This window comes from Photinus pyralis, unplaced genomic scaffold (genome assembly GCF_008802855.1).
Source record: "Photinus pyralis isolate 1611_PpyrPB1 unplaced genomic scaffold, Ppyr1.3 Ppyr1.4_LG6, whole genome shotgun sequence".
Lineage (NCBI taxonomy): Eukaryota > Metazoa > Arthropoda > Insecta > Coleoptera > Lampyridae > Photinus > Photinus pyralis.
The window spans coordinates 13098011-13214771 of NW_022170663.1; the positions used below are offsets into that span (position 1 = coordinate 13098011).

Consider the following 116761-nt stretch of genomic DNA (forward strand, 5'->3'; position numbering starts at 1 on the left):
GCACCACTGACTTCCGATTGATTTTTCTTCATTATATTACTGCTTACTTTTCTCTTGTAATACAAACAGAAGACTATGTACTTAATACAAAGTGCTAAATTTTTTAATACAAACTTACTTGGTCCATTAATAACATTCGAATTTTTTTTATTCCTCTCCAACCTACACTTCCACCAACAACGTAATAAAAAGAATTCCATATTAAAGCTATTAATTATACAACCTCATTAATCATCTAAGGTTAAATTAGGAATTTATTACATGCAAATTCTCCGATTGGCGACTTTGCGGGGGTAGATAGCAGCATACGAAATTTCGGAAACGATCGACGAAAACGGAAATGCCCAAAAAAACGCGAAGAGTTTCTGCAATTAAGTCCTCAATTTATATTATTCATCGAAGTACAGTAATTTCTATGTTATAAAGGATTTATAATGAGAAATGAGAACTTGGCGGGGAATGGCAGAGGGAAGGAGTTAGAAAATTAATGTTATGCAATTCTCGGAAGGTGGGAGAGAGTAAATGTAATTAATTATCTCTGTTCGTAATGACTCTGACTGATGAGGTGTTCGGGCTTTAGCTGGAGGGTACGGGTGGCTCGACGTAAAGGGCGGTAGGTGGCGATAATCGACCGCTTGTCTTTAGTTTTGAGCAGATAAAAATAATATTTATGCAGTTTTCCAACTTCTTCCGCCTTAAGGAGGTCAAATATTTCGTAATTCAGGCGATACATTTTGCTTGAGGGTGAAAGAAGCTTGAGATGTTTCATCTAAAGTAGGTGGTGCACGTTTCTCACGTAATTCTGTGAAATATATTTAGGTATTTAAATTTAAGTAGGTAAGTTTTTGTTACTGTTATCCAAAAAGGCGTTGTCACACGCAATGAGACCCATTTTTTTCAGTTCTCCTTTTTCTAAAGCAAAAGCGAGGCGCCATTTGGACCACTTTCCACGTAGATTAAAACAGTAGGCGGTGGAAGATGTTTGTTACTGATCTAGTCGGTGATCGCTGGATGTCCGAAATAAAAGTTCGCGCAAGTATATTAGTTGCAGGACTGTCTTCGCTATAATGTCACTTTAAAATCTTCCATTTTCTGTGTTTTAACAATTTTTAATTGGATCAAGTTTTTACCAATGCGCTCTGCGGTTCCAATCTACCACTTCACTGACCTGACCGACTCATATACCTACCCCTGACTACAGTACTTGGTTAAGGTAGCAGACTCGTCTGCCATTTTGGAGCCCACTGACAGTCCAAATCTGTCCACAGACAAACTGTCTAATCTGTAAAATCTGACCTTAAATACCTCTATGAATTAATAAACGTTTAAAAATTAATGCTTTTTCTTTAAATGATAAGACAATAGGTACATGCAACGCTTTGCAAACGTTAATTGTCAGTGGGCTCCAAAATGGCGGACGAGCTTATGGACTAAGCTTACGGACGAGTCAGCTGTGGTGTACTATATCATACACTTTATTTTTAGAATAATTGAATAATTTCTGTTGTATGCTTGGAAGTACTATTTTGGAGGTGCTGGTGCAGGGATATAACTGATTGACAGTGTGGGGTGAGATGGTTCTAGAGGGGTTAAAAGGTGGACACTGCTATCTAAGTTGGTGATAATTAAAATCAATATGGGAGAGTGTAGAGAAGAAAGTATCGCCAAAGTTGGTGTCTTAAGCGGATTGCGTGTGAATCTCGTGATAACCAAGAAAACAGTCCGTGTTACATAGACAACTTATGTACCGGGTGTTCTAATAAGAATGGCCGTCAGCCATATCTCAGAAACTAGTAGACATAATTAGCATTCGGGCAAAAAATTATGTAATAAAAGTAGCCAAGAGAAATTACTGGAAATTATTTTTTAGTGTGTAAAATGACCACTCCCCTAGTGGTTCTATTTCATAGTAGATGTATTTATTTGACTTTTACTTAACTCAGGGTATAAAACTTGGAATCAAAATTTAAGTAATAATTTTGACAATACATACTGACGCTTGCAAATGCTCAATTTTTCTTAAAAATCGAATTATGTTTAAAACTACTAGCTTTTCGGATATTAACCATGTAATAAAAAAGACGTACAATTACACGTAGAATTCAAAAATGCATTCAAATACAGGGGGTTCTATTTAAAAAAATGTACCATTTTGGCGCCCTACTTTGTGGGCGCACCCTGTATAATTCCAAATATTTTTAAAATGTGGAGAATATTCAACCATATCATAATACAAAAGCACTCTATCGAAAAATCTTTTCTTCAAGGCATTATGTTACTCCGCGCAATCGTTGACTCACCCTGTACAACCTGGGAAAACATGGAGGAAATAATTAGAACAGCTCTTCAAAATATTTCGAGGGACGAAATTGAAACTGCCGTTTTATCCACTGAGCAGAGACTTGCCAAGTGCATTGAAAATGATGGGCAGCATTTTGAACATTTAGATCGTCACTAATCTTTAATTCACAATTGTTTTCTTTTCCAAGGATCACTTGTTCTTTAAATTTCAATGCGTTTATTTCGGATTCAAATGTGTTAAAAACAGTTGTAATTTAAGAAGCATTAAAAAATCTTGTAGTAATTTAAATAAATAGTTTTATGTTCTTTTTAGAAATATTATAAATATTAAGCATTAAAATCGTCCAAATACATACATATTATTTAAAAAAACTGCCGGTATAGTCAAAGTCAAAGAATTCATATATCTTAATCTATTTGGGCCAATATCTCTAGTTCTAAAAAAGATACAGATCAGGGATTTTTACTGAAATATTCTTTATTTTCTCGTGTAACAAAAATAATCATCTTATTTAATTTTTCCAAGAAAAATCATAGTGTATAGGTAGTTACATTTCAAGAAACGCGCTCTAGTGACGTGACGACCGTAAAATTATCAGGTATAAAAGCAAGTTTTCTAAAATCGGTTAAGCCAAACTTGAGAAATCAATATTTATTTAAAAAAATATTTGATTACCCCCCACCGCTTTATTTCATAAGATAGGAAAAAAAGTAAAACAAAAAAGAATGGGGATTATATCGGAATTAGAACTCAGGTATCTTTGATACCACTTCATTAAATAAAATCCAGAGAAAATTAAAGTTTTATATTTGATCATGACTGGGCGCCCCCTAGAGGTCATTTTACACACTCAAAAATAATTACTAGCAATTTCTATTGGTCACTTTTATTACATAATGTTTTACCCGAAAGCTCTATATCTACCAGTTTTTGAGATATGGCCGACGGCCATTCTCATTTGGTCACCCGGTACATAAATAATATTACATCAGTTTCTTTCTGTAACAGTTTTTTTAAACGCGTTTTCTATTATGCTAGAATTCCGAAACATCACCATTCACCATAGCTAACCTCCTCGCATAGATTGTAATAAAAATCAGATGGGATGACATCGCTACAAGTCGGGCGAATCGGTTACTCGTACCTACCAGTATGGGGTTAGATAGAGATGTTTTTGAAATTACTATATTATGCTTGCGTGCGTTGTCGTTGTCACACTCCACTGCTGCAAATGCGGATACCTCGATAACGGCATGGTAGAAGAGCTGCTAACATTTGAAAAGAAATAAAGCCATCGCAGTAGTGGGCGTACTTTTCAGACCTACTCTACGGACAGATGGGTCTGCTCTATAATTTCCATTTGTTTTAACCAACATCGCGAAACGAAAAAGTATAGGGGCTGCTTTAAGCTTCCTTCATTGGAGAAAAAAAATAAAAAACTTTTTTCAGTACAGAGGGTGTTACGTAATATTTTTAAATTATTAATTAAAATAAAAAATAATTCTTCATTGCTTTCTCACCTCGTATCTTGAAAAGTAGTTGGTTTTCTATTTAGTTTTGTCTCAAAATTAGGGTCTCATTGTCTACCAATTTCGTAACACCCTGTAGAAGTTCCGGACTCTGAAGATGCGATTTTAAAACATTTTTGTACGTGCATGTGTGTAACGTTTTCTTGGAACCTCGATAGTCGATACCGATCCTAATCTTGATACTATCGAGTTGAAATTTGGTGGCGTAGACCTGAAACCCCATTGGTTTTGATAAATATCGAAAAACATGTTTGACCGAAAATTAAATTCAGCATACAAGGGGTTTCTTAAACATTTAATTTACTGCTTTGAAAAAAAAAGATGCCACCCTAACCATGTAAATGTCACGCACTTGTCGTTTGGAAACCTCACGACTCACTCTTTTCGTCTTGCTGGGTCCCTCGGAAATCGTCTCATTCAAAAGCCTTTCTTGGTTGAATTAATACAATCTACTGCAGCACAGCGAGGCATTTTAAACTTGCAACTGCAACTAATAAATAAATAAGTTTATTGGCCAACGAGAAAAGATAGTCGCTGCTGAAACTAATTAGCACCATTTTGAAGGTGTGGTTGAAAAATTGAGAAAGTAGAGATGAAGTACTATTTTTTGGTGACATTACGCGGGAAGCTGAGGGGCAGTAGTTCGCAAGAGATATTGCAAAATTATTATGCGGGAACCGTGAATCAGTACGGTTAAGTTTTTGTCTTTGGCATCGAAAGTGTTAGAATACGCGTTTCGAAATTAATTGAGCATTGGACGGCCGAGATTTAAAAGAAATCGTGGATATAATCAGGAAGAACAAAAATCGAGATCCGTGAAAAAAAACAAATTGCGCGGACCGCAAATAATTGTGGGGTGCATATTTCGAGTTAAATTAAGACAAGGGTGCGCGCGCGCCAATAAAGGTGTATACGCATGCAAACCAATTGATACACGTGACACACAAATTCAAAATTGCGAGTAAACACAGATTTGATATGTTTTTGAAAGACATTCACAATTCTCACTTGTCAGATATTGATCCCGCAGTCGAAAATAAACAGACACGCAGATTGCATTCATTAGTTTATTATGTAACTGAACGCTGACGTCACCCTTCATGATAGAAGCTTCACAAGCTTGCTGTATCAGATTTGTGTACAATGATAACTTTCATGACGTAGTTTTTGTGTAACAATTGCGAAGAAAAAAATAATTCAAAAAGGTGACAGAATTTTCCATTCAATTTTAAAATTTATCCTGTTGTCGAATCGACTACGCAGGAATTTGCGAAATAAGTATAATAACACCTAAGTAGAAGTGTGCGTAATTCTTTTTTATTTTGAATGATAATTTTCATTCATAAAAAACTTGTTTACCAGTTTTTGATTATAAATTTTCAATTTATACTTTAAATAAGAGTTAGAATTTGTACTTCAGGTCACAGAATGTGATGACTCAATTGTCATACCTGTAGCACAGTTTTAAAATCTGTGCCTGTAGGAAGGAATAACCAGGGACGGACCTAGACAAAAAAATTGGGGGGGCCGACATGACTTTTTGCCAACTCAACTGTAAAAATTTCCAACTCAAACGGGAAGTATCTATTAAGTATTAAGTGGTATTTTCAAGTTTAATAAATCATGTAGAAAATGTAGGATATCAGTATACGGTCTCTAATACTAATTAAAAGCATTACCAGAATACCAACCTTGTGTTAAAGAAGAAGGAAGTGACTTTCCTATTAAAGAGTCCTTTTTTTTATAGATTTTGCCACAATTTCTCATTCCTTCAATAGTCGATTTATTACATTTACGATTTACCTACTTTCGCGGCATTCACCAACTACTGGTAATGAAAATTACCAACTCTTGTCAAAATTGCCAACTAGTTAAGTATTGGAGGGGCAGCTTGCCCCCCCCCCCTTGCTCCCCCATAGGTCCGTCGCTGGGAACAACAAAGGGGCATGATTGTTGGTTATTACTTCCGTCTGTGTTTTGTAAAAAAGTGATATAAAATAGTACGAATTCCTGTAAATTAGTTTTAAAAGGTGCGACAGATGCACCACATTTCAGATTGTCGAAGTCAGAACTACGAAATATCGATGTCCAAACTAGTTCCCTTTTTTGCATAAGCTTGTCTCACTATTCTATATAATCTATTTAGACTATGTTAAAAATTACACCAACTACTATCGACGGTTATTCTTCGCTAAAGTTATAAATAGTGTAGTACGTATAGATATAAATAAACATTATTTATTGGCATGCTGTAGTAAAGTATCGTATATGCGTGTAGGTGAAACAGACATAAATAGGAGTAGTAAAACATCGATTGAGGAAATAAAACATCAGACAACGAAGGTAGGTGGATAGACAAATCTCGTAATATAACAAAACAGACCAAATTGACATTACTTGCGCAATCAAACTATTAAGTTGCTGAAAGGGGCAACGTTCTGCTCTTATTTGAAGGAGAAGAAAATGTTGGGTACTCTGATTTGGGACAACTGATTTGCCATTACATAATCAGTCCCTAGAGCAAACTATCCTCATGCCTACATTGCTATAATATGACGATATAGGTACTAAAGTTGTTTCATGGGATAGAGAGGACCAGAATTTTTTCGGCACAAACAAACACCACACAGTGCTAACCCAAGTGCATCAAGAAATCCATGTCGGTTGGGTTGCGTGGCTGTTTAGCCACAAACGGACACAAAGCGCACCACCATAAATGTGTTTTGAACGTTTGTTCCGTTTGCTTATTTCAGGAATTTAACGCAGAACTTGTTTTTTACGTAAATTTGTTGCAATAATATGTACTTTCGACAAAGCACTCATATGGGATTGTGTTATTTTGCCACATTTGACTACCTATACCACGCCAGAAATGAACGAATTTAATTTGCAGCATTAAATTCGATTTCCATAACAGCAAATTAAAATCGTGCATTTTGCGGCAGATATACCTACATATTGTCTTTTTGGCGAAAGAAATTTATTTTTCCGACTAAGCCCATAAATCGTAGACGCTAGCAGATGTTTGCACTAAGAAAGCGCATCGGTTTTGAGAATGCGATCACCTCTCGTTTCCCCCCGTTCGAAATAATGCCAAAACTGTCGAATCTAAGAAGATTCCAATTACAATGAAACGCAACCGATTTATAATGGATGAGTGTTGACGCACAAATCGCATATATTAGGCATAAGCTCATTAAACTACCTCTGAAACACGAACTTTCCACGTGTCTTGCTTTCGGTAAGGATGTAATCAAATGTTAATAATATCGAAATCGATAACGGCAAACGTCATAATGTAAACTCTCTCTCTAAATGTTCGTTGGAGTTGGCGGAAATTGGAAATAAATTGGCGAAAGAAACGGAATCCATTTTTGGTATTATTCCCAAATCTGGTACGTACTTATCACAATTTTTTCCAAGCGTCAATTTGGTTTATATTAAACGATGCCCACGGTGGATATTCATGGTTTGCCGGAAATTAAGAACAAACAAGCGGAACGACTTTAGAGAATTATTTTCACAGGTCGGCTTGTAGGAGGTTATTTCCGCCGTAATAAAAGAACATTAAATTAATTTCACTAGCCCACAGCTTAGTGGATCTTTATTAATTTCGAAAACTACCTACAAAGTTAAAATAAAAGCGAGTTGATGTAATTTAGGAGATCCATTTATTTTCTAAGCTAGACGTATATCATCAGTTCACGTCCAGTCGCCAAATAATTATGATAATTACAGCTTGAATTTCGCTTCCCCTAGCAGTTGCGCCGCTACTAATCAACGAGGTTGCAATTCCTGCACCGTGCCCGGCGCTTCCAAACAAACAAAAAACTTTTTCCCAACACAACGCGAGCTGGTGAATAAATGAAAACGAAGGACTACTGGTTTTTAGCTTTTGTCTGTTGTTCAAATGAGTGTGTGTTCGAAAATCAGTTTGGAGAACAAAACGATTCAACCCGCCAGCTTTAGCAACCCCTCTGACTGCTGCTGTTATAAACCCCCTACACCCACACCACACGTCTGTGTTTTTTATATTCTTTGTGATTAGTCCGCAGCATTTTACTCTTTTCGCGCATGACTTTTGTAACTGGACGCTTCAATCTGTAATTTTAAAACACGCAAATGTAAGTATTGATTTTTAATAAAATTCATTTTTTCGGTTAGCAACCCGTTCCACCAATCCCAATCAAATTCTCCTACAGGAAATTAATGAATATTAGGTAATTAGCAGAAAATGGCATTTGCCCCTGCAAAAGTCATCGTTTATTATTAAATCACTCAACCACCCCCCCCACTATGTCAAAAACTGGATATCTTATTGACACTTAAAACATCGATACTTAAGTCGAGTAGGTAATCACAATGAAATTATTTAAGACTAATTAGTGTCGGAACATAACAAACTTTCGAAGTATAACTTCTAAAGAAACGCGCACGGAAATCTCTACATAACACAGCAATTTGTCTCGGGGTCGAATACCTCCCATCATGTTACCACTTCGAGATGATCCAAGATCGCGTTACTAACAAAGAAAGTAAGCGACCTTTGTACCAGACCAAAATTTAAGCTAGTTGATCAAAGGAGAGTAGTTCTTAATGACCACAGTCAATTAACTCGAAATGTGCTCGCGATTCATTATCAACGATAATTCTTCTACGAGGACGAAAGAAGGTAACAAAATAATATTGTTTCTTATGAATTCCCGCTTAATCCCGAAAATTCCCACTCTTACATTACTTTCAGGATTACTTCCCAATTTCCGACGTTGACTAAATTTTACCGTTGTCTCGAAAATTCCGATTTTAAATCAGAATTTCTGACCTCTGACCTATATAGGCACGCTGGTAAAATAAAAGGTGTTCAAATTGTGGAGGTATGAAAGAACTTGCGTAAATGGAGTCTTCTGATGCTTTCTTACGGAAAACACGATCGCGTAAAACCGAAAGGAGAAAAGATAAATTGGACCAAATTTCCCAGACAAAAAACTTTGCAATAACTATTTTTAATTACACATAATGCTTTTTGAACTAGGCGTAAAGGAATATAATTTTGTAATTGGATGTATATAATGTATATTGAATTTTGTAGACGTATTATTTGTTGTACCTATGTTTAAATTTAGAATAGGGAGAATGAAGGATTAGAAATGCAGATGCCTAAGAAGTTTGATGTCAGCAGGGATGTCAGTTATAGAAGTGTGCACCATGTGAATTTTCTGAAATCACATGAAAGCACATTTGGGACCAAGAATAAATGAAGATCGCTTAATTGAATCATTAGTAGATCATTTCCCCGGAGACATCCAGATGGTACTATACGCAGCCCAAGCAAAAACCATAAAGGAGTTATTTGAAATTTTGGAAAAAATTCAAGAAAATAGTCGAGATTGGAGAAGAGATTCAAACAGGACAGTACCAAGAGATCAAGATCAACGTAATTATCAAAGTCGGAACCGAAAAAATCAAGAGAGAAGACAAAATAGACAACATTATGAAAAACGAGATTAAGATCAAAGAAATTATCAAAACCGAAACGATCATCAGCAAAATAACAGAAACCATGAAAACCAAGACAGAAGAAACCACAGACAAGTAAATGCTGTACAGTACAGGGGAGATCAAGAACAGAGTCCACTCAGGAGATGGAACCACAATGACAGAAATTATAAAGAAAGAGACAGATAAGAAGAAAGGGGTCCACATAGGCAAGATATGGAAAGAGAAGTTCGGGGAAACGAGTAGTAGCCGGATCAACAGGTCCACCACAGATTTCTTTACCTATATCTGTGATTCCGCTGATTCAGCAACAACGAAAGGAACAAAATAGTCATATAAATTTTGTAAAAAGCTTTATTCATTAACCAAATTCACTAATTCTAAGCAACCAAATACGTCAAATAACCAAAATGAAGAAATCTACATCGTAGCTGGATTGCTTGAGGGGGTCAAGCGAGTTTCTTTGGAGAATACCGGCAGTTAAATTAAGATAGTACTTGGAGGATCAGTTAGCTATAGACGACCAGGAATTGAAGAATCAGAAGTTGAAGGGACCACGGGAAATGCAGAAGAAGGAAATGTAACTTGACTAATTACCACCATGGATTCCCACCAAGATATTGACTAATTCAAGTCCTACAACAAGTAAAGAAAGAAATTAAAGAAAATGAAGAAGAGGCTATAGAAAGTCAACCGATCCCTAAAAGAAGTGTGGAGGGGGTGGAGAAGCAAAGTAAAGAACGCAAAATGTGACAATGAAGAGAGGAACAAGATAATGAAACGTAAATGTTGGATTCAAGAAATATGGAAACAAAGGCTAGAAGAAGGAGAGTACTATTTATTATCGGGAATACTTGTAGAAGATAAAGTAAAATCTACTCGAGTATGCTATAAACAGCGAGCGTCAATTGCATGCAGTGTAACGTGGGCGTGCCGGAATGTTAGTAATTTTTGAGCTGATTCTATAACCGGTCCGTGCTTAGTTTACTTATGCGCTACTCCAGCGATTATTTTTAACGATTATTAAAGATCGCTATTAAGAATTTATTTTTGTTGTTCGGTTGAGTAGCGTTCCCAATTTTTCATAGTGCATTAACCTTAGTTCCATTTAGCATACATATAGTAAGTTCAGCCGTTTCTTGTTTGATATAAGGGCTGTCTGTAGAAATGTGACCTAATAGAACGTTTCAGAGATTTGTTTTTTTTCGTTTCATAAAAAGTTGGGGAAGAAAAGAGTAAGACAAGTTGTGCAATTAAGTGTTTTATTGTACGTGGGGGGTAGATCGTGGGTTAATATTTCCGAGTCGTCTTTGCCTAAAGAGCTCACGAGCTGATCTCCTGGTCATCTTTGGCGAAGGATTTGAATCAACGTGGGATTTCCGAGATGACTTTGAATACAGGCGATTGCGAAAAATATATGGGGCGAGAAATCGTGAGAAAAAAAAAGTATTGGAATTAATGCAATTGCGCATATTGCAAATATTTTAATTTGATTCATGTCTTAACTATTGCTACTACGGCACAGGTGATTTTTCAATCACAATTAATTTTACCCACGACTAGCTCTATAATAAAATTGATATATGCTTTACCTTGCGGCCCTTTAAAATTTGAAAATCAAAAACTTAGGGCTCTGACTTGACTGCATACTAGACGAATAAATACGAATTCTAAAATAAACAGTTGAATATATTGACAAACTAAAGCCGATTCAATTCTACTTTCCTTTACCCCTTTCCTAATTTAAAATATTGTTTGTTTCCTATAAATACGGCAAATACAGCCCCTACCCTTGTGTCAGTTCTAATTTCCCTTATCGAAACGTTTTACGCAGAATACACCCCTGGCTATTTTTTACATAAAATATTTACACACCCTGACTATTCGCGTAATTTTATACATGAATTTAACTAAACCCTAGTACAACTCAGATCCATACAATGGTTCCGTGATTCACAAAAGTTGGTTCGACCGACTTTATAATCTCCAGTAGACGTTTATATCGCCCATCTCTCTTAAAATCGTGCGATATGAGCGATCGTAAAAATTGAACGGAGAACTCGTATGCTATTGCGATCGAAGCTAAACTGAAGATCTCTCTTTTCTCTTTCTAATTTTCTATATGTAGTCTCCCAAGTAAAAAACCGAAATGGAACCAAAGCAAATGTCCCGATCAGGCCCGTATTTCAATCCCGTACACCCGTCTCCGAAGGATTATACGCAACCTCGCGGTTCATATTATTGCTTGATTATCGCTATACTCGCTTTCACTTTTTGTATGAAGCGGTACATATTTACCTATACCTAAATGAAATATAAATTCAAAAAATTTAAAACTGCAAAGGGAGCTACCATTACATTTGACAAAGAAAATAGTATTTGATAGAGATACCATGATTAGTTTTAGAGGAAATGGAACTTTCTTTATAAGCTTTCAAGCAGTGTTGCCAGATTTCAATTATATCGCTTTATTTCATTCTTGTACTCGAAAAGTTCATTAAATAATTTAAAGAAAGCAATTTTCACTAAAAAAAAAATTTTTTTTTCATAGAGATTCATAGAGATCATAGACATGTATTGCGTTGTTTCTATTTTATAGCCAAATAGTTTGGGGGGATGACAACGGTTTATCATTTTGGACACCGAAATAATTAAAAAAAATTGATTTGGTCCCAAAAACAAGATACTTTCGATTGGTGAATCAAAGAATCTTCTGGAACTGCTTGAAATGGTTTAAAACTACAGAAACTGTGGAATCGTCAGGAATTGCTTGGATCTACCAACATGGCGTAAGATGCGGAAACCGCAGGAGATCTAAAAAGTAACGGAGACTATGGGAAGTACAGGAAGTATAGCTGTAGTGAATAATTGTTTACGTAATGTTTTCTGAGAATAGATGAAAGCTGATATGTCCTTTAATTACCGTTGTCACAAACACACATAAGTAACAAATAACATTTATTATAATTAAAGTACACACTTAAAACGTTGCTGAATTGTCGAAGCCAAGATGGTTGGTTCAGTCGGCTGTGTCTCCCGTACGTACATTCTCTTAATACACTACAATTCTTCCCTTCTTAGATTAATTGTTGTACAAGAAATGAACTACAATACACTTAAGTACATTCAAAATCTTTGAAAATTTCTGGTTTCTTAATTTTCCTACCTGACCTACTAACTATTGCTTCTGGTATAGTTCCAGAATTGTTTCTGCTATAATTACTACCTATAGTTTCTGGTAAATTACCCGAATTGTTTGTAATTACATTTTCAACATGTGCATTTACTAAAGGAGTTATATTAGAATCTGCAACTGTTTGTTCGTCCTGAACATCGTCAATAATTTCCGTTTGAGGAGTGGAGGTTGAACTCTTTTCTTCTAATCGTTGGCTTGGTACTTTAGTTGTATGGTTTTCCGAGGTCTTCTCGATGTCGTGGTTCAGCTCTAACCCGAATTTCCGAATCTGATCCAGATGTCTTCGCCACGTCTGACCGTTTAGTAACATGCAAAGGTAATTTTTCTTCCCTAGCACTTGAGAAATTTTTGCTTTGATCCAGATAGTATTGTTTTTATCTCTGTAATCCTTAACCATAACTGTCTCCCCCTCTTGAAAGGTTTCATGTCTACCCGTTCCATTATTTTCCTTATTCTCCCTCCTCGGTTGAAGTAAGTTGAATAAAGTTCTAACATTTCTGCCTATCATGAGTTTCGATGGTGTTTCATTTGTGGCGCAATGCACAGAGTTCCTGTAGTTAAGTAAATATCGACTAACTACTAAACTAGGAGTGATATTATGTTTGTGAGTTAACAGTGCTGCCTTTAATGATTTCTTGAACGTTCGGACTGCGTTTTCGGCTGCTCCATTTGTAGATGGGTGATACGGTGCTGATGTAATCTGCCTTATCCCATTTTTTATGAGGAAGTTTTTGAATTCCGTCGACACAAATTGTGGTCCGTTATCAGAGACTATTGTTTCCGGTATTCCCCAAGTACTGAAAATGTCCCTGAATTTTTCAATTGTCTCTTCCGATGTCGTTCTTTCCATCTTCTTGATCTCTGGGTATTTGCTAAATGCATCTAATACTATTAGGAAGGTGTTTCCTTTAATAGGACCCAAAAAGTCCACGTGAATACGTTGCCACGGTCTTGTTGGTTTGTTCCAACTCATGATCTCTGATTTTTGTGGATTGTTTGCGATTGTCTGGCAAGGTATGCATGCTCGACACGTTTCTTCAATATCCTTATCCAGATTTGGCCAATAGAAGTATGCTCGGGCAATGGATTTCATTTTGACTATCCCCAGATGACTACTATGTAATTCGTCCAGCAATTGTTGTCTAAATTTTGTAGGTATTATTATTCTGTATCCCCACATGACGCATCCCTGCTCCAGAGTTAATTCTAATCTTTTTCTAAAATATGGTGTTAATGTTTGCTCCTCCACCTTGCTTGGCCAACCTACCGATAGGTAATTATACACCTTAGAAAGTACCACATCTTTTCTAGTTTCCAATGCTACTTTCTTGTAGTCTACCGGTAAGTTTTCGGATATGATCATATTTAGATGAGATGATTTTACATCTTGACCTTTGGAAATATAACAAATATCAACAGGATGCCTACTGAGCATGTCTGCTACATTATTATTTTCGCCTTTAATATATTCCAGCTTATATGAAAATCCCGAAAGAAATGCTGACCAACGTTGAAGTCTTGAAGCTGCCATCTGTGGAATTCCCTTGGTTTCGCCTAGGATTGACACTAGCGGACGATGATCCGTTTGGATTGTAAACTGTTGTCCCATCAAATACTGATATAGTTTCTTGACTGACCAGTAAATTGCCAGAGACTCCTTATCTAAAACCGAATAATTTTTTTCTGCCGGCATCAACGATCTCGAAATGAACGCCACTGGCTTCAAAATTCCATTTTTATTTTTGTTAAATAATGCTCCTGCTATGCCGTCTTGACTCGCATCTGTTTGTACAACTATGGGTAAGTTAGGATCAAAGTGAGCTAATATTTGATCAGACGCAATAATACTTTTGATTTCTTTGAATGATTTTTCACAATTAGACGTCCATTTATATTTTTGATTTTGCTTCAATAGGTCATATATAGGTCGCATTAATATTGCTAATTTAGGTACAAATTTGCTATAATAGTTAACCATACCTGCAAAACTTTTTACTTGGGTAATCGTTGAAGGTCTGGGTGCTTCAATGATCGCTCGTTGTTTTTCCAGGTTTTTCTTTATACCATACTTTGAAATTGTGAAACCTAAATAGCTGACTTCTTCCTGAAAGAATGCACATTTAGTTTTGTTTAGCTTAAACCCTGCATCGTTCAGTTTTTTAAGAACTGCTTTTAGATTTTCTACGTGCTCTTTCCTAGTTGCTCCGGTTACAATGATATCGTCTAAGAAATTTGCCGTATTCTTAATGCCTTGCAGTAGTTGTTCTAGTACCTTTTGGAAAATTGAGCTGGCTGGCGTGATGCCGTAAGGTAACCTGTTCACCTTAAATAACCCCTTGTGTGTGGTCCAAGTTAAAATCATGGCTGATTCGTCATCTACGCTGATTTGGTTATACGCATAACTTAAATCTAACTTCGTAAACGATTCGCCCCCGCTTAATTCCATTAATATACTTTCTACGGAAGGTAATGGATATTGCACTTGTTTGAAATATCTATTAACGGTCAATCTGTAGTCTCCACAGAGCTTGAGTGAACCATCATTTTTGATTATCGGTACTAATGGAGTTCCCCACTCTGAAGTTTCTACTGGAGTGATAACTTGCTCCCTTTGAAGAGTATTTAGTTCATCCTCCACCCTCTTTTTAATTGCTAAAGGTAATTGTCTAGCTTTTAAAAAGACTGGTTGCATATTCTCTTTTAGTTGCAAGTGAACTTTTTTATAATTGTAACATCCTAACGAATTATTAAACACACGTTTAAATTCTGCACAAATATTTTCTGTCTCATTACTTATTGATAACACCTCAGCTGTTATTCTAAATTTAAATTTTTCCAAGAAATCTCTACCTAACAAGTTTTCTGAAGGCTGATTGCTTTTAATTATTTGAAAACTAAAATTTTTGCAAATAGTATTGTTATACTGCACATCACCTACTATATAACCTGCTGGTTTAATTTTACATCCTGAAAAACTTCTTAAAATGATGTTTGAATCATGCAAATCTAAATTTGATAGGTATTTTTTATACGTATCATAGTTTAAAACCGATACAGCTGCCCCTGAGTCCATTTGACATGATATTTTATGTTCATTAACAGAAATATGTATGTAAATTGGTTTGTCATTGTTAAAGTAAATATTATTTATTTCAACAGTCTCTGTATCAAAGTCCAACATGTTTTGTTTAATGTCTTTAAACTTACATACCTTTGATAAGTGTCCAATTTTATTACAGCTGTTGCACTTGTAGCTCGCATACCTGCATTGTTGCTGTCCGGTGTGAAGTCTTCCACAAGCTGTGCACTTCCATTTTCCCATTTTCTTCTCCACAGAGTTGCCTGATGGGGTCTGACGCTGCTGGAATACCTTCTGCCTCAGTTGAAACGGATTCGACTTCACTAAATTTACTGATTTATCTACTGCTAACAATGTTGCTTCTTTACTAAGGGCAATCTCCATTAGCTTCTCCAAAGTTACTTCGCCTGGCTTCTCCTCACACAACCTGTCCCTTATTTTCCCTTTTTGAAGACCGCAAACGAACTTATCCCGGAGGACTGATTTCAAATTGGTGCCAAATTCACAATTTGTTGCAAGATTATGAATCCTGGCGTACCATTTGTTCAGCGATTCGTTCGCCTCCTGCGCAGCAGCATAAAAATCGATGCGCTCCCTAAAGAGGCAAGTCGCCGGTGAAAAGTGAGCCTTTAATAGCTTACATAATTCTTCGTATGATTTCGACTTTGGTAAACTGGGGGTGCATAGATCCCTTAAGACTTTGTATGTATCTGAGCCAATTAGACTCAATAACGCCGCAACCTGTTTCTTGTCCGTCTGGGTGTCCCTTATGTTATTTACTTCAAAAAATTGCTCTAATTGTTCTTGATAAACAATCCACTCGTCTGACTTGACATCGAACTTATGCATGGACCCAATTAAAACCATTATTGTTGTCTTCTGATATAGCGATTCTCGTTACTTTTACAAACTGCCCTCGATGCGGTGCACGTGCAAGTTTCCAACCTCAAAAAATAGCACCCTTTTTTTTTCTCAATATGTATCCTCGTCGCCAATTGATATGTCCTTTAATTACCGTTGTCACAAACACACACAAGTAACAAATAATATTTATTATAATTAAAGTACACACTTAAAACGTTGCTGAATTGTCGAAGCCAAGATGGTTGGTTGAAATCGGCTGTGTCTCCCGTACGTACATTCTCTTAATACACTACAAAAGCTACAAAAAAACTACACCGGGATCTAGGACGAGATAGTCCTGCAATCGGAGATAAATTATTCATAGGCGAACAGTGCGTAAATTTTCACTCTGAACATGCAAATCTCCTATGTTTAATAGTTAAATATACAAGGCAAACACCCCTTATAATATGCAACCAATCTTACCTACTCTAATCTTTTTCAAATGTTTTTCCAGTAAACATCAATTTCTGAACTATTTATTAAATTAAGATTATTCATCGTATTCTTATCAAATGCGTACAAAAAAAATGGAAATGTTACAGATGTTTTAATAATCATAGGATTTATTTGCTGGTAAATATCACGTGACACAATTCACAATAGCATTTAAAAATCCCTTTCGGCTCTGCAGATCAGGTGTAGGTCTTTCCGCTATTTTGTTACAATATGTTCGTAATTTAGCTAGAAAATTTGAAATTTCACTCATGCCCGTATTGACTTCAACAATTCACAGCAATTGACTATGAAAACACCACATAACCAATTTGACAGTTAATAAATCGAATCTGCTAAACAAACGGCCGAATACGTATCTAAAATAACTATAAATTTCTTTTGTTTACACTGCTGCCAAATTTGTGTGTAAGGTAGGTTGCATAACCGTCAAGCATTTCAATGCATTGAGGAGATTTGTATATTCAGAGTTCACGCACTGTATAAAGTAATGGTAAACTCAAACAAATTCGTTTGAGGTTTGTTTTATATTAAAAATGAAGCTGGGATAATCTTGTAACAAATTCTTGAAAGGTAGTAGATTTTGTTCGCTAGGCCGTTTATCCTTCAGCTCCAAAAACTTTTAACACATTTTTTGTGACTAATTATTGTGAATATGCGTTTAATTAATTCCCGAAATGAATTTCTTGTGTCCATTTTAATAGCGAAATTCTTTTCGTGCGAGGAGCAATTAAGCGAGCAAATGGAATACTTGAAAATAAAGCGTTAATCTGACCCTTTGAGTACTTTGTAAAGTTAGCTACAATAACACAAGCAAGTACAGGGTTCGGGGTGCAAGACACCGTGAAATTACACTAGTGCGGGTTAGGGAATATCCCTCGGGCCGAACGGTCCAACATCCATCTCCCAGGTCACTAAAACGGACTAGCCGGACAGACCAAATAAACGTACAGCGGTACCAACATATCTTGTTTGACTGAACATTGTTGTTTAATGTTGGTTAGAATATCTATAATGAAATATTCAACCAGTAAATTGTGTAAATACCGAGAATTTAATCGCTATGTTAACTACAGTCATATCCTGCAACTTTAATACCTTTTGGGTTCAGAATGAAACTTTCTAGGTTAGATATTTCGTCCTGGATTTAGTAAGCGTGGGTCTTGTATGCGAAACTTTTTTTCGGAAATGGACCTACCACTCGGATGCCAATCCTTTTAATCTCGCTGTAAGCGACTGCTGAGTGCGATGAAAATGCAATTAAGAATCTTTAATTGATTTAGTTCGCGCCTAAGCTGCATATCAAAATTAATTCTGCCAGCCTTGGGTAACTGTCACGTAACGAATCTACAGCGCGTTCGCAATGACGACGCTCAATTATGGCCTCCAGAGATACGTCTCTGATATTTTTCTACAACTTTCACATTCACACCTAACAGCCAAGACAAGCGTCAGTGGCACGCGGTATGAAATCCTGGCAATAAATTGAAATTACGAATTCTCTCACAATAATTTCGTTAATCCATTTACTGAAAGTCTCACAAAAAAATTTGGGTGTATTTCCATTCCCCAAACATTCGCATTGAAATATTCTGCACTAGATAAAACAACTCTGTTTTATCAATCTCAATTCCCGAAAGCTCAAATTTGGATCTCTGTGTCGTTTTTCAAGATGTTCGTTCCCTTATCACATTGCTAGATGGAAGAGGTGAACTAATTCGAACGAGGGATAGGTATGTTAGAGGAACACGTTCGGGGAGACCAGCGACATGGGAAACTTACATGATCCATATAGAAAAATGGTGACACCTTCTAGAGTCGTAATTTAAATTAAATGATAAAATGAGTTGTAGACTTAAATTAAGCTCAGCAGTTTTGTCTACAACGGCAGCAGACGTGACTATTGTACGTTTGGCAATTTACAAAAAAGATTATTTGGAAGATTTTCATTTTCACCGATAAGGATAAGACACCATCTTTTGCTACCTTGCCCTTTCATCATAGAAAACTGGTGGAGTAGATCGATCAATTACATTTGGCTATTGAGAAGGTACATTAACTGCCCCGTCACAGGAGAAATCCTTCAGATATCTACTTACCTACCAGCGATTTATCTTTAATTAGTACAAGGATTATCGACTATACCGTGTCTAGAGCAAATTAGGCTCAGTTGTGTAACTTTGGAAGAACTGGCGGTATGAAAATATCCAAATCCAAATTTGATGCCCGCAATTGTATTTTCCTATTTCGAAATTTAACTATATATATATACCCTGTATACACCTAACCAATTTTTTTAAATAGGATCACAGTGGCTCACCCGGGTATTTTAAAGAGCCCGAAATATACCGGTCAAATCTACGGTCGAACGCAAGAGTTTTGTAAAACAAACAAATAAAGATGACTGTGTTTTAATGTCCTCACATATGTTAAGGAGAAGGAAAAGCGTCTAGCTTAGGCATTATTTGACACAAGAATCCACGAACTTTAATGGTTTTTCATTGACGAAGGTAACGTTACATCTATCGGTGGGGCACGAATAACCGATGTAACTGTCCGTTACATTGCAGCACTCTTCAAACGCTATTATTAATTTTCTCGCTTCTTCTTTCCAGTTTACCTTTCGTAGTGCTATTTTTCCCTCGTCTTAACTTTATTAAATTCAATATCTTATCTTCTTTTTTCTTCTACTTCTCTCATTTTTGTTTTGTTTCATGCGCTGGCATTTTTTTTTGCTATCTTTCCTTTTACTCTTGATTGAATTTGGGTTTGGAGCTTGGTGGTATTGATTAAAAAAAACCCGAAAAAGCATTGTCCACTGAACCTACGTGCAATTGATGCGATTATTCTGTATGGGGAAGCTATGTTAGTAGTGTAAAGGAAACTTGAAATAGTGACTGATCAACGATAATTCGTAGTTTATGCAGGACACACATCAAAATACATTATTCCAACCTCTGGTGTGCCACAAGGGTCAAACTTAGGTCCCTTTCTATTTTTGATATTTATCAACGATTTGCCAAAAATAATAAGTTCCAGAAAATTACTATTTGCTGATGATCTGAAAATTTTTGGAAAAATAACAAATGAATCTGATGGTGCTATACTTCAAAGTGACTTAGATAACATTCATGTTTGGTGTAGAGAAAATAAATTGCACTTGAACGTTTCTAAATGCAGGTATATTTTTTTTTCCCGAAAAGTAAAACCAATAAAGCATGAATACACTATTGGAGACACTGCACTAATTAGACACGTGTTGATAAAGCATTTAGGCATTTTATTTGATAGTATGTTAACTTTCACGCATCACATACATGATATATGGTGAAAAGATCCTTAAAAAGCTGGGATTCATTAGTAGATCTAATACGGATTTCATTAAATTGTCAACAATAAAGTCACTGTATACGTCCTTAGTGAGGTCTAAACTGGAATACGCGTCTGTAATATGGAATAGCGGCTATCAAAAATATATAGATGAAATTGAACAAGTACAAAGGCGTTTTGCAAAATATTTAATGTTTCAGTGTAATGGGCGTTAGCGTTACCCAGATCAAGGATACCCCCAAGAAATTATGTTACAAAGGTTCGACGTTATTACCACTTGCAATTCGGAGAAAGCGTATCACTTTTTTGTATAAGTTAATACAAAACGAAACGGACTGTGGTGAGCTGTTACAGTGTTTAAGTTTTTCCGTGCCTAGACTGTCGTCAAAGCATGTTTTTACATTTTACATACCGTTGGCGAAAACCAATATTGTAGAGAAAAATCTCCGATATACACCATGTGTAAAGACTATAATTTAATTTCGAATGCAAGCGATATTTTTTTAATGAAAGTTAAGTCTATTATTCAGTAAATTACAAATTAAAAGTCATATATTTTTTATATTGTAAATCACAGGTTATGATATCTTCTCTATATGTGTTCATTTTGATTTAAATTATTTAAGTATTTTTATTTTTATAAATTATGTGTTATTAAATTATCACTCTCTACTTGAATTTATTTAAATTAAATTTTGTCCTGTTATTTTTTTTAGTGCGAATGCGGGAAAATTCTTTCCCAAAGAGTTAGGTACAATATTTTTTGTAACGAATTGCGTACAAAAGGTCAAAATTAATTAAGTATTGTAAATTAGTTTTTTTAAAATCATGAGTTGGTAACACAATAATATGTTTGGTTGGTAACATAATTTTGTAACCACCCACTTATAATCGCACTGGTCACATTTAAAACTTGGCACATCTTGTGTTAATACATTTTTAGCGCATTTCCACAAAAATAAAAAAAAAATGCGCTATTGTGGCCACTTTGTCCGTCCGTCCGTCCGTCCGTCCGTCCGCTAACTTTGCGACGCTACTAGTTTTTTATCTTAAGAGCTATTGTTCTACTTTTTTCGCTATTTGGTTCGTTATGGTGTCGAGTCTTGTACCAAGGAAGGAATTTTTTCTGTGCCGCTTACAAAAAAAGTTATTGTAAAAAAAACAAAAAACCGTTTTTTTACATGTTCCATAATTTTACACTTTTGCCGTTTATTAACGATCCTAGAGATCGTTTATAATTTTGCATTGCTATCTCTCGCCTGCCGGTTGATCTCTCCGTCTGTTCCTTTGTCTGTCCATCTATCTGTCCGTGTGAACGATAACTTTGTTTAGAAATGTTCGATCGCTTTTACATCTCCGTTAGTTATGAACTGAATTGCATGAAATTCAATATGGGGATAGCTTTAGCCATATAATACGCAATGCCAAAAGTTGAATCGAATCGATTCAAAATTCACAGTGCCCTTTTCGCATCTCGACCATTTGTAAACCGAATTGCAAACTTTTTTACTTATAAAAGTATTTGAATGAAATTTGATACATAGGCACTTGGAATAAAGGAAAATCCAACGCCAATTTCAAAATTTGGTTTTGCGCATGCGCAGTGCCAACTTTTTTATTTATGGAAGAATTTAAACGAAATTTCATACATAAGCACTTCGAATAAAGGAAAATCAAACGCCAATTTCAAAATTTGGTTTTGCGCATGCGCAGTGCCAACTTTTTTATTTATGGAAGAATTTCAACGAAATTTGATACATAGGCACTTGGGATAAAGGAAAATCAAACGCCAATTTCAAAATTTGGTTTTGCGCATGCGCAGTGCCAACTTTTTTTATTTATGGAAGAATTTAAACGAAATTTGATACATAAGCACTTCGAATAAAGGAAAATCAAACGCCAATTTCAAAATTTGGTTTTGCGCATGCGCAGTGCAAACTTTTTTATTTATGGAAGAATTTAAACGAAATTTGATACATAGGCACTTGGGATAAAGGAAAATCAAACGCCAATTTTAAAATTTGGTTTTGCGCATGCGCAGTGCCAACTTTTTTATTTATGGAAGAATTTAAACGAAATTTGATACATAGGCACTTGGGGTAAAGGAAAATCAAACGCCAATTTCAAAATTTGGTTTTGCGCATGCGCAGTGCCAACTTTTTTATTTATGGAAGAATTTAAACGAAATTTGATACATAGGCATTTGGGATAAAGGAAAATCAAACGCCAATTTCAAAATTTGGTTTTGCGCATGCGCAGTGCCAACTTTTTTATTTATGGAAGAATTTAAACGAAATTTGATACATAGGCATTTGGGATAAAGGTAAATCAAACGCCAATTTCAAAATTTGCTTTTGCGCATGCGCAGTGCCAAGTTTTTTATTTATGGAAGAATTTAAACGAAATTTGATACATAGGCACTTGGGATAAAGGAAAATCAAAGGCCAATTTCAAAATTTGGTTTTGCGCATGCGCAGTGCCAAGTTTTTTTATTTATGGAAGAATTTAAACGAAATTTGATACATAGGCACTTGGGATAAAGGAAAATCAAACGCCAGTTTCAAAATTTTATTTTGCGCATGCGCAGTGCCAACTATTTTATCTATTGAACTATTTAAGTGAAATGTGATACTTAGGCGCTTGGAACAAAGGAAAATCTAACATTAGTTTTAAAATTTAGGTTTGCGCATGCGCAGTTCCAACTTTCTTATTTAGAAAAGCATTGAAATTAAATTCTTCTCATAAACTGAAATTGAAGTAGCACGTCAACAATGGATTGCCCATGTGCAACGCTATCTTTCATATTTGTGGCCGGATTTTTACGATTTTAACAGAAGTTGCTTCTTACAAATGGGAAATGAATGCAAGTGGAAATGCGCTTTATGTAAATCGTTTACGATTACTTTTTAACTTGTTTACTTTGCAATGAGTGCTACTACTGGCCAGGTAATTCCATCGTTCGCACTGAATATCCGTGGAAGTCTAGAGTGTTAACAAATATGCTTTGAAAAGAGCGCTTTTATTGGTCGCGTAAGTGTAGTGATCGTATTTAATATTCCCAGAAGACATGTGTGAACAAATGTGTTCTCAAATTTGATTTATCTTGAGTTGCGTAAATACACTCCGGGACATTTAAAATCCTTCGAAGCTTTGTGTGTGTTAATATGTTCTTTTTTAAACTGAATATGCGAATAGTTGCGGAATATCACTGGTCACATTTTAAGACGTTTTAACAATAAATTTTACTTTTTCTGGAGTTCTGAAAAATAATTTGATTACGTTATAAGTTCTTGTTTATATATTTCCTTAAAACTTAGGTACGTCTGTTTCCGATTAATCGCACTAAATACCCTCAACGGTTTAATTGATTTTACAGCAAATGACAGTTAACCATGACATGACGATCGTATTAAGTGCACTTTAATAAATATTACCAACTGAAGAACGCGCATAACCCCTTCTCTCCAGCGGAAACTAAAAAAACGATCGTTTTCCCGTGCATCGAGGATACTTGAAAACATTATCTTTCCATACAATGAGTACAAAAATAGTTATTTCACCAATAGTCGTAGGTGTACTAATTCTGGGCGGGTCTAAAAATGTCCGTACTCTAATTTTTCCTAGCCTTCTTTCTATTTTTACATTTCATTTTTCCTCTATTTGTGCCAGCCTTTTCTTTTCACATCCTCCGTCTTCCATTCTTCATCATCGCCATTTTGTGTTTTTCTCCTTTTCAAGCCTAAATTTTTTCAGTTTATATATCGTTTATAGAAATTCAGCTGAAGCCTATTTGAAAAAACTCGAGACAAATAATTCGTTGCACTATCTCTTCCTGTAATGCCTGTTGTTTTTCTACTTCTGCAGCAGCCCCTGTAATTGCGCTGGTAGCGGAAGAAAATATCGTCTTCAGGATAGCTACGGTTTTCAACAAACTTTCAAGGATCACATTAAGAACCTTGAACACGTTCTCGTATGATTTTAAATTTCACACGACCAGTACCGTTGGCGTATATAGAGACACAGTGCAAACAAGTACCGTTGGCATATATAGAGACACCGTTCGAAAGTAGGTATTTGCACCGTGAAACAATGGGGGTTACTGTTACAATACATTAAGTTTCGATGTCAACAATTTAAATTTTGTGTTAAATTAGCTTTAGCAAGATAGCTTTTTAGCGGTTCATGCAGGTTCATTTTGTGTTTGAGGTCACTTCGCTTTCTGCATGCATTGAGTTAAGTTGAATTTGGTCTAATTTGTGCCATTGCCCATTTTCAAAAAGGTAATGTACTTAGTTTTAATTGAAATTAGTTATATTGTAAATTATGTTGCCTTGCTGTTTGTAACTCAGTTTGTAAGTGATTCTTGAATTTGTATTTGCTGTAAATGTAATTGTTATTCCTATTTTGATTTGTTTGTAAATGGCCAGTTAAGTTTAATATGACGGCGTCAATTCTTTGGGTTCGAATCTGCCTTTTTGAGTGTAATTAATTTTTCGCCCTCGCAGAAGTAGGTGCTTAGCGGCATTCATCTCGAAATACAACTTTAGTCTAGGGTTACCGTATCCAGGACCTTAGATACCTTCTGGATTGGAGGAGGTCCGGCTAATTAACGATGCATTTTATGTACATTTTGCAAGATACTTCGGAATGTTGTTCTTCACAAATGGAAAGGGATTGGAGGTGCAGATTTTAAATCTACCTAAGCTGGCCTTTCTTTAGATGATCAAGTTTTATATTAAATTAATATCAGATTAAAATTTTTCTGTAACATGTGTTTACCATATTCCACAGTTACCTCTCATGCTGCAGATGTTCCCTCTATATTTTACCTCTATGAACAGTGATTCGGAATTTTCTTTAGCGCGGCTCTTTTATCCGATGAGTTCTAGGAGAACACGGCATTCTTTTGACAATAAATGTATTCTGTCTAAATTTGCAGGAACTCTTTCTGCTTTTTGATTCATTTTAAATTTTTGACCAATAATGAATAAACTTTCTTTTGCTCTTCAAATTTAATAAGTGTATTATTTGCATTCCACCTTTCCGATAGTAAGCTTGGATACGAGTGATGCAACCTGGTCTTTCACAACGCAGGGATCCGGCCATTGTTGAGTGCGAGGTTAGTATTACTACGCTGGTGCTCCGAGCTCGTGTTTTTCCCGCTTTTGTGAGCGCGGGAGCTGTCGACTACGCACAACGTATTTCAGAGACTCTGAGATACAGACCTAAAGCTGAGTTCCAAAAAGTGCAATTTCTTCCGACGTCTCGTACGATATTCTGGGACATTGTATTCAGTGAAGGAGTTTATGTTGACCCAGAAAAGACAGTAGCGATCCAAGATTGAGCTTCTCCTAGGGAATACAATCTCCCGGAAAAATTTCGATCCCGGTATTTGCGTATCTATCATTAGATGTTAATCCCGTGGAATCCCGCAAAATTATAAATATGTTGGGAATAATCAATTTTTTCTATTTCGGTGTCACAATGATGATTTTGTACAACTGTTTTCGGCCGAAAATAGTTGTACAAAGACAGTGATTATAGTCGTTTTTTTTTGGGAACTCATCTCTTAAGTTGGCAGTTACTAGTTAGTACAAGTAGGTACTTCGTTGGGTACTTCCATGTTTGAAGTTCAAAATGTCAGTCTTACTACGCTACCAACCTAAAACTTAACGGCATAAAAAGTGTTCCCAACATAAAACATGTTAGTTCTAATGTTCCCTATAGTTTTTGATAATGATTTTTTTAATTAAATTAAAGCACTGAAATAGAAAAAATAGTATGAAAAACGCGTGTTACAATACAATGCTTTATTGTAATACTTCTATCTTGCGGACACTCGTGGCTACGCTTCGCGTCGCCACTCGTGCCACAAGATAGTCGTATTACAATAGGTCGCATTGTAACACTTGTCTTTCAATATACTATTGTGCGGTTAACCGAATATTCCCGAATAAAATACATCGTATTTCACGAAAAGAATGCGTCACATCCGCCTTCGTTTCTTGTCGCTGTTGACTAATCGCTTATGGTACCTTCATGTCTATCTGGATTTCTAGAATATTCGGTACAATATTTTAACAACATAAAAGTGCAAAATAGTCAAATTCACAGGGCTGTGACTGTATGAAAAAGGGGAAAGTCAATGCCCTTACGATTTACTAACGACCTGTAATAATCTGTACTTTTCCGTTGCACGTTCTATCAATAAATTACACAGCGTTGTGTCCCTGGTAAGCTTGGTCCATAAATTTCGCAATCTCGCAAATTCCGCGGGATCCCGTTTCATTTATGTGCGGAATTAATTCCGCAAAAATGCTGCCTTACGTTACCTTAACATTCCACACTCCAAAATGGAACAAATCGTCAATAACGTTCAGTGCCTTCAGCAGGCGTGCTCGATTAATACTCTTCAGTGCAGCCTCCCCTTATAACATGTCAATTTATCACATACGAGACCAGACTTCTCTACTAATCACTTTGGCATCGATGTTGGAACTTTTTACAGCACTTTTCAATACGGAAAGTTTCTAAAAAATCTCGGAACCTTCCCAAAGGGTCTAGAAGGCGTATCAAATTCCTAGGAAAGAATGCGCCGCATCCGGTTTTATTACTTATCGCCGGTGATTAATCTTTCTTCAACTTGGTGCCGCCTGCTGGTGCCCCTATGTCTGGGATACTCGCTACTGTAATTTTGTGTGCGACTGAAAAGTTGTGTCACGACATTTTAGACAAAATCATGAACACAAAAAAACCAAACGAAATCCTTTTTTTTCTCTACTGAACGAAATGCTTCCTTATAATTAACAATAGTATTACAAAAAAACTTAAAACTAAATGTTAGTATTATGTACAAAAATAATTAAAATCAATGCAGTATATGAAAAAGAAATTATAGAAGCATTCGAGGTAAGTACGTAATGGATTTTCAAAAATTTGATGTGCATGGTAAAGTTCAACAGATAGCTGGACAACGCTTGTTTTGTGAAGGTAAGTATGATTGATAATGATTGGACGTATCTTTGACCTTTTGTCTTTACAGCTCCAACCTCTCAACATGTGAAATTCCTCTGGCTATAAAAGATGTACATCCGGATTGGAGGGATGCTAATAGGTGGCAACAATGTAGGCTCCTGACTGGGAGATGATAGTTCTGACTTCTGACCGTTACTTTCGATATTTTTTATATCGAAATAAGAAAATCGGGAAATAGCTAAAAGAGTACTTTCAATAAAAACTTATTGCTTACATTTCTTTTACTTACGGCTTATGTCCAGCCCTATTTCGTCTTGTGGAAAAATTTCCACTAGTGACAAAATTCAAATGATAAAAAACTGGTACGCTTCTGAAACGGATTACATTTAAATTACTTATTCCTTAGAATTAATTTACTTACGCTCAGAAGTCAGACTAATACTTAATTAAATTAAACAATTGATCCGTCAATTGACGACAAATAATTTAAATTATATCGCATACGCAATACAACTGCAATCGCTGAATAACGATAAAAATATGTTTTAAATTGTTGTAAATTTCCCAAATAAAATAATGTTTATAACAAATAACAAGAATAAACCTAGTAATGCCATCTATATTGGATGTGTCCATTTTTGTAAGGGAAAACTGTACAGTAATCCGTTACAGTTGGCAATAATGTTTCTTTGTCATTTTAATCAGCCTCTTTTCATGTACGAGTATATACTGAAATTACGTCAGTCACATCGTTTTTTTATCTTTACGAGTTGAAATTTCCACTACTGTACGTATTCAACGTAACAGTTTCTAAACTAATGCTTTAATTGACATTTAAAACCTTGTTCGTACTTAATTTCGCTACAATTTCTCGGCAAGTAATATTTGCAGGTGGTCGGCTTAACTTACACTGGCTTGACACGAATTCTTTACACACAATAAAATCTACCCTACGGTAAATTGCAGTTCATTCACGACTCCACGCGAGTTTTCTAACAAAAAAATTCAAATACACCCTGCGCTGCTTGACAAGTGCTTTACCCAACTTCGCTACCTGACGGTTATCGACGCGGAATCGGACACCATTGCGGTTAAACGCAAATTCTCTCGCGGCTTAATCTCAATTGCCGACGGCTCTCTCCGAACAACCAAATACCCACTACTTTTCCTTTTGGTTGACACCCATTGTGGGACGCACCATTTTTTTCCATCAATATAGACTAAGTTTTTCGTATTCCTTGACACCAATAACTCACCTCCAGATGGAGTGTTCCTGCTGAATCAGTAATTCCCACGCTACTTAACCAGCTTGGTAAAGACGGGTATGACCCTTGCAAAATCGACCCGTAATTCTAATCTCGTCATTTCCGAGACTTCTCGGCGCTTCGAGCCTTCACACGCATCTCAAAAGACAGGATCACATTCCATGATATCAGACACAGTTCAAATAGTTCCACCTCGATGCCCATCCAGGTGGCATTATCTTACCCATCAAAAAATCAGACGAGTTGTGTCATTAAATTTTCAATCGGGATTTTCTCAACATCAGTTCAAAATGACCATTTCTGGTGGAGCTCTATTTATAATGAAAGTTATAGTGGTAAGAGATTTCCGACATCCTAAAATACTGATACATTGTTAAGTAGTTTAGCTCATCCCACGAAATTAAAGCAATTAGTTTATCGAGCAGCGTTTAAATATACATAAATATGGAGTTAGTAAAGTTGTTTGGAAATACGCAAATTATTCCAAAGTAGCTCGTGTGTAATATTTAATTATGCTGGCCGGCGATACTAGTTTCGAAGTTGTTTTCTTATTGGTTTTGGTTTTCCGCCACCCATATCGATTATAAACTTGAAGCGATTCCAATTTAAAGTGACTTCATTCAATTTCTAATTTCATCATCCGTGGAAGTAATTCAATCGAATTTAATGAGTGCTGTTCTTCCTGCTTTTTCTGTTTAGGTGCATTATACGTCGCCATGCATTATGCAAATGCAAACCTACAGCATCTAATTATAATAACATTTACATGGATAAGATGTAATTTTTGTTTACGTTCATCGAGACGTATAAATTTGAATAATTCTTCTAATATATTGTCCTTTGCTAATTATATGGGCGGCGGCGGCGGTGCCGGTGACGAATAGATCATGGGTGGAACTGGGCTTGATGAAAAATCATTAGAGAATCTGCCGTGTGTGTAGACACTACACTCACTGAAGTGATAAGGATGCCCTATGGCTACTAACATAGCACTCGTTATTTTTTAATTTCACTTTAATGACCTATACGCTAAATGAATGAATAAGACACAAACACCATCTTTATTCCACGTATTTTCAGGTATCAGGTGTCTTTTGTACAAAGACTACGAGGGACTGCATAGAGTAACTGCGGTGATGTTGAAAATGCGTTTTTTAAGGTTATTTGTAGGTTAAATATTTTTTTATTTTTTTAAAATGCAAACTTCCATAAAAATGGAATATATGACAGGCACACCTTCCCGACAACTTGAAATGTGAACTCACGATATAATGTATCCCATAACGGACTGGTGGCAAGGATACCCGGCTCTCATCCAGGAGCCTCGGGTTCAATTCCCGGCGTGGGAAATAATTCTTTGCACAAATATACGTATACCCGAACCCATCATAGCTTGGACATTAGGTTATTCGTAAGTTTAAGATAGTCTTAAATTTTTTGAATTAAAAAAAAACGAGGGTACATATATGTGCATGACTAACGTCATCGCAGTTACTCTCTGTAGCCGCTCATCAAAGAGTAGCTACCAGAGTCAGATGAAATGGAGCTTCACCACTTGTTCCATCGCACAAAGTATATCGCTTTATAATTATTCTAATACAACATGGTCAAAACGCATATGATCAATAATAATTTACTTCTGGTATGTTTTCTCACCAAAATTGATAAATAAATAAAGATACCAGAGAAGTAATTACGGTACTGTAACGGGAGATCTTTATCGTATTTACTTAATTTACGTTTTTCTGAAATTTCTTCGATTATTTACGGACGAAAGTTCTTGAGCACAGCCCTGCTAAATATTTGCATATCATATCTTGAGGAATCATACAGTTGCGAGATAACATAAAATTATAACATTAGAGTGCAGCTGAATTACATCGTGTCATTAGTAAGAAAAACAGCCAACTTTCTAAATGTCTTTTGAACCTTACTAGAGATCACGTCAAAGTAATTAATTAAAATAAGAATTGGTCTTGAGCCGTCGTAAAGATCACGTCAAAAATAACAGTAATTGTTAGACTCGCGTTGGAGCTTCTGTGAGCTCAAGTTAAAGATCCGTAACTAGGGGACTTTCCTTGCGTAGTAATCAAGTTTAGAGTGGCAGGTACAATCATGACACAAATAGTTACATCTCGAAATTACTAGTTCCAGGACATAGATTACATATAGATCTCCCCGAGGTCTGTGCGTGTTCTAAAAACAACAACGAGCATTCCTTGAGATACTGAAAGCCGAATCTTTCGCAACGAACCCAGGGTTAACTTCAATAAACAAATTTCCATTTCCTCGAATCCTAATTTGAGGGCGATCCGGTTTTCCAAGGTTGTACGACTAGAGGGTAGTTTTTCGACATCTTATAAATAAAGTAATGTGTTGATAAAGTGGCAAAGAATCGTAGATGCGGAAGATTTTAACTCTTTTTTATTTGTGGGATCTGTCAGGATTTTAAAATATTCACAGGTCCAAGTGTCACGTTCCACTTGAAGAAAAAGACAGACTTTAATGCATTTTCTAAAAGTATTAACAACGCTATTACGGTCACTTTCTCACTTCAAGTATTCCTGTGAGTTCCCTTAGTCTTGTACCTCTCTCACTATCCTACTTGTGGTAAGCCTTACCGTGGCCTGTTCTTGTTTGTAACAAAAAAAATGTCTTGATGGGTCCCTTGACGAGAAGCGTGTGACTTCGTTCATTATCCTTTTTCTCCAATTAAATTAATACATACATATTGAAGCTGGCTGAATATGCTTTGCATCAAGCCATTAAAAAAAAACCAGTTTTTAATATTGTTGTGTAAACTACGCCAGATGAACGTTTTATTTGACATCGGCAGCAGTAATGATGGGTCACCCTGTATCTCTAAGTTCAACTTTTATTAATGTTCAATGTGGTCAAAAGTTAGGATTAAACGTAATTCCGATCATGTTATTTGATACCTTAGTCGATTTTGTTTTGTATCAGAATTATTAGTTCTTAATTTTGTTTAAATAATTGCCTTGTTTATTTGTAAAGAAATTGTGTGTTGTAGATTTAAAGATCTGGAAATTATTTGCGTAGTAATTGTGAGTTTATCTCATGTTTCTCTCCGGTCGTAGATAAGTTTTCTTATCGCTACGTACGTTAATTAAATTTCAAGGTAAGGAAGTGTTATCGCTTTGGAATCTTGAGTTAATTATGGCTACTTTTTTTCAAATTAATAAAATTTACGTTAATATCGAGATTTTCGTCGTGGCGGAGGCTGGATGTGCCTTAGAAAAATCATGATTTTTTCTTTTTTAGGTTTGTTAGTACGTAAGGTCTGGTAAGTGGATTGGATAGGTCTTGGTCATGGATGGCATAGTGGCCATTTGCATTTCACACAGCAATATCGTTAACGTTTTGTTACTTAATCTAACAAAATTCTAAGCAATGGTGCCTTTCACTTAAGCCTCCAATCCTTACCAAAGTATTTAGTTTCAAAGTTTAGGAGTTTATATGCCTTTAAAAGTATCTGGAAAGATACTGATTCAGAAAACCGTTAAGAGCATTCAAAATATTTAAGAATCTCTAATAGTCGACCTTGGCGAGCATTGGGAGTCTGTAAAAGGTTTCAAAAGTTTCCAAAAGGAATTTAAGTGTTATAATGATCTATACGGGTTGTGCTATAAAGTTATGTATTATATACGACGATAAAGGGAAACTAACCATCTTGTAAACGTTTAATCTACGAAACATCTTCCACTCGCCAGATGTGAAACACAAATTACGATTATTCACTCGGACCTTCTGAATAATAAGCGTCATAACATGCTCGTAATACGATCAAAGGAGATGTGCGAGCATTTTAGATTGGAATCAACAAAACAATTAAGCACGGTTAAGTAAGCACCGTATCGACGGTATCCGCGACTTTCCTTTAACGTACCGATCACTGCCGAGTAGGTACAGTATTAATAGTCGTCACATGATGTGACACTGTGGCCTTTTGGTCTTGAACGAAACTCGTAACGTTGTCGCCATATACGAAAACATTAACAATTCCAATGTTAACAACTATAGGCATTTAGTCTTTAAAACTCATTAAGAACATTAGCATGTTAGAGTGCCGAACCTTGAGCCCTTTAAGATCCTTAAGTGCTTTTAAAATTCTTTCAGAGTCGACTAGAATCGGAAGAATTTCCAAAAGACTTCAGTGCTTTAGGGTTTTTATTAGACTTTAAGAACTGAGCCTTTAATAATCGATAAGACCTTTAAGAAACTTTAAAAACCCATTGAGTTTTCAAGTGTCTCCAAGAGCTCGCATGAGTAATTAATAAACTTTAGTAGCCCTTAAGAGACTTCAACGGTCTTCAAGGGCCTTTCAAATCCTGTCTGAGACTTTACGGCTTTTAGGAGCTTTTAGACACTTTCAATCGACTCGTGTCTTTCGGTTTTTTATGGTCTTTGTTGAGGCCTACTATCCTTCAACAATTGTGGTTAGTTTTGTTGAAAAGGACGCAGTTAACCTTATCGATTTGGGGATATTTGAATTAAATCTTTCTTGTTAATTTTTGCTACGAATGTTTAATTTAGTTGTGTTTCGTTAAAATTTGTTTTTAAACATTACTCATAAGGTTTATTGTTTAAGCATTTAGAACCTACGATGCGATCTGTATGTGCATTCTCAATTTGCTTGTTGTGTGCTATGCAGAACTTCTACGGTAAGTAAATCTTGTACCTTGAATCTTGAATTTAATCTTGTATCACGTATTTTTCATACTGGATCTTGAACTTTAAACGCGCACACTAAGTTCTCAAATATTTCATTATCAATGATTGATCTTAAAATACAGAATCTTAAACCTTTAAGATTGAGTCTTTAAGGTTGACGCTTTAATCTTGATCTTGAATCTAACGTCTTTGAGCCTTAAATATTAAACCTTGAATTGTAAATCTTGAAACACGAATTTTGAATCTTCCAATTTAAACTAGGGATTCAATACCTTGATTAACGTTAAAAGCTGAATCCTGATGGGAGTATTGGATAACAAACCTTAGACGATCCCTCCTATATTTTATTTCCCATGAAAATAAAACTTTCGCATATAGATTTGGAGCATTGGCTCATCCATCCAGAACCTTGAATGTTATTGAATCTGGAACGTTGACTTTCGAACCTTCCATTGTAAATTTTGAATCGTCAATTACACTTTTAAACCTGAATTTTACATTGCAACCTGATACATTGAATTTCTCCCATCGCTAGTGCGATAAGATAAATGGAATCGTTTCTTATGAAAACTTCACTCTGCAGGAAAAATTATGGATATTGCGACTTAGAAAGCTAGGCAATCTTGTCACTCACTTAGACCAGAATAATAGGTACCGACACGATACGCCAACGCAAGCTATGTAATTAGAATCTTAAATAAAGTTATGATGTTATTCTAAAATTGGCATCAGTAATTGAAAATTAATCAGCTTTTCCATAGTTAATAGTGGCTGCCAATTACTAGAAATTTAACAGTATTAATGAACCGTACACGTATATACATATGCCAATAAACTCTCAATTTATATTACACATACAAGTCCGAATCAATTTAAACTTATTTAATTTAAAGCAAATAATTTCAAATTAAGGCACTTAGTAGGTACGTACCCGTTAATAGATATTTACATACAGGCTGATATTACCCAGTAGATTTGGGAAAGTTTTGTAGATTGCAACAATGTAAATTAGGTAGTCGGTGTTTATTCGTGTGGGGGTGATAAGCTGCTGGCCAGTCGAGGTCCTCTCTCTCTCTCTCTCTCCTCTTCCACTAAAATTTATAGCGAGGCAATGGTCGTAAAGCACATTTGATGCCCCCTGGCTCCAGACACACAAGAGTAGTTTAACTCATTTTGCCTACATCACTTGTGTGCGCCTTTAATGAGAAATGTTTACAATTTTCAGAAACCGAACCCTAAAGTTTGCAATATTCTTGTTACTGATGCGTCTTAATTTAAATATAATCTCTTACATGAAAATTTAATCCCATTGACGCATATTGAACTAATGGCTCTCGTGATGGTAATTAGGTTCCGTGCAAATATTGACTTTTATATATTCGGCTCATAGTATAAGATTAATAGCAATTAGAACAAAAATTAAAGCATAAATTCGACACTCCGTAAGCGAAACAACTGAGAACTAATTTGTAGGTACCTATCGGAAAAGGAGTCGTAAATTTCTCGCTTTTGAGCCTACCAGTTGTTTAAGGTACAATTCTGTTTTTAGCTTGCTAGCTGGAGTTAGGTGGATTGCGACCACCATCACTTTAAGTAACTTTTAAAGGATATCATTTTTTTCTCTCTCCATATTGGCAATTTCCCGAATTAACGGCTCGACGGATTTTGTTCAAATTTTGTATATGCGTTCTACTAAATATTCCAAAAATGCCGATAGACATCGAGGCGCCATGAAAAATTAGTCCTCGGCGATAAAGAACGAAGGCGGATGTGATGCAATCTTTCCGGGAAATATGACGTTTTGTGTTGTAGAACATTCGAGAACATTTCACAATACCCGAAGGCGTTCGGAAGCACTCGTGAACACTCGCACTTGCTATATAAGCAAATCGAATTGCGTTTTAGGATAGTAATATAAACAGTTTGCGTTGTTTTAAATTGTATTTATGTGAGTGATAACTAGTATTTTAACTGTTATAAGTCAATTCGTAGGCATACGGAAACGAAAAATATGGGCAGGAGTCTTGGAAAAAAAATTTGGGAGCGCCGCAACGCCACCAATCTTTTTTTTTCTAATAACAACGCAAAATTGTTATTATTATACGATAGGCTTTCTTTTCTGAACTGCGAACATTTTCCCGGTTTCGTATATAAAAAAATCCCATATAGATAGAGAGATCGCTAAAAGCTAGGCTAAAAGATTTCCAAAAAGCTTCAACTTTCTGAAAACGAGGTGACCCAAACAAGGCCGGGTATCCCAATAAGGGCCAGTTCAAGACAACATCGACGGTATTTAGACCACCGGGGGCGCTAGGTGAGGCACTGAGCGTATGTCCCATCTACGGAAACGGGATTTCCTAAATGCGGTACGAAGTTCGCCGAGTGCATTGTTTAGGGTGGGAAATAAACTGTATGTTGACGAATATTTCGAGATTGGAGTATCCAAAAAGAGTATTCACAACGGACAACTGGAGGCATTACCTCATTTAAAATTTTTAGACTTCAGTTTAGGATCTACTTTCCTACTGGCGGCGCAAGATGTGCATTTAGAATAGATTTACCGCCAAAATAACAGAAATATTAATATCAAAACGATCGAAGGACCACAAATGTAGCACTAGGGTTGTAGGGTCTAATGTACATCCAAGCAAAACGACACAAGGTAATATCACAGACCCGGTACGTTACCGCCGGTTGGAAGGCTGATAATACTATAAGCGCTTACATGCTTATATTACAGATATCTTCCCTAAACTACGTCAATTACGTTAGTATGCAGGAAATGCTGATGCGTCGACTCTGCCTAGCTTGTTTGATTGTCTTGCGTTTTGCTGCCTAGTAGTCTGCATATTTCCGTCGGGTCTTGATGTTTTGGCTTCAAGCTCGATTCCCGTTTCCTTTGGTGGTGGCTTGTTTGACCATTTTTTTCAGAAATCTCTGCGTAGCCCGGTCCTGTAGTTGCGAAAGGGTGTGTCATATTTACCCGTACTGATGGGAGATTTCCCATTAACGGTTTCGCCGTGCTCTGGTTGAGTCGCAAACAGCGTATATACAGTTTCTCACTTCCCGGCGGACCAGACTTTTTGCTAGCAGTATCCCGTATGAAGGGATCCCATGAAGGGATCTGGCATGTACATGCTTTACGATTAGTGCGGTCAAATACCTTCTTGGAGGAATTGTTAGGTGGTGTTTGCCGACATGAAGGTTGCATTCGTTAATCTGTCCCCCACTCTTAGTAGTTCCGTTGCATCCAGGAAGGGACTGAGTGTCCTGAGATTAAGGGTTTCTTTGGTTCCCGTTAACAGCTGATCCACAGAGTTCCAACCGTGTTCAACTTCATCTGGGCCACCTTAGATTTTGCCATTAACCTGGAGTTTTGTATCGGTCCATTTCCACACAAATCTTCTTGTATTTTTGGACCAGTTAGCATAGTAAAAATAAAAATATCGTTCTGGCTTTTTCCTGAACCGGAAGTGGCTGAGGCTTCAAACACTTCTGAACTGACGCGAATTAATTTGAAGTTGTTTGCATTTATATATCACTTTCACGAAACACTACTATATTGCTGTGTAAACAATGTCAGGTGGGACGTTGTATTTGGTTCTGAAAAATTTGGAATTAATTTACGTGCCTAATTGTTAATTAATGCCCCCAAATTTTTTTCCTAGTCAACGTTGTGGGTTTTAATTACGTTTTAACGCAAAACAATTTTGCGCATCGAGCGTGCAATCAGTTTCGGTATGATTTATTAAGCTTTTCGTTTATTTCAGTGAGATAAAGGTAATTGTTTGGAGATAACGTGGCTATTTTAATCTTTCAGAAAAATTGTATGTGTATAAGTAGAAATGTTGAAATACACAGAAAAATTCTAGTGCGGTAATTAGTGCGGACTTGCCGATTTGAGTTTCATTGTATTGGTTATCGTCGGTTCTACGCAGTTTTTATTGGTTAAAGAAGTTAATAATAAAAATAAAATAAAGGTAAAAAAAATAAAATATCGTTGTGGCTCTTTCCTGAACCGGAAGTGGCTGAGGCCTCAAACACCACTCGTAATGTTGTGGTAGAGCTTTCCTCTTTTAACAACGCATGGTGGGGAATGTGATATTTTGCAGGTATTTCCCCTGCATCTCTTTATACTCTCGCAGGAAAATCTTGTACCTGGATGCCATCTGTAGAAGGCGGGCGGCCAATTCCTCAACTTCTCCTCTCAGCGACAGACTTACAGTAGAAATGTAGTCTATATTCCGTGTGGATGTGTCTTGATACCTTTCTTCGTGTTGGTCATCTTTCTGCGACAGGGCCGCGTCTTGGGTTTGTACATCACTTCGAATGTACCACTTGACTGGGACCAGAACACTTGTAGTAGCGCAGTACCAATTCGTTGAAAGGCTCGAAGGACCAAATGTAGCGTCCGGCTCAAATCACTAAATGTAACATTAGGATTGTAAGGCCTAATGTACAGGGTGACCCAATAAGACTGTTCCTCGGCCATATCTCGGGAACCGTTTGTCGTATGACTTAGGGGTAAAAAAATTATTGGGTAAATCGCTGGATAATATTTTCAAGTTCTAAAAATGACCACCAGAGGGCGTAACTGCCATCTTAAATTTTAAAATTGCATTTTATTTAAATTTCTCATAATAAACTAAACATTCTTTTTTCACATTTTTAAAGAGAACCAGTTTGTCTATCATTTTCTTAAAAACATAAAAAGAGCATTCCTTGGGCAACAAGAATCAACCAAAATATAGTTAATTTAGTTAAATCCTCCTCCGCCAGGGGGATAGTTTTGACACTATGATCCAAAATCCTAAAAAAATCAAAAAAATCAAATTTGAATGATATGAATTTCTCTTTATGAAAAAGTAGCCAAATAACACCCAAAGAGGCCAGTTAAAACCGTTTTTCAAAATCTCATTCCTAAAATTGCTTAAATTGTATCTGATGGTTCGTTGTCGATTCAGATAACGCAAATAGAAGATGGGGGCAGCGATGGTCGCATTTTGAAAATACTCAAAATATATCGCCAGCATATTAAATGCTTCTTGGTTAGAAATCGGCATTTTAGAAAAAATTACAAATTCAAAAAACTGCACTTTCTGAATGTAAACACAGCAGAATAATTTACAAATTACGGCTGTTATTAGGCAATTTATAATGCATCGTGTTTCATTTGTTTAATTTTCCAAAGCCTACCTAAAAGTGTAGGGTGCTTTTCGTTCGCGCCATCCACAAATATCGGAAATACGTAAAAAGTAAATTTAAGATACAATGTAAGCATTTTCATTAATTAATTAATTAATCTCATTTTCCCAATATTTGAGGTTAGGAACCAGATTTTGAAAAACGGTTTTCACTGACCTCTTTGGATGTTATTTGGCTACTTTTTCATAAAGAAAAAGTTATATCATTCCATTTGATTTTTTTGATTTTTTTAGGATTTTGGGTCATAGTGTCAAAACTAGCCCCCTGGCGGAGAAGGATTCAACTAAATTAACTATATTTTGGTTTATTCTCATTGCTCTAAATCGGTCAAACAGTTAAGAAGTTAAAGCAGGTTATTGCAAAAACAATTGAACGCCTCAGACCATCTTTGTTTTTGAAATAATTGAGTTTTTGTTTTTACGAAAATGATAGATAAACTGGTTCTCTTTAAAAATGTGAAAAAATTTTTTTTGTTTATTATGCGAAATTTATAGAAAATGCAATTTTAAAATTTAAGATGGCAGTTACGCCCTCTGTTAGTCTTTTTAGAACTTGAAAATATTTTCCAGCGATTCTTCATGACCGATTTACCCAATAATTTTTTTTACCCCTAAGTCATATGACGAACGGTTCTCGAAATATGGCCGAGGAACAGTCTTATTAGGTCACCCGGTACCCCCAAGCAAAACTACTCAAGGTAATTTCTGTCGGAGATTATCGGATATTTCAAACCCGGTAGATTGTTAACTGATACTGTTTACATGCTATTTATATCACAGACATTACTTCCTTAACCTACGTCAACGATGTTAGATTGCAGGGTATGCCGATACGTTGACCTTTCCTAGCTTGTTTGATTGTATTATATATTTGCTTCCGAGTAGTCTACATGTTTCCGTTTTCATTTCCCTGTTATTCTTGAGAATAAGATTCACTTAATTTTGGTGGCCGCTTTAAATTTGTTCTAAATGAACACTTGGGCCGCCAGCAGGAAAGTGGGTGTGAGAGAGGAAAATTATGAAGAGTTCCTTCCAGTACCAACCTTGAATTGATAAAACTTGAGTCACTCTCACAACATTATCTTTATACGCGCTGGCATATTATCGATGATGCAAGTTAACAACAGGAAGTATTCCAGGTGGTAGAAAAAAAAAAAGATGTTATTACTTGTAAGACCGTCGACCAACCTCAGCGATCCTGGTGGAACACTTTCCCATCGTCTGCCGAAAGGGATTTGTGTAGTTTATTTGTTCGCAGTTGATTATTTCAATGTCTGAGTATACTTAAAGTGTGTTAGACCCATAAGTCCCATCAATGTGACTAAAATTCATTAGATATTCATTTAAGAGGAGATTGAGAGAAGCTTTTCCATGGGAACCTTCCTAATTTATATAAGCGGTAGTTTATTTATTAACATAACATTATTAGTAAGTATACAAAAACACAATTTTGGCCGTAGTAGTAACCTCTGGAAGACTTCACTATATGTATTGAATAAATGATATTTCTCTATTTAATCGAAGGAACAATAATTTTCTGTACGGCTTGGTTTTCATTTAGAATTTTTGCGCATAGTTTGTAGTTCACAATTGCACTCGCGCTGTTAATTAATGGCAATTGTTTATGAATGCACTTAATTCTTACATAAAATAGCTTAACGAAGCAATTACGACGTTCCCTTATAACCTACTTCTAATTATATCATTATTGTAAAAGTAGTCTACGAAGTAAGGTTAACCAATTTTTGAAATTATTGAATTAAGACTATAATTATCCAATAATGCGTATTTAAAAAAAATTGACCGAACTAAGTGTTTCGATGATTGAATAACATCCATGTTCCAAAAGCCGTCGGCGACGTTATACGTCGTATCGCATTTTATTAATTGCAATGGACAAATTAAATTCTTACCTCGGGTTTCATGTTAAGAGCCGGTGGCTGATGGGCTGGTGCGATCGCGGGACCCAACATATCGCCGCTTTCCTCTTCTGTTCCGCCTTCTGCCATGTCAGCCTCGCATCCTGACTCGTCTGAAAAAATTAATATTAAATAAATCACCTCGGGTATAACAATTACGAAATCTTAAACAAAAATAACTAGGCGATGCACGTTTAGCGTGGGTGTCGATCACTGGCAATTCACCAGGTGATACGTAGTTACAGCCAAATGATTATTTAAATTGATCCGTTTTTTTTAAGATGGAAACACATATTAGCAATGAAAACAATTGTCAAAATAGGTCTCATTAAAAATTACAAGCTTGAGTACGTTATGTTGGGGAAGCCACGAGAATACTTACGCACCGTCCTACGTGAGCGGTAGAAGCGAGCGATGCGAGCGACGGGAAAGACGAATAATTTGAATTAACGTGTCTGAACTGACGCGAATTCATTTGAAGTCGTTTGCATTTTTATATATCACTTCCAAGAAACACTACTATATTGCTGTGTAAACAATGTCAGGTGGGACGTTGTATTTGGTTCTGAAAAATTTTGAATGAATTTAGGTGCCTAATTGTTAATTAGTGCCATCAATGTTTTTTCCTAATCAACGTCGTGGGTCTAATTACGTTTTAACACAAAACTATTTTGCGTATCGAGCGTGCAGTCAGTTTCGGTATGATTTATTAAGCTTTTGGTTTATTTCAGTGAGATAAAGGTAATTGTTTGGCTATTTTAATCTTTCAGAAAAATTGTACGTGTATGTTGAAATACACAGAAAAATTCTAGTCCGGTAATTAGTGCGGACGTGCCGATTTGAGTTTCATTGTATTGGTTATCATCGTTTCTACGCAGTTTTTATTGGTTAAAAAAGTTTTACGAAATTTATGTGGGATTTCCGTTTAAATACGGGAGACGCAAATTAAAGATGGCTTTTCGTTCGAGCCCAGGGTGTTCGTTGAAAGAAGTATTTTTTGTTTCGCACCGAGGCCGAACTGCTGTCCGTCAGAAGCATATTTTCTTCGTATAAAAGTTTGAGTCCAAGTTGCAGCTCGTTTATAGAAGTTTTAAATCCAGTTTCAAGTGCCGTTATTTAGAAAAGGGAATCAAGTTGCTCAGTTCGTGGCCGACTACGTTTTAAGTTGTGAAGAAGTAAAAAAAACGTTATCGAAGTTGGATTATTTATCTGTGCTCGAGGAAGGCGTTCAAGCACGCGTTTGGAGTCAATGGCTTGGGAGCGCCAGACGGCAATTGGGTCCGCACGTCTAAAAGACCCCGGATGCTACTTGGCGAAGCGTTCACGGGTGTCGTTGGATTCGTCTCGTCAAGGACTATCGAATAGCACCGATACCACACGTCTATGAGACCTTGAAAATCCTAGACATGACTTATGATGCAGTGAACGCCTCTAAGAACGATCGTAATGAAACTTGATACCTACAATGGGAGCGTGTACATCCTATTTACGATATTATTGCATAAAAAGCTTGGGTTCCTCTGGGCCCGGCTCGTTCGCGTCTGATCGAGTGTATCCGCTCGCACAGATCGATAGCAAAGCAGTCAGTGGTAGGGAGAAACAACTTTGAATTCCCTGAATTAATTTGAATTTACGTGAATTAATTAGAATTAACGTGAATTAACTTGAATTAGCGTGAATTAATTTGAATTAACGTGAATTAATTAGAATGAACTAGAATTAGTTTGAATTAAAGTGAATTAATTTGAATTAGCGGGAACTAATCTGAATTAACGCGAATTAATTAGAATTATTTTGAATTAAAATTAATTTGAATTCCGAATCCACCGTTATTTTTTTCATTATTTGTTGGAGGTGATCCAGGACTCCAAGGTTGAACGACGCCAAAGGTAGCATTAGTATTGTATAAATAAGGTAAATTGTTTGATTCTATGGTAGTTAACATATCCCGATTCCTTTAACGATATTGAAGGTTCAGAATTTTTTCGTGTACATTAAGTAAAGAAAAACTATTAAAGGTAGGTACACTTTTAACCAGTTTTTTTATGTTTAACCCAGTTAGAAGGTAATAGAACTGTTTTCTCCATTTGAATCCAATATTAAGCACTGAAAATCTTCTAACTGAGTTGAAATTATGCTGGTTAAGATTGCGATGATTCAAGTTTAAAAGAAGTAGGTCCATTTGACTAACGAAATTGTGCAAGCGGGCAGAGCAGTCAGAAAAAATAAAATAATCAGAGTGTTTGAACCCTTGAAATGTAACCTCTGTTACAAGAGACACCCTTATGGTTAATCACAAATGATTCGAAGAACCGTTTCAGAGTCTCAGTGGTGTCTTCCAAGAGGTCATCTGAAGGAGGATACCCACTGGTGTTAACTGTTTAGAACGCTCTAAGTCTACCGGACTACTCTTCTTCATACCAACTGTCACAAATCATTTTGTGGCCAGTCTTTATAAAACTTTTTACTTGTTTATCTTGCTCTGGCGGAGATAAATAATTTCTGAACCGTTTTTAAACATATTCCCGAAATGTAGTTAATCTGATACCACTAAAAACATATTTTGAATATGTCAGCATATGGTTACGCAATTAGCAATTATGCATGTGGATTCCAAAAAAAAACGGTAAATTCCCGTATCTTTATATTTAAATTCCACATGGGATTTATTCAGTTTGCGAGAATACTAAAATATGGGGTTGTCCCAAGATAATTTAAATAAATAATAGGTTGTAAAGTTACTGCAAATATAGTTAGTACCATTTACATGTTTTATTATTATAGTGTATTCTTTTCCTTCCAACCTTGATCAAATTTCCTATGAATTTCAAGTAATGTGTTTTCTTGTGATCGTGCTCGTATCAGTCGCCATAATATGGTATAGTTTTGTACAGGATGAGTTAACGATTGCGCGGAGTAACTTAATTAATGTCTTAAAGATAACATTTTTCGATAGAGACGGCTTTTGTATTATGATATGGTTGATTACCTAATCTAAGTTATTCCCTAAGGTTTATTTTATTTTATTTTTCTTTGTCCTTGCTTAGGGATTAAAAATTGTACTTGTGTATTTGTATTTTTCGTAGAGGATCTGTACATTTTATTTGAGTTATTGGATTATTGTTTTTTATAATTTTAAAATGATTATTTTTGTTATAGTTTTTGGCATTTTGGGTTAATATATATATAAACTACCATTTATCAGCTCTACTTGTACCTAATCTTAATTTAATACTTAGTTTAAAATGCAGTTATTTTTATTTTTATTTTTTGTAGTACTTTGAAACTGTACACCGAAATATGTTTGTGCTTTTGGCAATTATTCTCCACATTTTTAAAATATTTGAAATTCTACAGGGTGCGCTTACAAAATAGGGCATCAAAATGGTATTGTTCAAATAGACATTTTTATTATATTATTTAACTTATTTAAGATTAGAATATAAAAACCTAGAAAACCAAGATATTTCGAAAACTATCAGAGATAGATATAGGACATTATTATCAAAATTTTTGGAGGAGCTAAAAGATGACAAAAAATATACAAAGACTCTAGACCCGAAAATTAAATTGTTTCGACCAGAATTTTGCGTGATAATATGATGGAGCGAGGGATGGATTGGGAACCATAAACCGGTCCGTGAAATATACCTACCTATCGGCCCACTTAGCGAGTGGGGGTCCCTCTCTTAATGCGCCCTAACTTTAAAACATTAATGCTTTTTCTAACACTGATTGTTGATAATTATTTCCCAACAACATAAATGGTTCTCAATTATTGTTATACACAATCTGTTCCTTAATCAATTTTTATACATTATAGGCATTAGCGAGTGCCGAATATTGGAACGTAAATTTAAGTACGTAATTTATTTATTCACAATTAATTATTTAATGAATTAATTAATTTGTAAGTCTTAAAATTGATTAATTTGTAACAGTAATTATAAGCGCGACCTATTCATTACTTCGGTGTTGAAATTGGAACTGACCGAAACGCAATTCGACTTGGTTATATAGCAAACGCCACTGTCTCGAAGGCTCTCGAGTATTCTAGAATGTTCTCGATCAAACACGTCGTATTTCAATTATCAAGTATCTTCCAATTTACTCATTTAAATATCCGTATTAGTTATTCCATTTTTAGCGCATCTTTGCAAATTTATGTGTCAAAGGTAGCTTTTAATCCACTTGAGCCGGCTGGCTAGCTGGCTGGCAGCAAATGCAGGTCTGTAGAAAAACGCTTGGAGGAAGACACAAATGTATCTACCGGCGTCGTGTAATTAACAACTTTAGGGAAGGGGCCACATGATGCGGTCGGCGACATCTGGGCGCCATCCCGAAGCGTGTTGTACTAACGTGGTGATTTTTTCGATTGTTTTGTAAAGCCCTCGCTTTCTCGTATTGCAAATAGAAGCTGGAGCTATGAGAAGTGCCCCTAAAATAGAGTACTATTTTGTGGAGGGTTTTTAGCAAAATCCACCAAAATACGAATTGTGGGCTCTATCTATGTTTTGTGTTTTCATTTGAGTGATGCTGTTAGCCACAAAGCGTTCATGGATCCTACGGGCCCACTGGGAAAGTTCCCGGTAACCCGCCGGCCCCATCCACCCCTGAATGGAGCATTCGCACCACATACGGCAATCATTCATTTATGTTGGGCCTGTGTCATCCGTAATAAAAAATTTTATAATGCTTCTGTGTTTTAGATCATCCACTTCTCAAAATTTAAAACGTTAGCAAAATGCAAAACTTCAAAAATCTTGCAATTTATACACCACCCGCTACCTACTTAGGAGGACACTTAGGTATATACTGAATATTATATGCTAAAGCTGTTTGACAGTTATTGCGTTTCGTAATCTTATCGCCTCGTAGGTTTCTTCCCCAGTTAGTGTAGTAGGAATGCTCTCCACCAACGCTCAGCGAATGGGGTGTCATGTCTTCCTCTAAACTAAACGGTTATTGTCAAAGATAATTATAGGCATGACTCAAATTGTACCATTATTTGGTTATTCTGTCGAACTTGCCACCTTGAGTGCTTTATTACTCCCACATGAACTTTAATTTAATATCTAAGCGCCTTATTATTTCAATAAAATATTATTATTGTCCTACGGACTGTTTAAATCATTTGAATGGCACAACTTTAATGTCCTTTTGACATTTCCGTAACCCGCACCTTTTGTCAAGGTTGAGGTTGAAAGTTGATCGGACTACTGCTACAAGGGAGGTGCAATACTCAAAATGCAGCCAGTAACCGCACTCCATTTTTGGTAACCGAATTGTTTTGGTATGAGCAAAAATCGACGTAATATCGCAAAATTAAAGAATATTCCCAACCGACGCTAATTCCTCTTACAAATTAAAAGAGGCACGTTAGAATTTTACTGCTTAACACTTTGTCTATAAATCACAAGGAACGTGTTTTATTAATATGCATCGGTGGGTGGGGTCATGCTAATGCAATTAAGAGTCAGGGCACTGACCGACATACATTGCCGGTCTTAAAAAACATTACGCTACTTAACATTTATATACCTTCAGTTCGGTTCGGAAATATACTTTTGTCAAATAAATATTACCAATGTAGCATACCTGATTGACAAGCCTCGTAACTCACACCCTGAATTAATTACTTGGGTGTAACTTAATTTACAATTGCGCTCATTATGTACTCACAATTATATCCTGCTGTAATAAATTGTGGCATACCATTACTATTAGCACAATTAGAGAGTTTCTTAGAACGTGCGCCATTAAAATAAACTGTTTAATGTCAGATTCAAAAGCGTTTTAATGCGGCCGTTTCAAAAAGTTATTAACTATGTGCAAGTTTCTTTCAAGAGAAATTGTATCACTCTGTATTAAAGGCGCGCACGTGAGTTCAATGCAACGCCCAACGTGACCTGTATCGACGAGTGATTCGCCTTATTTTGTATAGTCCCAATGACATCTGACCTCTTCATTGAATTAAAGATTTAGATTGAATCAGTGTTTAGTGAGGTGCTTGATGCATCCAGTGATATATCCTGCAAAATGGATTACGAATCCAATTTCAGCCGGACCAATCTTCTGCAAAAAGTCTCGCTGGAAGTTCAGACTCCAGTTCTATAAATGCCACATCTCCCTGACTTAACATTACAACTTTGTGGTTCAATTCTAGAGGAAAATCAGGGATATATATTCCATAACTGCATTTTTTTTACAATAAGATTCAATTAAATTCAATCAGTTCCTTCTCTATAGCCAAAGATTTAGTGTAGGTATCCGTTTTTTGGAAGGATGTCTTGCAGTAATCCAGTCAATGACCTTTTTGTCCCATACCAAACTAATTTTCATGAATTAAGGTCGTACTTACTCTCTTCTTCAAAATTCACTTTGTACCCTCACCAAAAAACCACGTTTTTCTACGACTATTAAATCATGCATATTTTCTCGGATTTCTTCAAAAAATTCAGTTAAAAATGAACATAAAAAAAAACAAAGTTGGCCTAGGAGCCAAATGCACCCTTGATTTTTCGAAACTAAAATTATGTCACAAGTTAGTTTCCAACCAAGCAGGGCTGATCTCCGGAAGCTCAAAGTTCAATTTGAGAATTTGTTATCTCTGTTACTACTGTTCCACTAATAGATAAAAGTTACCGGTATTTCATAATAAAATCTGCCATTATAAACTAAAACTAACATTTTTATAAAATGAGGAAATAAATATTGATACAAATTAATTTCAATTGGCATGTTGTGCTGTGTTTACTTCATTCCTAAAAAGAATGGCATAACAGTAGGTACTACAATAAGGATAAACGGGATGTTGTACGGAAATTAGTAACATAATAGTTCCTTTCGTGTCAAACAAATTGATTGATCGGTTGAATAAACAATAAAAAATAAGCGATAGATATAAGCTTTTAATTTGTAGGTATACAAAACGATTGAATAGTTTTATTTAAAGTTACCACAAACTGTCTCAGTCATTACGAAATATAATAAGTGTAATTGTAACAGACTTCGTTGGACATTTATCGAAAAGAAAAGAAATATGATTTGAATAGTAGAATAGTGTAAACATTTAAACAAGTCATGCGCGAAATCTTCGTATTAGCTCTTTGAATATAGTATACCTATGGTACGGGGAGGGTAAATTTATGTATAGTTTTTGTTTGAGATAATAATAATTATCATTATACAATATACAGTCAGTCGTCTCAATCCTTTGCACCACGACAGGTTGTTCGCTAATCTTACAATACAGTCACGGAAAAAAAATCAACCGGACAACGTTTAAAATATGACTATCGGAATGGCTATTCCCTTCAAAAACTAACTTCCCGCTTAAATTGCCAATTGCCAGCGGTGCAAAGAACGCATTTTTTGAAAATTGCGTTTTACCATTGAGTAATTATAATCCTTCACTCAACGGTTTTACCGTTTACATGCGCAGAAAACTTTACCTAACTATAAATGGCATAATTTCAATTTGATACTATAGTCCCTATTCAGATTGTATTATATCTAGAAAGAAAAAATCACACTCTATACAATAACCAATGGGAAATCCGGTGAATTGTTTCAATGTAATGAACATGACTTTACTTAATATGTTTACCTCGTCTTAAATGTATTCCATCACCCCGACCGCAGAGATCAAATTGCTGGGACGGCCAAAGCCGGGATTGCCCATCGCCGGGTTTAGATAGCCGGGATAACCGAAGCCGGGAAGTAAATGGTCGCCGGGAGGACCGGGGCCATGACTTTTGTCATTTTGATCAGTTGTTTTAATAGTCAATAATCTCGAATGAGCAATAGTGAAAATGTTGCGATGTGTAAAATATTGGTTGCATTAAGTGTTGATAGTGAATATAATAATGAAATGACAATTTGACAGTTTTTTCTCCAAGATTTTCTAATTTAACACTATATTCATGATTAAGGTAGTAAGAAAGAGACAAAATAACATGACCTAAATTGCTATTAAAAAAAATTCAAGATCACGGTTGCATTCAAAAATCCTTTAAAAAAAATTGTAACCTTAAAATATGTGAAATAATTTCAAATGCAATGTTCTAATTTCCGTGTCTATATCGAAAACGGTGTGAGAGCTTTGGTTCTACTTTTAATAACGATCCTGCAAACATTTAACTTGGGGTCAAGACCATGTAATAAAACAACGATAATTTGAGAAAACATTTACACCAAAAATGAAAACGATTTGAAACAAGAAAAGATAACGACAATTTTCATACACATGATTCCGCATTGTGGTTAAATCATGTCAAAAACAGACAGAAAATTATAAAAAATATAAAATGCTATACACTTTGTCCCATGAAACCATAGAAGATACGACGATGGTCAAAATGGAAAACCAATTAAACAGATATTATCATGCTTTAAAGAAAACCAAAAAAAATCTGATTACTTCCGAAGCTCTGTCTGAAAAACCGAAATTTGCCGATTTCGTTCTTACTTTTTCTGATACAGAAAAAAAACGGTTTCTCATTGCCACTTTTTGAGCTCTATATACTGGGAGATTTTCAACATAACGTTTCGTTTCGGGGCGCGGGGACATGAGAGCGCGAGGACATATGGGCGCGAGACAGAGTATTCTCTAAAAAATAGATTGTGGTTAGTTTGTGTTGATATTTTATATCACCAGTCATTACGCAAGCCGTTCTAGATATCAAAAACATATAATGCGCAATGCCAAATGTTGGGTCACACCTTTTATATCACTTCAACTTCTACAGTTCTACTTCTATGTTATAAGTGATGAGTTGTTTAAACGAAACAGTTATGCTTTCTTCCAATGGCTTGCTCGATTTTTTCAAATTTTTAGAATTGGCCATATCATAAAAAAATGAGTACTGCCCTTTTGACATTTCCGTTAATTATGCACCGAATTGCACGAATTTAAGCATAGCCGACACTTTACGATAGGCAATGCCAACATTTGGGTTTGATAGATTCAAAATTCACAATGCCTTTTTGACTTCTTGGCCATTTATGAAGATTTTAATGAAATTCCACCAGATCTATCCGGCAGTGGATAAAATTCCAAACGCAATTTGCGGGTGAACGGAGCGTCAGAACTGAATACCGACAAAGGAAAGTCTGTCCGGTGATGGGGCCAAAAGTTCCAAAGCGGAAGTGGGGGTACCGACAAAAGCCAACTGGATTTGCGGGTGAATAGATCCAAAATTCAAAGTACCCTTTGGGCATATCCGCCATTTATGAATCGAATTGCATGAAATTGAAATTGGGTATTTATACTGTCTCCAAGATAAGGATGTCCATCATTGGGATCTCCGAAACCATAGAAGGTACGACGATGACCAAATTATGGAAAAGTTGCGAAATTAAATAGTCGATTTTCCAACTTTTGTTTTTTTGTGTATGCCGTACATCGTTGTATGTGTAATAAAAACTGCTACTCAATACAGTGTGTACTTTTTTACGGGCCATATAAAAAATAAAGTTGATGATGATTTCTCCGAAACCAAACGTTGTATTCAAAATCATTCAACGCTGTCTTACATACCTCGAGAAGTGGCAATAGGACAGTGATTTTTTGTTGTTTTTTTCTATCGGTTCAAATATCATCAGAAAAAAATAAAAACGAAATCAACAAACTTCGGTTTTTGTCGCACATCTTCGGAAATAATCAAAATTTTCTGGTTTTCTTTAAACTATGATAATAACTCTCTTTTCTCTAATTTGACCATCGTCGTATCTTTTATGGTTTTGGAGACCCCATCATATACAACTCGGCCGATATGGCCAATTTTACTTTCGAAAACTGCATCTTAGGAAATAATTCATGGAGGCGCCCCCCTTATTTGATGGCCGTCTGGCACATCTTTAAGGTATAGGCTACCTACTGCAAAAAATTCGAAGATTCTAGTACCATTCCCCTAGAATTAGTTCAAAACGGCAGAAGTGGGTCCGGATGAACGAACGGCCGGACAGACAAAACGCAAACAATAGTAGGTACATTTTTTTTTAATTATTAAAAAAAACGCGCTAAAGAAACAAAAGTTGGGAACCGTTGTTTTCAACCAGGTGGTGCACCTGCGCACAACGCTCTATCGTGCGAGAATCCCTATCGGACAAATTTCCTAGAAAATAAAAAATTTATCCGATAGGTATTCTCGCACAATTAGGGCGTTGTGCGTGGGTGCACCAGCCTGTTGAAACTAACAGTTTACAATTTTTGCTTTTTTTGTGTACCTACCGACATCGTTATATTCGTAATAAAAAATAACACGTTTTGTCAAAGTCTCTCAACACTATATTGTAAAGCTGACTATGAAAAAGTGTTTTTTATTTTTTGTATCTATTCAAATAACATCAGAAAAAAATTAAAAACGTAATCGGCAAATTTCGGTTTTTCGGGTATATCTTGGAATGTAATCGGAAATTTCTGGTTTTGTTGAAAAACTCGTTAATTACGCACCTTTCCTTTAATTTGATGTTGTAGCGCGGTTGCCAGCTCTGAAAAAAGTTCGACAGAGTGTAGCAGCTAAGACCCCTCGGTCATAATTCCTTTACCATAAAAGATGCCGAAAAAAGTCCTGAGCAGAATTGTATACAAAGAAATGACATTCAAATGAACTTGTAGCTCTACATCGTGGATGGCTAATGTATTGAGTAGTAATTAACTCGAGAATATGCATGAAGGTAAAATGGAACGCGGTAAATAGTAAAGATAGAAATATTGCAGAAGGAATAGGCGGGGGGGGGGGGGGCGTACTCTTTGTGTCCCGCGCCCATTTGTTCCGCGCCCTTTTGTCCTCGCGCTCTTATGTCCACGCGCGCCTTGAGTCTCGCGCCCTAACGGTCGCGCCCTCTCGATCGCGTATGTAAAAGCTAGGCACGTTTTACTTTCGAAAACTGCATCTTAGGAAATAATTCATGGAGGCGCCCCCCTTACGACAGCGAAATTTGATGGCCGTCTGGCACATCTTTAAGGTATAGGCTACCTACTGCAAAAAATTCGAAGATTCTAGTACCATTCCCCTAGAATTAGTTCAAAACGGCAGAAGTGGGTCCGGATGAACGAACGGCCGGACAGACAAAACGCAAACAATAGTAGGTACATTTTTTTTTAATTATTAAAAAAAACGCGCTAAAGAAACAAAAGTTGGGAACCGTTGTTTTCAACCAGGTGGTGCACCTGCGCACAACGCTCTATCGTGCGAGAATCCCTATCGGACAAATTTCCTAGAAAATAAAAAATTTATCCGATAGGTATTCTCGCACAATTAGGGCGTTGTGCGTGGGTGCACCAGCCTGTTGAAACTAACAGTTTACAATTTTTGCTTTTTTTGTGTACCTACCGACATCGTTATATTCGTAATAAAAAATAACACGTTTTGTCAAAGTCTCTCAACACTATATTGTAAAGCTGACTATGAAAAAGTGTTTTTTATTTTTTGTATCTATTCAAATAACATCAGAAAAAAATTAAAAACGTAATCGGCAAATTTCGGTTTTTCGGGTATATCTTGGAATGTAATCGGAAATTTCTGGTTTTGTTGAAAAACTCGTTAATTACGCACCTTTCCTTTAATTTGATGTTGTAGCGCGGTTGCCAGCTCTGAAAAAAGTTCGACAGAGTGTAGCAGCTAAGACCCCTCGGTCATAATTCCTTTACCATAAAAGATGCCGAAAAAAGTCCTGAGCAGAATTGTATACAAAGAAATGACATTCAAATGAACTTGTAGCTCTACATCGTGGATGGCTAATGTATTGAGTAGTAATTAACTCGAGAATATGCATGAAGGTAAAATGGAACGCGGTAAATAGTAAAGATAGAAATATTGCAGAAGGAATAGGCGGGGGGGGGGGGGGCAAACTAGTACTCCAAAACAGGGATGGACTCTTATCAAACGAAATATAACAATTTTTGCAATTTTTGTACTAGGAGATACCTACTCCGATTTCGCTGCCAACACACTTCAGAAGAGATTTTGTTATATTATGTTTGATTATTTTTATTATTATCTTGGCTAATCTCCAAATTATTTATGCAATGCATTAGTTGTAACACCATAAATTCTAGCTTGGCCGAGAAGCGCACTTCAATTACTGCTTGCATTTTGAGCAATTGATGCCAGTACATTATTTAATATAATTTAAAAAAAAAATTTACTATTAAATATTTAGGTGGTAATGACTGATCTCTTTAGGAAAAATGTGAACGCACTTTGTGCGTTTTTACTTTTTAGTGACTTCTTATTTTATTTTATTTTATCCCTCTCTTGTTCTGGGCCCTCAAACAGGCTTTTGCCCATAGTCACCCGCATAATGCTTTTTAGAGGTGCCTCTGCAGAAGGTCTTAAGTTGTTCTATACTACTTCGGTATTTACCTTACGAATTATGAAAACTGCAGGATAACCTAATTAGGAGTAGGTAACCGGCAGAATGCTCGAAACTGGTCTAAGGTAATTCCCATATATATATATAGATGAAAAATTCACCTCAATCATTGTTTAAATACTTATTTAAACAATGCCTCAACCCGAGGTTCGAACACCCGACCTCCATATACCCAATGCTCCACTGAACCATAAAGCCTCTTGCATACCTTTAATAAGTGTCAAAATCATAAGATTTCGTTGGGAAAACTAGGAAACACGTTAAATCAATTTCCCAAAATACTATACATTTACTTGCAATTATCCAATTTAAAGTCGGAGTAATTGTTGTTCGTTTCCGATTTGTCAAAGTCAGTGTCAATACAAGGTCGATTTATATTAAATTTCTTCCTGTCAAAGTTAACTTCCCTCTAACAGAAACAATTTTAAGGTAACATCAAACAGTTCTTGGTAATATCCACGTGTACAGGATTATAATAATTATATCGGGAATTTTCTAACGACAACTAATAACCCCCTTGCACTAACAAGCGTTTTCAATAATAATTACGAAACTGCTTGCCTAAAGTACGTGCTTATAATTTATGATCGTTACAAAAAAAATTTCAATGGTAAATTAAGTATTTGAATTAATGCTATAACAACACGTGGCAGTTTGAGAAGAAGGGCCCATGCGTGACCCCAAACAATAGAAGCCAGATTTGCGAATAGGCTTTTAAAATGAGTAACCCTTGGGGTTCTTTTACGTCCCTTGTTCTCTCATAATTGATCTCAGTCAATGCCTGTATAATTAATCCAGCAGTGTCTTACAGCTGTTCAGTACCTATACGCATTACGTAAATCAAAAAATCCATAATGATGTGAGTTTCGATTGTTAGTCATGCTATTTTCCAAAGGAGTCATCGAGAGAATAAGAAGCGAGAATGTCTAATTAATTACTTCTGAGATTGTGCAGTTGTAACTTGTAAATGATTAAAATTCCGGAATTTCTGCGTCTTTTCGCAACCTTACTTTTAGCAATAATGCGCAATGCTTTCTCTTAATTATTATCAAATCACATTTAACGTTATTGCGGTTTTGTGTGCTGCGATTTCTATTCAACTTATTGAAATTCCTACCCACTGATTACTTTATGGTTTGCGCCAAAGACACAATTTTTTTTTCAATCTTTAGCTCGCATGAAACTGGAAGAGCGTTACTCATATGAAATAACTGGTGTGCAATAATTGTTCATTATCAGAAAATTGTACATGATGATTTGGGGAGATGGAGATGGATGGATTCTCAAGTTCCTCACACCAGAACAGAAACTTTTTAGACAAGAAATTTGCCAGACTAATTTGAATGCTTTAAAATACGATATTGATTGAAGTATTACTGGTCATAAAACCTGTATGTATCACTGGGATTTTCCCAAAAAACTAGACAAAACAAGCTGCCATTCGAAAGAAAAGACACATCAGAATTTTGCAGAAAAACTATATTAGTAGCGTTTAATCTCATTTTGATCGGATGGCTAGCTGGCAGGTTGGCTGACTGGTCCCCAAACAGTATACTATTTTGTGGCGGGTTTTTAGCGAAATCCACCAAAATACGATTTGCCGGTGAACGAGACGTCGGAAGTGGATACCGACAAAGGGAATGTGGCTGCCTTCGACAAGATCTTAATTGATAGGCCAGTAAATGAACGTAGAATACAGCGATACTGTGTAATTTTCCGCGTTCCCACCGAATCGCATGAAAATTTGAATTTAGGTTCTACTTACCCTCCACTTCAAAGTTGAACTTGAGCACAGGGTTGCTTTTTATTTTTTAGGGGAAAAAACTACCCGTGTTAGAAAAAATCGTATAATTTTAAATTAAAGCGGGTAATTGATTCAAATCATCTTTTAAAGGAGTGAATAGATATCAATTAACATTAAACAACATAACTTAAGATTTTATCACAGTTTAACCCCTAAATCTTACCTCTAAAATAATTATAATTAAATGTCATAGAATACTTTGACTCCACTGATTTGCATAGAAATTTGGATGTACGTTATTCTTACCCTCCACTTCAAAATTGGACTTGTTCCGTTGGTTGCTGGTTTTTTTAGGGGTGCAAACTACCCCTATTAATCATATAATTGTAAATTCAAGTAATTTGGGATTATTTAATTATACAGTAGCATTAAATTTAGTTTTCTTTGCTATTTTTATTTTTTACCACATAATTTCTATCCTTAAAAAACCAACCCTTGCGAAGAAATTCGAATAGTTGTAGTAATTTTTTTTCTTCATTGTTACTATATATACAGTAATTTTTTTAATTAAAATTTTACGAATTTATTTTATTTCAATTAAAAAAACAACCCTTATTGTTTGAAATATACGTACTAGAAGTGCGTTAAAAAAACATTTTGTAGGTTTTTTTAAAAGCTAGATTATTGAAATTAATTTTTGAAAGGGTTGTAGTTGAAAGGGATTGAATGAGTCACTAACTCGGTCACTAATGAGGAGTGTATGCAAACTTTGAACAGCCATATCTGAACCAATTTTTGTTTTACAGAAAAAAAAGCAAAATGTTCAGAAAAGCAAAAGCTAAATTTTTTTATTTTTCGTATCACTAATACTTTTGAAGTTATTTTGAAAAAAAGGCAATTTTTCAAAATTTGAAAAATTTTTTTTACTTCAAAACTACATTTTTCAAAAATAAGCACTTTGCACCGGTCAAACTTACAGATCATATAAACAATACATAAATAAAGTAAACTGTAAAGCGGTAACGCTTAATTACAATTGGGGTGCTAATTAGGGAATGATTTCCTACCAACTTTATTTTAAGCGTAACTCACTTAGTTTTGATGCTAGGAACTTTTCTTAAGAACAAAAAGAAAGCGTTTTCAAACACTTTAAAAAAGTATTCATAAGTTTTCCCGGAAAAGTGCTTCATTTTATGGTTATTTCACGTTGAAGTACTCGATTTGGAATTTGACGAATGAGGACCTACCTTTCATGAGCTACCACTTTGCTTCTACTGGGTCTACAGACTTCATATTAGACCATTTTGTTTGTTTTTTTTATAGCTATGGTTTTTTTCATACAATACTTACTTTTAGAGTTATTTGCGAAAAACCGTTTGAAAACGTGTTTTTTTTGTTGAAAAATGAACATTTTCACTCGCAAATCACTCGAATAGTATTGACTGAAAAAGCTCTTTAGAACTGCTTAGAATTACTCAATTTATCAATTCCGGATTATTTTGAACGTATCTTCCCCCCCCCCCCCCCCCCCTTGCGAAGGGGTGGCATTCACCCCTCAAGTAAAAGCAACTCAAGTTCACCTTTGAAGTAGAGGGTAAGAGGAACCTAAATCCAAATTTTCAAGCAAATCCGTCGAGGCCCGAAAAATTACACGCCAAAACGGTCATTTACTGGCCTATGATGGTGGACTCAAAACTTGCTAATAGAATACTGACCTGCCACGCTAAAATTCCTTCGATCACATACGAGGATTTTGATAATTTTTTTTTATTTCTAGAAAATGAAACCACGTATTAATATAGGTTTTGTTTCTTCTAAATACAACACGCGCTTTATTTCCGACATTCATACAGGGTGTTACCATTGTTTAAAATAAAGTATTTAAACAATGGTGGTACATATAAGTATGTAAAAAAAATGGGTCGGTAGAGGGGATAAAATTAAGTACTTTTTTCAAACAATAATTTTTTTCTCAGCAACCATAAGAGACTGGTGTCACGTCTTTGGATAGGTTTTGGGATATGCCCTTTTAGATTTTGCAATTTTTTTTTCAATTCTCTTACCACGAAACGGGAGAGATGGGGGTGCGAAAAAATTCTGGTTTCGACGAAATTTGGTATCTGGGCTGCAGTGCAGTGTAATTTTTTTTTCGAATTGTCAAAAACTAATTTGAAATTCGTAATTTTCATGTTCAAAAACCGCTAGATACAAGATGTCAAAATCAGAATTCTTTTTCGCACCTCCATTTAGGAGTGCGCCTTTTCGTGGTAAGAATTTTGAAAAAAAATTTGCAAAGTCGGAAAGGGCATTCCCTAAAACCCATCCAAAGAAATGCAAATTTCAGCACTTTTATGAGGGTGGCACATTGAACTTTCGGGTTATTTAGTGTTTTGATCCCCTCTGCCACCCATTTTTTTGACATACTTATATGTAACACCCTGTATAGGCAATAAATTACATAGCAAATTAGAAACCTTAATAAAAGTGTTAATCTAAAAGCTTAGTTAGAGTAAGTTAACCATCTCTGTCGATCACAGCGACTGAAGGCCCCGGTATTAATTAATATTTCGACTACGATTCGTAAAGGGATATTTGGTTAGTATACATATACAGGGTTTTCCTGAAAGGCATGCTAATATTTAAGGGGGCGATTCTTGGACGCATTTTAAGAAAAAAAACTTCCTATGAACGTATGTCCTAAATGTTTTAATTTTTGAGATGGGGTGGTAAACTTTAAAAACAAGTTTGTTGTTTTATTGTCTCTACCAGTGGCGTCTGTACGACTTTTTCCTTGAATATTTTTGGAGAAAAAATACTACGCCACTTCTTTCTCTTAAAATAAAAATTATTTTTTAAATCTTCAATCATTTTTGAGCAAATTTGATCTGATTTATCATTGTCCGACGCATGATTTTTCCTTAAAAAAAAATAACAATCGTTTTACTTCAGGATCAATTTCCTAAAAATATTCTTAAAAATTTTTCAGAAAATTTCAGAATTTCAAAAGTATCTGTAAAGAATCTCTGCAGAATTTTTAAGGGATCTATGAGCCACTGTCGTGGAATCTATGAAAAATATCGGGTCTGGCCGAGAGTTTGTATGTCACAGGGGTCCGCTTTGTAGTCAGTCAAGCATGCTTTTTGTGTCCTCTGGAAACCAGTTCAAGATAATCACGCTATATTGCTCCGTGCTTATTTAATTTTTCGCCTGAGCCAGTCAAAACTTAAGGCCGACCAAGAAAAAAACAAGTGCATGTAATAGCTATTAAGATAACTAGGTGTTTTATAGCAGTACTTTATAAGGACGATGCTCATTTAAATCCGAGCGATCGAAGGGAGCGAGGTTTTAACGGGCAGAGTCCTTTAAACTATGAAACACCGTGTTATTTTCAAGATTTTATATAACGCTAAAGCATATTTTATCCGAATTCGTCTTTTATTAATTATTATCACGACGGAAAAATGTTTCTCAAGGCTGGCGTAGGTAGTAACAGAATTTCAAAAGTGTAAAGAATCTCTGCAGAATTTTTAAGATCTATGAGCCACTGTCGTGGAATCTATGAAAAATATCGGGTCTGGCCGAGAGTTTGTATGTCACAGGGGTCCGCTTTGTAGTTAGTCAAGCAGTTATGTAAGCGGATAATTCAATCAAAACTTAAGGCCGACCAAGAAAAAAACAAGTGCATGTAATAGCTATTAAGATAACTAGGTGTTTTATAGGTACTTTAAAGGACGATGCTCATTTAAATCCGAGCGATCGAAGGGAGCGAGGTTTTAACGGGCAGAGTCCTTTAAACTATGAAACACCGTGTTATTTTCAAGATTTTATATAACGCTAAAGCATATTTTATCCGAATTCGTCTTTTATTAATTATTATCACGACGGAAAAATGTTTCTCAAGGCTGGCGTAGGTAGTAACCATGGTAATAGAATTAACATTAGATAAAATTAAGCTGCGTACTTTAAATAATGTATAAAGAACCTTGCCATTGACGACGCACTTTATAAGAAACAATGATTTTATAGACAACTTAACGAACGAATTGAATATAGCTCTTCGCTTCAAAAATAGTAGACGCGCGAAAACTACAAACGCGTACAGCAAAGAAGTGAACCAGTGCAGTGTAGATTAAATCCAGTGGTAGCTAATTTTGGGAAAAATTAGGGGTTCATTTTTTAGATTATTGTAATTTTTTACCACTTGCGTTTACGAGCACAGTAAATTTTGAGTTTCATGTTAGTTTGAGCAAGCGGTAGTTTATAAAATAGCAGTGATCGTTAAAATAAAGCAAGTAAATTTCGTGTTACAGTCTAGTTGCCTTGGCCTTTTGGTTTTGAGTGACGAATAACGGGGGGACATTTGTGTGACTCGTATTTGAACATGGCATCTCTGGTCTAGTATCTTTCTCACTCGACTAAGTTCGCAGCAGACCAAGTTGCACTCCTCTAGAATATCTCTGTGTAAAGGTGGACATCTATTCTAAAAAGGTGCGTAACGAGTAAGATTGAGGAAACACCGAGTATACGCGTCAGCTTGGAATGCTTTACGAAAAATTTAACAACGAGCATAAAATTTGCATTATCGGCAAAAATAGCACTAAAGCAGCACACAATTACTGTACACACGATATTTCGATATCAATGTACTCCAATTTGAGAAAATTATGTTTTTAAGCTTCACACTACAATATTACCTATACATTACTAGAAAATAAAAGCTTTCACCATTACGGCAAAATGAATTCCAACTTTCCTAAATACCACGTGATCCCAAATTGATCTCCCCCCAGTTCCAAATTGTGTTTATTGTAACTAACCGGTCACCTTCATTGAACCGTCATTAAATGCTATACTCGTACATCGACAATTGAAATTTTTATTATTTATATTTATTATAGAAAACTGATCAGGTACCTATCAGTCCTTAATTAGCAGTTCTTGTATTTGTATCCGTTGGCGGTAATAAATACATTGCATAATAGTTTACGTTAATTAAACGTACGTACCCTACCTTAACAAATGCTTAATCTAAATGATCGCTTTAGAATAAAACAGCTCGTTATAAAAATTATAAATTAACACATACAATTCTTAAATGCTAATAAAGATAGCATGGAGACACTTAGACCAACATACAAATTGTGTACTTAAATCGCAAATTAAGATATATGTGGGTCACGTAAGATTCTTACCTCTTAACACACCCATTTACCACCCCCACCCAACCTTTTAATTATTAAATGACAAAAGTAGAAAGTATAATATGATGAACACTTATAACACGCCCAGAAGCAATTCCATTATTAATTGATACGCCTGTCATTATTCCGTAATTACATTTGTGAGAAATTTACAATAAATTACAGATGCGTCTTTCTACACGTGAAAGAAATCGTCTACACGAGTGGCCTCATTAAGCTCTCATTTTTTTGTAATCGAATTAGAAACAAGTTTCCGAAGGGTAGGTAGATGCAATTTGATAGTTTCGGTTATTATGTGTAAGTTTTGGTAATTGAACCTATAAATCCGAACTTCTTAATGTATTATTACAACGCAAATTTTCCTATATAGGTACCAAACTTCCATCGAAAGTGATTATCAAACTACCCTCCAATTTTTAGACCGCACTATAGCTTGAGCAATCCAATTTGATAGGTGAGCTTTTTCCGCCTCGGTTTGCTAAAAATAAGTTATATAATTCCGGAGCAATTGATCTCGTTAATCTTAAGATAAGCATAATAGACAGTTACAAAAACACACGTCCCGAAATAGTTACTTGTATAAAATCAAATTTGTTTGTTCTATTTCTAATCTGCTAATTCTTGTTCTTTTTTATTGGAATGCTCTCATTCTGTGTATCTGATCAGCTCATAGTCATAAGAATAGTCGATTGAGTGGACTTTCAAATCAGGTTTATGGCGTGAACTATGGTTCAAGGTATATGCTGAGAGACATAAAACTGCGTGAATATACGAGTATGTTATAATAAATTTTGTTTCTATCCATTGTACTTTTCCATTTGAAACCCTCAAATAGTACAAAAGAAGGTCGAGGTAATGACAAAAGTAAAATATTTTGACGTGATCTAATGATCTAAATTATGCAAATATTTAATTTTTCCAAAATATAAAACATGAAATTCGAATTAATCTTAAAATTGGTTCCGATTGAATTCGTTAATTCACAAAAAAATTAATTAAACTGGCGTCAGTGCATCTCTATTATTGCCATCTTTTTCTGCCATCATACTTATTCCTGTCATAATCGTTCAAAGAATCTTCAGACATTCCGTGGGATCTCCGAGGATTTCAATGATCTCGAGAGATTTTAAAATATCCTCCAGGATTAGATTTATTATAAAAACTGATCAATGGCTAGTCACAATGTATATTGAGCATATTTTTGAAACAACCTGATAGTAGTGTAACGATTGGTCGCTTTAAAATTTAAAAAAGGATTTTTGCGAATTTGTATTTTTTCAGTACCTGTAGAATACAAATGTACCGCTTCACAGCGAACGTGAGCGAAAGTATGTCTAGCGATAACCAGCGATATCAAGAAACGAATTGCGGAAAAGCTAACCTAAAAATTTAGTTCCGTTCTGTGAAAATCCAAACACGTGAAGGAAACTCATTCGGTTTCATAATAGGTCTCGATGTAGATATTGTAACGGGCGACATTTAAATAGGGACAGCGGTAATTCTAAGTTGGGTTTCGCGAGCGATCAGTGCGTGAATTTTTCTATCGTTGAAAATTCATTCTATGTTGGTTTTCACGAATCTCCTCGTGCCATTTTAAGCGCGCTGAAATTAAATTTTGAGCGAAGTTCTAAAATAGGCGCGTATCCTTTTGTGTACGAGAAATTTTTAATTTGATTTCGCTTATGTGTGAAGGTTTGCGATCGAAATTCTAGAACCAAAACGTGCAATTATCCGACTAGTACTAGAAGTACTAGAAGAATAAGCTTCGGGGAAAATATATTAAGTAGCGAGAAGTTCTAAATTTTGAGTAACTCGTGAAGAAACGTTTAGCTAGACGTTTAGTTAAAGTCGAGTTCCTTGAAATTTTAATTGTGCGTTAAAACGGGAGGTTAGCCGAGTTCGTAGTAAGGCCGTTTATTTTGCAGTAATAAAAATCCTACGGGAATAAATCAATCGGTTCCGACACCAAGGAACGATATTTCACTTGACATAAACTACAACGGCATTTGGCAGGAAATTTAAAGACAATTAATTGGTGCATTTACTCACAATCAAACCTAGTTAATAAATCGGGCAAAATTCATCAACACAGTGCAATTCTGTGCATAAGTAATCACGATCTCAATGAAGCCAGTGTGCTCGGATTCGTAATACGTATGGATATTCTCGTTATGCATTCCTCACGGATTCAGCTGTACTATACAGAAGTGATCCATATCTTTAAAGAGAACGGCATTTTCTAAGGAGAGATAACATCATTTGTTGAATAGCATCCACGTCAATAACTGTAACTTATTTAAATTTGTGGTTTGTATGTAGTACTGGTCGATTATTTTTAGGCATATTAATTTTGGTTTGAGGTAATTTTGATATTCCTAAAGGAGTCGACCAATGGGAATTATTTGCACGAACAGATTTGTACTATGTTTATAAATAAGAATCGAATCCAAACAAAGGATTTTAATGTAAGTGATACCATCCCTTTGGTTGGACCAAATTTCTGCAAGGTAAGGGGTATAATCAAAATTATTACCACTGCTGGTACCGTGGTTAAATTAAAAGATTAGTTGTCACATTGAAATTTTTGGCAGTGCCGTAGAAGTATTTGTAAACCCGTTACAGTGGGTACTCCATTACGACACTGAAGTTGGTTCTTTCAATTTAAATGAAGGCGATCGCGATCGCTTCTGTTGAAAGAAGCAATGAGATGCGTAACCGTAAGATAGCTTGCCCTCTTAGTTTTCCCTTCTCTCTCAATAATGTCAGGTAGCAAAGAGTATTATGGTTACTCTTTGCAGGTAGTTAGTTTCTTTTGTGATCATGAAATCTCACGAGTTTTACGTGAAATTTGAGTTACCTATCTTTAAGTTAGCGTTTTGCTTTTTAGCGTAACGCAACGAAGTTGAGGTAGCGCGTATGTGCTCTATTTTCGGTCGTCCGTCTGTCTGTCTGTTTGTTTCATCGAGATCTCGGCCCCAGGGCCACCTAGAGACTTCGGGTTTTTGCTAATTGATGGCTGCTATGGTCTATCCCCGTTACTTGTCATTTACAGTATGTTTTCTCCGAAACTACTGATCGGAATTGAAAAATAAAAACAGTGCTGAAACAAGCGTATTGAACCATCTAACGTTTACCACCCCCTCCCCTTTAAAGTTTCTTGGGTGAAATTTACCACCTTCTCAGGGCCGAAGTCGTGTAAATAGTATTATTTAATTTAGATGCCCCCCTCAAAACTAAAATTGAAGTGGGCGAGCGTTTCTGGCAAAACTGTCGTCAATCGGTCAAAAATTGCATTGACTGTTTTCGGCCCACCCTGTATGTTTATGTAGACGCAAAAAATTAGTATAGGAGACAAGTGTGTAACATATTATAAAAGCGTTTATTGTTAATTCTTAAAAAATGTGCTATTGTTTGCGTTTTGTCCGTCCGTCCGTCTGTCCGTCCGGACCCACTTCTGCCGTTTCGAACTACTTCTAGGAGAATGGTCCAAGACTCCTGGAATTTTTTGCAGTAGAGGTAGCCTATACCTTGAAGGTGTGCCACACGGCGATCAAATTTCGCTGTCTTGCTGTCTTTGAAAGTAAAACGTGCATAACTTTTACATACGACAACCAATTTGATTCAGATTTTGCATACGCATGCCATTAGTGGTGCCAAGTTAAACTTAAAATGGGGGAGGTAAACACATGTTCTACCCTTCATGGTATTCTAATGCAAGGTCAAAGGAACCGTTACCGCCCTTCTTTCTGTCCTCTTATCAAAGTACGGAGTGGAGGGCAGGGGGGAGGGAGTGGAACTAGTGTTATCCTTCATCGCTTCATCTGCGCACTAGAGTTATGCACAATTTATACTTGTTTATTATGCCTGCAATATAATTTAAAATTAAGAGAAGTAAGATGAAGTGATATTGACGTTATACTGGAATATATTTATAATTAAGTCGGCTGATTATCCGTAATTTCATGATTGCCTTGGAAATGCCACTTGAGGTTCGCTTATAAAAATCATAGTCTTTAGAAATAAAATGACTTCGGTTGAAAAAGATAATACACCGTCCATTCAGTGGCTTGTTGCAGAAGCGGAAGAAAATCTGGTACCTGTAAAATCCAAATGCAAAAGCCTATTATAAAGAATATGAAAAGTTGTTGACGTGGATTAATCTTAGATCATACAGTATATGGACTGCTATTTGCTCTATGCTTTCAATACAAAATGTGTGGTCATCACTGAACTATACTTATACTGGAACGCGCACTGGCGGTCTCTGCCATAGAAACGTAGCCCGCGGAGAGAGATAGTGCAAGGGGTATTTCTGTCACTGTCACTCATTGGGAAACTGCATTCAGTAATATTAATTCAAAACATATCAAATAGGTTGCTCTATGCTTGCGCGAGAATGGGACAGTGGCCCTCTCTCTCGAATCGCGTTGACCGACGGAACGCGCGTTCCAGTATAATTATAGTTCAGTGGTGGTCACGTATAGGGGGCACTGTAGTCGTGAGTATGTGAATCTCAGGGTAAACTAAAGTTGTTTAAACACGATCGGGTAAAGAGCAGCTTCAATAACAACCGAGTAGTACGGGAAGCTTTAACTGCTTCAAGATGGCGTTTACAAAAAGTACAAAAGTGACCTTGCGATTTCCTCAATAGTTTTGTTTTGAAATAAAAAAAATCAACTTCTGTCAACGAGCGATTGTTGCTAAAGGTATAAGCTTGTTAATGAAGTTAAATTTTATAACAAATTATCCGAAATTATCATTGAAAAATGAAAAAATGAAAGATATCTATTTGATAAGATAGATATTTGGATGAATGTTATTACAACCAACAATTTTGAACCAAAAGGCAGTTATTGTGGAAACAAATTTCCAATTTTTCAATATAAACGCCACCTTAAATACTCCTAATTATCCTCTATACATCCACAAATAGGTTTGCTTTTTTGACATTTCTAGGCGATGAATTAATTGACGTTTGTTAATTTAAGGGTTGACAGTCTCAAATCGTGTCTCATCGGGCAACTTCGAACAGACTCGTTTACCCTAAAATTCACATACCCAGGCGATGTCCTTGTTCATATTTTGGTTGCAATTAGTAGTCTATGTGCTATATATGGTCTAAGGCAGCGATTCTCAAACCATTTTCCATGACGCTCCCTTTCATAAAACTAAAATTACTCACGCCCCCCCCCCATCCCGTTAAAAAAATAAAAAGTGCTGTTACTACAACCGCATTTAACAAAAAAATTACAGGGTGAGTTTTTTTTTCATTATGGGGACTCGGAAACCGTAAGAGATACAAAGCCGTTTAGGGCAAATTTATGTAAAATTGTATGGTGATCAATTTTCCCTTCCCAAAAGTCTTGTAGGTCAAATATAGCGAATTATGGCCAAAAAATGTCATTTTCGAGAATACGTTGGTGTCTATTTATTTTCAAAGATATCAACAAATAATTTTAACAAAAACTTGGTAAGTAAAGCCCCCCAGTTTGAGAAACACTGGTCTAAGGGATTAATAGGAAACATCTTTCAAACAAAGTCTTAAATAAATCGACCATGTTGTGATACATAAAGGAAACACTTTTAATCTGGCTCATATTCAATAGGGTCTCTTTTCGTTCTTGAGTTAAACGAGGAACAAACGAGCAGACTGACGGACAAAACTATTACATGGGGAAATTAAAAAAAAAAGATTTTTCTATTACTGGGTCTAATTAAAACACTAAGAGGAGTAAGATTTCTAATTTCCATGAAAATTTCTAGAAGATTTTAAGACGTTTAGAGGCTTTTAGGAAAGTCCCCTAATTGATATTCATGAAAAAGACCCAAGAATGTTCGAAGCAGATTTCCACGATGCTAATCAGATCCAATAAAAGCTTCTGCAGAATGGTTTCCACGCGTATTTTATTCAATTATGCAAGTGTAGCTAATACTCGAATATATTTCTAATTAAGTGGGCTGTTTATCCGTAATTCCATGATTGCGATGGATATGCCACTTGAGATTTGTTTATATAAATCACCGTCTTTAGAAATAAAATGATTTCGGTTGAACCTTCTGGCTTGTTGCAGAAGCAGAAGAAAATCTGGTACCTGTAAAATCCAAGTGCAAAACCTTATTATAAAGAATATGAGAAATTGTTGACCTGGATTAATAGGAAGTATCTTTCAAACAAAGTCTTAAATGAATCGTTCATGCTGTTATATATTAAGGAAATGGCAAGAGTAGGTATTTAAATCTTCTGCTCTTTGATGCCTTTATTCAAAACTTCAATCAAAACTGCGATTAAAAAGTGGAACAGATTTGGAAGCATACCTACTCTAAACTGCGTGCGTTTTTGAAAGCTTCCAACAAAGTATACGATTTGCAGAAAGCGATTTGAGAGGATTTTTTATTTCAGTCCCAGATTATAGTCTCATATGTCATATTTTAAACAAGGTCCTTTTTTCGCAACCCCTAGGCGTGTTCTAAACAGCGATTCTCGTGCAGGTACAATAACAAATGTAACATTTCCATATTGGAACTTATTGTTTTTCTAGCCACATTACAAATCAAGATACGAAGAATCTCCTACGATTTTTAGTAGGGGAATTTTTTGATACTCAGCTCGCATTCGGAAACATTTTTAATCTGGCTCATATTCAATAGAGGTGTCTCTTTTTGTTCTTCAGTTAGACGAGGAACAAATGGGCCGGCTGACGAACAAAACCATTACATGGAGGAATTTTTTTTATACGTTCTTTCTATTATTGGGTCTAATTAATTAAAAACTGGGAGGAGCCTCATTAAGATTTCCAATTTCTATGATTTTTCTAGAGGTTCTAAATAGGTTTTCATGAAGGTATGGTTTCAAGTAGTTCCGAAGCAGATTTTCACGATTCTAATCAGATCCAATAAAAACTTCCGATTTACGGAAAACACCATTTTGAAAACTCCATTCACTATTAAAATGTAACTTTGACACCCAATAAGAAACAAGAAAACAATTTAATAATTAACACAACAATTAATTTGTATTTTATATGCATACATTACAATTTGAATGGTGCATTCAGTTCCGTCGGATTAGCACCTGCCCGATTCGCTACAGTTGAAATGCAGCTGTCAAATCAATGGTGGCAAATTTTCCATTTAATTTTGTTGGCATTTAATTCTAAACGCGCGCTGGCGCGAAAAAAGAACGAAACGTCGACACCTTCCGTAAGTGTAAAAGATAGGGCCGCGGACGTAAACAGTTTATGGCTTTCGAAAAAGAGTGCATTATTACGGCTCGTTTAAAGCATAAAAACTTTCAGATCGTCTGAAAAAGTTAGGAAATAAAAGTCGCGTAAAATAAAGTTTCCTGGTGCGTTTGGGCGTGCGCTTTGACCCAGTCTTCGAGAAAGAATGAAAAGAATGGACGTGGGGTTTTTCCTCCACTATCCTTGTTGATTATTTAATATAATCCCTCCGCGATCGCTTTGTGTAATCGCGCGCGGTTGGGGGTGTACAATCGTTTTTGTTTCGACGAGTTCCAGGTGACGGAAATAAAAGCCGTTTGGGATGCGGCGAAAGTTGCGCGTTTAAAAGAAACGACCGTGTAGGAAATCGCGAGCTTCCACAGACGACCTTGGCGCTTATACGACGACGCCTTTGAAAGCTCCGTCTACTCGCGGAAAGTGAGAAGACGCGACCACGTGTAAATTGTGACACGCACGTGTTTAATCCAAACAAATAAATATTGCACAGTGCATAATTATTTTAATGACACTGTTGCCGTTTACGCATTACCCGTAATTATTGGTCTGTTTTTTACACACAGTACCTAATTTGTGCCTACGCTGAAGCCAAATTAATTGCCTTATTTTTGCAAAGCGTATTTAGATTGCGCATATATTAAGAACATTAACGCACCCATAAACATATCTAATTATTACCAACACTATACATATGTTAATTTCAAAAATATGCATGAGTCATGGCGTATAAATAAGATTTTTATTGTAAAGTTAATGTAATTTTACTTTAATGCGACAAATCACTGACTCATACAACTGAAATAATTATTACAACAAGTAGAAAATTCCCTCTTTCGTATCAATCGTTTTTAACACAATTGATTGTCGCAATTCGAAAAACAAGGATTTTACCTTAATTAGTATTCGCATCGAGATTACTTTAAGCGCGCCATCGTATAATTGGATATAAAACTTTATTAACCATTAAAGTATATCTACAGAAAAAGAATTAAATTTCTCCAGATTTCGCAAGTGAACAATCCACGATTGCAAAAAAAAGAGATGATGCGCGCCGATTCTGCGTGCCCAACTTTTCGAAATGTTTCGCGGCAATTTCGTTTGGGCTTGGACAAAATAACTTAATTAGTCATACCTGAGGTTGATGTGCTAGAAGTGATTAAATAGCGATCTTGTAACTTAGTAGCCGTGTTGGAGGCGATGTTTGAACGGTTCAAAAAAGTTCACTCGTCTTGTTCAAGTAGCCGAATCGATATACACAAACACATTAATTAAACTGTTTATTAAATGCGGAATAAACTTTCCAGTCCCAGTCTTAAAGTGGGCGCACTTCCGATCAAATTCGCACAATGCACTTTTAAAATGCGACACGTAAAAACATATGTAAAAATTTTAATATAAACACGCACGCGATAATAATGTCCTGTTCATCGAGCAGAACGAGTTGTAAGAATCATGTGTGTACAATAGGTGGTAATTGGGGCCACACTCTGTGCGGGGATTATTCAGAAGAACTAACTCGCGTTCGCAGAAGTAGCAACGAAACGGCTACTGGTATTCAAAATAAGAGCTTCGCGCTCTCGTTGCGCGGCCCCAATTTACCCCTACCTACCCTGTCGCGGTCTCTCTTGCCCCTGCGTCGGGACGCCCGGGCCCTATCGGCGCCCCTTTGAGTATACCCCATCCGTGCCCGTTCGGCCACGCATGAGCAAAGATTGTAATTAGATTTCGTAATGTCCAGTTCGTTATTCTACAGCTTGAGTGGAGGTGTGAGACGGAGATATAAATATAAAAGGGTATTGAGTAAAAGGGATGCACGTATAGATGTTGAGACTTAGTTTATAGTGCCATGATTTTAGCGTGGGGGTGGAATTAGGGATATAATTTCTAAATCGGGCTTCTTACTTTTAATGTAGATTTTGAGATAATTATATTGTTATGCTACCAGATTATATTTATCACCCGGTTTATATATGAGAAAATTAAATTTCATACAAAAGACGTAATTGATTAAAAAATGCGAGTCTACCTATACTTGTTGAATTACTTATTGCGTAGTAAAAGAAATTTCAATCTATTCAGGAATGTTTCGCTCATATCACCCTGTAAAGTGCGAAGAAGTCGACTTTTCAAAGGTGCAGACCGATTAAATTAGTTTGGGTATAATTATCGATGAAGGCATATAGAAAAGGGTTACAATTCAAGCACCTTTTTCCGGAGAGATCTAAATTTCACAGACTTGCATTCCACGCAAACCAAGAGCAGATCCAATCAAAATGTTTTCGACTTTCTCTCTGTTAACAGTTACTGTTAATTTTATTTGTTCCCTTTGACAGTTTATTATAGGGATTTCAATTCACGTGATTATACCACCGAAAAAATTGAACAACAAAACGTAATTTATATACTGCATAATTTCGAGCTTGTAAAGTGAAGCACAAGAAATGTTTTTCGCATTAATTAGTTGTTGGTAGTTTGGTAAGTTTCATAATTAGGCCTAATATTGCAGAAATTTATATAAAATTACCGCGTGCTTTATATAGCGTCTCCGAATTTTGCTTTTTTATTTTATCTACAACATTAAAATCTGTTGGGGTTTTCTATTTTTCAACTGCATTTTATTTAATTCATATATGTAATCCAATTTCAAAACCGCTTAAAAAGTTTTTTGTGGGCACTATGTGCAACTTTTTGACAAACCAGGTGTCAAATTCTTGACAGAATAGCGTACGTACGTACATACAGACGGAAAAAAATTTTATTCTTTAAAAGTTGCTTAAAATGGTCGACATTTGATGAAATTTTGAAATGTTCAAAAAACGGCTATCGCAATAGCTACCTAGCACATGCTAGGAAGCTAAAAATTATCCAAAGAACCTGAAACTTGAATAAACCATGGCAGCAATAAACCAGGAATCCGCAGCAAAAAACTATTCAGTTCACCGAAACCCTTACGATTTATTTGAGTTGTATCATGGTGTTAGTATTTTAGCACATTTTCCAGCTCAGCGCGCTAGTAGAAAAGGACACTATCCCCACCACTGTTTTGTGGCGCATGGCTGTGGCCTTGGTGAACGGGATTTCCCGGCGACCGACGTAACTAAGGAGTGGCCTTGTTTGTCGTGGTCCGTAATAGGGAAAACCGAGGGGAAAACCTTGTGTAATTATAAAAGATCTAGTTGCTGGGTTTTGAAAGATTGAGTATGATCTAACGGTGAAATACTTGCGTAAATGGAGTTTTGGATTTTTTTTACGTGATATTAATAATAATATTTGATATTTTTGACCATGTACTTGGATAAGATAACAAACAAACAATAAGACTAATGACAATAATTAATGATAAAATTATCACAGCACATTTTTTAGTTGATACAATTTCTTAATCACGGTCTGATTTTGTAAATATGTACTAACAAAGATCACAAGACAATTTCGTTAAAACTTAAGTATTCACTAATTTCATAATAATTTTTACAAAAAAGATACTTTTTAATTTTCGCTTGAAAATAGAGTAGGTATGTTATAGCGGTTCTTATTTCAAGTGGAAGTTTGTTTAATATTTTTACTCCAAGGATGTATGTTTATGTTTATTCTGCCGAAAGGTGAGGAAAGGTATTCTATATTGTTCACATTGTACTGTTACAAAAGTAGCTTATTTTGGGAACGGTAAATTAGAATGATAATAATAATAGAAAGATGACGTATTGCTGTGTTTATTTCGTCCGGCAGGATAGACAAGGGCTCCTTTTTGTGTTATTAACTTTCCTAATTAATTTTATTAATTGTAGTTGGTCTATGTAACGGCATGGAAATTATTGTGCTATACGAAAAAGCGGCCAAGGTTGCTTTTGTTTACATTTTATTTAAACGTAGAAAGTTCTGGGGATTTTTTGGGTTTTTTCTGTTATCAAATGTAAATGCTTAATTTAATAGACAGATGTGATTTATCGCCTTTTCTGTGTAGTAAAGAGAGATGAAATTTTATTTTCCTAGAATTTAAGTTTTGATTTATCTCTTAATGTCTGACGCGCAGTACGAATAATAAATGGTCTTGGTTATAGGGATGATTGCCGAATGACTTTTATTGACCTAAAAATATTAACCTTACCATCACAATATTTGTTAGATAGTATTATGTATGCGAAAGATAATCTTCATCAATTTAAATTACAAAGTGATATACATCATCATTTCACAAGATCCCGAACTAACATAAGGCCAAACTATTGCCGTTTAGCCAAGACGCAAAATGGACTAGTGTACGTCTCCCAAAAACTCTTCAATCGTCTTCCAACGCAAATAAAAGAGTTGACTAGACTACAACTAAAAAAGAAATTAAAAGAAATACTATTAAAAAAAGCATATTACGCTATTGAAGAATTCAACTGTGATAATCGATCTAGTCTTATATGAAACCTGTTAATTTATTTTATTTTTCGATTTTATTTTATATACTCTTTATTTATTCCACTAAATGGTAACTCGTGCCTTGATGCGTATCAGTTTTGTATGTTCGTCCCATCATATGTCCTTTGTTTTTATATTACACCCTTGTGTCACATATATGATAAGTGTAAGCGTAAGCTACATTATTATTATTATTTTATGTAAATCAAAATTTTAATGTGTAGTGTACGTCCATATTTATATTTATTGAAAATGTGTAGTTATATCTCGAATGTTGCTGTTTTATATTTAGGTTATTTACATTGTGCATTATTGACATGTCAAAGCCACATTTGGTACTCTGACAATAAATGATTTGATTTGATTTGATTTATAAAAATGAGTCGACCTCTTCTTTTTGGTCTATTAACGAATGTTGAGGGGATAGTGTTTATTGTCAACTGTGTATGATTGGTTGTTGTAATTTTTATTATTGGAAGAAGGGTTTCGCCTTAAATAGGACGTTAAGAAGAAAAGTGTCGCTTCTTGCCACGTTCAACGCAGAACTACTTTTCATTGAAGATTGAAGAAGTGTCGTTTGTGAACCCGGAATCCGAATTCGCGACTAATTACTTTTCTACGTTTGTTCGTGCATAATACAACACTGAAGTTTTTCTTTATGGCTTACCGGCTGGAGGATTGTCGTAAAGTTTTGGTTTTCAACGTGATTCAGTTTGATGTTGAGTTTTTTTTGTGAAGGTCTTTGTCTACGTGAAGAGAAGATGCTGCGATTACTCGATGTCGTTAGTGTAAAGTGTTATTTGTGTTCATTGAAAATTTTTAATTTTTGTGAACTGTGTACCGATACTTTTTGATTGGATATCACAATTGCCGGACAAGTAATGTAAGTAGTTAAGTTATGATTTTAGTCTATTTGTAATAATTGCTTGGGTTTTTGTACCGTTACCCTTTTGTGTGTTAAGATTAAATCGCACTTGTAATTTTCACATTAATTTCCGTGTGTTTCATTCACAACGACTTCATTTCTAATTTACCTGTGTTTTTTGTTGGGTGCTTGCAATATCTTGCAATAAAATTTATTGAATTCAATTGTTAGAAATGTGCAACTTACTATTACCTACTATTATAAAGAAACAAATAAACCATATATAAGCATCGAATAGTTACACATAAGCATTGGATAGTTAAGGGTTAAATCTTCCACATGATATAAGTTAGTTAAACAATACCAGTGAAAGGGTGCAGGAGAGAAAAAGGGGGATGCCATATTGCCAACCTACGTTACTCATATAAAATGACAAATTATGCTTTTCAAAATTTCCAAAAAAGAATGAAAAATATGTTTATGTGGGTATGATAAATGCAAAATAGAGCAAAGCATTCAGGCGCTGCAAGAGGGCGCAGCGCCTCCAGTGGCAAAATCCTGGTTTCAGGACAAGCCTATGATCCTCGGATTTGGTGTCGATGAGGCCAATCAGGCCCTTTAGCGGCAGAACTTTCAATCGCACGTCACATTTCTGACGATTGCCACGGTTGCGCCAGATAAGGGAGAGGGCTCCACCGGAGCAGCGGGACCCAGTTCTATTGCGACTCGCTATTGACCTTCAAGGAGCATCGGGGTTACTACTGTACACCCTTAAAGGTCGAGGAGGATGTCGACGAGTGTGTGGGGGTTCTTGGCTCCAACCAGGAGTCGGAACCATCGGCATCACTAGGGGGGAGGGGAGAACCTAGTACATCAGTGATAGACGAGGTACCCTACTTACAGAGCAACCTGTTGAATAGTTCGCCAACTTGCTGTAAAGCAGACAGGCATATGACCAGAGGTCTAGGGCAGGTGGAGTAGTCTCTTTATTATAAGAGGGACCGCCAACTGAACGCTAGGACTTGCATTTATGTCGATAGATGAGTCGAGCATTATCTAATGTCTGATTTCCGTTTCAGGGATTTTGTAGCTCTAAAACTTCAGCCGAAAGATGGCAGAGGAAGGAGTAGGCACTCGGTGCGGTTAGATGGACCACATTTCCCCTGTCGAAAAGCAGAGCAGGTGGAAGAGGCTGCCGCATTAGTAAGCGACGCCATAACTACTTCATATGAGGACGTTTATTTTTTGATTTGCACGATAATTACTAACCTAAATGTAATGCTATTTGGTATGGTTGGAAACCATTTTTTCAGAGCTTTCCAACGAGGTATCACACATGGAGGGTCATTATTTAAGATTTAAAAGTTGGGGTGGCTGGGGCGCTGGGGGTTGGAGGGGGTGTGTCGCCAACTATGTCATTGTGATTCCTCCTCTGAATTACCGAAACGGATTTTAATTTTTTAAAATATCTCGTTTATTTACTAAGACATGGGGGATGGTAAGTTTTCAAACTGCCACCCTGTATATGCATATGCAGTGACAGCCAGTCTCCTTCTGCAGTCTCTATATTGGGCTATTGGGGTACGTAATTCATAAAATATCGATATTATTGCTAAGAAGGCATTTGCCATTTTCGAATAGCTTCCGAAAGATTTTCGGCTCTCAAGACCATTTAAGAGAACATCTTTACCAAATTTCAACAAAATCGGTCGGGTTGTTTCGGCTAAACCTTGTCTACAAGAATCGTCTCGCACACACATATACCGGCTTCAATTTCGCGAAAGTAATATTCAAGATCGTGGTTATGCACATGAACAATAAGCCAATATTTCGCTGTTTTTATATTAGTTTTGTCCCATTTATTAACTAGGTTTTGTTGTGGGCAAAATTCATCACTTATTTGTCTTTAAATTTCGTTGTATACAAAATTTTATGTATCGCACCAGGCGCTGTCTAATGACGTCACTCAAAATTGAGGATGAGGACCTGGAAACGTAAAGATCCGAAAATCTCAAAATCGAAATTTGGAGTGATTTCAATAATCTCTCAGTTTTTTATTGATGAGTTTTAGGCTACATATATACAAACATAGTTCTTTTAGCAACAGCTATTTTCGTATTTTACAAAACTTTAATTATAATTGTCTTTGTGTTCTAGCAGTGCCTACCTACACCTCACGCCACGTGGTGCTGGTAGCTTTGTGGTGTCGATGCCTGCAACTTCGGGGGTGTCTTTTCCTCATTCGGACACATAAAATGATAACTACTTGATATTGAAAACATTGGAATCCGTAAAAGTTCAAAATAACCCTAGATTCATGATTTGCGCTGGTGAACATAAAGTGATTTAGATAGAATAAAGCATATTCGCTTCACTTTTTTACTTTCTCTTAAATTGGGCAGATTTGTTTTAATTTAACAAAATCTTCTTTTCCATAATGACTCCTTACCTAACAAATTAGTGCATAAATGAATTAAACAAGGCACTTACTATGTTACGGTAATATGTAATTCCCAGTGAATAACAATGAAATTTTAATTGATTTAGTTCCAGTGGTTACGCTGACAAGGTCAAATAATGAGCTGAAATTAAATTTTTAAAGACACGACGTGTTTTCAGGTAAGGCACCTCTTGTTAATGAATATGTTTGCCGATTATTAAGCCATTAAGCTAAAAAAGTTGATGTAATTTGATTTTGGTTTCGTCCTACCTAATTTCATTACGTAATTAATTACTAATGCTGTTATTGTGATTTCTTAGGTCTAAGTTTTGCGGGGAAAAAAAACTGTCACAAACCAAATTATTTGTTTTAACTTTGTTGTCAATTTAAATGTGTTGAAATTGCATTTATAGCCTTCCCAAAATCACAGACGGACAAAACCATCACATGAGGGGATTTTCTTTTCACACAGCCGAGAATTTTGGATGAAGTGTGCGAAATTAAAGTGCTCGATAAATTTTCTGCAAATCTTACGCAAAATCTCAAAATTGACTAATGTGGCTACCGGGCCCGATAATTAAGTTTTTTAAAAAGAACAAGTGTTTTTCTATACAAGCTTTACCCGAAATGGGCGAAGATGATTTACAAGCCGAGAATTGATTTCTGTGAATTAAAGTCCCAAACAAAGAAGATCCCAATAAAAAAAAACCTCAGCTTTAGCGGTGACTTGAAACAGGCGCATTAGGTTAGATTTGATTTTTTTATTTTCCCGTAGAAAAACGTAAAATGGGGGTTTTAAAACTGTAAAAAATGTCAAGGTCCTGAAGTGTTCTCCCAAACAAATCTGTCGAATAATTTTAATAAACTTATTCTTATCAGACATTAATACTAGGAAAAAGAAAAATTCATCTCTTTTAACTACACAGAAAAAGCGATAAATCACATCCACCTGTCAATTAAATTATGAATTTACAATTTATAACAGATAAAAGCAAACAAAATTCCCGGAAATTTTCACGTTAAATAAAATAAAAAGGTAAACAAAAACAACCTTGATCGCTCGTATGACAATAATTTCCGTGCCGTCACATAGACCAACAGCAACTATATACATAAAATTTAATTATGAATGTTAATTACATAAAAGGAGACCGATTAAGATTTCCAAAGTTTCATCCTGCCAGACGAAATAAACACAGCAATATGTAGGACCGTGATGTTGCTCTTGATCCTGAGAGGGTCAAAGCCCCTAGAGAATGGACAATTCCAATTGATAAATTTCAGGTAAGAAATTTCTCGGCCTGTGCCCCTATTATTATCGACGATTTGTGGTGGGTGTTTTCCACAAACTCTTACTCGCCGTACTGAAGATTCCAACGTTTTTGATGGCATTCATTTTGGATACCGACGGCAGTAACGTCGCAATTGGAATTGTTTTGTCGCAATTGGAGGTGCATCTGAACAAGGAAGGACCCGGATTTGAAACCGATGATTGAGTGGAAGAACAATGGGCAGCGCGGCGACCCGATTGGCAAGAGGTGGCACTTTATTTTCCAAATGTGAAGGCGTTCTGGGAGCAATGAGATTCGTTGGTAATTGAGAACGATCTTCTAAAGCATATCCTTAAAAGTGACGATGGACAACAACAGAAGGCACAGTTGTTGATTCCAAGGAGTAAAGTTCCAGAAGCTGCACGAGGAAATTAGTGATGGTGACTTTAGAACAAAGAATACGCTGAAAAAATTACGCCAAAAGTGTTATTGGGCAAAGTGTAAAAAGGCAGTTGAAGGACATAACTGACCTGCAGCCCCTATGAGACAATGTAGCATGGGAAGCTCATTCGAGGGAATTGCTATTGATATAGCCGGACCCTAGGCCGGACCTTTTTGGGAGACTGATAGCGGCAATAGGTCAAGCCGTACGCTATGCGAAATCAGGAGGCGGTAACCGTTGCTGAAGTGTTGGTAAAAGAATGGACTTGCATTCCAGTCAAGTACCGTTTTTCAAGATCATTGTTTTTTAAACATTCATAAAACCAGAACGAAGGCTTTGCATCCTCAGTCTGACGGAAAGGATGAATAGAACGATCAATCGATAATCAGCCAGCGCGAGCTCGCATACTGAGAAAAGAAAGGCCAGATAATATGTCATTTGGGCAGTTGAAAAGTTGTATGGTTACCATAGAAGGGCTCGTTTTGGTGTGACTATGGGGAACCAAGATCTGTTTGCGTTGTCTCTAGCCCATTGTGTAGCCAGCTACCTTCGAATGTCACGAGGAAAAGCTTCGGTATTTAAAGAGAAATTCTACCGCAGTGGACGAGATAGAGAAAAACAACCCATGTGCGAGAAAAGCATTAGAGCTTCAGGAAAATATCTAGTAACGAAAGCACTAGGTATCATGTTGACAAACTGGATTAGCAGGTGATGTGGAATACTTTACAGGATTGGGGAAAAAAGATGTTGCAGACGGGGATACGAAAAGTTGCACTACCTAAGTTAGGCTGTAGATTGGCGAAAAGTCCGTAATATTCTGGAGGTAATCTTATCCGAGACCCGTGTGGAAATCCTGGTGTGCAACTATAATCCAAAGGGTTCGATTTGTCCAAGATCGGTCGGCTGTTTGTTCCCCAAGAGTGTATATTGTTGTAAAGCTGCAACGTGTCGTTTCCTTCATGATCCTTGGTTCGGTATGTTGAAGTTTCGGGACGAACCAGATTCTAAGGAGGGGGTAATGTAACGATCAAGTGAGTTGACAGTGTGAACCAGCGGTGAAATTAAGTGAATTTTTATTGTCTAATCAAGTCCTGTTCTATAACGATTCGTGTGCTTACCATTACAATAGGGAGTAAATAAGCAGGAAAACCACAATGACAGTACAAGTACATGTAGGTCAATTCTGAAACGAAAGGCCAATAAACAAATTTGATCACTAATTTGGTTAGTTTTTGTTAATATTAAAACACTGAGGATTGGCGTTTATAAGTAGATGTACAATAAAACCCACTAATGATTAGGTAACTATCATCTAAACTAAAACTTTAAGACAAATTTTTCAATAAGTAGGAATTTGCACAAATAACCGATAAAATTCGTCGCACTGCTGAAGCTGAGTATACCTACCACTACATTTCAATTGCACACATTTAAATTTTCAATGCGCTTATTGACCCAATGGGCTAATGTGTCACCGCTAGTTATATAAATCGCGTATTCTCATCCAATTAGTGCGGGGTGAATAATAAGAAAGTTGGCAAGTTTAGATTTACTTAATTCATTCGCTTGAAATGTGAGTCACATACGACCCACAATATTAAAGTAATTAAAATGGATTTCGCCTTTTAATAGGAATTAAAAGTAAGGTATTAGGTTGAACACTCATACATCGTTATCAACTATTTTCGTCTGACTCATTTAAAGATCCACAAGATTTAATTAGTCGCCGGATTTTTGTTCTACATGAGAAATATCTTATTTATCATTGATCACTGTAGCTGTTAAACTAAAGGCAGTTTTGAATTGATGAAGACTTCTTTTCTGAGACAAAAATAAAGAAAACTATTTTAAATTAGATACTAAAGGTGAACACTCCACAAACAGAAAAGCAGGTGTAGTGCATAACGAAACCGTTTTAAAACAGTAGCTTATTAACAAAAAATTAAAGTGTTTCCCATGAACAGTCACAAGAAAGAAATTTCGACGTGTAATTCAATAAAACAGCCCGAGTTCAGTGTGATCCTGAAGTTGTCAACGAGTGTTTTTGTGTTAGTGATATATGTGCTTGAATATCGCAAACTACTGTTATACTCTCGGTTATACTACATTACGAATTCATTTTTAAGATTTTTCTTATTTACTTGTGATCGAACACCTGCGAGTGGGGTAAATGTAAGAACGGGTTTGTGTCTCTCTTTATTTCAGGTTTTTTTTCCGTTGATTTTTTGCGTATGCGTCAATCAATTAATTGTGTGTTTATTTGAATCCATGATACGACGCAGATAGAGTTATCATGTTCAGATTATTCTATTTGTACCCAAGATTTTTGTCAAGTGTTAGGCAATTGTCCTTTACGTACAGCCTTTGCCGGTCGGGCAAGTACGTTGTAACGGCTTATTGCCTCCATTATTATTGTTCACGGGAATTTACTGTTGAAAAATCCTTTTTGAATAGCTAGCACAATCTATTTTTGGAATTTTAACCATGCCATTTAACCGCGCAAATTGCCGGCGCCGTGATTTTTGGTTGTCGATTGTGGACCTTTATCTTCCTTCTTTTCTGTCGAGAACCGTAACAGGGTACACTTCATTAAAACCAACAGCTGAGGTGTTAGTTGAGAACGCACGGATTTTTAATTGCCATCATCTAAATTTTTTTAATCGCTGGCAACTGGATTCATTAAATTGGGGATTCTGGAATAATTAGTGAATGGCTTCACCCTCCGTAGAAAGGATATAATTGCATTTCATTTACCTGAAGTGTACCCTTTGTTTAGGTTCGGCTGTCATCTGTTATACAATTTTCAATCGACAATTATTTGTTGCTTCATCTATAATTAGCCCTCTTATTTAAGAGATATGTACATTTTAGGGTATCAAAGAGAGGGGTTACCTTTGATTTCTTTTAGGGTTCAAGTTCCGGATCGACCTTTTAGTTTCTCGTTTTAGTTCAATTTCAAATTTAATTCAACTGTAAGGACCAGCTTAAACGTCGGAGACACGATTTCTTCCACCCGCTGATAACAAGCGGCCATTGTCTGGAATTGGGTCACCGGGTCATGAATGAGACTTGAGATCAGGATGCGACCTTCAACAAAGAGACAACTTCTGTAACTCTTTAGCGTATTAGTTAATAATTTATTTTGTCTCTTTTGGGTTAAATGATATGACGTTCAAGTAATTTGTTAACATTATCTTTGCCATCTCGGTTAAGTTATGATCGAGTTTGAAACGTGAATGTTGTTGGAATCCATCACTTCCTTCTGGAGAGGTTGACATTTGCGGCACAGTGGCGTGGAAACCCGACTGCTGCACTAAGGGTACCTAGTTCAGGCACGGATATTTGTAAATGTATACTGGGCTGGGTTTGCTGCCCCCTTAAAGATAAAAGTCCCTAAAAAAATAAGTACCGTACCTGTTATAGAAGCATATTACGAGTAGAGTGAGATCATTCGGCATTAGTCAATTATTTGTTTATATACTGAGCTCTGGGGTATGGAAGGTTTTGTTTTGATTATTTGCAGGTTTTAGATGCGAAAACTGAGCTCACTTCTTGACGTCAACGTATAACGGTATAATTGATGCAAGGTAAATTTAAATATTCCTATTAACATTAATTTGAAAATTCTCTCACTCCCACTGGTGCAAAAATGTCTTATTGCGCGGCAAGGAGATTGCTTAGTTCGAACTGTTAAGGGCTCGAAGGGGACGCCCCTTTGTCAGCTCAGTTGTCTTTACTGGTGACTACCCTGGTTCTTGCTTAATAAAGGAGTTGCTTTGTTGGTATACGTTTTTTGTCGATCCTACGCTATTTACTATCATACGCAAGGACTATTTTCGCTTTTTCGTTTTATATTATGTGGTCGTTTTCCGTTTTAAAATATTTATTTAGGTAATTTAAATTATAACGAGGTTTTTTACATTTTGGTTGACAAGTGTCTATTAATAAGATGTATCTATACATAACTGACATGCCCTTTCGGAAGAAGAATTAATACAATAGAACCTCTTATTATTTAAATGTCGATATTTGATATTTATAAATTTAATTCCATAGGACGTTTGATCGACCTCTACATGTCACACGAGGATTGATTAATACGTGAAGTCATTTTGACTGCAAAATTTCATTTAAGTACAGTTTGGCTATCCTCATTGCCAATTTCTTATTTTATAGGTTTTCCTGTTGTACTATGCGATCAAAAATGAGTTGCTGTCGAGTTACCTTTGGAATTTTTGTTTACATGGAAAATCATATTTAACTTGAACTTCCAAAGGCGATTCGACAGCAACTCATTTTTGATCGCCCGTTACTTACTGTCGCTTCTTGAACAAATGACATTAAGTAAGACCTTTTACAACGATAAACAGTGTAATCGTTTTTTTTTGACATTTGCAGATGTTTAATTAGTAGGTACATCCAAGTTAAAATTGCGTTCTTGTAATGGTTTTGCATAAATAAGTCACAAACATACGCACCGACACGCCTTCTTGAAGATGATGCCAGCATGTATTCCCATTGTTGCGTCCTATAATATACTATAATTAACATCGTTTAATTTTTCCTTCAAAGAAAATATTCTAGCACACTCTGTACATAACCATTTTCCCTGTCCCTGTATATATTCCCACTTGTTATGTGCGGCGCATGCATGCATTCGTCGTTCAGTATTTTAATCGAACGAGAAACAAGATGTCGCCCTACAGCCGTCAATAATAATGAACGTGCTTGTTAAAAAGCAACACGTCATTTTTCATCGAGCACTTGTACAGCACTATGAAGCCGTCGTTGTAATCGCCTTCGTCGAAGCTGTTGTGTAACCAGCTACAATACGCTGTCGCTTCAACAAAATCACGAACGCCATCGTCGCCATCGCCTTTTGCCTTCGTTTGTATTGACTTATTTCGAAACAATACACATTATCGGTCAGGTTGCAGTTAGAATACGGTCATGGAAACAAAAATTAACTGACATAAAGTAGGCTTTAAAATAAAGATGTCACGATGATTTTGGGTATAAATGATGTTCCCGATTTCAACTGAAAATATTACTGTATTAATATGTTTTACGACCACTGCAGTGGGTATCACTGAAAAGAAAAGCTCATACTGTTTTGTTTACGTTTGCTTAGGTACGTATCAGATGTTTGTCAATTACTGTCAGTCTTGTGGAATGGCAAAAATGATGGTCCTCTTTTAAACTGGCCTCCAAGATCTCTGAACATAACTCTTGTGATTTTTTCTTGTGGAGATACATCAAAGATATACCACGATTACCAGAAAGCTTACCTGAAACGGATTATCAATGCCATCGAAACAATAGATCAAGACACTCCTATCAAAATAAAGCAAGAACGCGCTGAATTCTACTCACTACTGTACGTTCTACGTTGAATCAAACTGGAAACTAAAACTACGGCACTTGAAATCCAAAACCGCTTACAATACACTCTACTTAAGTTGTCTACCAAAGTGTTCGTAAAGAAAAATGAATCAACCGGAAAAGGTAAGCTAACGCGCATTTCAAACTCGGCTCAAGGACCAATTTAATGCGCCACGACCTCCATGCGCTAGACATCAAGACACACCTTTTTTTGTAATTGACATTTTTCACTCTGATCGTTACTTTTAGAGAAAAATGAAATTTAGAAAAATAAAATAAATAGTTTAACTTTTCAATTCAAAACTTCTCAAAAACAAAGGAACTCACAAAAAAATTGTAATAAACTTTTTTGTAGAGTTTTTTAAGCTATTTTGGCTAGTGTATGCGGAAAAATAAAAAAAAATAGTTTCAAGCCATTATGACTTTTTTAAAATTTTGACACCCTGAACAACCTTGAAGATGGTTACGGATCAATACCAAAATAGGACGTTTTCGATTCCCCATACCACCCTATATGCACCCCAAATATAAATTATAAGATTGAGAAAGTTTGATGTACTCCAATACCAGCATATGATTTATTAATGAATAAACCATAGAAATAAATAAAATAGAAACTAAAAAACAGAATTGAAAAACGAATATTCATTTTTTATAATTATTTTAATTCCTTTTTTAATTTATGTAATTTTAAGCTTATTAAGTAAATATTTAAAAATTTCGCGCCACCCTTATGAAGGGCTTGCGGCACCCACTTTGAGAACCACTGGTCTAAATCATCACTATTGACAAATAAGTGACAATCGGTAAGTCAAAAACTTTGTCATTCCGCAACCAGCCTTCACACTTCAACTTCCACCGCTAGGGTAGCGGTTGACTTGCTGTTGTTTAGTCGGCTTGGACGACACGCAGTGGCCGCTGCAGTAGGGTTATTCTCTCCCGCCTTTAAACGGGACCATTTCAGAAGAATACACCACGAAATATCAATATAATTCTAAAAAAAATTAAATCATGGAAAATCGAGCTCCCGTCACAATTTTATTATTGTTAATTTCACCTTGTGAATGATTTCGTGATATACCAACGGTTCCCAAGCGGTGGGTCACGAAAGGGTTACAGTGTGAGTTGTGGCGACTCAATTCTAAAACTATTGAATACACCACCAGAACAGATAAAACCACAAATTGTTGGAACGTCGCCAGATAAAAACGGTTGGGAACCACTGTAATATACGATAGTTACAAGTAAGTGTTAATTAGGTGCTAGCTTAATATAGGTCGATAGTAACTCAACAACTAGGTTCCATTTACTTCTTCTTGCCAACGAACCTCCAACCATCCTTGCATTTTCATTCTGTTAAATGATTATCATATTGGATTTTTCAACATAATCTAGGCTTTGACTATTTTTCTCCTCGGGATCGGTTAACCTTCAAAAAGACTTTCACATCTACCCTAATATCTATCTTTAATAATAAAAATGTTGCCCATGCAATCTCACTCGATCTGGGACACCCTATATATAACACATTCCTTACCTTTAAGGCGCTTTGTAAGGTACTCGTACACGCTCCTAGAATTTCTTTTAAGGATAAGCCAAAGGTTCCCAAAGCCTGGCTAGCATGCGAAAATTGTATAGGAATCGAAATGTCCAGCGAGCGAAGCTGCTAACCCCAAAATATTCGGGTGCGAATTGCCTGTGCGGGAATTATTTGCACCTCAATTGTCCTACCTCGGTATTACAGACTCTTCCATCAAAAACCGCTCGGTAGCTGCAGCAGTTCTGTAGTACATTTAGTTGTCTTCATCTGGATCCATCTCTATTAATTAACCTGCTTTAATCGTCCATGGGTTTGCCGAATTGGTGTAATCCGCCCAAAATCACAGCGTCTGCGAAGCGAACGAACCTAACCTCATCCTCGTTAACCCACATTATAATTATAGAACGGATTAGAATTAAAAAATAATTTAGATTGAACATCTAAATGACTGTATCTATGTAATTAACTGTAATTACGGCACTATACAAATTAATTTCAAGGCGTGTTCGCTCCAGAGCATTGCTAATTTACAAATTATTTTACACTTTTATACTTATATTGTGCGAATAGGGGAAACATTTCATATTTTTTTATTTAATTATATCAGCCCAAGGTGAATTAAGACTATGGATTCCGTTTCGGCCAGTGCCACATCAACAGGTAAGTAAAATTTGTCTTGTCTGGGCCGTATAACGTCCCTCCGAAAAATAGCACTGCCGTGGGCTATGTAGACTGATTTTAATGTGGGGGAAGATCCAAACAATTATAATTTGTAGTGGCTGGCATTCAGGCATGAAGATAGCGCAAGTAAATGGAGATTCTTGTATCTTCTGATACCTAGTCTCATTTACTAATTCTATTATTGTAGGTCTCGCACTGGAAACTGGAAAGGTGCAGCGAGGGCCATTAAACAAAAATGGAAAATAAAATTATGCAAGTCATAAATTAACATAATGATACTGTATTTGTTACCGAATACAAATTAACATAATATATTATGACTAAGCTAAGACTGTAATTACTTAGATTGAACTGACATACCATGTCGGTGATGTGGGCGAGGAAATGACTTTTAATCTTTTATTATGTTTGAATGGTATCTATAATAACACAAGACCTAAGATAATTATTTTTCTTTTGTTACATTCTCTACAAAAAAAGGTACGTTTATACCTAATCGTATTTTTGAGCGCCTTCTTAATACCAATCAAGTATCGTTACACTTAAATACCTATACATTTTTTTCTTAACGACATTTACAAATTGCAGGTAATATAATCGTCTGACCGTCATGAAAATTCTTTGATCTCTTTGGAAAAAAACTCGGCTGTTCTGGACGTAAACTGATTATCACAAGAGATGAGCCTTTTGTCATAAATTCAAGGTTGATATCAAAAGTAGTAGTAGTCCAAAAAAGGGACAGAGAACGAATATAATTCGCTTTTGACGCAATCGATGTATGCTTTTGAAGTACTAAAAATAAATGAGAGATGAAAAGAAAACACCGATAAACAACACGCTTGTTATGTTCATGCTGATTCGTCTAACGTTCTAATTGTTAATGTACCATCACATTTTTAGGCGAACTTTTCGACAGACATTTCCCTTATATGATGGTCAATCAAAAACGAAAAGAGGCAGCAAAGAACCTTCGCCAATAGATTTCTAAGAATTAAAAAACCATTTAATGAACATTTTTTACCACACAATTTAGACCTGCTGGAATTAATTTTTAGAGACATCGTACCATTAAAAAAAATTAGAACATTATCCTGACCAAAAGCTGATATGCTGAAAGAAACAGTATCATGATGATGAAGTTACGGACATGAAGTGCTAGGAATGCCATGCCACCCTACCATTGTGAAATCAACGCGATTGATCTTATATGGACAACTTCGAAAGCATATTGTGATAAACGCATTGGAGGAGAAAAGTCGAAAATTACGGTCGCAATGTAGAAAGAAGTTCTACAGCAACTTGATCAAACCATTTGGACAATCCGCGTTTGTCAAGAGAATACATGAAAAATTGACCATACAAACGCGAAGGGATTTGATGTCACAGTAGAAGGAAGAGCGATTATAACGTGGGAGGTGGTGCAGGTACTTTAGATAAAGATACAGATAATGACGATTAAATATTTCATCCAGTTATGTTACTTGTTACAACACAATAATGTGTTGAATTATAATTTTTCTGTACGAAGTCACAACTAAATTTCACATTTCATATTCTCCGTATGTGATCGGATGACCTAAAAATTATACTTTTAGAATGAGGTGTAAATAAATATTTACCTACTTTGCACAACAATTGTCCAATTCGCGCAAATTAATTATATTTAAGGCCCGGCCGTTGTTATATGTGTTAAAATGTTTACTACCGTTCGTATTTACGACTATGGTTTGGTAATGTTTACAGGTCAGGATTCAGGAATCATTCACTCACATTCGAAATCGACGTGCAGTTCGAATTAAATAAACACCTGTTAACGGGTTTGTTGTTCTATGCGCCACGCAGTATCGTTGGGTTTGTATAACACTGGATCCAGTACTCGATCGGTCGTAAAGTCATCCGTAAACCAAACTACGCATATCCGTGGGGGTTTTTCAGGAATGTTGTGACTCAAGTGTTAAACACACATTTGACATCTAAAGTGCAGTAACCCTATCCCACTATCCTGACGAATTCCGGTAGGAACTCGTCTGCTCCTGGTGCATCTTTTCTTGAACATTTTTACCCGCCTGATTACTTTCGGATGGATGCGTCTTCGCCTGATAACCTTTTCTTCTTCTCGTCCTTGCTGCTTCCCTCCTTGCCCGTTTGCTACTTGCTTCTCCTACTATTGGCCACCTCATTGTATCATCGCGGATTTACTGTTTTTCCCTTCTCCGTTCGATATGACTTCATGTGCTCATTTCGCCATCACTGATTCTCAGAATCTCTCTCAACGTCCTTTCATTCATTTCCCTGACCACCCATCTCTGATTCAGTTAATATAACGCAGGTGATGTCCATCACTGACTTACGTTCCTTCTATCAAAAGTAGCCCTGCTTCACCCATTCATTATCGCGAGGTTGTTTTAACGTGGTCAGTAACTCCTAAAGTGAAAGTTGGAAATCTGCTGATGCAAAATGCTACTTTACTTATTCCAGCAGAGCATCTATCACAAGATTAACTGCCAGCTACAAGATATCTAACACTTCCATCTAGGTTAGGTGTAAAAGGAACCATTTCATTTTAGATCTCCATGTGAGAGAGCACGTCACTCTGGCATTCTTGCATCTGAAAAATAAGGGGCTGTTGAGTAGTAGTGAGGTGGGAAAAATTATCACATCGTTTTTGATGAGGGTGGGGCATCCTTACCAGATATATTCATCTTCACGGATGTATCTAAAGCAATGGAAGGAGCAGGCACTGGTATTTACTCCAAAGAGCTGAAATTCACACCCAACTACTAGGCAAACTTCCTACTGTATTTATTTATTTATTTATTTATTTATTTATTTATTTATTTATTTATTTATTTATTTATTTATTTATTTATTTATTTATTTATTTATTTATTTATTTATATTAATTTATAATTAAATAAAGTGTAGCGATGGTTTTGGTTATGCCTCATCTGGGTTCTAGATACGTCGCAACTTTTAAATGAGGTATGGAAGTCTTGGCGTCAGTAGGTCGGATGTGTGAGTGTAGATAATACACGTATACGTGACCAAAACTGATTTTTTGGGAAATACGCAGTAGAAGTTCATCGAGTAGCTTTAAAAAAAACAAGGCTGCCCATTAAGCAGGAGTTATGATCCTGTATATCCTGTAATTCTCTAGGAGTACCATTTAGGGGCGTCAATTAACTAGGAAAGATAAATAGCAACAGTCTGAGAAGGGGATGGGCGGCAATTGGTCTTTATTAAATTTCAAAAAGAGGAGAAAGTACTTACAAAAAAGGGAAAACGAAGCAGACTAAGATATTTTTGTTCTGGTCTTGATAAGCTAAAATACTTCATAAGGATAGAACATAAACAATAATTGACGTCACGATCTAGATTAATTTAATGAATGATCTCAAAATATTACAAATAGGACAAACAGGCTACCGTAGAGAGCAACGGAGCTATAATTGTTAAATGATATCTAGCAAAGGTAGTAATTACAATTCGATTGTATCGACAACAGTAGGTATAAACGTCATATCAAGGAGTCGCCCAGAATAAAAAAAAATACCTTTGCACTCTTGTCGTAACGGCCTTGTTGAGCTCAAGAAGGGCGCGTTCGGTCTAATCTGTAACAGAACAACACAAACAAACAAATAAAAGGGGTAGTGAATAGCGCGACACAAAATATTGCGTAAGAAATGTTAACGTCTGACATTCGGGCAATCGGATACTACAATTCCATTAAGTAACCAAAAGAAAAATTTTGGCTCGACCACGGATTGCTCGTAGTGTTTATATGTATATACAAAAGCATGAACATGACGTTAGCTTCAAGACAACTACTTTACGATCCATAATTATCTAAATTTCTATGTAACAGCAATGCAATTTAATTAATTCAAAATGCAAATCAAGTTTTTTGGGGTAAAACAAATAACGTAACTAAAAATGGTTGATATCGGTTTCGGACTAGGTCTGGATAACTTAAAAATTAATCTACAAAGCAACGGTAGCTAATTTCTCATGTAACACAGCTAATCTGAAAGATACAATGTAATCAAACTAACAGAAATAAATCAGTCACATCGTCCCTAAAATCGGGTCTCAAAAGGTATATTCGTAGCAAAACAAGTAGCGTAAGTAAAATCAGGTATATCGGAGAAATTTACAAGATCGTCAATCTCTAAATAGTTCCTTATACTTCTCGTTACAATTCAGGAACAATAACCGAAGTGTGGGTAAACAAATTCCACGTAAGTAGGCCACCAGGTTAAAGTTGATAGAATTTTTTTAGCCGGTAATGTAGAAACATACATTGCGTGACGCGCGCCAATATCAATGCCACTAAGATGGCGGGTCCAAGTAAAGATGCGATGTCATTAACATACCACGTAGGTAGTAGCTAATATCATTTCAGGTAGATACAACGTAAAATGTAAACCAAAAGAAAGAACGATGAGAGCTTAAGAGAAAATTGTGAGAGAAATTTGAGGGAAGACACAACCCTAAAACGAGGTTTTAAGAAAATGCTGCGTAATCTAACGTACCTCGTACTGCTTATAGCAGATACAATTCCGTAAAAACGCTTCAATGGAGTACAACCGCAGACATCAAAAGGAGAGAAACCACTCCAGAGATATATGGTGGGAGTCAAAACAATAATCCCTTTACAGGTAAGACACGGAGTCAGTAAAAGTAATGAAGTACCAAGAGAAAAATAATTTGCATGTAGCCAATATGACGACAGAATATTCACTGAAAGGAAAAGAAATACACCTAGTGGGCATGATTACATTTAAGAAGGGATAGAATTAGAAGTACCATGTAAAACATGTGCACGATCTCCGTCGGCGAAGCAAAGAACTATTGTAATAAGAAATCTATAACACTCGGCTGGCCTTAAACGGCAAAACAAAGAACAAAGTTAAAGAACTCTGCTACAAGAATAACTGATGGGAATAACTAGTGGATCAAATATCTAGATGGCGTAAGTAAAAATCAAAAAGTTATTTAAATGGAATTTTAATCTGGAATATCAATCGGTAAGAAAATAATTTTACTATTTTTAAGGTGTTTGCAATTCAAAAAATCAAGTGTGTTTCTAATTTTCATGCATGGTCAATACCTGTAAATGCAAAAGCCTATTACAAGCAGAAGACACGGACTTTGATGAGATTTTGTCGTACAGCATCCTGTGTTATTACTACTACTTTGATAACATATCATTAGCATTACCCATAAAAAAGTAGTCGACTCGAAGAGATGGACACAGACACACCGGCAGAGATATCTTGTAGCAGGTAATCCATTACCATAAATACTCTCCAACAAAACGTAACTAGAGGCAGACGAACAGAGCGCCCACAATAGCTACTATTCTGATTTGGATTGTTTTATCGAGTCTCTTCTTCTCTTTCTTTGCAATTTCATGACTGAATCTGTCACTTCTGTGTAGTAAAAACCAATAGTCACAGAAATGCAACTCAGCCCTTATAATATCCCAAAAAAATCCATCCGTTAATCTCCAAATTTTTGTCGAGTCACTATGGCAATTTGAGTACCGTGGGCCGGCTTTTCTTTAGTTAAGTTTATTTTATAGATAAGATCCATATGAGTACATTTGCTTCTATGTAACATGGACTGTCTGAAATATTGGTCAAACCATATGAAATAAAGTGTAGCAAGTTTAAATGAGAATCTTAACATTTTTATAGCAGTAATAAACGAATTAGTAATTACTCACATTCGTGTAATTAAATGTGAAGTGCAGGGACCTTAGAAGTAGTTTTTAATGAAAAGGAAAATAAGTGGAGTGTTTTGTGATAATACTCGTATATATCATAATCCAACAATTACTTTAGCAGAGGCCATGACTCATAGGGTTAATGAATGAGATTCGGAACTTGTCTTGCAATCAATAAATTCACGTCCCCAACCAACGCATAATTATCGTGCAAACTCAGTTGTAATTATTAGGTGGGCAAGTTGATGAGAATTTTCCTTTATAATTTTAAGTTTCCCCTTATCATTTATCAAGTGGAAACGATTCTAGGGAAATCTTTCTTTGGCATATGCAAATAATAATAATACATAATCCAAATTATAATTAATAACTTTTCTCCGTTCGTCAAGTACGGTGTTCTTCCGCTTTGTGCCAACTAGAAAAACCTGCATTGAATTATTGATAAGTAGAATTGTATGCATCTAATTGGCAAATTTACATTATAGTTGCTTTGGCAAATTGGAATGAAGTTGCGCACAAAACGTAAATAAATTTAAATTTTTATGAAGATAGCTACATAAACACTTCATTATGGATGCAATGTTTCCTTTATCTCTACCATGTTTTTATATTATAATGTAGGGTCATTTCAGGGAATATGTAATATTCTCTTTTTTAAGTATAAATTTCTTAAACGGATTTTATTTTAATGCTCTCAGAGCTTCGTGTTATTTTTATAATTTGTACAAAATTAATGTTCAAGTATCGTCCTGCATTACGTAATAAAAATGGAATCGTAAATGATATACGTAAGGCGAATTTCGATTAAAATGTGAAATAGATAATAGTAACTCCATTTTTTCTATTTTTTATTTTCTCTGGAATTCAGTTTAGAGAGTAGTCAACATTTGTTTTCGAACTAAATTAAAACGAGACTTGCCGGACATATTCTCGTCATAAATTGTTTCTTTTTACGGTGTCTAATAGGTGGTGTTTATAGAGCCTACATATTTGTGCGACCTATGCAGGATTTGTAGTGTCTGTGAGATCTACAAGATTCTAAGATCTAAGCTATGTACCGGCCTTACAAAATCTACTTTACAGTGACTAGGTACAATATATTGGGTAGCGAAGTATCTACATAGTGTAGTAGTGCTTTTTCACCTTTCACTTCATTTCAGTTTCAATTATTTTGAAAAGTAGCGGAAGTATCAGGTAATTCCTGGTATGAGAAGCATTGTAGGTACTAAGTTGAAGCTATTGTTCAGAGAGATATTGGATGTCTCTAAAACGAAAGACATGGAATAATTGTCAAAGGGAGAAGATTAATTGTCTCCATAACCCTCACAGGCGCACAAAATTTGTAAAATGGAAGATTTTGGAGGATTGAGTTGCTCAAACGTTGGTAGGTACTAACTCACCTAAAAACAAACACCACTCGTAAAACGAAGATCGCCACTGTTGACAAATGCTTTAACACAAGATCATTAAAAGTTGGCAGAATGTAACAGCCCAGTTACTCACAGTCCACGAACGTTTATGAAAGACAACATTCTTTACGATCGGTAACTTCAAATGAATGTAATTGACACAAAGTGCATTTGCATTACATAAATAAGTAGGTAGATGAAATAGGCATATCAGTTGCAGTAGTTATTACTTATTGCACTAGTGCGCTGGTAATATAGATTGAGTAAGACTGAATTTCATGTATAATGTTTATTAGTTGACTGCAAATGACGGAGCTATAATTAACTGCAGAATTTGATGTGTTTAATCATTGCATGTGGTAATTGATTAATAGTTATGTTTATGTACTAAAGAAGAACACGGTCAATACGCTTTATATTTGTAGATATCGTTTGATATGGCAGTCATCTTTAATTTGTGAGATCGTGCAACCAAATGTGAATGAAAGTTGCAGGGCAGTTCTAAATACATACGAATTATTGTGTTCTCAAAATAGCAAAATTAGTTAATGTGTCACGGCTCAGGTGTTAACAATTCTTTTACATTGTTACCAACTGCTTTTCGTGCCTTAATGTACTAATAATCCATTGAATAACATTTGATTCAATGGTATGTATTAATCTATACGCACCACGTGCTCCCGTAAATCTGCAGCCTGGGCAGCAAATCAGTTTCATATAGACAATGTAAGCGAATTCTACGCGTTTCCAAATTAACAAACCTGAGTGCCTGAAACTGTAAGCTTATTTTGTTGTAAACGTTAGTCTTATTTTGGCTACAGAAGGTGTATGTCTACCAAACATGTTCTACAGTTGTACACTACTTCTATCATCTCAACAATTAAAACCGGTTCACCTACACGCCCGCGATTGTAACGGGCCTTTAGTTACAAAAAACTGAATTTTGTGTAAGTTAATTTTGAATTATGGTCCAATTAATTTTGTCGATGTTTATTGATTTTTACACCCGGCTAGTTCAATCGGTTTAATAACTTTACCTTTCAAAATGATTATTTTTATCTCAAATGATATAATAATACAATAATACAGTAAAACAGTGAAACAGTAATACAATAATACAATAATACACCAATATAATAATATAATACAACTAATACAAAAATTCAACTAAATTGTTCAACTGTACTACGTAAAAGCTTAGTTCACCAGATATACCAAAAAATATATGTACACCCCATTTTTCAAATACGGGGTTTAAATTTTGGGGGTATTTTACTAGGATAAAATTTTTTTTTAATAAAATATTAACTTTAACTTTATTTCATTTAACTTTAAAGATCACGTACCCAGAATCCAATTTGATGTATTCTTAAAATTTTACCTTATGTCTCCTGAATTTATGAAAATATTGTCATATACAGGGTGGTGTTTTTAAGTGGACCATTGGGAGTATCTCAGGAACAGTTTGAAATTTCGATTCGGGACCAATTACTTTTTTTTAAATAATCCATCAAAAGGAATCATTAAAAAAAAAGATAATATTGGTCCTGAATCGAAATTCCAAACTGTTCCTGAAATACTTCTAATGAATGGTCTACTTAAACCACTATCCTGTATTGAAAAACTGAAGGTCATTATTCGAAGAGAGCGTGATCACACGTTCCTATTTAGTATTCGCATATAAGTTTTAGTAGGATAAAATTGATTTATTGTTGTCAGAGTGCCTCCCTCCGCCTGCTACCCGCACACACGTTGGCCCCCCCCCCCACCCACACACGCTTAAACAAACACACACACGCTGGTGCGTGCTCGATGTTTGTTGTAATGAACTTAATACGCCTAGATTTTCGTCACTTTTGTCCTATTTTCAACCATTTTCCCGCAATTCTACTCAAGTTCGTATAGGCGTTCTAGACGCATTCTGTTACCTTAGATTCGAACAGTCATTTGCATCAAGAAAAATGCGAATGGATCTTAGTAAGACTGTCTGTGAGAGCTGGGATCACTAGTGCAACTTTTCAACTTTCAGTACTAAAATTGTCATATTTCAATTGGATCCTGTAAATTTTCCATAGCTGGGAATTTTCTCTCTGTTAAAAAGCACTGTCTGAGGAATTAATTTTTTTACCCGAAGAGCTAAAGTTTATGTACTATAGGACATTACCTACCTGTCTCACCATCATACCAATATAGGGGTATGTTCAGGGTTTAGAGCTCAGGCGCCCATGATCATGACCTCTCTCATTTTAATATAGAATTAGGGGTTTCGAGGCCCATTTCATAACAGTATTTCAATATACCCAAATATTCAGGAGTCATGAGAATATCAGCACATGTGGAGTATAAAATGGCAGCAAAATACCACTGCAAACAAATTCAATAAATACATTTCACCCCCACATAAAACATACAAAGAAACTCTCCGATCCTTCGTACATTACAAACACCGTAACTGATTTTTGCAGCCACCTTTACAAAATCTCCCAAATACCCTAAACACCTAAACTATCTAACCACCCTGTATATGAATCGGAAAAGAAAGCCACCCACACCTATGGAAAATTCTACCTACGCATCAAAAACTATGATGACACGTGACACCTTTTACTAAACTTCCTCTTAAATAATAAAATCCACCCAGTAACTTGTGAAGATATGCAACATTAGCTAAGCTACATGGCATAATTTCTCGCATAAAAGCAATTGCACAACATGCAAACTTCCTATAGAAAGCAATACAAAATCTATTTTGAGTAGCTTTGCAAATATGAATAGTATCAAGGTTCAGAGGTGTACTCAGCTTTGGTCGTCGCGTTTAGATTTATTGCGATTCATCAATATGCCACTTGGTGCGGTAAATTTCATAATTGTTTAATCACGCCCATAGTTAATGTGAAATTTTCTCAATTATTGAGTACAGAGTAGTTAATGATCGGTACCAATGGCGGGATAAACTCTGTGCAATTTAAACCATACAAACCGTTCCGAAAAGGAAAGTTTGTAATTGTACAATATCCAAATTCGTGATTTAAGACGCTTGAACTGAATGTCTTTATATTAGTAGGGGTGCAACAGAGGTCCCCTACAATCATCACAGTCGACAAATATTTCACAATTGGAAAAATGGAAGTGAAAAACATTGTCATTTCACAACTACTTCCATCGCTAGTAGTCGCCTCATACGACATCCAGGGCCCTCTGCGATAGTTATTTGTTTCCGCCCTACACGGGCAATATATGTACGAAATCGCAAAAAAATTGGGACAATTGGAAAGTACCGTTACACGACGACATTACCGACAGTAAGTAGTGTGATTCCCGGAACTGGTGAGAGAATTTCATTTCATTTCTCGCTTATAGCGCGTTCGCATCTCTAGATGCAATATGGGGCTTGTGGGCATACAGTACATGCTTGCCAAATGAACAACAAACTTGCCAATGACATCACAAGGAGATTGTGTTGTGTCTTAGTATTCAATCATATGTCAGTTTGGCATCAATGCAGTGAGGAACAAGGATATCGTTATCGGAGGATGACGCACATTAGTAAAGAGGCATTTAGTCCATCAGATCCCATACTGCATCAGCGAAAAATATATCACGCACATGCGATCGATTGAAACAAATTGGTTAATGAAATTTTAATTACCCTATGTCAGTAATTTTAAAATCCGGTCATGTATCTACTTTTCTTTCATAAACGTCCAAAAGTGCGCTCACAAACTGGCGTTGCTCCTGTCTATTCTTTTGTTCTAAATTTTCGTTTTTACTGACTGCTATGAAGTGGTGTAGTAAAATTATGAAAATGGCCCTTTGGTAAGGGATGCTTTTTTTGATGACTCTGTTGATAACCTTTTAAGAAGTCCCCATCGGTGCGATCACTGTCAAGGTCGACAAAGGCGCTCGCCCACTCTGCCATGAAACTGGGAAAAAATTGGGACTAGGCGGGAACTTGAACTTTTTACTGTCCTGACCTCCTGGACCACTCTCTGAACTCTGTTTCTGAAGAATCACCAAATTCCTCAAATCAAGCAGAAACGACTGCTAAAAAAGCCCTCTTTTTCGTCCATTTGCCTTCTTATTCAATCATCCTATCACAGACCAACAAATCCTTCGCCTTTATCATCCTTAACGTTGACCAATCGAATCCACCCTTGAGCATCGCCATCTGCGAAAGTGGACCACCGGTTCCTTAACTCGTCCAATGAGTACATCAAGTTTAAAAGCGCCACTGTTTCCTATTGTCCAAACCTTCCTTATCGCAACCTAACTGTCAATAAATCATTGATAATATAAAGCGATTATTTACATAAAATTTAAAACAGTCTAATAAAAAAATTATATATATATATATATTAAATACAGATTTAATGAATATGAGCGAAATTCCAAATGAATAACCACATTTACGCTTGAGATTTTAAATTATACAGGCCATCCCAGGGTTAAAATCAGTACCATTACCTTACAAAAATGTCCAACTGACGTAGGAAGAAATTGTCCAGAGGAAGATGCCTTTGAGGCGAAGGTTTATACACAAAACTACAGTGTAAAAAATATAGAATGAATTTAAGGATGGGTTACGTTTAGGCATGGATTCGAAGAAAGTGCAAGTGCAAGTTCGCCAATGCTTAACATTATGGAAAGCTATGCCTAAGAAAAACACCTTGACAAAACCCCATACCGAATAGCCGGCACCGGGATTCGAACCCACAACCTCTCGAATACGGGTGGCAGCCATTCGCATAATGCTAGGACGTTACTAAAGTCCGTGGTTTCACTTTGTTGTAACAAAATTAATTACTTCATTAACGTAATTTAGATGAGAAGCGTTTTTATTTAAATAGACCAAACGCCAGCGGGCACTTCATAAGGGGCCAATTAGATTCTATTAATTTTCAAACATTTGTTGAATTCTTTTATTACATATAATAAGCAGGTGTACCGTGAACGATGACAACTTTATCACACAACTTAATCCTTGCACTCGGCAGTGCACGAAACTTTCTGAAACTAAGATCCTCACTCGCAACTTAATGCTAGTATTGACGATCGCCGTCGTCCATTGGCTCAATCGCTCTGATTGTAAAATCCCTTGTCTAAATAAGATCCTGTTGATGTTTTAACTTTAAGAAAAAGTCAAAATTCGTCAGAGTAGTGTGGACCTTCGTCTATTTTAATCAGGGACTAATTCTGTTAATCTTTACCTACGTGTAAAAAATTATTAAGCTATGCAGGCATTTTTGTAAAGAAGGACGTAGCAATTGTACGTAATTTATAACTGTGTAAAATTAATTAGTCGAATTACGTGGAAATAATTTATTTCACTTAATTAAATTGTAAAGAGATTTCTCGAAATCACATAATGTAACAAATCTTAAATGTTTCCCGTCGTACTTTAACATCAGCCGTAATACGCGAAATGGTTAATTATCCAGCGTATGTGAATTTTTATTTAAAAAAAAGAGATATAAAACGAGCACATTCGTATTGTTAGAGCTACATCAGAATCGTACATTTCCATTATGTTAAAAACGGCGATAGTTAAAATCGCCTGGAGAGAGCGGCCGTCAAAATTCGATACCAAATCCTCGGAATATTCAAATGACTCTATGTACTGCAACAATTTTAATCTCCTGATAATAAAAATGAAAATAAATGTTCATCGCCGGAGCATGTATCCGAGCGTGGCCATATAAATTATGGCCATCAGCCCATCAGAGAGGGAGTAAGCCGGGCTATTTGTTATTTTTCATTTCGAAAAATCCAGTAATTTAGTTTCTGTAGTGTATGCAGCTCGCTCCCGTATCACATTTCCTGGCTTTTTATGGCGCAATGATACATCATTCAATATCGGCTGTATTAATGGCCGGTCTCTCGCTACTGGACCACGGACGCCCTCAACCCCTTCTGTTGCTGATAACACATACACACGCAGAGTCCTTCGAATAAAATCGTATTGAAACCGCTTCGCGGCCCTTTTAACGACTTACCACTCGAACGTTATTATTGAACTTGACCGACGAGCTAGTTTTCTCGATACTACTCTCCAATAATTACTCGTAGACATTTGGCGACCCTTATATTTGGCTCTTCGTATTCAAGAAACTAATCATAAAGTCGTTTAACTCACTAATTAGGGGTTCTGTATGTGGAGGAGGTGTTTGATTTAAACTAAAAGCCATTAACATTTAGATTACATAGTCGCCCATCGTAAGTGCGCGATATTATTAAAAAATAAAGTGCACTTTAAACTGTTCCATTAGCATTTCATATCATATCTGTTGTTTCAGAATTTCACACAATCAGTGAATAAGTTTCATGACTTCCATTGATTGACCTAATGCATTAATTATTTCTTAAACTTTAGGGCCTTATGTAACAATTTCCGTCACATGCGCTATATAAGGGTCGTTCAGGAGACATCTACCACTTATTAGTTTGAAGGTACTAATCTATACGGTGGCGTTTAGTTCAGATTCTGAATAAGGATTGGGTCCGAAAGAAACTAGTTGTTTAAAATGAAATGAAAAAGCTTATATTAATGACACAATTCGATAATTATGGCACTACCATTTTGTTTCGGTTACGTGTACAAATTTGTGATACAATAACTGTTGTATTTATTTGTATCAAGTTCACTGAATTATTAAAAAATGTTGCCATAGAAATAAGGTTGTTAGAAAAAAATTATAAAAAACCGTCATAATAAATTTAATTTAAAAGCTCTTGTCAAATTGTTCTTCGACCCGGACAATATAATATATCACATTAGGTAAGAGTCAATAACATTGGTCCTTCGAGAAAACGAACCGCACTTGGATTGTAATTAGTCCTTCAAGAAGAGGAGCTGTACGTGATTGTTACATCGACAAGTTACATCACGTGGGTATAGTCATATTGGTAATTTCCCCAAGAGAGGAAGCACTCGTGAACGACATTGATCCCTCAGACAAGGCATCAAGAAATTCATAGAATAACCAAGATGTCAAAATCATTAACTTTTCCAAGACGGAGTGAACGTGTGAAAGCCATGGGTAAACATATTGAACAACGACATGACAGCCTTCCTGACAAGCAAGAAGAGATTCAGATTCTTCAAACCAATGAAGATACGCAATCGTGCAGGTCAAGGAAATCATCTAGTAAAAGCAACTGTTTCGTAAGACAACAACTCAAGATTGACGCCGAGATAAAGAAGCGGAAACTGGCGCAAGAGATTGTGGATTTAGAATTGGCGATGCAGGTCTCCAAGTTAGAACAAGAAGAGGTCGACGGGAATTCTGAATCAGTAGACAGTGGGTCAGAAAGTAATAGGTCATTTGTCGTAGAGATGCTTCACCTGCAAAGGATTTGTCATCTGAGGTAGGATCTAAATATAATTTGCGTAACCAACAAATAAATAAATCTCAAGTACCAGTCGAATTCTCAACATTCATAACCAGACAAGCAATGCCAAAAGATTTGCCAATATTTAATGGTTATCCCACAGAGTGGCCCAATTTCATATTTCAGTATGAAAATTCGACAGCTATTTGTGGTTACACAAAAGAAGAGAATCAATGTAGATTACAAAAATGCCTGAAAGGTAATGCTAGAACGATTGTTGAGAGTCTTCTTATATTACCAAGGAATGCGGATAAAATCATTGATATGTTGAGGAAAAGATTTGGCCGTCCTGAATTAATAGTCTTTATGCTCTTAGATAGAATAAGGAACTTTCCCGTAGTGAAAGAAGATAAACTTGACATGTTCATTAATTTTTCTGACAACGTCAAAAATGTAGTAGGTACCATGGAAACTCTAAACCAAGAGGATCATTTGCGAAATCCAATTCTACTTCAAGAACTACTAAATAAATTACCAACCTCACAGAAGTTACGTTGGCTGGAATATATTTCTAGAAAAACGGTTCAACAACCTAAACTGATAGAATTCAGTGCGTGGTTAGATCATAGGGCTTCGATTGTTAGTCAAATTGAAATGCCAAAACTGTCAGATACGGTAACTAATGTAACTAGGGATAAACAAAAACACAATAGGAGAGATGTTACTCTGACCACAAACAATAGTAGAACAACAAACCCCAAATGTGCTTGTTGTGGAAATGAGTTTCATCATCTTAGTAATTGTTCAAAGTTCAAATCTCTAAGCGTTGATGATCGATGGCATGTAGTCACATCCCAAAGAATATGTTTCTCTTGTCTTATACCTAATCATACTTTGAGGACATGCAAATCAATTAAAATATGTGGGAAGAATCAATGCACAAAGCCTCATCACATATTATTGCATAAAGATAATGATAATAATCATAATAGAAGCAATCAAGGTTATCAACATGAAGTTAATTATCATCGCTTAACAAGTAACAATGTTTTATTGAAGATTATTCCTATTACAATTAATACAAATGGAAATTATGTACATACTCATGCTTTACTGGATGATGCATCCACAGTTACACTCATAGATCAAGACTTAGCTGATGAACTTCATATGGATGGACCTCAACGTACACTCACCATTCAGTGGACAAATAATCAAGTTCGTCAACAAGACGATTCAAGAATAGTAAGTTTCAGTATCATCGGACAACAAAAGAATAAGAAATATCAATTGCGTCGTGTATGGACTATGAAAGAAATGTCCCTACCTACTCAATCCATTAATAGTTCAGAAATGATGGAAAGATTTCTTACTTAGGTAATGGGGTTTTGTCTATGACAAATGCAAAACCTAAGGTGCTAATCGGACAGGACAATTGGCCCCTACTAGTTAACAAAAGGATTATTTCTGGACCTTGGAATGGCCCTGCCTTAAGCAAGACACTGCTGGGATGGGTACTTCATGGAAATGTAAGCCAGACTGCTAACACATTTTCAAACAAGCATACCACTAGTCACGTATGTCACATGAGTAGTGAAGATAAGGACGACTTGGATGTTTTACATGACTTAGTTAAACAACAATGGCAAATAGACTCGTCTGGAGTATATAAGCTTGAAAAAGCAATGTCCAAAGAAGACATGGTCGCTCAGTCTATAATGGATAGAACCATGACAAGATCAGGAGGAAGAATTGAAACCGGACTCCTCTGGAAAGATGAAAATGTAGTACTTCCCGAAAGCAAGAAAAATGCGATGAGAAGACTTATTTGCACTGAAAGAAAAATGGACAAAAATGAAGAGTATGGCAGAAGATATTGTCAGAAATTCGATGAACTGGTGAAAAAGAAGTATATACGAAAATTGAACAACAGCGAGATATGTGGAGATCAATTCAAAGTCTGGTATTTACCTCATTTTGGTATAATTAATCCAAATAAGCCTGATAAATTACGCATTGTTTTCGATGCTTCTGCCAAGAGTAATGTGTCAGTTTGAACGATTTTTTATTGACAGGTCCGGACAAATATAACTCTCTCTTTAATATACTAATTAACTTCAGGATCTGCAGATATGCGTTCACAGCTGACATTAAAGAGATGTTTTTACAAGTTCGCGTTAAGAAAGACGACTGTAGTGCACAACGCGTCCTTTTCAGAGAGATGGATAGAACGAGAGAACCTGACGTTTATGAAATCGAAGTTGTTTTCTTTGGATCGACTTGTGGTCCTTGCTTAGCTCAGGAAGCTAAGAATAAGAATGCACAAGAGTTTAAACTGACTCATCCAGATGCTGTTCACGACATTATAGAGAAGCATTACATGGATGACTATTTGGGTGGAGCAGACACAATTGAAGCAGCCCATAAATTAATTGCAGATGTGATTTATATACACAGTAAGGCAGGTTTTCAGATTTGCAATTGGATTGCGAATGATATCAAAATTATTGACCATATTGATTCCAAATTAGTGGCCGATGGAATGAAAACTTTGAGAAATGAAAACGATAAGAATATCGAAAGAGTACTTGGCATATTTTGGAACCCAATTAATGATACTTTCGAGTTCAAAACCAAATTCCACAAAATTGAAAAGGATTTGTTGGAAAATATAAGAAGACCGACGAAAAGGGAGATTTTGAAAATTGTAATGTCAGTTTTTGATCCACTGGGATTTATTACAAAGACAAACATATTGATTCAAGGTAAGATGCTGATACAGGATGTTTGGAGGAGCCAGTTAGGTTGGGACGACGAAATTACAGATAACTTGGCGAATAAATGGAACATATGGATTGAGGAATTGAAGAAAATGTATAATTTCAAGATACCACGACAATATTTCACATTCGATAGGAGTTCAAGTCATTTGCAGCTGCACATATTCTGCGATGCTTCAGAAAGATGCTATGCTTCAGTAGCTTATCTGAGAATACAATATGGAAATGAAGTACAGGTCAGTTTCGTAAATGCCAAAGCAAGAGTGTCTCCTTTAAAACCTATGTCAATACCAAGGTTGGAACTTCAAGGGGCATTAATGGGTGCACGCTTAGGTAACTATCTAATGAAGAATTTAAACTTGAATATTTCATCCACGACATATTGGACTGATTCAAAAACAGTTCTCCATTGGATTCGATCGGAAGCTGGACGTTTTAAAGTATTTGTAGCCCAAAGACTAGGTGAAATTCAAGAATTAACATGTGTAACTGACTGGAAATATGTTAGATCTTCAGACAACGTTGCGGACGAAGCGACGAAATATGTTATCAACTCCTCAGTATCAGCAGATTCTAGGTGGATATGTGGGCCAAAGTTTCTACTATTGAATTCCCAGGAATGGCCAAGAGAAATCGAACATGATTTGAAAATTGATTCGGACAATTTAGAAATGAAAAGACTGGAGTATACTTGCATCAACTTTTCAGCACAAGATTTGATCCCTGATATTCCTAATCCTGAAAGATTTTCAAAATGGACGAGACTTCTTAGAGCTACAGCCTACATAATCCGAGTAAGAAACATACTACGAGCAAAAGTTTTCATCCGGAACGAAATTACCGTTGAAGAGTTGTATGAAGCTGAAATTATTCTTTATCGAAAGGTACAGATGGAATCTTTTCTAGAAGAATACAAGATGTTACAACAAGGTCAAATAATCAAGAAAACGAGTCGCCTCTTTTCATTGTCTTGTACGTTCAGAGAAGAGGACAAGATGATGAGGCTAGATGGACGATTGAATAATTCTTCATCTTTGAATTTCGATACGAAACATCCGATAATATTAGATCCAAAACATAGAATAACTAAACTGATAATTCAACATTATCATGAAAATGCATATCATTTTGGACAAGAAATAGTACTCAACAAATTACGATGTAAATTTTGGATTTTACGTATGAGACAAGCAGTGAAAAATGTTTTCCATAATTGTCAGCAATGTAGCAATAGGCGAGCCAATCCCATGATACCAATTATGGGACAATTACCGTTATGCAGAATAGAACCAACAATCAGACCATTCATAAAATGTGGAGTGGATTATTTTGGACCCTTTGAAGTTGCAGTGAAGAGAAGCAGAGAGAAAAGGTATGGAGTTATTTTCACTTGTTTAGTAACCAGGGCAGTTTACTTAGAAATTGCTCATGACCTCACGACTAATGCTTTTATAAATGTACTCCGGCAATTTGGTTGTAGACGTGGGTTTCCTCACGAAATCCATAGTGACAATGGATTGAACTTTAGAGGGGCTGAAAGGGAAATTTCGCAACATCTTGACAATTTACAACAAAATGAAATAATAGAATTTTGTTCTTTGCGAGGAATTAAATGGCATTTTAATCCTCCACATGCACCACATATGGGCGGCATATGGGAGCGGCAAATTCAAAGCATAAAGAAGATATTAAAGGAAATTCTGAATACTAGGTATCCTCAAGAACATATACTCAGAACCTTCCTCATAGAGTGCGAAAATATATTGAATTCCAGACCTCTGACACACGTTTCTTCCGATTCTCATGACTCTGAACCTCTAACACCAAATCACTTCCTGATCGGACCAGATTTTGTAGCACAACCTTGGACTGTGACTACTGACAATCGAGATCTTAATCTTATGAACAGTTGGAGGTCAGCTCAGCGTTTGGCAGACTTCTTTTGGAAGCGATGGCTTGATGACTATTTACCAACAATTATTAAACGGTCCAAATGGTATCAAGAACAGAAGAATATCAAAGTTGATGACATTGTTATAATTGTTGATCCAAATGGAACAAGAAATGATTGGCGAAAAGCAAGAGTAGTTAAAACGTATCCTGCCAAAGATGGTAGAATTCGTATAGTTGACGTCAAGGATGGGAATGGAAAGGTATACCGAAGAGCGCTGTCCAAACTCATTGTACTTGATCTTCAGTAGTAATTGCTGGAAGAGAGGCAATTACTAGGGTGGAGAAATGTTGAATTTATTTGTATCAAGTTCACTGAATTATTAAAAAATGTTGCCATAGAAATAAATAAGGTTGTTAGAAAAATTATAAAAAACCGTCATAATAAATTTAATTTAAAAGCTCTTGTCAAATTGTTCTTCGACCCGGACAATATAATATATCACATTAGGTAAGAGTCAATAACACCATCCATTCCAAACCCTCTGTAATACTTTCCCCCACAAAACTTGTTACTTTTTAGGAAAGGGTCATGAGATTGTTTCCCCCTAAGAAGACCGGAGTGTGCTAGTATGACATAGCCCCCCCCCCCACACACACACCATAGGATTAAATAGGGTTAGAGCAGGGTATCATACAACATTTACAGGGTGTCGATTTTTACTTTTAGCCCTCAGAGCTCATAATATGTAACTTTTTAGGAAAGGGTCATCAGACTGTCTCTTTCTAATGAGTATTGCAGAGAACATAGCACCAGAGTCTGGGGGTATGCAATACCCCCCTCCACAAAAGGATTGAAGGGTTACGGCAGGTTATGCATTACCTATGGTACAAAATTTACAGGGTGTCGACATTTGGAGGGCCGATTTTTCAATAAATTATATGGATAGTGGAGGTGAGTAGTCAGCGGAATGGAAGAGTGTCCTATTGGTATCTTTTAATCTTAATGTCTTATAGAGCATTCTTTTCTTAATGGAAGTCATCCATTTTCCTCAAACGGAAGGTGTTTTATTTCTTTCCTTCGCACTTTAATCGATGTTTCAGAAGCTATCACTTGCTCTAGAAAAACAATGTAAGATTTCACGATCCCATTTATTGTTTATTGTTCGTTAACGAATTAGGCGATAGAAAAGGGGCGATAATTGGCACCTTTTTTAGGTTTTTTGATAATGCTTATCCCACTTCAAAATCAAACTCGTTTCCCTGCACTATGCGAATATCACAGTTTGAGCCCGATGGCTGATCGATGCGCAATAATTTTGGACACCGACACCTACGCACCGGGTGAAGTGGTCAGTGGTAGGGTCAAGTGTCAATTTCATCACGAAATTAATGTTAAGGGTGAGTTTGATTCGCGTGTTCCAATTTATCTTCCTCCCTTTTGTTTAGGGATACAAGTGACGTTTAGAGGGCGCGTCAAGGTAAAGTGGCAGGAACGTAAGTACACCTTCAGGATGGACGAAAGGGAGATATTCAACGTGGAGTCGAATTTATTGGAGGGCGAAACGACGCTTCCACCGGGAATCTACAATTACCCATTCACGTTTACGTTGCCTTCCAATATCCCATCGTCCTTGAAGGAAATGTATGGGAGCGTCAAATACAACGTGCGAGCGGTCATCGATCGACCCTGGGCCTTAAACCACGAACGCAAACAGGCCTTCACCGTAGCATCGTTTAACAATCTCAATCAAATGGAGTGGCTTCGTGTAAGAGCCTCGCGTGGTGTCACGCTAATTGAACCTCCTCACTTTCCAGCGGCCCTCCATCCACACCCTCCAGAAGAAACCGCTATTACTCTTTGGCCAGTCCCACCCGATTACGCTCACGGTCAACTTGCCGAAGAGCGGTTTCGCCCCTGGCCAAACGGTGGCCTTCACTGCGAGCCTTAGGAACGAGTCCAGGGTCCACGTGCGAGGGGTGCGGTTCCAAATCGTGCAAGGATTCGAGTTTCACATTCACACGCGCAGTCGCAGGTACAACTCGGTGGACGGTCAGGAGTTCGCGATTAAGCAGAGCGAGGTCGCTCCGGGCGAAGAAAACTCTTGGAACCTTGAGCTGAGGGTGCCCGAAAAGGTTTTCGGCGCGACTTTGAACGATTGCAAGTTGATTGTGGTCTTTTGCACCTTACGAGTAAAACCATCGATTCTGTTTGGGCGATTGTAATTAGTTTCTTTCAGGGAGTTGTTCGTATGCCCTTCCCCCACAAAGATTACGTCATAAGTGTGCCGCTCGTACTTGGCCAAGAATAGATTGCTTTTGGAGTACCTATCTCTTCGGATTATTTTTATGGTACAATGTAGTGAGACAATTTTTTATACCTAGGTTTTTCGTAACTGTGCTTTTTTATTTTTTGGATGACGCAAATAAAATTTCATGAACGATTTTGCAGTCTTCGCCCTTCAGAGTTGGGAACATTTAGGCCTTTGGGCTATTCAAGACCTTTGGAATCAGAATTTTCACAGCTTTCAGAGCCTTGAGAACCTTTAGAGTATTCGGACTCTTCAATTATCTAAGCGATCAGCACCAGTAGCCTTCAGAGTCTTGAGACTTTCGGAGTCTTGAGACCCCCAGAGCCCTAAGAATCTAAAGGGGCATCAATCTAGGAACCTTTAATCTTCAGATTCTTTGTATTCATAGTATTCATTACTGTTTCTTCAATTTGAAGCACGCTTATTGCACAAGATATCAATCCCTCTCAGTCTCCCTCTCCTCAGTTTTCTATTGACTCATTTATCTTCACATAATCTTTCTTCCTCCCATCCTTCGTGCTTTCTCCTCTACGTCCACCTTTGTCTCCATTCAGTTTCCTCTTGTTCTGCGTCTGCCTCTCCCACCCTACTTCTCTATGTGTCTCCTCGTTCCATTCTCACCACACCCTTGCATTTCAGGGTTTAGGATCTTTACAGCTTTCGGAGTATTGACACATGAAAAGCCTTCAGAGTATACACTTACCCGCGATAAGAACAAAGAGCTCTGAGCGGAACTTGATACGCAATTGCCGATAAGCTGGAATCTCTCCCGATCAAACCCTTCCTCCTAATTATTTCGGCAACCAAAATCGATCAATGCGAACGGTCAAGGTCTTCGTTTTAATCTTTGAGCACGACCCCTCTTCGCGCCCTAGCCCAAAGTGGGGACCTTGTTGGGCACGTTCCTCGCTTTGGCAATCATTGCGACTTTCCGTTTTCAGATGCGTTCGGAATTCTCTTCTAAGAAAGCTTGGAATTCAGCTTCCTTCTTCCACTAATTTAACTAATTTGAAATAAAAAACAAAGAAAAACCATAATTATATTTTTATAATCATATTTCTCGGAAAGATTACATCACATTCGCTTTCGCTCTTTATATCCGATGACTAATCTTTCATTGCGCCTCGATGTCTATCTGGATTTCTGGAATATTCGCTACAATATTTTATTTATACTATCAAAGATTTTTATAGATTGGCGAAGGTAAATTTTGATAAAAACAGGTCAATTATTCCCTGATTTTTGAAAATCTATGGGAATTACAAGGACGTTATCAAAACTTTTGTTGATAGATAAAGGAGACACTCGCCGGCGACACTAACTTCTAGAAACAACCACGTAGGACACTACGAGAAGTGGACACAGACGTAAGTGTCAGACAAACGCGTCGACGGCCTACATTTCAGAAAATCGAACAAGCGACAGAAGAGGCAACCTAATGGTGGGGTAAAGCAGGTTCGTAGAGATATCTCTCTGATCGGGTGGCTTTGCAGGATACGTCCAGGGAGACTGTGCAATACTATTGGATGCTGCTCTCGAACGAAATGGCGGACATCGGTCAGAAAATCGCAGAAACCGCCAAAAAGGTTCCGGAGTTCTTTTCGAAGGCGAAGAGGGAAACCTATTCACCAGGCGTGTTATGTGACGTAGAATTACGATGTTACGGTTTTGATAAATAAATGTTACCTATTATAATTATGGTTAAATAACAGCTTTACCCATTATAAATTTGGCCAAACTTGGAAAAGAAACGCTTGATTTCCCAACTAGCCCGGCGAAATCGTACGATAACGCTCAAAATTAAAACTTCTGTAATTGCTTGCTCGGCTCTTAAATACCTAGAACGTGACTAACGCATCTTCACAAATTAGCGCGCTTCCAGTGACACTATACCCAACCAAAGCAGACACATCTAATTAACTATCAGTAATTATGTTCACTTAATTCGCCGAGTTAAAATTTCTAAATTCGGAAATACAGTAATGCGTATCGTTACTTTGAATTTTCAGGTCAAGCGATATCTACGTACCTACGGCGACCATGCAAGTACAATCCTGGTTTCAAATTAACATTGCGAAAGTAAAATCGGCTAAAAATATTCATTTCGCATCTTCCAAATGACGAGAGCCTTCGGATGCTGCAGAAATAATGTAAATAACCCCACGGGAACGGTTACAAAACTGTTAAATTGCTTTTTTTGACTATCGACAGTTAAAAACGGTGCTACTAATTAAAACAATTCTACACTCCATTGTCATCTCCTGGAATGTAAATAATTAGGTCTTCGCAATTCAAGCGCCCGGATTGAGTCCATCCGTGTGTTGATTACATAACGTAGAATCCACGTACGAAAACGAATGCGTCGCCCCCTTGGACCTCGTCGTCGTTGCCGGGCTTGAGTGGTTCAATGATCAAGGAGGCGTGTAACGCGCCCCGAGTGCTAATTCAGACCTCCCGGTCATGGCTAACTCACCATGATCAATCGGCTGTGTCTTCGTGTCAGACCGCCCACTAGGCGAGCATTTGGAGGGTTAGGGCCGTTCGCCAATTACCGACCTTGAAGCGAAACCAGGCCTGTTTTCTGCTACCATAGAACCTATTCTCTTGGGAGCTTTGGGGTCTCGGAAGACGTCCCCTTGTTAGATTACGTGGTGGGCGGGGAGCTTGGAGGACGAAATTTCATCCGTCGGACATGGATGACACAAACAAACCCAATAAACCACAGGGAGCGTCCCAGGTCACCGCGCCTCAAAACATCAAACCACGAAAGCGCATCTCCGTCTGGCCCAAACGGGTGAAATTGCACACCACCCACCTCCTGTGACCCAACCTTGACCCATAGACAGGCTCTAAGAGAGACCTCCGGTCAGGCGATCAAACGCTACACTAGCGCCCAGGTTCAGGGATTGCAGGTACCCGGGCAAGATCTTAAGAATCTCGTGCGAGAGCAACTATTCCCTTGAGTGGTTGAAGGGGGTGGTTGGTAACCTCCCGCAATTGTGAGAGGCTGGACACCTAGGCAGCGCAGGAAGACTACCTCCTAGACTCCGCGAGACTGCCACCTGGGTCCCGGGGAAAACTGAAAACCCGTTGGCGGTCAGGCGTCGGCGCTTGGAGGTGCAGAATTCCTGGGCAAACGTAAGCACCTGGTGTCTCCTCCACACAGCCGAGAAGAATCTACGTCAATGGAGGCTGTTAGCTTTCGCCTTTGGAGAAAAGAACCAGGCTAACCTAATTGCCGGGGGGGGGGGGGATAGTTATGGGTTTTCCTCTGTAAAGGTGAGGATTGGTAACCCTGCTGAAACGGACTAAGTGGGAGTACCCACCTCAGTAAAACCACCACGACCACTGCAACAAGCCACGAAATCATCACCGCTCAGGCGGCCAAGGAAACCTGTGGTTTGTGCTTGCTCCGGCGTCAGCAACTCACTCGGACCGATTTCCAACTGTGAGGAGTTTGCGAATATTGATGTGCTGCCGGAATCTGATTCTAGTAACGGCGGATGCTTTAAATTGAAGGAAGAGGATATGGAAGGCGAGTTAGGCAGAATTCATTCTAACGTTGTGCTTCAAATTCAAGAGCTTCGTGAGCCTTAGGAATTTTAAGAACTTCGATATTAAGGGATTCCAGTGTATCAGGAGGTTCAAGAACTCCAGGAGCTGCGGGAGCTTTAAGAGCTTCAGGTCCCTCAGGAGAATTTCATCAAGCTCGGGTGCATCAACAGCTCCAAAGACATCAAGAATTTCAAGAACGTGAGAGTGCGAGTTTCGAGGGTTTCAAGAAGCTCAATATTTTAACAGTTTTAATGGCACAGAGAGATTCAAGAGCTTTAAGTGAATTACGTCTCGAGACCTTCAAATTTTCAAGAGTTTTATGAACTCCCAGAGCCTGAAACGGTACAAGAGGTCCAGAAGCTGCAATAATTATTAAGGGTTAAAAAACCGAAAATGTTTCAATAAGCTAAAGCTAAAAGCTTCAAGAGCACCAACAGTTTCAATCGCCTAGATTTTCAAAACCCCACAATTCCAACTACTTAAGGGGATTAAAAGTTTCGAGAGCTCTATGAGCTTAAAACCTGTAATACCTTCAAGAGCCCAAAGAGCTGCAAAAGGGTCAAAATCTTTAGGATACAAAAACACAGAGCTTCAGGAAGCTCAAAGGCGCAAGGTCTTTCACATCAGCTTCACGAGCTTCAAGTACAGGAGATCTAGGTACGTCCACAGCAGCGCGATTACGTTCAAGAACTTCAAAAGTCCCTAGAGATTCAGAAGCTTCAACCATCTCTAGAACGTCAAGAGGAAAGCTTAAAAGCTGCAATACCTTCAAGAGCTAAACGAGCTGCAAAAAGCTCAACGGCCTCAAGATCTCTAAGGCCCAGATGCACCTCGATATTCTCAACAGCTTCAGTGTACACAACAGCTTCAAAACTTTCTAGGGCAACATGAGTTTCAGAAAGTTCAAAAGCTCAGCACCCTACTTCTTTCTGTGCCTCCTCTTTCCTCTCTCACCACTCCCTCGCATTTTAGGGTTTAGGATCTTTACGGCTTTCGGAGTATTGACACATCAAAAGCCTTCAGAGCATACACTTACCCGCGATAAGAACAAAGAGCTCTGAGCGGAACTTGATACGCAATGGGGGTTTACAGTATAGTTGAATTCCGCAGTTCTAATTTAATAAGCGTGTACCTGAAACCATAAAACATTTTTTTGGACAGTAAAAGTTTATTTAAAAATAGAGGCTGATTAGCAAAAAAATAATGAACATGTGCGGTTTTAAAGGTTTATTCAAAACGATATGATTGTGGCGGGCTCTGTGACGTAATAAGCCCGACCAATCAGCTCCTAGAACCATTCAGATGACATAACGACTTGGCAATATTGCAGGAGAATGGCATTTATAACTTGCGTCATCTGTCACAGGCACTTGTCGTGCTAGATGCAGTTAAACATCCCTCTCAAAACGTCAAATGTGACAAACGTCAGACCCTCGCGTAAGGTTGCCAGCTCACTTCTACGTGATTGGTTGTAGGTTTGTGACGTATTTAGTCTGAAGCGTTTCAAATTCGGACTAAAAACACAGCTTTTCAATAATTTATTTTGGGTTTATTTTACTCGCAAATAAAAATTGAGGACACACGGGTCTTTTTATTTTTAATGTACTTTGTGGATCAGAAATAAAAAATGAAGGCGGGATGACCCCATTGCCGATAAGCCGAAATCTCTCCCGACCAAACCCTTCCTCCCAATTATTTCGGCGACCAAAATCGATCAATGGAAACAGTCAAGGTCATCAAGGTCGGGAAAGGTATTCGTTTTAATCTTTGAATACGACCCACCCTCTTCGCGCCTTTTTTGGGCACGTTCCTCGCTTTGGCAATCATTACCACTTTCCTCTAGTTAAAAATGCGTTATCACCGCATGGAATGGGAATGGGAATGGGTCTTTTCTTATTGCGTGGTCCGTTATCGTCACCGATTAATCCGGGAATCAATAAAAGGCGCTCACTGGTCAATTTCTTCGTAGATCGTTTGCTGAGTTTTGAATATGAGGGGTTACTCAATTTTAGTAGTTTTCTGTGGGCTCTATGTGTTAACGCAAAACAGTAAGTAGATTTTGCCATCGCCGCCATTTTGGGTGGGATTTTCATGAACGTTCTTTCTTTTTCAGATGCGTTTGGAATACCGGTAAGCACAATTTTTTTTAAGAAAGCTTGGAATTCAGCTTCCTTCTTCCACTAATTTAACTAATTTGAAATAAAAAACAAAGAAAAACCATAATTACTTTTATAATCATATTTCGGGGAAAGATTACGTCACATTCGCTTTCGCTTTTTATTTCCGATGACTAATCTTTCATTGCGCCTCGATGTCTATCTGGATTTCTGGAATATTCGCTACAACATTTTATTTATATAATTAATTTAAATTTTGATGTGTAATAAAGCTAAAAGCAGGTCAATTATTCCCTGATTTTTGAAAATTTATGGGAATTACAAGGGTGTTATCAAAACTTTTGTTGATAGATAAAGGAGCCACTCGCCGGCGACACTAACTTCCAAAAACAACCACGTAGGGCACTACGTGAAGTGGACACAAACGTAAGTATCACGCAAACGCGTCGACGGCCTACATAGGCCTTCATTTCAGAAAATCGAACAAGCGGCAGAAGAGGCGCAGAGCGGGATTCGCAACCTAATGGTGGGTAAAACAGGTTCCTAGAGATCGGGTGGCTTTGCAGGATAGGGCCAGGGAAAATGTGCAATACTATTGGACGCTGCTCTCGAACGAAATGGCCGACATCGGTCAGAAAATCGCAGAAACCGCCAAAAAGGTTCCAGAGTTCTTTTCGAAGGTGAAAAGGGAAACCTATCCAGGAGGCATGTTATGTGACGTAAACTATTCATGTTACGGTATGGATTAATAAACGTTACCTATTATTATTATGGTCGGTGTTTCTTGTGAGAACTCAGGTCTAGCCTGGTTAACTAATCGCACGGATTAAAATCAAGTAACGCTTAGTGTCTGTGTCTGTGTCTGGTGAAGTTATGTAGGGTCCTAAAAAATAAAAAAATAATAAAAAATAAAATAAAATAATAATTCACACACGTACATTGGAAATCTAGGGATAGTATGTAATTCGTACTTACCAACATAGCTATTGATGGGCACAATAGCCAACGCTATCAGGAAAGAGGAAAACAAAACAAAATCATTATAATAATTCCTGTAATTTTATTAAATGGATTTTATTGTGTAAGTGTTTCTTTGGCTTTGCGTTTCTATGGTCAGTCTTTCTTGTTAGAACTCATGTCGAGCCCGGTTAATTAATCGCACGGGTTAAATTCAAGTAAGGATTATTGTTTGAATGTAGTTCGTCTGGTCTAGTCAATACAACGCTTGGTTTCCCAACTAGCCCGGCGAAATCATACGATAACGCGCAAAATTAAAACTTCTGGAATTGTTTGCTCGGCTCTTAAATACCGAGAACACGACTAACGCATCTTCACAAATTAGCGCGCTTCCAGTGACACTATACCCAACCAAATCAGACATATCTAATTAGCTACCAGTAATTATGTTTACTTAATTCGCCGAGGTAAAATTTCTAAATTAGGAAATCCAGTAATGCGTATTGTTACTTGTTACTTTTCATATGTGATCAAGTACTATTACGAACTTTATTAGTTAACAGAATTCAACAAACAATTACTACTGTAGTTTATCAAGCTTGTGCTATAGCTAAACGCGTTTAACGATAAGGCTACATGAAATGTATTGCATAACCCCATTTTCATGCACCATCCGATCCCAGGTGCAAAGGCATCTCGATGTGCAAGTTCGTGTGAGGAAAAGATAGGCACGCCTCCCCCTAGAAGTCAAAGTTGATAGTGTAGCTTCGGCGATGTTAGTTACAGACCTTTAATGTCCAAAACGCCTTGATGCAATTGCAGTTTGGCAACGCCCCGAAGAACATGTCAGCTGGAACCCTGAATTCAAAGTTACACTTCTTAACTGTATGGGGCGCAACAGCGCTATCCTTGACGGTGAGTTCATCGCTACTGCCCTGCACGTTTTCGTGTACTCTCCCGTCGGCATGAAAAGAAAAGCCCTACGTTCACAATTAAGACATCACCTTTCAGTCTCACCTGCACCATTCGGAAACGTAGCTCATTCACGGTGGCGCCCGAGTCGTTTTTGACCGTTGCCGTACAAGGGATGGCCTGATCAGGCGCGTAGCAGGCTTTGGGAAGACAGAGCGTGAGCTCAATTGGTCCTTCAGAGCCGAGCGAGATTGGTGTCTTCTCGCTAACGCACTCGACGGGGGCCTGAAACGCGCGGTGAGTTTTCTAGAGCAACTCCTGGAGCACTTACGGCACTCATCGAGCTTAGACTGTTGCAGGTGAACACGGTGAAGGCCTTCTCGCAGTTGTAATCCCAGGTCCACTCCCTGTCGACGTCCACGCGCACCTTGTACTTGACGCTCCCCTGCGTGGCGTCCATTGTCGACGGCAGACTGTCCGGTAGTTCAAACGCGAAGGAATAGGCGTAACGGCCGGGCTCGATTTTCATTTCGCCTGAAATTCGTTTATTCCTTGACAAATTGAACACCCCCTAAGTACCTGTTAATAAACTGGACTCCACGTCGAAGTAGGGCTCGCGCCTGTACACGCACGTTTTCCCCTCCTTCCAGAACACCTTGGCGCGTCCAATAAACGTTAACTTTATGTCTGAGAAAAATTTAATTAACCGCATGCATTTTAGATAATTATTAACCCACCCCTAACCGTACACTCGGAGGTGAATGTAACGTACACGTTTCCATTTAAAACCTCTCCGGGATGATAAATTTCTTTGTCGAATTCGATTTCGCAGTGACCCGCCATTACGTTGTGACGAAAAATCAATGCGTCGTCGTCTGCGTCACTAGTTCATTTGAACTACTCTTTTTACGTAAGGTCGTTGAATTTATTCAATGGTAAAGGACTGTCTCCAAGGGTCTAGCAGTGACTCTTACACCTTTTAAAGGTTTTTTTTTCAATACTCGAGACCTTTAATGAGAACCTTAAATAATTTTCTGGGAGTTGATCGTTCGAGGTTCTCGAAACTTTTCTCTGGAGGGTTTCAGGTCCTCGACTTTTTTGAGATTCGTGAGAAACCTGAAGGCTTTGAGCATCTTGCGGTCCTTGAGCCAGTTAACGTTCTAGAGATGGTCGAAATTTTTGAGGTCTAGGAGGTTCTTGGGATTTATGGAGTTCCAAAACGTACTCGCGCTATTGTATAGATCTGCACTTGAAGCTCGACCTTCAACCATTGAAATTTATGAAGCTCTTCAAACGCATGTTGTCCTACAAAGTTATGAAGCTGTTGTGGACACTGAAGTTATTGAGAATATATTGGGCCCTAGAGATCTTGAGACGCTTGAGCCTTTTGAAGTTATTACAGCTTTTCTAAGTTTTTCTCGAAGCTCATGAGGCCCTTGAAGCTCTTGAATGAACCTTTTGACGTTATTCAAACTAGATGCTCTTAGTTTTGAGAAATGTGCTTTCGAAACTTTAAAGGTTCATGAATCTGTTGAAGTTCCTGAACCTTTGAAGCTCTTGGGTATTTCTGAAAAATTGTTTAGATCTTAAGGCTCTTGAGACTTTTGAAGTTTTTGAAACGTATTTGCGCTACTGTGGACGTAGATCTCTTGTACTTGAAGCTCGTGAAGCTTATGTGAAACACCCTGCGCCTTTAACCCCCCTGAAGCTCGTGTTGACCTGGAAAGTTTTTAAACTGTAAGGACAATGAAGTGTTTTGGGATCTTAAAGGACTTGGGCATTTTGAATATCTTTAAGTCTTGAAGGTATGACAGGTTTTAAGCTTTTCAGACTTTTAATTTCTGGTAGCTCCTGGATCTTTTGGTATTAATTGATTTTGCAGGTTTTGAAGCCCCTGAATGTGTTGAAGCTCTTGGTTTTTCACCTCTCACCCCCCCTCCGGGGGGTGGTAGGGCGACCCGCGACTTCTCGTCTCGTAGATCTCGTCGAGATCTACAATCGCGCAATTGTACGTTTTGCTCTAACTCTAACGGTTCGGCCTGTGGAAGGCGTTAAAGTTGGAAAATGCGAAAAACCACCTTTTCGCGCCATTTCCAAATTCGAATTTTCCCCGGAATGCTACCCCCGCACGATTACGCTCCTCCCCGTCCCCCGCGATCTCCCGAAAACCGCATGGGGAAATTCGGTAACGTTTTCGTTACGAATTTTTTTCTAAAATTTTCGATTTTTTCGCTTCTTATGGCAGCTACCCCGTAGGTTGCCCCGAGAATTTTCTTAACCTCGCCGAAAGTTGCGCCAACTATCACTACCTACCTTAGCCGGCGGCTCGATTCCCTAACTCGAACCGTATGGAAACGGCGAATTTTTATCGGCGTCCGTTTACTCGATTTATATTTTTAATTTCTTTAAAAACGAACCGATTTTGATGAAAATTTTATCGGACCTTTTTGAGACGATTTCGGATCGATTCTGAGAGTTTGGGACCTGGGAAATTCTCCTGAGCGGCTGGGGAACATCGTCGTCGAGGTGCGCGGAGGGGGGTGAGAGGTGAAAAACCGGAGATTTTGAATAGCGCGTTCCGGCGAAGAGATTCGAGGTCGGAATCGGCATCGGTATCGAACCTGCGGGCAAGTTTTCTCTTTCTTTTTCCGTTTAACGCGAGGAGGTAACTCGGACGACGGCGCCGTGGTAAATTTTCTCCCGAAAAAACCTGTCATACCTTCAAGACTTAAAGATATTCAAAAGGCCCAAGTCCTTTAAGATCCAAACACACTTCATTGTCCTTACAGTTTAAAAACTTTCCAGGTCAACACGAGCTTCAGGGGGGCTAAAGACGCAAGGTGTTTCACATGAGCTTCGCGAGCTTCAAGTGCAAGAGATCTACGTCCACAGTAGAGCAAATACGTTCCAAAAACTTCAAAAGTCCCAAGAACCTAAAAATCTGGAAACATTTTCAGAAATACCCAAGAGCTTCAAAGGTTCAGGAACTTCAACAGCTTCATGAACCTTTAGAGTTTCGAAAGCACAATTTTCAAAACTAAGAGCATCTAGTTTCAATAACGTCAAAAGGTTCATTCAAGAGCTCCAACACATTCAGGGGCTTCAAAACCTACAAAAAACTGCAAAATCAATTAATAACGTTTTTCCCTTTTTACCAAAAATCGACTACACCAAAATTTCTCGGGAAAACACATTTTCTTATTAATTTTGGGGAGTAGAAGCCAAAACAATTCGTACTTTTTCGATTAGGCTTCTCAATCAAGGCTTATCTAACCCTTAACAATCAATGCAGCTTGACTGCAGGGCCGGACTGGCCCAGGCCGCTAGGCCGCCCGAGCGGCCGGGGCCCTCATGGAACCGCGAAGGATAAATTAATTGATAATTTTGCCAATACGTCATTGGAACACAGCGCCTTCTCCTTTAGTGTAATGTTCAATACTGTTCAGCAAGTTGTTTGAAATACACTTAAAAAAATCTGCAAAACCCTTCCTTTTTCGGGGGGGGGGGGGCGCATGAGTTTGGGAGCCTTGTGGTCATGGAGCGCCCGGGGCCCTTACCCACCCAGTCCGGTCCTGAGCTTGAGGACCTCTTGATCGTTTTCAAGCTCATAAAACTCTTGAAGATTTTAAGCTTTCGAGCTCTTGAATCTCCTTATGCTCTTGAAGCTCTTCAAAGTATAAGCCTTTTTGAAACATTTGAAAATCGCGTCTCTTAGGGGTGTCGATGTCAATGTCGTTCCTGCGCTCTTGATGTAATGGAAGATACCTCCTCGCGAATTCTATACCCTTGATACCAGCTCTTTATCAATCAACCAAATAGAACAGGTCTGTACTG

The 116761-nt window shown here is 36.8% G+C and overlaps 4 protein-coding genes and 1 long non-coding RNA gene across 5 annotated transcripts; 2 read left to right on the forward strand and 3 right to left on the reverse strand.

The window, feature by feature from the left end:
* Window positions 1-12443: 12443 nt before the first annotated feature.
* On the reverse strand, window positions 12444-16469 carry LOC116173653 (uncharacterized protein K02A2.6-like). The gene is made up of 2 exons (XM_031491280.1): window positions 15731-16469; window positions 12444-15175 (listed from the first exon to the last, which is right to left on the reverse strand). The coding sequence occupies exons 1-2, from the start codon at window positions 16467-16469 to the stop codon at window positions 12444-12446; spliced, it is 3471 nt and encodes a 1156-aa protein (XP_031347140.1).
* A 10702-nt stretch (window positions 16470-27171) lies between these two features.
* LOC116174855 lies at window positions 27172-68534 on the reverse strand. Its single transcript, XR_004146182.1, has 4 exons — window positions 68043-68534; window positions 40341-40459; window positions 27556-27636; window positions 27172-27504 (listed from the first exon to the last, which is right to left on the reverse strand). It is a non-coding gene; the product is annotated as an uncharacterized LOC116174855 (long non-coding RNA).
* A 29574-nt stretch (window positions 68535-98108) lies between these two features.
* LOC116174482 lies at window positions 98109-103385 on the forward strand. The gene is made up of 5 exons (XM_031492418.1): window positions 98109-98366; window positions 99464-99649; window positions 99751-100451; window positions 100535-100860; window positions 103042-103385. The coding sequence occupies exons 1-5, from the start codon at window positions 98109-98111 to the stop codon at window positions 103383-103385; spliced, it is 1815 nt and encodes a 604-aa protein (XP_031348278.1).
* Window positions 103386-103706: 321 nt separating this feature from the next.
* LOC116174944 (arrestin domain-containing protein 3-like) lies at window positions 103707-105470 on the forward strand. Its single transcript, XM_031492984.1, has 5 exons — window positions 103707-104029; window positions 104293-104475; window positions 104524-104843; window positions 104893-105267; window positions 105315-105470. The coding sequence occupies exons 1-5, from the start codon at window positions 103960-103962 to the stop codon at window positions 105384-105386; spliced, it is 1020 nt and encodes a 339-aa protein (XP_031348844.1). The 5' UTR covers window positions 103707-103959; the 3' UTR covers window positions 105387-105470.
* A 7087-nt stretch (window positions 105471-112557) lies between these two features.
* On the reverse strand, window positions 112558-113792 carry LOC116174388 (arrestin domain-containing protein 3-like). Its single transcript, XM_031492305.1, has 6 exons — window positions 113665-113792; window positions 113507-113614; window positions 113259-113461; window positions 113033-113212; window positions 112804-112995; window positions 112558-112755 (listed from the first exon to the last, which is right to left on the reverse strand). The coding sequence occupies exons 1-6, from the start codon at window positions 113768-113770 to the stop codon at window positions 112678-112680; spliced, it is 867 nt and encodes a 288-aa protein (XP_031348165.1). The 5' UTR covers window positions 113771-113792; the 3' UTR covers window positions 112558-112677.
* Between the last annotated feature and the right edge of the window lie 2969 nt (window positions 113793-116761).

What these genes read in the sequence shown, in the direction of transcription:
- LOC116173653 (XM_031491280.1), bottom strand. Translation starts at nt 16,469, where the DNA reads ATGGTTTTAATTGGGTCCATGCATAAGTTCGATGTCAAGTCAGACGAG. An exon ending in TGGACACTTATCAAAGGTAT is followed by an intron (nt 15,176 to 15,730) that starts GTAAGTTTAAAG and finishes AATTACCTTTAG; the next exon opens with CAATTAAAAAGAGGGTGGAG.
- LOC116174482 (XM_031492418.1), top strand. Translation starts at nt 98,109, where the DNA reads ATGGGTAAACATATTGAACAACGACATGACAGCCTTCCTGACAAGCAA. An exon ending in TCGACGGGAATTCTGAATCA is followed by an intron (nt 98,367 to 99,463) that starts GTAGACAGTGGG and finishes GTTTTATTGAAG; the next exon opens with ATTATTCCTATTACAATTAA. An exon ending in GCTTCTGCCAAGAGTAATGT is followed by an intron (nt 100,452 to 100,534) that starts GTCAGTTTGAAC and finishes CAGGATCTGCAG; the next exon opens with ATATGCGTTCACAGCTGACA.
- LOC116174944 (XM_031492984.1), top strand. Translation starts at nt 103,960, where the DNA reads ATGGTACAAAATTTACAGGGTGTCGACATTTGGAGGGCCGATTTTTCA. An exon ending in TCACGAAATTAATGTTAAGG is followed by an intron (nt 104,476 to 104,523) that starts GTGAGTTTGATT and finishes CCTTTTGTTTAG; the next exon opens with GGATACAAGTGACGTTTAGA. An exon ending in TGGTCTTTTGCACCTTACGA is followed by an intron (nt 105,268 to 105,314) that starts GTAAAACCATCG and finishes AGTTTCTTTCAG; the next exon opens with GGAGTTGTTCGTATGCCCTT.
- LOC116174388 (XM_031492305.1), bottom strand. Translation starts at nt 113,770, where the DNA reads ATGGCGGGTCACTGCGAAATCGAATTCGACAAAGAAATTTATCATCCC. An exon ending in GGAGTCCAGTTTATTAACAG is followed by an intron (nt 113,462 to 113,506) that starts GTACTTAGGGGG and finishes AACGAATTTCAG; the next exon opens with GCGAAATGAAAATCGAGCCC. An exon ending in TACGTTTCCGAATGGTGCAG is followed by an intron (nt 112,996 to 113,032) that starts GTGAGACTGAAA and finishes TTGTGAACGTAG; the next exon opens with GGCTTTTCTTTTCATGCCGA.